Source organism: Chiloscyllium plagiosum, unplaced genomic scaffold (genome assembly GCF_037043375.1).
Source record: "Chiloscyllium plagiosum isolate Xiang-an unplaced genomic scaffold, Cpla_swu_hap1 HiC_scaffold_13, whole genome shotgun sequence".
Classification (NCBI taxonomy): Eukaryota; Metazoa; Chordata; class Chondrichthyes; order Orectolobiformes; family Hemiscylliidae; genus Chiloscyllium; species Chiloscyllium plagiosum.
Window position 1 is genome coordinate 88,166,424 of NW_028270151.1, and position 144,179 is coordinate 88,310,602.

Below are 144,179 nucleotides of genomic sequence, written 5' to 3' on the forward strand. Positions count from 1 at the left end.
AAGACATTATCTAATTTAAGTAACTTGAATGCAATTTAAGCTAGTATTTATTCAATGTGTTTATAGTTTAGTTTTAGTTAAGTAGGTAGGTTTGTTTGTTCAAGAAGGGGAGTAGGGATCATCCTTGTAACTATAGGCCGGTGAGTCTCACTTCTGTTGTGGGCAAAGTCTTAGACTTTGTAAGGGATAGGATTTATGAAATCTGGATAGGAATAATGTGATCAAGGATAGTCAGCATGGTTTTGTGAAGGGCAGGTCGTGCCTCACAAACCTTATTGAATTCTTTGAGAAGGTGACTAAGGAGGTGGATGAGGGGAAAGCAGTAGATGTGGTGTATATGGATTTTAGTAAGGCGTTTGATAAGGTTCCCCATGGTAGGCTACTTCAAAAAATACGGAGGTATGGCATTGAGGGTGAGTTGGAGGTTTGGAATAGGAGTTGGCTGGCTGGAAGAAGACAGAGGGTAGTAGTTGATGGTAAAGGTTCATCTTGGAGTGCAGTTACTAGCGGTGTTCCACAAGGATCTGTTTTGGGACCATTGCTATTTGTCATTTTTATAAATGACCTGGAGGAGGGGCTAGAAGGTTGGGTGAGCAAGTTTGCGGATGATACGAAAGTCGGAGGAGTTGTTGACAGTGAGGAAGGATGTGGCAGGTTACAGCGGGATATAGATAAGCTGCAGAGCTGGGCAGAAAGGTGGCAAATGGAGTTCAATGTAGCTAAGTGTGAGGTGATTCACTTTGGTAAGAGTAACAAAAAGATGGAGTACTGTGCTAATGGTCAGATACTTGGTAGTGTGGATAAGCAGAGGGATCTTGGTGTCCATGTACACAGATCTTTGAAAGTTGCCACCCAGGTAAATAGTGCGGTGAAGAAGGCATATGGCGTACTGGCTTTTATTGGTAGAGGAATTGAGTTCCGGAGTACTGAGGTCATGTTGCAGTTGTATAAGACTCTGGTGCAGCCGCATCTGGAGTATTGTGTGCAGTTTTGGTCGCCATACTATAGGAAGGATGTGGAGGCACTGGAACGGGTGCAGAGGAGGTTTACCAGGATGTTGCCTGGTATAGTAGGAAGATCGTATGAGGAAAGGCTGAGGCACTTGGGGTTGATTTAATTGGAGAAAAGAAGGTTTAGGGGTGACTTGATCGAGGTATACAAGATGATTAGGGGTTTAGATAGGGTTGACCATGAGAACCTTTTTCGAGGGCCAAAGGGCCTGTACTGCGCTGTATTCTTCTATGTTCTATGTTCTATGTTCTATGTTTTGGTAGAATTTTTAGTTGTTTAGTAAAAATGGTACTATGTTATGGCCTTGTTCTTTGTATTTTTTTTCCTGTTTTGATGGGGGTTTTTTCTTTATATATAAATGCTTTATAAAATATTTTTAAAAAGCTCTTCAATAAAAATATTCATATAAAAGAAAAAGTGCCATAATAGATCCTGCAGAAGACAGCATTTACAATCCCTCAGAATTCTATTACAGAACAGTCATTAAACACATTAAACAGTCATTAAACACAAAAAGAAAGTTCTCGGTTGCCTACCATACCAGGCAACATCCTGGTAAACCTCCTCTGCACCCCGTTCCAGTGCCTCCACATCCTTCCTATAGTATGGCGACCAAAACTGCACACAATACTCCAGATGCGGCTGCACCAAAGTCTTATACAACTGCAACATGACCTCAGTACTCCGGAACTCAATTCATCTACCAATAAAAGCCAGTGGGTGGCACGGTGGCACAGTGGTTAGCACTGCTGCATCGCAGCGCCAGAGACCCGGGTTCAATTCCCGCCTCAGGCGACTGACTGTGTGGAGTTTGCACGTTCTCCCCGTGTCTGCGTGGGTTTCCTCCGGGTGCTCCGGTTTCCTCCCACAGTCCAAAGATGTGCAGGTCAGGTGAATTGGCCATGCTAAATTCCCCGTAGTGTTAGGTAAGGGGTAAATGTCGGGGTATGGGTGGGTTACGCTTCGGCGGGTCGGTGTGGACTTGTTGGGCCGAAGGGCCTGTTTCCACACTGTAAAGTAATCTAATCTAAAACTCGAGTAAAGTAATCTAATCTAATCTAAAAATGTAAATGCAGAGAATGTGATTTTGATTCTTCCCTGTTTTTAGGAACATGTTCTCCCACTCGAATTCATGAGCCTGGGAGAAACATTTTTTATGAGAGCAAGCTTTCAACTCAGAGGCCTTTCCACATCCTTTTGTCTCTGAGTATTATGCACACACACATAATTAGGATTTAATGTCAATATGAAGTGGATGTGAGAGAAGTTTCACATCTGTAGGACTGCTGTCAGATGATCACTGTTAGCAACTGCCACTGATTGAACAGAGGCAGGGAAGATCCTATTGTCATGAAACAATGTTGAGATTGGAGGTGTACTCCAGCAAACCTGCCACGCTCACTATTCTTTTTAAAAGTAGACCTTTAACATTGCCACATCCAATGGAGAAAAGAAGGTTTAGGGGTGACCTGATAGAGGTGTACAAGATGATTAGGGGTTTAGATAGGGTTGACCGTGAGAAACCTTTTCCACGTATGGAGTCAGCTATTACGAGGGGGCATAGCTTTAAATTAAGGGGTGGTAGGTATAGGACAGATGTTAGGGGTAGGTTCTTTACTCAGCGAGTCGTGAGTTCATGGAATGCCCTGCCAGTAGCAGTGGTGGACTCTCCCTCTTTATGGGCATTTAAACGGGCATTGGATAGGCATATGGAGGATAGTGGGCTAGTGTAGGTTAGATGGGCTTGGATCGGCGCAACATCGAGGGCCAAAGGGCCTGTACTGCGCTGTATTTTTCTATGTTCTGTGTTCTAATGGATAATCCTGTAGCCAACCAGTCATGTTCTGAGCTAATGCTGCGCGCAATAGTGAGCTTGAGTTTGATTTTTTGCAGTCATATGCACTGAGATACAGTGAAAACTGTTGTTTTGTGTGCTACACAGGCAGATCATACCACACAAAGTGCATCAGGGTAGCAGAACAGAGTGCAGAGCACAGTGTTACAGCAGCTGAGAAGGTGCAGAGAGACAGAGATCAAAATTAACATTTGGACGTCCATTCAAAAATCTAATAACAGCAGTGAAGAAGTTATTCCTGAATCTGTTGGTACACGTATTCAAACTTTTATATCTTCTCTTATATCTTTTATATCTATGGAAGAGGGTGGAAGAGGGTATAACCACAGTGGGAGGGGTCCTGAATACTGTTAGAATTGATGTCTTTTGGATGAGATGTGAAACTGATGTTCCAACTAGATAGTGAGGTGGATTTAAAAGTTACAATTCTATTCTATGAAGAGTGTGGGAGTTCTACTGATGTCCTGGCCAATCATTATTCCTGAACCAACCTCACTAAATGGACAAACTGTTATTTTCTCATTGCAGCTTGCTGTTCACAAGTTCATTATAACAGTACCCACACTTTGAAAGAGCTTCATGGGTGAAAAATTAATTTGTAATACAATCAGATTCAAAGTGACACATACAAGACCGAGTCCTACTTCTTACATTTCTGTAGTGGCCATTGACTGAAAGAAAATATCCTGATGATGATGAGGAACCAAGTCACAGGCTTGGTTCCTGAACTCGACTTATAAGAAACGTGGATTGGATGGGAGATACCTTTACCACAGGTAGGCTAGGTAACTTCAACAGGCAACTCTCGAGACAAATGAAAGTCCCATTTACACTTTGTCTGTAATGGGCGTCATGGTGACTCCATAGTTAGCACTTCTGCCTCACAGTGCCAGGGACCTAGGTTTGATGCTATTGTCGAGCGACTGTTCATACACAGTTTGCATATTCTCCCCGTGACTGTGTGGGTTTTCTCCAGATGTTCTGGTTTCCTCCTACAGTCCAAAGATGTGCAGGATAGGTGGATTGGCCATGCTAAATCACCCCCAGTGGCCAGGAATATGCAGGCTAGGGGGATTAGTCATGGGAAATGCAGGGTTACTTGGATGGACTGGGTCTGGGAGGGATGCTCTTTCTAGGGTTGGCGTGGACTCGATGGGTTGAATGATCTGCTTCCACACTGTAGGGATTCTATGGTTCCCAGGGTAAATTAGACATAATGCTCTGACTGGTCTTCCATGTTAAAATATGTAAGACCAGTCAGAACAGTAAATTTCACTTACCCTGGGACTGAAGATTTTGGTTTTCCCCACAGCCATTTGGAAATATGCATGGTGAGAGTGGGACCATTTTGTGGTTTTATCTTTTTTTTTCCATTCTGGATATCTTTGATGAGTCTCTCAGCTGTTGACTTCTAAAGCTCACTGTGGAAAACAAGATCCTCAAATATCACCCTTTCCCACCAGAACTTTTACAATGTTTCTCTGGCTCTTATTGATTTTCATGGACTGTGAACTTCAGCTGATTATTGGGGTGGAAGCTAGAAGGAGACCAGTTAGCCCAGGAGGAAGAACTAGTAAACCATGTGAATGACTTATACTGGTCCAACTCATATTCACAACAATGGTCCAGTAAGACCAGTCTTCCAAGTTTTACTGTTATGTACTGTTCTGAGGAAGGATCACTCAACCTGAAACGTTAACTCTGATTTCTCTTACTGATGCTGCTAAACCTGCTGAGTTTTTTCAGCAATCTCTGTGGGTTTTTTTGCTGTTTTCTTTCCTGGTTTTTCCCACTGGGAGATCACAACCAAGTGGGGAACTTGCCTGTATGCAGACCAGCTTTACAGTAGAGACCACTGGTCAGCAACGATCCTTCAGATTTCCCTAAAACTGTAACTGCCCATACAATGGGTCTGTTGGAGTCTCCCTGCAGCCATTGGACTGGGTAATCCAGGAAGGGATTAAAAGACAAGTTGTGCCTGGTATGGGCATTGGTCACCCCTCAACTCTTTTCCAAAACTGTGTCATGTGCTCTCCCCCTCCAACATCCACTCCCGCTCCCACTCCCCCACCCCCACCCCCCAAACACACACCCTGTTTGGTGTGTTGGAAAAGACTGGATTGTAACAATGTATCTGTGGCTGCTTTTTCCAAGAGGCAGAGCTATCATTCTTCAATATCCCCTCTTTATTCTCTGCTCTCGGCTGAGATAGGACAACACCTGCACAATATTGTTCCTTTGTTGCTGAAAATGAGAAATCCCATCGCAACATTTCCCTCAGCCGAAGGGTATTGGCTTATGATTAGACCTTCTGCAGTTTGATTAAGCCACAATCTGTGCTCTCAGATCAATCACTTGCATTTTAGTCAGTTTAATGATATAATTTAGTTCTCGTTGCTTGTCCTCCGAGTTCATTGTTTTGTCTTTAACATTTTCATCCGGCCTGAGTTTAAAACAAAGCAATGTTGAGCTTCTGCTTTGAATATAATCAGGAAATTAAGTCCAAAACATGCTTGGAATTGCACTTGTTAGATTTCCCAAGATTTCTACTGAAGATATATTTGCATACTCACAAATGCTAAATCTCCTGTGAGTCAGTGCAACTGGGCAGTACCATTAAACATAAATTGAGTCGGTTTCAGCCATTAAGAAATATTTAATTATGTATTTAAGAGCAGTAACCTGATGCAGGTTGATTAATGCAGCGAAAAATGAGATTATCATCAAAAATAATTCTTGTATGTAGAGTTTCAGCACACCAGCTGCAGATTACCTGATTTCCGAACACGGAAAATGATTCCCAAAAAAAAGTCTAAATTAATTACTAACTTCAATGAATGTCTGAGTCATTTTCTTCGTGAATTAAGTATTTGTTGATATGGAATAAATTTTAACTTATGCCAACTGGCACCGATAAAACTGAAGAGCATTTCTGAACCAGACCAAAAAAGGAAGCTCCTGAATTATACCAGGAATTGTGCCCTGTTTTGCAAACAGGACCTTAAACAATGTCTCAAACGAATATTAAAAAAATGCAGAAAAGCCAAACCTGAATTGTTTGGGATAAAATCATAGAACCCCTACAGCGTGGAAACAGGCCATTCAGCCCATCAAGTCCACACCAGCCCTCTGAAGAGCATCAAATATAGATCCAACCCTGCATCCTATTGCTGTAACCTGCAATTCGCATGGTTAACCTGCACATTGCTGAATACCACTGGGCAATTTAGCATGGCCAATCCACATAACCTGCACATAAAGTCATAGAGCTTTACAGCACGGAAACAGACCTTTTAGTCCAACTTGTCCATGCCAACCAGATATCCCAACCTGAACTAGTCCCACTTGCCAGCACCTAGCCCATATCCCTCCAAATCCTTCCTATTCATATACCCATCCAGTTGCCTTTTAAATGTTGCAATTGTGCCAGCCTCCACCACTTCCTCTGGCAGCTTATTCCATGCATGTATCACCCTTTGTGTTAAAAGGTTGTCCCTTAGGTCTCTTTAATATCTTTCCCCTTTCACTCTAAGTCTATGCCCTCTAGTTCTGGACTCCCCGACCCCAGGGAAAAGACTTTGTCTATTTATCCTATCCATGACCCTCATGATTTTATAAACCTCTATAAGGTCACCCCTCAAGGCAAAACAGCCCCAGCCTATTCCACCTCTCCCGAGAGGCTCAAGTCCTCCAACCCTGGCAATATCCCTGTAAATCTTTTCTGAACCCTTTCAAGTTTCACAACATCCTTCTGATAGGAAGGAGACCAGAATTGCACACAATATTCCAAAGGTGGCCTAACCAATGTCCTGTACAGCTGCAACATCACCTCCCAACTCCTGTATTCAATATCTGACCAATAAAGGAATGCATACCAAACACTTTCTTCACTATCCTATCTACCTGTGGCATTACTTTCAAGAAGCTATGAACCTGCACTCCAAGGTCTCTTTGTTCAGCAACACTCCCTAGGACCTTACTATTAAGTGTATAAGTCCTGCTAAGATTTGCTTTCCCAAAATGCAGCACCTCACAGTTATCTGAATTAAACTCCATCTACCACTTCTCATCCCATTGACTCATTAGATCAAGAACTCAATGTACACTGAGGTAACCTTCTTCGCTGTCCACTATACCTCCAAATTTGATGTCATCTGTAAACTTACTAACTATACCTCTAATGCTCACATCCAAATCATTTATATAAATAATGAAAAGTAGAGGACCCAGCATCAATCCTTGTGGCACTCCACTAGTCACAGGCCTCCAGTCTGAAAGACAACCTGCTACCACCACCCTCTGTCTTCTACCTTCGAGCCAGGTCTGTATCCAAATGGCTAGTTCTCCCTGTATTCCATGAGATCTAACCTTACTAATCAGTCTCACATGGGGAACCTTGTTGAACACCTTACTGAAGTCCATACAAATCAGGTCTACCACTCTGCCCTCAATCCTCTTTATTACTTCTTCAAAAAACTCAATCAACTTCATGAAACGTGATTTCCCACGCACAAAGCCATGTTGACTATCCCTAATCAATCTTTGCCTTTCCAAATGCATGGAAATCCTATCCCTCAGGATTCCTTCCAACATGGTTGAGTGGCAGGTGACAGAAAGTAGGGATAAATGGTAGGTACTCAAATTGGCAGGATGTGAACAATGATTCCATAGTGATCAGTGTTAGGGTTTCAATTTTTTTCTACTATTTATTAATGACTTGGATAAAGGAATAGAAAGTCATATATCCAAATTTGCTGATGACGCTATGTTAGCAGCATTAGAGACAATGTAGATGATAGTATAAAATTACAAAAAGGATATTGATGAGCTAAGTGAATGGACAAAACTGTGGCAAATGGAGAGACTATGAGATTATCCATTTTGGACAGGAAAAGGAAAGATCAGGGAACTTTCTGAATGGTATGAAGTTAAATATATTAAATGTCTAAAGAGACTTGGGGATTCAGATGTGTAGCTCTTTAAAATGTCACAAATAGAAGCAGAAAATAATCTAGAAAACTAATGCCTTTCTATTTGGAAGAAAAATTAGTTAAGGTTTCTGTAAAATTTAGAAGGATAAGGAGTAATCTAATCAAAAAGAAACCATGAGGGGTACAGATAGGATTAATGGTAGTTGTCTTTTCCTTCAGATAGAGGATTTCAAGACTAGGGGCCACATTTTTAAAGTGAGAAGAGAGAGATTTGAAAATGACATGAGGGGCAAATTTGTTTCCATATGGGGTGGCCCGTGTGTGGAATGAACTTGCTGAGGAAGTGGTGGATGAGGGGACAATCACAACATTTAAAAGACATTTGGATAAGTACGTGAATAGGAAAGGTTTGGAAGGATATGGGGGGATTCTGGATTAGAGTGGTGCTGGAAAAGCACAGCAGGTCAGGCAGCATCCGAGGAGCAGTAAAATCAATGTTTCGGGCAAAAGCCCTTCATCAGGAATACAGGCAGAGTGCCTGAAGGGCAGAGAGATAAATGAGAGGAGGGTGGGGGTGGGGAGAAAGTAGCATAGAGTACAATAGGTTAGTGGGGGAGGGGATGAAGGTGATAGGTCAGGGAGGAGGGTGGGGGAAGGTAGCAAAGAGTACAATGGGTGGATGGGGGTGGGATGAAGGTGATAGATCAGAGAGGAGAGTGGAGGGGATAGGTGGAAAAGAAGATAGGCAGGTAGGACAAGTCATGGGGACAGTGCTAAGCTGGAAGTTTGGAACTGGGGTGAGGTGGGGGAAGGGGAAATGAGGAAACTGTTGAAGTCCACATTGATGCCTTAGGGTTGAAGACTGCATCGGGAGCAACGGATACAATAAATGACATTGATGGATGTGCAGGTAAAACTTTGATGGATGTGGAAGGCTCCTTTAGGACCTTGGATGGAGGTGAGGGAGGAGGTGCGGGCGCAGGTTTTGCAATTCCTGCGGTGGCAGGGGAAGGTGCCAGGATGGGAGGGTGGGTTGTAGGAGGGCGTGGAGCTGACCAGGTAGTCACGGAGGGAACGGTCTTTGCGGAAGGTGGAAAGGGGTGGGGAGGGAAATATATCCCTGGTGGTGGGGTCTGTTTGGAGGTGGCGGAAATGTTGGCGGATGATTTGGTTTATGCGAAGGTTGGTAGGGTGGAAGGTGAGCACCAGGGGAGTTCTGTCCTTGTTACGGTTGGAGGGTTGGGGTCTGAGTAGGAGGTGTGGGATGTGGACGAGATGCGTTGGAGGGCATCTTTAACCACGTGGGAAGGGAAATTGTGGTCTCTAAAGAAGGACGCCATCTGGTGCATTCTGTGGTGGAACTGGTCCTCCTGGGAGCAGATACAGCGGAGGCAGAGGAATTGGGAATACGGGATGGCACTTTTGCAGGAGAGAGGGTGGGAAGAGGTGTAATCCAGGTAGCTGTGGGAGTTGGTGGGTTTGTAAAAAATGTCGGTGTCAAGTCGGTCGTCATTAATGGAGTTGGGGAGGTCCAGGAAGGGGAGAGAGGTGTCAGAGATGGTCCAGGTAAATTTAAGTCAGGGTGGAATGTGTTGGTGAAGTTGATGAATTGTTCATCCTCCTCGCGGGAGCACGAGGTGGCACCAATGCAGTCATCAATGTAGCGGAGGAAGAGGTGGGAAGTGGTGCCGGTGTAACAACGGAAGATGGACTGTTCTACGTAGCCAACAAAGAGACAGGCATAGCTGGGACCCATATGGGTGCCCATGTCTACTCCTTTGGTCTGGAGGTAGTTGGAGGATTCAAAGGAGAAATTGTTAAGGGTGAGGACCAGTTCGGCCAAACGAATGAGAGTGTCAGTGGAAGGGTACTGTTGGGGACGTCAGGAGATGAAGAAACGGAGGGCTTGCAGGCCCTGGTCATGGCGGATGGAGGAGTAGAGGGATTGGATATCCATGGTGAAGATGAGGCGTTGGGGGCCGGGAAAACATAGATCTTGGAGGAGGTGGAGGGCGTGGATGGTGTCTCGAACGTATGTAGGGAGTTCCTGGACTAGGGGGGATAGGACAGTGTCGAGGTAGGTAGAGATGAGTTCAGTGGGGCAGGAGCATGCTGAGACAATGGGTCGGCCAGGGTGGTCAGGCTTGTGGATCTTGAGAAGGAGGTAGAACCGGGCAGTGCGGGGTTCCCGGACTATGAGGTTGGAAGCTGTGGGTGAGAGATCTCCTGAGGTGATGAGGTTCTGTATGGTCTGGGAGATGATGGTTTGGTGATGGGGGGGTGGGGTCATGGTTGAGGGGGTGGTAGGAGGAGGTGTCCTCAAGTTGGCGTCTGGCTTCAGCGGTGTGGAGGCCAATGCACCAGACTACCACTATAGGATATGGGAGGAGCATATAGGTGGGATTAGTTTAGTTTGGGAATATGTTTGGCATGGATTGTTCGGATTGAGGAGTTTCCATGCTGTATGACTTGAAGACTCAATATTAACAGGAGAAGACAGGACTGATAAACTATTTTCACCTGCTAGGGATTCCAGAAGTAGGGGGTATAGTCTGAGAATTAGAATCAGACCATTCAGGAGAGTTAGGAAGTACTTCCACACACACAGGGTGTTAGATGCTCAGAACTCTCTTCCACAAGTGGCAGTTGATGCTGGTTCAGTTGTTAATTTTATATCATAAAGAGAGACATTTTTGTTCAGCAAGGGTACTTAGGGATATGGATTATTAAAAGACATGAAGTTAGCCAACAGCTCAGCCATGATCACATTGAAGGCATATAGTATACTTGCCTTCATCGGACGGGGTATTGAGTATAAGAGCTGGCAAGTCATGTTAAAATTGTACAAGTCTTTGGTTCGGCAACATTTGGAATACTGTGTACAGTTCTGGTCACCACGTTACCAAACGGATGTGGTCGCTTTGGAGAGGGTGCAGAGAAGGTTTACGAGGATGTTGCTGGTATGGAAGGTGCTAGCTATGAAGAGAGGTTAAGTAGTTTAGGTTTGATTTCATTAGAAAAAAGGAGATTGAGGGGAGGCCTGATTGAGGTTTACAAACTCATGAAGGGTATAGACAGGGTGAATAGAGACAAGCTTTTTCCCAGGGTGAAGGATTCAATAACGAGAGGTCACGCTTTCAAGGTGAGAGGTGGAAAGTTTAAGGGGGATACACGCAGCAAGTACTTTACACAGAGGGTGGTGGACATCTGGAACGCGTTGCCAGCAGAGGTGGTAGAGGCAGGCACGGTAGATTCATTTAAGATGTGTCTGGATAAATGCATGAGTAGGTGGGGAGTAGAGGGATACAGATGCTTAGGAATTGACCGACAGGTTTAGACAGTACATTTGGATCGGCTCAGGCTTGGAGGGCTGAAGGGCCTGTTCCTAGACTAAATTTTCTTTGTTCTTTGTCCTTCTTTGAATGGCAGAACAGGCCCAAATGGCTGAATGACTTTATCCTGTTCCTATGTTCCTATCTGAGCTGGTGGCAGTACAGGAGGCAACCTTGCTAATGCTACCTCTGAGGTCTCAGCATTCATCCTCAGAGAGCTGGACGCGATAGCCTGTCGGGTAGCCTGGTGTTCGGTTGTGGAGCTACTGGAGCTGTTGGCTGTATATGCAAGAACCAGGAGACAGATGACATGGTACCCAATAGTTAGAGATAGTGTACAATGAATAAGATTGACCGTCGAGTTAATGTGAGAGTTACAGTTGATTGCATAGTAGTACTTACTTAACTGAATGTTTTTAGTGTATTGTCCAAGTACAAAGCTATATCCACCAGTCCAGAAACCAATCAATACGTTGATATGATGCTGAGTACACTTGGACACATACACACATACATTGAAAAGCCAATCAAACATCTGTCACTGGGTCAGGCTGCCCCTGCACGTACATCCACTGAGCTGAGGTGTCATACGTCCTTCCTCCACAGCTTGAAGAAGGCAATGTTATAGATACAATGGTTGTAGTTCAACAGTCTATTTAACATCACAAGCTTTCAGAGTGCTGCTCCTTTGTCAGATTAAGTGAAGAGAAGCCCACAGGCACAGAGTTTATAGAGATCAAATGGTGTGAGTGGAGTGTTAACAGGCTAAAGAATACGTCTCTGCAGGTGATCAAACGTGTCAGATGGTGTGAGTAAAGTGTCAACAGCTGAATAGCAAGTGAAGGGATGACCTATAATCTGATTAACTGAGACAGAGAGATAATTACAACAAATTAAAAGTAGGTAGTGCTGGAGACAAACCAAATGGCTGGAATAACATTGTAGGTATAAGAGTCGCATGTTAAGGATCTCACCAAAGTAACAAGTAATCAAAAAGTGTACAAAATAATTAAAGTCGAGAGATCATAAAATATTATCAGGGTGATGGTGACAAAACAGGACAGTAAGGAAGATTTTACACATACAGAACAGTATGTGGGGTTACATATAGTGCAACATGAACCCAAGACCATGGCTGAGGCTGTCCTTATGGGTACTAAACTTGGCTATCGGTTTCTGCTCAGTGATTGAGTGTTGTGTATCTCGAAGCCCGCCTTGGAGGACACTTACCTGAAAATCGGAGGCTGAATGTCCTTGACCACTGGAGTGTTCCCCAACTGGTAGGGAACATACCTGTCTGGCAACTGTTGCATGGAGTCTGTTCATCCTGTGTCGTAGAATCTGCATGGTCTCACCAATTTACCATGCCTATGGGCATCCTTGCCTGTAGAAAATGAGGTAGACAATATTGGCCGAGTCACATGAATATCTGCCGTGTACGTGGTGGATGGTGTACCCACGTGCGATGTTAGTATCCATGTCAATGATCTGGCATGTCTCGCAGTGGTTGCAGTAGCAGGGTTGTGTGGTGTTGAGGTTGATGTTGTCCTGAGGGCTGGGTACTTTCTGGCGAACTATGGACTGTTTAAGGTTTGGCAGTTGATGAAGGAGCAATGCTCTGAAGGCTTATGATTTCAAATACACCTGTTGGACGAGAACCTGGTGTCATGTGACTTTTGACCTTGTCCAGTTCAGTCTGGCACTGCCACCTCCAAATCATGGCTACCATTGGCACCACAAACTGCTTGCTCAAAGTAGAGATGTTCTCCAAGAAGATTGCACATATCGATACCGACATTAAGTTTCTGCAGAGATACAAGAAAGCAAAGAGGATCCTGAAAGGACAACAGATCACAAACTCACTCAAGTTGACCTACAACACAGACTACGTTCAGAGACTCTGCCATCATATCTCTCGCAAACTCCTCGAACATCTCGTACACCAACTCTAGTGCAGGGGCCTTAACCTTGAATTTGTGTTGCAGACGACTGGGACAACACGACTATTATAGGACAAGCCAAACAGAGAACAGCCAGGGAATTCCTAGAGGCATGGCACTCATCCACAGATTCAATCAATAAGCACATCGACCTGGACCCAATATACCGACCACTGCAGCGGACAGCTGTAACTGACAACCGGAAGCAGCAGATTCAAACCACTACAAATGCCGGAGGAAAGATCACAGAAGCGCTTCACAGGAGGCTCCCAAGCACTGAGGATGTCACCTAGACAGGGGACGAAACGTCTGCAAAACAAATTCCCAGCTTGGCGAACAGAACCACAACAACGAGCACCCGAGCTACAAATCTTCTCACAAACTTTAACCTTGAAATCAAATCAAGCCCATTTTCTCAGCTTGCACTCATGGTACAGTGGACCAGCTATGAGACAGTGCAAAGCAGATGAGGCAACAGAACTATGCCACTTCCATGCACACCAAGAACAGGAAACTGGAAAAACCTGGCAACACCACCAGCAGTAACCAAGCCTCCCCTGGTACCACGATTGAAACCAACTTGTCTGACCACGCCCTTCAACCGAACAAAATCGACGTTCTCAGCCGAAGGCTCAATTTCTTCCCCATTCCCATTGGTCTTGTGGCAGACACAGAGGAATTCATCAGGCGAATGAGGATCTGGGAATTCTTCCACAAACCCAAGATGTCAGCAGCAAGCCCAATGAGACAACCAATGAAATGGAACAATTAACAGAAAGACCCTCAGTGCAGCGACCAATAAGCAAAGAGTCGAACTGGATCCCTCCAGAAGGCCACTGCTCTCGGCTCAAAACATCTGCTCAAGCCACCAGAAGATGTATGCCTGATTCATCAGCCACACTCACAAGATAGTGCAGAACATCAGCCAAGCAAAATGCAACACCATCCATGCCCTCAAGACTAATAAAACAGCATCATCAAGCCAGCAGACAAAGGAGGAGCCATCGTCATGCAGAATAGAATAGACTACTGCAAAGAAGTGTACTGAGAACTGAAAACTCAGGAACCTTACAGAAAACCAACTACTGATCCAACCAAATAATAAACCCGTCATCTCAACAGACTGATCAAGAATTTTGATCCAAATCTTTAGAGTATCCTATGCCCTCTCATCTTGCATATTTCTCCCTTGGAAGATTTCTACTGTTTTCCGAAGATACACAAAGCCAACGCACCTGAACATCCCATTGTATCAGGCAATGTGATCCTGTGTGAGAACCTCTCTCGCTATGTCGAGGACATCTTGAAACCCAATGAACAAGGAAGCCCCAGCTTCTGTCACGATACTACAGACTTCTTAGTAGCTCATTACCCACGGACCCCAATCAAACCAGGAACATTTCTCGTAACAATGGACATTTCAGCACTCTACACCAGCATCCCCCATGAAGTTAAAAATCACACAACACCAGGTTATAGTCCAACAGGTTTAATTGGAAGCACACTAGCTTTTAGAGCAACGCTCCTTCATCAGGTGATAGTGGAGGGCTCAATCCTAACACAGAATTTATAGCAAAAATTTACAGTGTTATGTAACTGAAATTATACATTGAAAAATTGATTGTCTGTTAAGCCTTTCATCTGATAGAATATCATGATAGTTTCACTTCTTTCATGTGTAAATCACAAAACCTTTTTTAAAAAAGTTGCATTCTCGGGTTAGCTGTTAACAATGGTGATAGCTAGACAATATGTTGAAGGTGTTAGCCCCCTGTGTTCTCTGTCTATGCCATGATGTTTAGATTGATTCTAATCTAAAAAGTAAGGTAACGGAGCTTTACACGAATTCATGCAGTTTTTGAGCTCAGAGTTCTACATGAATGCATGCAGTTTTTGAGCAAAGTACAATGTGACCCTGCAAGTACAAATTCACCCCACAAAATATATGTGTGCATGTGGGTCTTTGTCTCTGTGTGTGTGTCTGTCTGGGTTGGGAGTTGTGAGTGTGAGAAAGTGTGTACGTGTGTGAAGTGAGTGTAGAGTGTCTTAAGTCTGTGAGGGGGTGCATGTGTGAGTCTGTGTGTCTATAAGGGTGTGTGGGGTCTGTGTGTGCATCCGTGTATATGTGTGTCAGTGTGTATGTGTATATAGGAGTGCCTGTATGTGTGTGAGAGTGTGTGTGTGTGTAGTGCAATGGTGGTCACCTGTAATGTGACATGAACCCAAGGCTCCAGTTGAGGCCCTCCCTATGTGTCTGGAACTTAGCTATCAGCCTCTGCTCGGCCACTTTTCGCTGCTGCCTGTCCCAAAGTCCACCTTGGAGGATGGTCACCCGAAGGTCCGAGGTCGAATGTCCTGGACCACTGAAGTGTTCCCCAACTGGGAGGGAACCCTCCTGTCTGTTGATTGTTGTGCGGTGCCCCTTCATCCGTTGTTGTAGCCTTTGCTGGGTTTCCCCAATGTACCATGCCTCCGGGCATCCTTGCCTGCAATGTATAAGATAGACAACGTTGGCTGAGTCACATGAGTACCTGGCATGTACAAGGTGGGAGGTGTCCCCACGTGTAATAGTGGTATCTATGTCCACAATCTGACACGTTTTGCAGTGCCTACCGTGACAGGGTTGTATGGAATTGTCCTGAGAGCCGGGCAGTTTGCTACGAACAATGAACTGTTTGAGGTTTGGCGGTTGTTTAAAGGTAAGTAGTGGAGGTGTGGGGAAGGTCTTGGTGAGGTGCTCATCCTCATTGATAATGTGTTGCAGGTCACGGAGAACATGGCATAATTTTTCAGCCCCTGAGAAATACTGAACAATGAAGGGTACCCTGTCGTTTGCAGCATGTGTCTGTCTCTTGACGAGGTCATTACGGTTCCTTGCTGTGGCACGTCAGAACTGGCAGTCGATGAGTTGGGCATTGTACCCCGTTCTTGTGAGGGCATCCCTGAGTATTTCCAGGTGTCCGTCACATTCCTCCTCATCTGAGCAGATCTGGTGTACGCATAGGGCTTGTCCATAGGGGATGGCTGTTTTAATATGTTTCGGGTGGAAGCTGGAGAAGTGTAGCATTGTGAGGTTGTCTGTGGGTTTGTGGTAGAGCGTGGTGCTGAGGTGTCCATCCTTGATGGCGATGCATGTGTCCAAGAACGAGACAGATAGTCGAGAGTAGTCCATGGTGAGTTTGATGGTGGGATGAAACCTGTTGATGTCACTGTGTAGTTTTATCAGTGACTCCTCGCCATGGGTCCAGAGGAAGAAAATGTCGTCAATGTACCTGGTGTGTAATGTTGGTTGGAGATCCTGCATAGAGAAGAAGTCTTGTTTGAACCTGTGCATAAAAATGTTGGCATATTGGGTGCAAATTTGGTCCCCATGGCTGTTCCATGTGTCTGGATGAAGAACTGGTTGTCAAAGGTGAAGATGTTGTGATCAAGGATAAAGCGGATGAGTTGTAGGATGGTGTTTGGAGATTGGCAGTTGTTGGTGTTGAGTACTGAGGCTGTTGCCACGATGCCATCATTGTGAGGGATACTGGTAGAGTGTGGAAACGTACATTGTAACGAGGAATGTTCCCGGTTCGACTGGTCTGTGGGTGCTGAGTTTCTGTAAGAAATCCGTAGTGTCGTGACAGAAGCTGGGGATCCCCTGTACAATAGGTTTCAACATGCCTTCCACATAGCCAGAGAGATTCTCACATAGGGTCCCATTGCCTGACACGATGGGACGTCCTGCTGTATTGGCTTTGCAGTAGAAGTCACCTACACAAGAAGTACGTGGGATGAGGGTGCGTAGTCATTCCCCATGAAGACAGCATTGCTTCAACATCCTCAGTATCAACATCAACAAATGCCAATTTCCAGGTGCCATTCTACAACTCATTTGTTTTATCCTTGACTACAAAGTCTTCATCTTTGACAACCAGTTTTTCATCCTGACACATGGAGCAGCTATGAGGATAAAGTTCACACCCCAATATGCCGACATTTTCATAGAAAGGTTTGAGCAAGACCTCTTTGCTGCACAGGACCTTCAATATACACTATATACCAGATACATTGACAACATTTTCTTCCTTTCGAATCATGGCAAATAATCTCTGAGACGATGACGCAAAGATATCTACAAATTTAAGCTTGCTATCAGACTTACCATAGACTACTCTTCAGAAATAGTCTTATTCTCAGACACACGAAATACATCAAGGGCAGATGCCTCTATTGCAAGCCCACGGGTAACATCACGATGCAACACTTCTCTAGCTTCCACCCGAAACATGGTAAATATGGACAAGCCCTGTGTATGGATCTGCTCAGATGAGGAGGAACATGACGGACACCTAAAGATGTTGAAAGATGTCCTCATAAGAATGAGATACGATGCTCAACTCATTGATCGCCAGTTCTGATATGCCACCGCAGAAAACTGCAGCAATTCTTCAAAACACAGACACAGGACACGACCAGTCGAGTATCCTTCATCGTTCAGTACTTCCCCAGAGTGGAGAGACGACGCCAAGTTCTTCACAGCCCACAACATGTCATCAATGACAATGAATATCTCACCAAGGTCTTCCTTACATCTCTACTTCTCACCTTCAAACAACAATCAAATCTTAAACAGTCCATTGTTCGCAACAAACCACAACGCTGCCACGACAACCTCTGCAAGACATGCCAGATCATCGACATGGATACTACCATCACACATGGGAACACCACCCGCCACACACACAGCAGATACTCACATGACTCGGCCAATGTCGTCTACTCGGCAGGCAATGATGCCCCAAGGCATGCTTTATTGATAAGACCATACAAACGGTACGACAGTGGATGAACAGACACTGCATAACAATCATCAGATCAGGATGTTCCCTTTCAGTCGGAGGACACCTCAGTGGTCATGAATATTCAGCCTCCGATCTTTGGATCAACCAAGGTGGCCTTCAAGGCACACAACAATGCAGAATCACTGAGCAGAAACTGATAGCCAAGTTCCACACCCATGACGATGGCCTCAACTGTGATCCTGGGCCCATGTCGCGCTACATATAACCCCACCATACTGTTCTGTATCTGTAAAATTTTCCTTACTATTCTGTTTTTACGCCATCACCTTGATAGCACGTTATGATCGCTCAACCTTATTTAGTTTGTACAGTTCTGGATTACTTGTTACTTTGGTTAGACCCTCGACATGTGACTTTTATACCTATCATGTTGTCTCCAGCACCACCATACATTTATTTTTTTGTAATTATCTCTCTGCCTCATTTAATCAAATTATAGGTCAACCCTTCACTTGCTGTTCAGCTTTGACACTTTTCTCACACCATCTGACACTTTTGATCACCTATAGAGATTTATTATTCAGCCTGTTGATACTCCACTCACACCACTTGTATGACCTCTTGATCTCTCTGCCTATAAATTCCTTACCTGATGAAAGAGTACTGATCTGAAAGCTTGTGATTTTAAAACAAACCTGTGGATTATAACCTGGGTGTCATGTGATTTCTGACCTTGTCCACCCCAGTCCAACACTGGAACCTCCACATCATAGATACGACACACAGTGTAACTCAATTTTGAAAGAAAAAAGCTGCAACATCTTCTTCCAAGACCCTTGGGTTAAAGTCAAATCCTTTACCCATTAAATCTTCCGTCCAAATGAATAAAAGTGGTCTATACACCATAATACCTGGCATTCTATTTATCTCATTACATTTGCTGCCTGACCCAATCATTGCATCTGTCCTCCTTAACTTTTCTTCAACCATTCCATCTATTTGAGAGTGCATCGAACACTTTGAACAGCCAGTGTCATTTGCGATCAGAAGTGGGCTTCAAGAGACATGCTGTGCTTCTACTTTTGATGCATGGTTTTAAATAGGAGGAACTTTTCCTAATGAACAAAGAATCCTGTATAATTTAGACCAGAGATGAATTGCAAGCATAAATGTGTCCCTTTGGCCTAACAAACCATTTTGTTCTTAACTTATTAGATACCATATGCAGTCTACATTAAGACTTGCATTTTAGTTTTAACTTCTGGGCTTTGATGTTCATCATGTGAAGAGGAAATGAGGTGAAGCAATGTTGATGACACTTGCGAGGCCAACATAATGGCTCACCAGTGACACATGTAATTGACATCTTCTGTTGGACTCGGTAATCAGAGTAAACAGTCCATTTCCCATCCAAGATGTTTGGCATATAATTCATTCTTGTAATTCTCATAGTAGTCTGAATTTAAGTTAATTTGTCAGGCTGCTTTATCTTTTCAGCCATTTAATGACTGAAATTTAAATGTCTACATTTGAGAAGTGGAAATGAGGTTACATTTGGAATACACCAGAGTAGGACAGCTTTATACTCCACATTCAGACTGACATTGATGGTGCTTTTGCTGTTTCAAAAACCAGCTTAACCAAATTCTTCTTTCAGCATGGCCTGACCAACTAATGTTTGCTATAATTCAATGTGATGCTCATAATAAGTTGGCATTATGGGTATACAATGTGCAAGATTGAGTAGATTTGGCAATGTCTAGTATATGCTGCCAGTTGGGTGATACATTTTTGTGAAGCAATGTGCCTGTGCTTATCTGATGACACTTTTGATGTGACACCACACTGGTACTTTATGGAGCATCCTGCAATTCAAACACTGTAATACTACACTGTAATCCCTCCCGTCTGGAATTCTATTGTTCAGGAAAAATAACAGTTGGCTGGCAATGTTTTTAATCGGAGACTCATCGTCATCAGCATAACTTTAAGACAATGATGTGGGAGCAGAATCTTGGAAGATTAAATATTTGGATGAATAAAACATGTGTTATGCAATGTTTTATTGTCATTTTATATTTTGAGTTAAAATTTACATCCACCGTGTTTTCTCGTTCACGTGCTTGTGGTTAGGATTTGTAAGAGCATTCTTTCATCCATTTTGTACACTACATTAGTTTTGCTCATGCTGGGTATCGGGTCCTTCGTTTTGGTGAGGTGTTGTCTGAGAGTGGCTGTTGGTTTGTGTGCTGTTATAAGTCCTAGTGGTCGCAGTAGTCTGGCTGTCAGTTCAGAGATGTTCTTGATGTACGGTAGTGTGGTTAGTCCTTTGGGTTGCGGCATGTCCTCGTTCTGTTGTCTTTCCCTTAGGCATCTGTTGATGAAATTGCGAGGATATCCGTTTTTTGCGAATACCTTGTATAGGTGTTCCTCTTCCTCTTTTTGCAGTTCTGGTGTGCTGCAGTGTGTTGTGGCCCTTTTGTGACTTCTGCTCAGCAACTATTGTCCCCACCCATATCTTCACTCTGGGATCACACAAAGTCTGAGGCATTAAAATTACAACAGCATGAGAAATTCTGGAAAGCACTGCTCAATCAAGTTACCAAAATGCCCTCTTACCTGGGCCTCCCATGACCAGAATGCTGGGAGATTAGAAACACTGAGATTCTCAGTCGGGTTCATTGTTACAATAGTGGAAGGGATCTTGCAGGTGACTGTCTACACATGTATCTGCTGTATTGGTCCTTCCTGCTGGTAGAGGAAGTGGGTTTGGAAGGTGCTGGCACACTGCTATTTGTCTCCTTCAATGTGCATGTTAAAAGTATGGTGAGATTGCTCTTAAAACCCCCCTGTCCTCTTCACATCATCTCCATTAGAGACAGCTGTGTAGCTGGTCAAGAAAGGTCAAATTGTAACACCTCATCCTTGACCTTAGGCCAGCTTAAAGCTTCACTTTACATCCAAATAATTACTTTTGACATGCAGAAATGTAGCAGCCATTGTGTGCACAGGAGGTTCCCACAAAAGCCAATATTGTGAATAACTTGTTAATCGGTTTTCATTGACAAGGATTCCACTTGGACATCTAATAGTGCCATGCTTTAATTCATGTCCACTCAGGAGTGTAGCAATGTATGTAAGGAGACAAAACTCAACACTTTATGCAGAAAGATGGAGGACTAAGGGTTGTTGCTGTTAAATATAGAACATCGTGTTCCGGGACTGATTCTTCAACAGAGTCAGAAAATGTACATGATATAGAGAGTCTTCCTCTCCGTCTAATGAATTCCAGGTAAATTCCAATTTGTCACGGGGTGGGGGTGGGGGCTTAACCAAAGGCATTTTGCTACTTTTCCTTCTCCTTATGATGCAAGGGGGGATGTGAGGAAGAGCCATTTTTGTTACATGGTCAGTGATAATGTCTTGGGACAACTTGCCTGTTAGAGTGATGGAATGGAATAATCTCAACTGGAAATCAGTTGAGCACTTGAGGGAAAAAAACCCTGACAGTCCTGAGGATAAATCAAGGAAATGGAACTGTCTGACTTATTCCATTGAGAGCTGGTATGGATTTAAGGGGCCAAATGGTTTCTTTCTGTGTTGTAGTAACCCTATGACTCTTGCACAAAGAATGTCCATTCATTATTCTGTTCTCCTGGATTTTACATGATAAATGGTGAAATTAGGCTTCTGGTGTAGAGTATTGTTAGTTGTATTCAATGCAATCAGGATTCCATACTTCTTAAATATAGAACTCATACACTGTAGAAGCAGACCGTTCAACCCATCGAGTCCACACTGACCCTTCAAACAGCATTCCACCCCCCCTGTACTTTCCACAGCCAATCCACCTAACCTGCACATCCTTGGACAATTGTGGGGGGGCACGGGGGGAGAGAGGAGGTACCGAAGCACCCAGAGGAAATCCGTGCAGACACGGGGAGAATACGCAAGCTTCGCACAGACTGTCGCCAATGGGTGGAATTGAATTGGGGTCCCTGGCACTGTCAAGCAGCAGTGCTAACCGCTGAGTTACCATACCACTAGCAGTGTACTGCTAGCTTATTCTTGTGTGAGATGAGGATCCTGCAGGTGACATAAATCAAGTGAAGGGCACATTTAATTCGGAACATATCGTACAAGAATAGAGAATCAGCACAAGGTAAGCTGCTCATTGAGAATACCTGATGTTATCGGACGGTCAGTCATGCACAACCAGTCCCTCATTAATCAGGTAACCAGAAACAGATAAAGATAAACTGGGAGCTACAAAGTAGAATCTAAAATAAAGGAATTAAAGTAAGTGTGATAAATGCAGTGGATAGGGAGAGTGGTAGAATAAATAAACACCTAAAAGTTGAAAAGAAAGTGGTGAAGGATGAATAGAGGAAAGTAAACTTGACGAATTTTGATATAAATATACTATTCAGTTACTTTAGTATGAATATTCACTCTTGGGGTGTGATTATCCCTGTTTGTTCATTAATTCATTGTTCAGTTCCTGCCCCTTTTAATTCATATAGGGCATATTTGGTGACTATTTGATGAAAAGCTGCAATCCATGTTGTCAGGCAACGCTGCTACAAGGCTGCTCCCAGCAACAACAAAGAAACAATGGTATAGTTCCAAGCCAAGATGGTGTGAGACTTGGAGGGGTGCATAGAGGTGGTGCTCTCCCTCTGCCAATGCTGGTTTGTGGCTTCATATTATGCTGCCAAATAAGATGTGGTGAGTAGCTACACTACATCTGTGGATGATACACATTGTTGCCTCTGTAAATCGGTGGGGTGGATGGTATGGATGTTTACCAGTGAACAATGGAATTGCCTAATAAGGTATGAGGAGAAAGTGAGGTCTGCAGATGCTGGAGATCAAAGTTGAAACTTTATTGCTGGAACAGCACAGCAGGTCAGGCAGCATCCAGGGAACAGGAGATTCGACGTTTCGGGCACAGGCCCTTCCTCAGGAATGAGCAATAAGGTATGAGCAAGGTTAAGCTACATTAAGTAGAACCCTATCCTCCAGTCATGTAAGGTTTTAAAAGACAAGTTGGGAGATAAAAAAAAATCAAATCACAATGCAATGTGACTAATGTCATCAGACATAGCATTGAAACATAATATTACCTTGTTAGGAGTTTGGATTTTAAAATGCATTTATTGCCTCTCCTCTCAGGGTTCTGACTACTGGGGTTTTAGGCCTGTGTATACTTGCTTTCCACCTGTGTATATTCGTTGAGATTCAGTGTTCAGGGTGATATGGGTGAGATTCAGTAAATATAACAAAACATCCCAATAGATTATTGTTCAAAGAAAAAAAACATAATGAATACATAACACCTTCATGCACTGGCTCTGCTTATCACGGGCAGTCAGAATGGATAATTGCTGTCCTCTACTTTCACCTTCAAATCCCAAAGCTTCTTTGTGTGAATTGCAAAGTTCAAATACTGAGCTTTGAATTACATTACTATTATCAGCTTCTTCTCCGCTTCTTGAGTACAAAATATGTGCCTTCAATTGAGCTTTGCCTGATATTAGCTAAATGATGCAGAATGGTATTAGTTTCTGGATTAATTACATCCAGCTAATGTCCAAGAGCAATTATTTCCATAATCCAACATGCAAAGCTCGTTATGGTGGAAGGCATGTGCAGATAGTGTTACTGTAAGGGACCATGCACCAAACATTGATCATTTATGGCTTTTTCTGTCAGATGGATATCATTTGTATCAGATAGACTCCTCATGATAAGTCTGTTTTTTTTGGATACTAAAAGTCATAAATATAGGATGTTTACCCAATACCACTGAAAGAAAAGCAATATAGTTCTAAGTCAAGATAATGTGTGATTTGGATGGGGAATGCAGTTTGTGGTGTACAGGTCATGGTTTTGGGCGGCATGGTTTGAAGAGCCTTGGTGCATTTTTGGAGTGCATCTTGTAGATAGAACACACTGCTGCTCCTAAGCGTCAATGATGGAGACAGTAGGTGCTTGTGGATGCGGTGCCAACCAAGTGACCTGGATGGTGTCAAGCTTCTTGAGTGTTGTTGGAGTTGCACCCATTCAGGCAAGTGGGGAGTATTCCAGCACGCTCCCAATTTGTGCAACATACATAGTGGATTGGCGTTGAGGAATCAGAAGGTGAATTACTTATCACAGAATCCTCAGTCTTTGACCTGCTCTTGTAGCCAAAGAATCTATATGGCTAGCCCAGATCAGTCTCTTGTCCATGGTAAACCACAAGAGGACTGAGTGCTAGTAATTCTGCTAAATGTCAAGGGATGATGGTTCGATTCTCTGTTATTGAAGATGGTCATTGCACGGCACTTATGTGGCACTTATGCTACTTGCCATTTTTAGCCCAAGCCTGGATTTGGTCTGGGTCTTGCTGCTTCAATATCTGAGGAGTTGTGAAAGGTGCCAAACATTGTGCAATCATCAGTAAACATCCCCACTTCTGACCTTATGAAGCAGGGAAGGTCATTGATGAGGCAGCTGAAGATGGTTGGGCCTAGGACACTACCCTGAGGGATTCCTGCAGTGATGTCCTGGAGCTGAGATGACTGACTTCTCTTATTAGACCTACCAAAATTCATCAATTCGTACATATCAGAATTAAATTCCATCTGCCATTGCACCACCCAACTTACCGGCTGATCAATATCAGACTCAACCTGAGATCATCCTCCTCACATTCAACAACACCACCAATTCTCGAGTCATCTACAAACTTTCTAATCATACCTTCTACGTCCATATTCAAGACATTAATGTACATAACAAACTGCAGAGACCCCAGCACAGATTCCTGTGGTATGCTGCTGGTCACAGGCTTCCAACTACAAAAACAACCCTTCATCATCATCCTTTGCCTCCTATTTGTAAGCCAATTTTGGATCCAGTTTACCAACTTACATTGGATCTGATCAGCACTTACCTTTCAGATTAGACTTCCATGAGGGATCTTGTCAAAGGTCTTATTGAAGTCCATGTAAACCACAGGAACTGCACTACCCTCATCAATATATTTAGTCACATTTTCAAAAAAACTCAATTAAACCAGTCAGACAGGATCTCCTTTCAACAAATGCATGCTACCTCTGATCAATCCATTTGTTGATTAACCTGTCCTTCATAATTTTTTCCAATAATTTCCCGACTACTGATGACAGATTAACTAGTCTGTAATTTACCTGGTCTATCCCTGCTGCCTTTCATGAACAAAGGAACCACATTAGCTATCCTCTAGTCACCTAGCATTCACCTTTGAACAGTGAAGTATTAAATATCTCTGCCAAGGCTTCAGCCATCTCTCCCCTTATCTGCAATAGCAACCTCAGATACATCTCATCTGGCCCTGGGATCTATGCACCTTTTTACCTCGAAAACACCTAATACCACCTTTTCATGTATCGTAACTTGTTCTTGTGCCTTATCTTCCAAACTGAAATCCCAGACGATAATGTCTTTCTCCTCTGTGATTAAAGATGTGAATTATTCATTTATGACCTCACAAATATCTACATTGTCCCCTTTGGTCTCTATTCGGCCCCATTCTTTTCCAGGCAATCCTCTTGCTTTTAATGCTTGAAATTACACAATTTCTTGTAATTTTCCTTAATCGTAGGTTATGCTGGGCTCCACCAACATTAAGGTTGGGGATAGTCCTCCTCCTAAAGTGGCTTGTTTAATTGTCTATCACATGTTCATGACTGGATGTGGCAGGGTTGCAGAATTTGATCTGTTGATAAGGTCTGGAGTCAATGTTGAGGACTCTGAGGGCAGCTCTAATCTGTGATTTCTAATATTTGTCACTTGGCAATCATCTGAAAAAGTTTAAGGCTTACCAGAATCCTATTTCTGATTTCTTCCACAATCATGACATGTTCTCAAAATATTCCTTTGAAACCATGAATCCCACAGCATTTTTGTTTCTCTTGCAGATTCTATAAATGTCTGGCATGATTTCTTTCTTAAAATCCTCAAGATTAATTAATCATCTTCAGGGACAGGTTCACCACCACTTTCTCAAGGACAACTTTGGCTGGGCAACAAATGTGAACCCAACCACATCCTGTGAATGTTTTTTTGTTAATAAATAGGTATTGCTGGTCTTCCAAAACCTCTGGACTTTGACTGGGGTTAAATTGGCGAGGTACATACATGGGTTTTTTGAATGGCTTCTCACCTCCTCCAATTGAAACGATTTTGCATTGAGGCATGGGAAGACTACTGACTGCAGTGGAGTGAGGGTCTAATATGGCACTATTGCATCCGGATGATGTTACCCCGAGCACAGGCAACCCACCAGCACAAGCTAAGGACAGCAAAGACCTGGTCAAAGATTAGGTGCTGGCTATTAGGGTGGCATGGTGGCTCAGTGGTTAGCACTGCTACCTCACAGGACCAGGGACCCTGGGTTCAATCCAATCCTCAGGCAAGTGTCTGTGTGGAGTTTGCATGTTCTCCCTGTGTCTCTGACAAATCTGTCATACATTAAAACCAGTGTCATCTCTTCACATTCCAAAAATGCAAAATAGATGACACAGGCTGGCTGAAGTTGCAATTCCTAAAGATGGGCCTGGAGACTGGAGTGATAGAGTGGGAGCAAATGCTTAATTGTTAATGCTATTACAAACTATCCTATTCACATTAATCACAGAGCTGCATGGTTTAGTGCATGAAAGACACAGTTGAATATTAGGAGAAATTGCAAACCATTTAAAAAGAACTCCAAATGGTATTTTACATTAAAGCACCCTTTACTTTTTCTCTCAATGCTTATCCATTTCAGGGGTGATTGATCGAGTAATTCAAGGCTCATAAAAGTGTGTGCAGTGCACACAGATTAGAGAAGTGAGGTTGTTTATACTGTATCATATCAGCATTAGGCAGGCAGCTGAGAGTTGTATACACATATTGGCAGCTGTTGCTAATCCTGTTACAGCTTTATATCATTTCCAACCAGATCCTGCAGATAATCGATGTAATTGTTTGCATTCTTGAAGTTAACCCTCCTTTAGAGGTCATCAGAAGTCTGTCAGTCAGCTGCAATACTTTCCGAAGCATGATGCCGGAGAAGCATGAGACTGTACACACTCAGCAAGTGTTCAAAGACTGTCAAAACATTTGGGAAAGGACCAGCAGGAAATTAATTCAAGTACAGAAAATGTAAATTTGAAACCGTGATTTGATTTATGCACTGTGCAGTATTGCTCCAACCTGTGCAGCCTAGCCAGGTACAGGATACGGTTGCACTGTATATCTGTGATGCATCCATCATTATTTTTAGAGAGAGAGTCAATCGTGTTAACTACAGTGAGAGAAATTAAAATGGCACAGACATGTATGAAGCAGGAAACACTGGCATCAACTTGCTGGGCTACCAGGACCATTTCTGTCCTTGAAATAAATGTGTTTGTATGTAGTTTCCAACATGCGCATGAATTAAGGATTTTTCTGATCGACACCATTACTAGATGCCTGGGATCACTATGGATTTTCCCAACATAATGTGAACGTTCATGTCAGGAGCATGGCTGACCAAATTTACATACGGAGTGGGTTAGCTGGATGCGTGCTGAGAGCAACGCAGAGGTAAATAGGTGTTTCATTCAAATCATTACTAGAACTCATTACTCCAAGCACTTCCATATTCTAAACATTGCGTTGAGAAGCAGCAATTGAGTTAGAGATGGGGCACTACCAAACTGTTTGAACATGAGTATTTCCACCATGGTAGTGGTTACACAATTGCACAAGTACTGCACAAAGTCTGAAGGCCTTTAAAAATCACAGGTGAGAACCAGATGTGGAAAACCAGTCCCCATCTCTGATGGCTCTACTTTTTGCCATCAATGGAAAGGGGCAGGCAACCAAAACTCAACAGGACCATTTGAAATAAGTATTGAGTTCAAATAGACCCCATTTTGGCTATTCTAAAGGCCTAAAAGTACTGTGTAAAAAGTCACTAATTGATAGAAGATATAAAGTGCTCTTGAGGGGTGGATAAGCTCGGTGAAAGTTCTGGGGGAGGCAATTATTGGTATTATTATCAGACTATTAAATCAGAAACTCAGCTAACGTTCCCCAATCACCAGCTCACTCACATGTTTCCATACTGAGGCTCCTGAGACAACTAAGTGTCCCCTTAAAAACACTTTGGGTGGCACGGTAGTTCAGTGCCTACCTGCAGGTCCCTACCTGCAGCAGGGACCCAGGTTCGATTCCAGCCTCAGGTGACTGCCTGTGTGGAGTTTGCACATTCTCCCTGTGCCTGTGTGGGGTTCCTCCCACAATCCAAAGATGTGCAGGTTAGGTGAATTGGCCATGCTAAACTGCCCATATGGATTGTGGATTCAAGGGTGTGTAGGCTAGGTGCATTAGTCAGGGGTACATGTAGAGTAATAGGCTTTGGGGAATGGGTCTGTGTGGGTTACTCATTGGAGAGTCAATGTAGACTTGTTGGGCCGAAGGGCCTGTTTTCCACATAGTAGGGATTCTATGAACCAGGCTAGAAATTTTAATGAAAGGCACAGAAGATGAGGATTAGGAAATCTATAGCTAGGGGACAATCAATCAACAATGAAAAGGAATACTTGTAGCCAAAATCACAGCAACCAAGAAAATAAAGGGTAGAAACAGATCAGGGGTAGTGAGCTGAAATTGTAATGCATTTATTCCATTGGACAAAACACAATTGGAACATACAGCAGTTTCTTGGGAGATGAGGGACAAGAAATTTTTAAGATCACCCAGGAGAGAGACACTGACACTGACAAAAAAAAACCGTGCAGAATATCCTCAACCTCAGAATATGGATAGAATCAGATCAGACAGATAGGTCAAAGCACCACAGAGAGCAGTTCTCTCTGAAGTCTGAGGCTTTGGGGAAAGATGTTGACAATAGGGAGAAAGACTTGACTGGTGTTGTAGAATGAGAAATCAGCCAAATGAAGAATGACGATGTAGATCAATAATGCCAATGTCACATGTGACGATTGCTTTTTTATATAGAGACGGCCAGAGGGAGACAGAAACTTCACCTGGATCTTGAGACAACGTGCCCTTATGCAAAGCTTCTTGATGAAAGTAGCTTGATTTGAGAGACCGAATCGAGTTAGATCCCGTACATACGACAAAACAGATTGGCCTTGGTGACTCTAAACTCTCCTGCTAACTTAAGCATTGGTTACAGGGGCCAAATTCCATCAGTGATGCAGTATAAGGAACAAGAATTACTATGATGTTTTGTTAGTTTTATGATTGATCCTCCCTCCATTGCCGCTACCTGGAGATGATGGGGCAACACGAACGTCATTGAGTAATTCAATGCTTTATGGAAAGGGCATTAAAACCCACCCTGACTGCTGGTGTAATTTACAGGCAATTAATTACATTGGGAATAAAAAGCTAGCCTTAGAAATGATGAGCATGTAACTATCACTGCTTGTTGTAAATGCCCACCTGGTTCACTAATACCCATTTAGGAAAGGAAATCTACCAGCCTTATCTGATCTGGCCTACATGTGTCTCCAAACCTACTGCAATGCAATGAATACTTGACTGCCCTCTGAAATGGTTCAACAAGGCTTCAGTTCAAGAGCAATTCAGGGTGTATAGCCAGTCTTGTCATAGAGCCATAAAATCGTACAGCGTGGAAAAAGAGCTTTGGGCCCAACAAGTCCATGCCAACCAGATTTCCTAAACTGAATTAGTCCCATTTGCCTTTGGCTAATATTGGTTTGAACCTTTCCAATTGATGTACCTATCCAAATGTCTTTTAAATGCTGTAATTGTACTCACTTCTACCACTTCCTCTGACAGTTCATTTCATATACACATCATACTTTTTGTGAATAAGTTGCCCCTCAGGTTCCCTTTAAATCATTCCCCTCTCACCTTAAACCTATGCCCTCTAGCTTTGGACTCCCCTACGGTAAGGAAAAGACCCTGGGTATTCACCTTATCTATGCCCCACAATATTTTATAAACCTCTATAAGGTCACCCATCAACCTTCTACGTTCCAGGGAAAAAAGCCTACCCAGTCTATCCATCCTCTCCTTATAACTCAAACCGTCCGATCTTGGTAACATTGTTGTCAAACTTTTCTACATCCTATTAATTTTCATAACATCCTTCCTATAGCAGGGCAACCAGAATTGTGCACAGTATTCCAAATGTGGCCTTCCCAATATCTTGTACAGCCATAACATAATGCCCCAACTCCCATACTCAATGCTCTGACTGATGAAGGCAAACATGCTAAACACCTTCTTCTTGCTTACCTGTGATGCCAGTTTTAAGGAACCATTGCACCACTATGACTCTGTGGCCAAAAACATTCAAAACACTTGAAATAATAAAGGAAAAAACAAACACAACTCCCATGTGTATGTCTAAATTGAGCATAACATACACAGAGAGCATCCGAGGCATGAATCAAACTCATGCACCAATATTTTATGATGATGGTGATGGTTAAAGGGGAACTTAGCTACAAGTGTAGGATACTTATGCAGGGCATGAAGCTAATGCAGTCCACAATATGCTCAACTCTAGGGTAGCCACTGGGGCCTACATTCATTGTGTTATTGCTGTGTTGGTGCCATCAGAGTTTGACACTCTGTTTTTTTTCTGGCTCTCTAATCCAATCAGTCCTCCATCTTGAAAAAGGTGGACAACGAATCTATGGGAGGGCTTTCCAAATTATCTCATCCATCCTACATTCCATCCTGAAACGCAGACACAGTCACAAAGCAATAGAGCCACACAAGCTTAATTCTGGTGCTCCACCCCAACCCCACACCAATCCCTGGACCAGATTGTTGATACTGCTACTGAGATATTATAATCTGCAGGTAGACTCTCGAAACCCAAACTCCTCAATGTTTCTCACTCTGGCCAGCTCCACTGCCCTAGGTTTGCAGTAGCTACTCATTTTGTAAATTATAATCATTGGGAATATATGAGAGAGAGAGAGAGAGAGAAGCGCAGCAGGTCAGGGTCAGGCAATGCAGTTTTTAAAATAGGCACTAGATAATTACAACATGATAACATTTCATTTCATTAACAACCCCTCAGATACTGAAACAATCCCATGTTCAAATGCAACAAGACCTGGACAATACCCAAGTTGGGGTTGACAATTGGTAAATGACATTCATTTTACACAAGGGCCAGGCAATGACCATTTTCAACAAAAGAAAATACCACTTGACATTCAACTTTATGAAGAATTGCTTTGAATTATATACTACATTGTCTTGTGTTTTTTTTATTTTATTTTATTTATTATTACATGCATTTGGTTACAAAATAAAACAATAAAGTGTTGTATAGTGTCACAACTCTCGGGCGCCATCTTAAAACACAGAAAGATACACCAAGACATAGGATTATAAAGGCAGAGAAATGAAGAAATAAAGAAAAAAAAGTTCAACTTGACAGTTCTTCTTGGTAAGTGCTCTGTCATGGGCTATAAGCCATGGGCCTGGTGGCCATGCACGAGTCTCCTTCACCACACGCCACCACCACTGGAACATGGGTCACCACTAGGTATATAGTTTCTTTGATCTGTTAGGCATACTCTCCCATGGTAGCAATACCAAATGCAGGCCTGAAATTGTGAGTAATCATTGGTGAACATCCCCACTTCTGACTCTATGATGGAGGGAAGTCCGTTGATGAAGCAGCTGAAGCTGGTTTGTCCCAGAACATAAACCGAAGGAACTAGGGTTCTTATGGCACAGTGTCTCTACTTCTAAGCTAGGAGACCTGGTTTTAAGTCCCAGGTTCTTAAAGGGCCATATAGTAGGATTTTACCCTGGATGGAGATTTTACTGTAATGCAGTCTCAGTAAAAGAGGGAAGTGATGGAAGACTTTTATGAAAATGAATGTCTTCATTCAGAGCTTTGCGGATCTTTGGAATTCTCTACCCGGACAGGCAGTAGAAGCTAAGTCATCCATTACATTAGAGCCAAAGGTAGATAGATTTCTAGATACCAGTGGCATTTCAGGATGTGGGGACAGTGTGAGAGTATGGCATTGAGGAAGGTGATTCACCATTGTCTAAAATGGTGAAGCAGGCTTGAAGGGCTGGATGGTCTACTCCTGTCCTAGCTAACTCTGTTGCCTGTTGTTCCTGGTGCTACTCTCTTCAGCCTTGACAATGTCCTGAAGTGTGATGTGCGGATTTGAAAGGCTTAAAGTCAAATACACTAGTTTTGGCTGCTGAGGGTCTTCAGTTGTAACTGCTCCCCACCCCCACCCCCACCCTCACCCCCACCCCCACCCCCACCCCCACCCTTCAGCCCCACCCACCCCACTTCCCCTCCCCCCTCCCAGGGAGAAAGTTCAAGTTAATGCTTCAGCTAACCAATCAGCTTCTCAATCAATCAGCAGGTATCTCCGAAGTGCTGACCTGACTCATCATTTGCCATTTAGCCAACCCCCAACCTCTTCATCTCTGAGGGGCGGGGGGATTTGGAAATTCCACCCAAAGCATTCTTTTCAGATGTTTTCCAGATGATCATCAAAATCTCCTCACTCCTCCAGTTTACTTTCCTGTTAGTAATTCACAATGGTCCCATTGACCTTTTAACAAACTTCTCAACTTGTCTGGCTAGCTTTAAAAAAATTGAAATAAACACCTCCAAATCTCTCTGTTCCTGCACGCCTTTAAAATTGGGCATCTAAAACCAAAACAAAATATATCTCCTTGCCTCTGTCAGAGGTGTAGCTTGTCTGATTTTGAGTTAAATCTTCCGAATCATCTGTGTCATTGACACCTGAAGGCCCACATCTACTCAGATGAAGGGCTTTTGCCCAAAACATTAATTTTTCTGCTCCGCAGATGCTGCCTGACCTGCTGTATTTTTCCAGCACCACTCTAATCTTGACTCTAATCTTAAAGCTGTCTGCCAGCTGTGAGTGAACAGGGAACAGACCGAACATCATGTGATGGATGCCACTCGACACGTGCAGAGCGCCAGCCTTCTAGGGACGAAGGCCAATCAACTTTGCCCCATGAAATTTCCTCTTAATAGGGATGAGCAGACGACCTCTCTTCAAATCTGTGTCAAATCCAACCCTTCAAAATCGAAATTCCCTTAACCAACCCAGTGTGAAATTTAAAAAAAATGCAGCTCAACACCAGCTTTTCATTTTGCTGCTGGAATTATATAAAACACCAGTTTATCACGAAGCCAACCGAAGAGATTTTCACTGCCCCTTGGCTTTTAGTTCAAACCCAAGTTCAGATAAAACTGAATTGCAACAGCTTTGCTCTTAGCCCTCAGGGTTGAGCTGAGCGGTAATAAAAATCCTCGCTACATATTAATGGGATGGGTTAGAGCCAGTTGATTAATTTAACCTCACAGCAGCAGCTTATACACATTCAACACTGCCCCAGTCTGCACTGGACTGAGAACAACTCCTTACGCTGCTCTGAACTATCAGCAAATCACAAGTCATTTTGTCCGTTTTGTGTTCAGAGATACTGAAGAATTTGAGAAGAGGCAATCTTGAAGCTAGCGGCAAACAGATCTTAGAAGGGTGTTTAACATAAATAAGATTTTCAGTTGATCTAATTCATTAATTTAATTCTTAAATTAACTCGCGATTTCCTTATCGACTCTCTGCTCCACATAATTTATTCTGAAAAACTAAATGAAGAAGCAAAAAGAAAGTGTCATTAACTGTGCGCTGGCACCTGCAGATACTTACAATTAATGTGTGCTAGCCTTCCTGCCTTCTGAGATAGCAGGCCCTCTCCAAATCTGGCCCTTTCCACATCTTTGATTTCCAAGCCATTGCTATTGGTAGGCACGCCATGAACTGCCTAGGTCCCAGGATCTGCAACTCTGTCTCGAAATCTTTCAATCTCTTTACCTCTCTCTTTCTCTAAGATCTTCCCTGAAACTGACCTGTCCTAATTTCTTCTTTTGTGACTAAGTGCCAAATCTTGTGCTTTAATATTGTCCTTGAAGTCAATCTGGGACATTTGACTACATTAAATGTGCTCTGGCCTGAACATTTGGGAATGCTGGCTTCCAAGTGAAGGGATAGTGAAAAAAAATAATCATATGGACAATAAGAAATTAATTGATTGATTCATTCATTAGCAGTCCCTTGCAGACAATGATGATTCTCTTCCAAAGTACCGCAGGCTCTGGGGCAGAAGGTCATCATGGGAAGGGGCGGGTGAGGACGTTGATGTGGCAGCACACTCCTTACAGTTTTTGCCTGGCTTCCGCTATTTCCTGAAGGCAAGTTATGAGTGCCCAATGCCTTCCTGGATGTTCCCCCTCCACTTTGGATTGTCTGGGGCCAGTGATTCCCAGGTGTCTGTGGGAATGCCGCACTTCACCAGTGAGGCCTTGAAGGTATCCCTGAAACACTTCCTCTGTTCACCTGCAGCCGGTCTGCCATTTAGAGGTGTGAGTAAAGCATCAACTTGGAGAGTCTCATGTCGGTTATGTAGGAGACATGTCCGAAATGGTGTAGCTGACTAAGGGTGGTCTGAGCCTCGATGTTGGAGATGTTAGCCTGGTCAAGGACGCTAGTGTTGGTGCGTCTTTCTTCCCAGAGGATTTGCTATTGAATGAAATCATTTTTTTTGTTCCAAAAGGATGTGGGTGTCACGAGCATATGCCAGAATTTATTGCGTATCATGAATAATTAGTAACCTAGTTGCGTGAGACCCTTGGAGATGAGTGGCCATAATATAACAGAATTCTTCATCAAGATGGAGAGTGAAGTAATTGACTCTGACCCCAGGGTCCCCAATTTTAATAAGGAAAATTACAAAGGTATGAAGTGTGAGTTGGCCATGATGGATTGGGAAGTTTTACTGAAATGAATCTCTAGTGATGGCAAAGATGAACTACAAAAATTGCTTAGTCCTATCTGGTGCAAATTGCAAAGAGAACTGTCACCAAACTGTGGCTTATCAGAGAAAATAAGAGATAATATTAGATGCAAAGTGAGACAAATAAATTTGCAAGAAAAAACAGTGGATCTGAAGATTGGAAAGTTTAGAATTCAGCAAAGGAGGACAGGGGATTGACTGAGAACGCAAAAACACAGTACAGGAGTATAAGATTAAGCTTGCAGGGAACATTAGAGCTGACTCTATAAGCTTTTATAGGTATGGAAAGAAAAAGGATTGATGAAAGCTAACATGGGTCCCTCACTGTCAGAATGGTGAAATTTATCATGGGGAACAGAAATGGCTGACAAACTAAATTTGCTTCTGTCAAAGGAGGACATGAATAACATACCAGAAATGATGGAGAACACAGGGTTTCCATGAGAGGGAAGAACTGAAGCAAATCTGTATTCGTTGCGAAATGACGCTGGAGAAATTTATGGATTGAAGACTGATAACTCCCCAGACCCTGATAATCTACATCCCAGAGTACTTAGAAAATGGCCCTGGAAATAGTGGATACATTGGTGGTCATCTTCCAAGTTTCTTTAAACTCTGAAACAGTTCCTACAGATTGGAGGGTAGTTAATTTAAAAGGGTAAATCTTTTAAGATTGAAATGAGGAGGAATGTCTCTATCTGGAGAGTAGTGAGCCGGTAGAATTCACTACCACAGAAAGGGGTTGAGGCCAAAACATAATGTGTTTTCAAGAGAAAAGGCTGTTTAACTTGAGGGTCATCACACCTCAGGGGAGGGGAATGTTTGAGGAGAGTCTTTTATGGTAACCATAACATAACCATGATATGGGAACTTAATGCACACTGTTTGATATTACACTGCATTGCAAATCAGCTGTCCAGCCACTGAGCTAGTATAAAACTCAAACGCAATACATTGCAAGATACGTTTGTAATCTATATCAATGATTTGGATGAGAATATACAAGGCACGATTCGTAAGTTTGCAGATGATACTAAAATAAGCAGTATCGTGGACGGTGAGGCTGGTTGTCAGAAGTTGCAGTGGGACCTTGATCAGCTGGGGAACTGGGCCGAGAAATGGCAAATGGAGTTTAATATAGGTAAATGTGATGTTTGCATTTTGGAAAGTCAAATCAAGATAGAAGTTTCATGGTGAATGGAAGGGCCTTAAGGATTGTAGTTGATCACAGGGACCTTGCAGTTCAGGTGCATGGTTCTCTAAAAGCGGAGTCACAGGTAGACAAGGCAGTGAAGAAGGCTTTTAGCACACTGGCTTTCATCAGTATCATTAAATATCGAAGTTGGGAAGTTATGTTGCAACTGTACAGGACATCGGTGAGGCTGCACTTGGAGTATTGTATTCAGCTTTCATCACCTTGCTACAGAAAGGATGTTATTAAACTGGAAAGAAGAAATTTACAAGGATGTTGCCTGGACTCAATGGTCTGAGTTATAGGGAGAAGTTAGGCAAGTTAGGATTTTTTTCTTTAGAGCATAGGAAACTGAGGGAGGATCTTATAGAAATGTGCAAGATCATAACAGACATGAGTTGGAGGTGCCAGTGTTGGACTGAGGTGGGCAAAGTTAAAGATCACACAGCACCAGGTTATAGTCCAACAGGTTTATTTGGAAGCACTAGCTTTTGAAGTGCTGCTTCTTCCACAGGTGGTTGTGGAGAATAAGGTCATAAGACACAGAATTTATAGCCAAATGAGCACAGTGTCATGGAGATGTGATGATACATTAAACAATTTTCGATCAAGTCTTTCATCTTTTAGAGTGGGATGTGTTAGTTTCTGTTCCTTGATATGTAAATCCTTTTTTAACATTACATTCTCAAGAAAGGTCCAGCTTTTCTAACAACAGATGCCATCACAGCTCAGAAAATGCATTAAAGTGTGAGGTCTATCTTTGTCCCAATGTAGCGTGAGACTGGTTCTATTTCTAAGATGAGATTTACAGAGTTTCACATGGATTTGTGCAGTTTTTGAGCAAAATAAATGTAACTTATATGTACATGTGTGTAGGAGCGACAAGAGTGAATGTGAGCATGTGAGTGTGCATGTGTGAGTGCACGTGACAGTGTGTGTGTGTGTGTGTGTGTGTGCAGGCTTGATAAAGTGTGTGTAAGTGTGGTGGGGTATACACTTGTGAGAGGGTATGTGCATGGGTGTGAGTGCGTATCAGAGAGAGCTTGTGTATAAGAGAGAGTCTGCATGGGTGTGTGAGTATGTAGGAGTGTGTGCGTGCATGACAAAGTGCATAGTGCAGTGGGATCACCTGTAGTGTGACATGAACTCAAGATCCCAGTTACGGCCATCCCCAAAAGTACCGAACTTGGCTATCAGCTCCTGCTTGGCCATTCCAAGTTGTTGCTTGTCCCAAAGTCTGCCTTGGAGGATGGTCACCTGAAAATCCAAGGCCAAATGGTCCGGACCACTGATGTGTTGCCCTGAGCATAGGAGACCTAGGGAGGATTTTATAGAAGTGTATAAGATCATAAGAGATATGGATAGGGTGAATGCATGCAATCATTTTCCCAAGGTTGAGGAATCGAGTTCTAGAAGGCATCAGTTTATGGTTAGAGGGGAAAGAACAAAAGGGAACCTGAGGGGTCAACTTTTTTTTACACAAAGGGTGGTACACATATGATTTGAGCTGCTAGTGGAAATGGTTGAGGCGGGTACATTAACAACATTTAAAAGGCATTTGGACAAATACATAGATAGGAAATGATTAGAAGGATAAGGGTGAAGTGCAGGGAAACAGTGGACAGACATTTTGGACAGCATGAAGTAGTTTGGGTCAAAGGGCCTCCCCCCATGCTGTAGGACTCTATGACTCTTTCATTCTATATGATAAGGAAAGGATGACGTAGCGAGAGAAACAGGTAAGGAAAGCAGCAAGGATTATTCTGTTAAAGCTCAAACATTATTTCAGCATATTTGAAACTTGCCTCTATAAAATCCTGTCATGTAGAATCATATGATCACTGAACTTTACAGTACAGGAGGAGGATACTTAACCCATCATGTCCATACTGGCTCCAGAAAGTGTTACCCCACGAGTCCCACTCTCCAGCCCTATCTCCATAGCACTTTAAATTCACCAGTTTCAAACGTATTCAATTCTTTCTTTGAAATCTCCTATTGGAATCCGCCTCCACCACTCTCACAGCAGCGCATTCCAAGTGCTAACAACTCTCTCAGTGAAGACCTTTCCCTTCATCTCACTCCTAGCTCTCTTGATGACCGTCTTGAAGTTGTGACCCCCTAGTTACTGGCATAACAGCTAGTGGAAACAGAACATCCTCTTTACCCTGTCCAAATTGTTCATAAATTTGAATATCTCAATAAGGTCACCACTTAATCTTCTCTGCTCCAAGTAGAACATGTCTAATCTCTCCAATCTTTCCTTGTATCTAAAATCCTTTATTCTTGATATCATTCTAGTAAATCTCCTTTGAACTCTCTCCAGGACTTCAACATCCTTCCTTAAATGAGGTACCCAGAACTGAACACAATATTCCAAATATGGTCTGACCAATGATTTATAGAAGTACACCATGACTTCTTTACTTTTATACCTGTGTTCATAAAACCACGGATCCTAGAAGCCTTCTTAACAAATTTTTCAAATTGCTTGGCCATCTTCAGAGAATTATGCACTTGAACTGAGTTCACTCTGCTCCTGTACTGCCCACAAAGGTGTACCACTGAGCCTATATTATCTCTCCATGTTTCTCCTATCAAAGTGTGTTACCTCAGTTGTTTCAACTTCACTGAGATGGGAAACAAAACTTTTGAAAATTGCTTTAATCTCTTCCCAAATGTATAGATTAACTCATGCTTTCCTTGACCTTGTAATAGCCATGGAGTGGTTTCAATATTATATAGGCTACAACGCACTTGGAAAGGTGCAATGACTCTCAAGCCCCAGTATTCTTAGGATTGCCACAAAGTTAATGAATAATCAATGTCTGTAAATTCCCCAGTTTATTTTCTTGATGGAATCAGGTTAACAGAAGACCAGATTTCTGTACGTAACAAAAAATACTGTCTACAGGCAAATAAACGACAACCTTTCAACATATAATTTTACTAGTTGAACATCTAGCCCCTTTTAAATCCCTACATGCGTAATGACAGACAAAGAGAAAACCAATTATATAATGGATGGGAGCAAGAAACTAGGAAAAACACATTTCCACTATGGTAATACTTCAGCTTCCCAAGACTCCCTGAACTTCAATTTCTCAGGCTTCTTTCACTGACTCACAAGAGGCACAGGGCAATTGGTACATAAATTACAAAGTCTCTTAGTTCCTGGTAAAAGGAAACAGCTAACAGAAATTGTTAATGGAAATACTTTTACTACAGAGAGACAGAGACACAGAACTAGCTCACACAGAGAGACGAGAGGTTTCTCCCCATCCACTGTAAATCAATGAACTGCTCAACTATCCAGGAAACTGTTGTCAAGCTGATAATGTTTGGTACCTGCAACTGGTCACAATTACGCAACTCAACCAGTTATTTGTTGCTGGCTGGACCTCCCTTTGAACACATACTCTGGTGTTGTACCATCCTATCTCACTTCTCCCACTACCTACAAAGCAGCAGTTCCAGTGACGTGTTTTCAAAAGACCAGCAATCCTTTCCACTATCCTTGGACTTAAAACAATCCTTTCCCATTTTGGTCTGAAATGACAAATTAAGGATTTTTTAAAAAAAAGATGAGATCTTTGAATTAGAGAGAGAACAGAGAGCTTGTAGGATTAGACCATCCTTGGAATATTGTGTTTGGTTCTGGTCGCCTCATTAAAGGAAAGATGTGGAAGCTTTAGAGAGGGTGCAGAGGAGATTTTCACAGTTGCCTTCCCCCCAACCCTATCCCACTCCTATTTATCTCTCAGCCCCCTTTGCCCTCACCCCCCCCTCCACATTCCTGATGAAGAGCTTATGCTCGAAATGTCGACTCTCCTGCTCCTCAGATGCTGCCTGACCGGCTGCAGGGCCTGTCTTATGAAGAGACGGTTGAGGGAGCTGGGTTTTTCTCATTGGAATGAGGAAGGATGAGAGGTGACTTGATAGAGGTGTACAAGAAAATGAAAGGCATAGATAGAGTGGATAGCCAGAGACATTTTCCCATGGCAGAAATGGCTATCATGAGGGGACAGAATGTTAAGGTAATTGGAAGAAAATTTAGGGGAGATGTCAGAGTAGGTTCTTTACTCAGAGAGTAGTGGGTGCGTGGAATGCACTGCCAGCAGTGGTGATGGAGTCAGATACATTAGGGACATTTAAGCAACTCTTGGATAGGCACATGAATAATAGTAAAATTAATGGTATGTAGGTTAGTTTGATCTTAGAGTAGTATAAAAAGCCAATACAACATTGAGGGCTGAAGGGCCTATACTATGGCTGTACTGTTCTATGTTGAGTGAACATAGGAATGCAATGAATTACGGAGTGATATGTTTTGCCAAAAAATACAGGGAGGTAATACACAACTAAGAGTACTTTTTTGACCAAATTTTGATCCTTAATTTGTCATTTCAGACCAAAGTGGGTATATATAAGCAGCAATCATTGCAGAGCAAAAGGACCTGTGGGTTTATGTGGGTATATAAATGCAGCAATCATTGCAATCGTGAGATCCAGAAATTTATATATTGAAGCATAGAGTATAAAAGCAGAAGTGTTGTGATAAAATCTTATAAAACAATTGTTCTACCTCAGTTGTAGCATTGTGTCCAAGTATGGGCACCATACTGAAGAAAGATGTGTGAAAGCATCAGAGGGAGTGAAAAAACTTTCATAAGAATTGGATGAGAGACTTCAGTTATCCGTATAGATTGGAGAAACTGAGGCTGAAAGGATATTTGAAGAAAAAATATTTCCTGCACAGTTAATAGCTAGGATCCGGAATGCACTGTATTTTCACCTCCTTCTCCACCAACTCCTGTATTTAACTAAAACCTTCCTCTGCTATTTGCTTGTCCAGTGTGAATAGAAGAAATAGGGAACATAAAACACATGGCTCATCCACCCTGCTCCACCATTCAACATGATCACAGCTGCTTTCTGGTTTCACCTTCACTTTCCCATCCCCTCTGCTTTCCTTTGATTCTCTGAGAGATAAAATGTTGTCGAGCCCACTCTTAAATGTATTTACTAATGGGGAATCTACAGGTTTCTGGAGGAAAGAATTCTGAAGATTCACAACCCTTTCAATGAAGAAATCTTTCCCCATCTCAGTCCGACACCTTATCCTGAGACTTTGTCCCCATATTGTAGTTTCCCAATCAGTAGGAAGCAATATTTCAGTACCTACCCTTTTGTTGAATATCTCAATGATGTCACCTCTCATTCTTCAAAACTCCAGAGAATTTATTCAGCCTCACACATTATAGGACAACCCCTTCATCCCAGATATCAGCTTACTGATTTTTCACTGCATACAATGCAAATACCACCTCCTAAATTTAACACTGAGGTACAACAATTTCAGATTATGATTAATTCTCTTTCCTTTCTCTGTGCATGTTTTAGTCTCTTACTTATTTGTCTTCACTTTTGCTGTTTGAACAGCAGCCATTCATCATTCCACCATTTGCACCTCCTCTAGCCTCATCTTTTGTTTCTTCAGCTGACCCATCACAATTCCCTTTGGCTTTGCATCACTCGCTAGTTTGTTCCTCTTTCATCTCCCCCTTCACTTCTTTAACCCCCATTAAACCTCTACGTACTTCCAGTTTTGATGAAAGAGCAATGATCTAAAGTGTTAACTCTGTTTCTCTTTCCAAAGAAACTGCTTGACCTACTGAAAATTTGTGGAGACTTCGGTTTTTATTGCAAATCAGGCTTGTTTTTTAAACATTGACAGACAGTCTATAGTATGTGTGTAAACTAACTAGCCCTCTGACACTCCTAGCTCTAACATTCAGATTGAACTTGTCCACATGGAGACAATAGTCAACATTCGCTACTCTTCCTATAAGATTAAAAATCACACAACACCAGGTTATAGTCCAACAGGTTTAATTGGAAGCACACTAGCTTTCAGAGCGACAATTACCTGATGAAGGAGCGTCGCTCCGAAAGCTAGTGTGCTTCCAATTAAACCTGTTGGACTATAACCTGGTGTTGTGTGATTTTTAACTTTGTACAGCCCAGTCCAACACCGGCATCTCCAAATCATGACTTCCTATCTGAGTTTCTGTAAGATTAGATTAGATTAGATTACTTACAGTGTGAAAACAGGCCCTTCAGCCCAACAAGTCCACACCAACCCGCCGAAGCGTAACCCACCCAGACCCATTCCCCTACATTTACCCCTTCACCTAACACTACGGGCAATTTAGCATGGCCAATTCACCTAACCTTCAGTTTATTGCAATATTGATAAATTCATAAATATCAGTAAATTACTCCTGCCCCTTTTTAAAGTATCAGCACTTAGAAATATCAATACTTTTCCTTAAACTAAATAAATCTCATAAGTCACTAGAGGTCTATACTGTGCTGTTGGCTGCTTCTTCTTGCTCACTTTATCACTTATCACTGCAACACTGAAAATCCCATTTCTTAAAAAAGCTAAAAGTTCCACCTGTGCCCATGATGATCACAAGAAGAACTTCTCCTGTCTGTTTTCTTAACTACTGATAGCATGAATAGTCTATTAACTTATGAAGGCAGTGTCAAATAGTAAGATTATAGTTATATCAGGTCAGTCTTGCTTTAATCATTTGTGAAGAATGTGAATCACATTCAGATGTAATGATTCAAAATCTGGAAGTATATTCGCAGAATTGCCGAACTATTATTCTCCACAGCTCCCGTCTAATAGCAGTGTAATTTCCCATCCTCCAATTAAATACCTTCCCATACTGTCTGCCCCTATCCCTCTCCATGGTTATTGTAAAGGTGAGGCAGTGTGGTCACTGTCACCAGAATGCTGTCCCACTTGGCATGGCTCATTGCCTAACACCAAATCCAACATGGCCTCCCCCCTAATTAGCCTATCTACATATTGAGTCAGGAATCCCTCCTGGACACACCTGACAAATTCAGCTCCATCCAGACCACCTGCAATCAATATTGGGGACATTGAAGTCACAAAGGGATGGAGTAAAGTGTGTCTGTTTCAATGTGTCAGAAATAAGAGTGATGAACTTCCAGCATGGATCAGTACTTGGAACTATGATGTTGTGGCCATAATGGAGACATGGATTTCACAGAGGTGCCCATGTTTGCTGCAGCAGCAGCAGCAGGAGCGGTGAGAGCAAGGACCAGAGGGCTGCCGGAAAGGTAAATGAATCCTTTAAAAACTTAGCTCATGGGATCAGGGGCCTCCATTTTTGCAGCAGCAGCAGCGGGAGTAGGGCATGGGAACTGCTGAGTCTGTGAGGTAATATATTTGGGCAGTTGCTTTACCCAAAACTCAACTTAGATTGTGTGTCCCACCCATCCTCCTTCTCTTACCAAAAGAAACGGCTCTGTACATTGATTCGGTAAGGTTACTCTTTTTGTTGAATAGTCTCTTTGAAAAAGCAGAACAGTGGGAATGGATGCTAGGGCAGTTGCATGCTCCTCCTGTAGAATGGAGGGAGCTAAGGGTCACCACTAGTATCCTCACTGACTTCAGCTGTGGGAAGTACTTCGGGCTCAGTGGTTAGCACTGCTGTCTCACAGTGCCAGGGATTCGGGATTCTCTGGGTGCTCCGGTTTCCTCCCACAATGCAAAGATGTGCAGGTCAGGTGAATTGGCCATACTAAATTTCCCGAAGTGTTCAGGGGTGTGTAGGTTAGGTGCATTAGTTAGGGGTAAATGTAGTGTAGTAGGGGATTGGGTCTGGGTGGGATACTCTTCGGAGAGTCGGTGTGAACTTGTAGGGCCGAATGGCCTGTTTCCGCACTGTAGGGATTCTATGATTCTTAAAGGAAAGTACACCCAACTCCAGCTCCTTGGAAACCATGTTAGCGATCTGGAGCTGGAGCTGGATGAACTTGGGATCATTTGGGAGGTGAAGGGGGTTATTGAGAGGAGTTACAGGGAGGTAGTCACATCTCAGGTGCAAGAATGAGGCAGATGGGTAACTGTCGGGGGACGGAAAGGGGACAGGCAGACAGTGCAGGGATCCCCTGTGGCCATTCCCCTCAATAATAAGTATACCGTTTTGGATACTATTGTGGGGTTAGCCTTACCAGGGGAAAGTCATAGTGGTCAGGTCTCTGGCACTGAGCCTGGATCTGTGGCTCAGAAGGGAAGAGGAGAGAATAGAAAATCACTAGTGGTAGGAGACTCAATAGTTAGAGGAAAGGACAGGAGATTCTGTGGTCACGAACGGGACTCCCAGAAGGTATGTCCAAGGTCTGGGATTTCTCTGATCGAGTCTACAAGATTCTGAAGGGGAAGGCAAGCAGTCAGAAGTCATGGTGCATATTGGCACCAATGGCATAGCCAGGAAAAGGGATAAGGATCTAAAAAGTGATCTCGGAGTTAGGTTGGAAGCTAAAAAGCAGGACAAGCAGAGTAATAGTCTCAGGATTACTACTGGTGCCACATGCTCATGAGGCGAGAACAGGGAGCAAGTGCAGTTAAACACATGGCTTACAGGGCTGGTTCAGGAGTGAGGACTTCAGATATGTAGATCATTGGGTTCCCAAGTCTTCATATTTTTCTTCATGATAAACACAGAGAAGAAATATTCATTGAGGATGAATGCCTCCAACAGTTCTACACATACACACCCACTTTGATCCTTGAGGGTCCTATTCTCTCTCCAGTTATTCTTCTTCCTTTAACATACTTAAAGAATCTCTTTGGAGTCACCCTAATCTTCTTAGCCAAAGCTATCTTGTGTCCCCTTTTTGCCTTTCTGATTACCTTCTTCAGTAAACTCAGATAATAATTATCCAGGAATGCATCAAGCACCTTCAGACTTACAGTTGGGATAAAGCAGAAGCCAAGTGCAAAAAGCAAAAGGAGCATGCTCTCACACCAACACCCCACCCACCTCTTCCTATGACCACACTCTCTCCTAGGTGTAACAAAGCCTATGGAAGCCATATCGTTCTGTACAGCCATGTATGGAGTGAAAGAGAGCTATAAGAACATGAGAACTAGGAGCAGGAGTCGGCCGTCTGGCCCCTCAAGCCTGTTCCATCACTCAATAAGATCATGGTTGATCTACTCATGGACTCAGCCCCCTGCCCGCTCACTCTAACTCTTAATTCCTTTACTGCTCAAAAATCTATCTTTGCCTCAAATACATTCAACAAGGTAGCCTCAACTGTTTCACTGCACAGGAAATTCCACAGATTCACAACCTCTTTGAGTGAAAACGTTCTTCCTGGACTCAGTCCTAAATCTCCCCTTATTTTGAGGCTATGCCCCCTAGTTCTAGTTTCACCTACCAGTGGAAAAAACCTCCCTGCTTCTATCTTACCTCATCTATGAGGTATCACCAATGATGATGATGAGATAATACTCCCCCCTCCCTCTCCAAGCATTGCGAAATGGCACGTAACTCCTTCCTGGCCTCAGTTTCTGCCCTGACTCCCCAACAAACTTCAGGACCTCAGCCCTTTGTTCCCACTAAATGCACACAACACCAGCAACCTCCTTTCAGCAGCTCCCCCTTTTCTGGCATTGCTGCTCCTCCATCACATTGTGGTTCTGGCCCACCTTTGTTGCTAATTGCCTGTCAGCTGCTTACCATGGTGGTGCACTTGCTTATCATTCCCTACCATTTTTATATGGGTGATTAATTGCTCCCTCTGAAGAACTAACATCTGCAGGCAGCTGAGGGATGTCAAGGCTTGATTGGACCACCTCTCCCTATATTTTGAACCTCGTTCCTCTTATTTGAATACATTTTGCCCTTGTATCATTCTGATGGATGTTGTACTTCGACCTTTCCAAGTCCAGTTTACCCTCCCAGAAGTACAGAACCTAAAACTGAGCACAGTGTTCTGAATGGGGTATTTTATACCAGTGTTGCAGAACCTCCATCGTTTTCTATAACAGGGCCTTTGCAATAATTGGAGTTTGCATATTCTCCCTGTCTGTGTGGGTTTTCTCATGGTGCTCCGGTTTCCTTGCATAATCCAAAGGTGTGCAGGTTAGGTGAATTGACCATGCTAAATTGCCCATAGTGTTCAGGGATGTGTAGGTTAGATGCAATAGTTAGGGGTAAATGTAGAGTAGTAGGGGGAATGGGTCTAAGTGGATTACTCTTTGGAGGGTCGGTGTGGACTTGTAGGGCCGAATGGCCTGTTTCTGCACTGTAGGGATTCTATCATTCTTAAAGGAACTTTACGTCAGATTTGGGGTGAGAACCTCTCATTAAAGTGACTAATTGCTGCAGCGTTAGCAGATTTATCCTCAATGCATTGTGACATCTGCCAGTCACAAGCTTCAGTTTATCATGGGATCAATCATCAGAAAGCATGACATGATGCCAAAGGTGGCTTTCATATTGCAACAGCTGTAAGGAAACAAAGTAACAGAATAATGAAGCATCATTTTCATTTGAAGTGCCTTAAGCATCATACAATCCAAGCTGGTATCAAGGGGAAATTAAAGGATGAGTGTATGTTTTATTTGAATGCAAAAATATTAATTAGGAGATTTTGTAATTTGCTGTCAGTGTCAGGAATGGCAATCAATATTTGAGGACAAGGCTGTGTTTGAAATTCAAAGCACTGAACAGCAGGCTTAGCAAAATGCCTTATTAAGCTGCTATAGATTGGATTGGTGCATCTTCCAGCTGCAGATACACAGCAATTTACCAAGAACTTTCTTCCCGTTGCCTCTCAGGATTGAGATAAGCTGCACACTGAGTCTATTGGACATTCACCAAAATGAATAATTCGTCTGCAATAAAAAAATATTTTCTATGAAATGTGCTTGAAAGAGTCAGCACAGACAGGAAACGTTTCTGAGTCTGCAATTCTATGGAGTAGAGTCTTTACTAGTGCTATGAATGCTATGGAGATGTTTGTGGGTGAATCAGATGAAAAATCCCAGTGGGACCTGTCTCAGAGGCAGGAGCAACTCACTCCTTAACAAGCTTTGAGGTGAGTTTCTTGCTAGGCAGTGATGAGCTCTAATTAAAGAGGATTAGATTACCCGAGGTTCAGTGTGGAAACAGGCCCTTTGGCCCAACATGTCCACACCAACCCTCTGAAGAGTAACAATCCCAGACCCAATCCCCTACTACTCTACATTTATCCCCAACTAATGCTTCTAACCTACACACCCCTGAACACTATGGACAATTTAGCATGGCCAATTCACCTAATCTACGCATCTTTGGATTGTGGGAGGAAACCGGAGCACCCAGAGGAAACCCCATACAGATATGGTGGGTTCCCCGAGGCTGGAATCAAACCTGGGTCCCTGGCACTGCTGCCTCACAGCACCAGGGACCCGGGTTCGATTCCAGTCTCAGGCAACTGTCTGTGTAGAGTTTGCATATTCTCCTTATATCTGGGTGGGTTTCCTCCGGGTGATCAGGTTTCCTCCCACAGTCACAAAGATGTGCAGGTTAGGATGGATTGGCCATGCTAAATTGCCCATAGTGTTAGGTGCATTAATCAAAGGGAAATGGGTCTGGGTGGGTTACTCTTCACAGGGTCGGTGTAGACTTGTTGGGCTGAACGGCCTGTTTTCACACTGTAGGGAATCTAATCAAATACCTTGTTAATACTCTAACTGAGCCTTCGATCTTACTAAATGAGCCGATCAGACTAGACGTTGAGAATTCTCGACATGACAGTGCCAGTGGGTACCTGGTGACTCCTGCTTACTACAGGCTGAGAGGAGCCTCCATGTCGTTCAGCACCAATCAGCATCTCAGGGCACAGTCCATGGGTACCCGTCACATAAATCCTTTGTTCATTGGCATCCAGCATTTGCCACTCCTCACGACCACCTCTTCAATACACTGGCAAGATGCTCTGGAAGCACAGACTTACATAGCAGACCACGCCAGCAACTAATATTGAAAGGCTGCAGTGGGGACACTTTGCACAGGGTCAGGTATCTAGCTCATTGACCAGGGCTGTTATACTAACTCACTATTCCTCATGCTCACAGTATCCATGCCTTGCTATGCTGTGCTGTGTTGTGTTTTTTAGTGCATTTGTTTCTTAGGCAGAGTCAAAGTCTATCAATACTGCCGTATTGACGTTATCTTTAACACATGTGAGAAACGAAACTCACTGTTCAATAATTTCAGTCCGAGTCAAATTCTGAAGCAGTCTTTATTCATATGGTCTTGCAAGTCCGGGTGACCACAATGTAGTCACACCCGATCGGGGGTTACATTACAATTTATACAGTTCAGTTGAGTCTCTCGGTACTCCCCTTTTACATCATACGTGATAGTTGTATTGCTCTGTACAATTGCTAATCTAATCGGTTTACCACATCTGTCTGTGGCCTGTTGTTGGCATGTAACTACACCCCTTGATAGCTGAGTCTTATTATTTTTGCTGACGCAACACTGGGTCTTATTTGGTTATCTTGTCCATCCTAGCTCCCTATGTGCATGACAATTGCAACTGTCATGTCAATACACCTGTTTCTACCAGTCGACCATCTCCCTTTGTGGTTAGTTATTTCTTGGTATACACCCACGTGACTCCGCCTTGCGATTTTTGCAGAAGCAAGATACAGCTACTTGTAACTCTTTGTGCAAGCATATCTAGCTTAACATATACCTCCTTCCCCCCTCCCCCCCCCAACCATGACTCAGCCTTGTGATTTTTGCAGAAACAACAAACTTCACAAGCGCTTCTCACACACAGACCTATGGGGGGTGGGGAAGGGGGCAACTTGCTGCATGGCACGGGATGAATGTAGATTTCTCCAGCTTCCTCATTTCCCCTCCCCCCACCTTATCTCAGTCCTAACCCCTGGATTCAGCACTGCCCTCTTGACCTGCAATTGTTTTCCTGACCTCTCCGCCCCCACCCCCTCTCCGGCCTTCTTACCTCCTTCCACCTATCGTATTCCCAGCACCCCTCCCCCAAAATCCACCCCCCCCCCTCCACCTTTTATCTCAGCCCGCGTGGCACACCAGTCTCATTCCTGAAGAAGGGCTTATGCCCAAAACGTTGATTCTCCTGCTCCTCGGATGCTGCCTGACCTACTGCGCTTTTCCAGCACCACACTTTTCAACTCTGGTCTCCAGCATCTGCAGTCCTCACTTTCTCCTTGCAGCGTGACACACAAAGATAACCAATCCAACATTTACAGCCTATGCCAACTGCCTCGGTAGCAAACCATTCTTTGTTCAACTCAGAAGGGAGCTAAGGGAGGGAGGGTCCATTGCTTCCCTGTCTGTCCGTGACCATGAAATGATGGTCTGGTCTGAATACAGGGAGAAGGTGAATGGTTGGTGTAGGCCTGGGATGGGAACGGGGTCGGAGGGCAGCAGCCAGTCCCTTTTGATGGAATGCTTAGGTCAATCAGCTGACTCGGCACCTTCACCAAGTTGGTGCCCAAGCTGAGGCTGAAGCTGAATGAATGATGGAGACATGGTCCAGGTTTTTGGGGTGCAGCCTGGGTCTCTCATTGGTTTTCAGACCTTTTGCTCTCCGTGCAGGCCATTTCCACCGAGAGTAGGTCCAGCTGCTGGTGGGATGTTGGTCGCTGTGGTTACCTTCCTCAGAAGATGAAGGCGGATGCAGGAGAACAAGGCTGGCAAGAACAAAGCAGCAGCTGAGCCCTGTGGAGAACAAAAGCTGCCAGTTCAGGGAGAAGTCACAGCCTCAGGGCCCCTCAGGATGTGTGCAGTCCACAGGCAGAACACAATCTTTCAGCCCTGGTTCTATTATAAGGGGATGAGCAAGGTACAGTGTCAAGGCAGGCTCCATGTGACCAGGGACACTGTGAGGGAACTGTGCTGGAAGCTGGAGCAGGACCTGAGGGCTGCAGGAGTAGGAGGCAATCAACTCTAGTTGACTGTCCATAATATAAATGGCCCAGTTGTGTGCAATTATCTAATAAGGTATGGTGGATAGCCAATGAGGATCAATGAAGGGAAGTGTGAGTTGATGCATTTTGGTCAGAAGAACATTGAAATACAATATGAATTAGGGAATACAATTCAAAAAACGGTACAGAAGCAGAGTGTCACAAAGGTTGAGGGAGCAATTAATAAATCATGGAATTGTAAACGTTTTTTTTTAAATCGAAGAAAAGAATACAAGAGCGAGGAGTTGATTTTGAACTCGGTGAGGTACCTTGTTAGATCTCAGCTGGAGTAACATGCACTATTCTTGGTATCACATTTTGGGAAGATGCAAATGGATTGGAGAGTGTGTAGAAGCAGGTTACAAGAATGGTTCCAGGGATAAGGACCTTCAGCTATGAGGATAGATTAAAGAAGTTGGGATTGTTCTCCTTGGAGATAAGGCAGCTGAGAAGCCATCTGATAGAAGCTGTCAAACCATGACAGAGCTGTGTAGAGTAGATAGGGAGAGACTGTTCCTTCTTTGAAAAGGAATGAGAATGGAAGGCCATAGAATTAATGGGATTTGCAAAAGAAACAAAATAAAGGTGAGAAGAAATAATTCCACTCAGCAAGTAGTTAAGATGTGGTAAGCATGGTCTGGAAATGTGGTGCAGACCAGTTCAACTGAAACATTCAAGTGAGCATTGGATAATTATTTGAATAGAAATGATTGCAAGGGTATGAACATAAGGTTATGAGATACATTGGAAAAAGTATAGAGTTGCACACTTTAATAACATTTTTGCATTCTATCATTATTTCCTCCTCCACTTTGAGCTGGAGGCTGTTATTCAGATTCATAGGGATGTGCAGCATGGAAACAGACCCTTCAGTCCAATTCATCCATGCCGACCAGATATCCCAACCCAATCTAGTTCCATTTACCAGCACCCATCCCACATCCCTCTAAACCCTTCCTAATCATAGATCCATTCAGATGCCTTTTAAAATGTTGTAATTATACCAGCCTGCACCACTTCCTCTGGCAACTCATTCCAGATGTTCACCAACCTCTTCGTGAATTCCTAGAAGCATGGCACTCATCCACAAACTCCATCAACAAACACATCGACCTGGACCCAATATACCGGCCACTACAGCGGACAGCTGAAACTGACAACCGGAAGCGGCAGGGACAGGCCACTATAAATGCCGGAGGAAACACCACAGAAGCGCTTCACAGGAGGCTACCAAGCACTGAGGATGTCACCTAGACAGGGGACGAAACGTTTGCAACAAAAATTTCCAGCTCGGCGAACAGAACCACAACAAGACCTTGTTTATTTATCCCATCCATGCCCCTCATGATTTTATAAACCTCTGTAAAGTCACCCCTCAGCCTCTGACGCTCCAGGGAATAAAAGCCTCAGCCTATTCAGCCTCTCCTGATAGCTCAAACCCTCCAACCCTGGCAACATCCTTGTAAATCTTTTCTGAACACTTTCAAGTTTCACAATATCCTTCCAATAGGAAGGAGATTAGAATTGCACACAATATTCCAAAAATGTTCAATGTCCTGTACAGCCACAACATGACCTCCCTACTCCTATACTCAATGCACTGTCCAATAAAGGAAAGCATACCAAACACCTTCTTCACTATGCTGTCTACCTACAACTTCACTTTCAAGGAACTATGAACCTGCACTCCAAGGTGTCTTTGCTCATCAACACTCCCTTTGGGCGGCACGGTGGCACAGTGGTTAGCACTGCTGCCTCACAGCGCCAGAGACCCGGGTTCAATTCCCGACTCAGGCGACTGTCTGTGTGGAGTTTGCACGTTCTCCCCGTGTCTGCGTGGGTTTCCTCCGGGTGCTCCGGTTTCCTCCCACAGTCCAAAGATGTGCAGGTTAGGTGAATTGGCCATGCTAAATTGCCCTTAGTGTTAGGTAATAAGGGGTAAATGTAGAGGTATGGGTGGGTTGCGCTTCGGCGGGTCAGTGTGGACTTGTTGGGCCGAAGGGCCTGTTTCCACACTGTAAGTAATCTAATCTAATCTAATAATTGAGTGTATAAGTCTTGCTCTGATTTGCATTTCAAAAATGCAGCACCTCACATTTATCTAAATTAAACTCCATCTTCCACTCCTCAGTCCGTTAGCCCATCTGATCAAGATCCCGTTGTACTCTGAGGTGGCCTTCTTTACTGTCCACTACACATCCTGTGCTCACATCCAAATCACTTATATAAATGACAAAAAGCAGTGGACCCAGCACTGATCCTTGTGGCACTCAGGCCTCCAGTCTGAAAAACAATCCTCCATCACCACCCTGTATTCTACCTTCAAGCTAGAGCTGAATCCAAATGGTTAGTTCTCCCTGTATTCCTAACAGGAATATACTGTCTCTGGACTCTCGTTCTCTCGTTATCCCATTTTCTAACTGTTCCTTTACCTGCGAATGTCTGTCCTCAATCAACTATTTTGCCTAATACTGTCAAAATTGGCCTTCCTTCAATTTAGAACTTTGTCAAGTAGCACTAGATGTCTTTTGGTTGACAGGGTTTTCTTTTTGCTGATGAATCTTATAGTCTTGCAGCATTCTTATTGAAAGTTCTTCTGCTGCCACTTAACGGGAGGTAAGAGCTATTGTGAAGGCTGATCTTGGAGAAATCATGTCGTTTGTTGGAACTGAAACAATTTTATGTAACAATCCACCACGACCTATTGATGTTAAATCACAGCAAATGACCATGAAAGTGTCCTGTAATGAGAACTCCAAGGAATTTTGCTTAGTACAGTGTCCACTTCAAAATAGCAATGCATCAATAGAATATGACAGACCTATTAGTTACCTGCTTGGTAAAATAAATAATAAGACTCCCCGTGACCCAACCATTATCATTCCCAGAGGCCACAGCATGACGCTGAGCTAATGCTCAAAGCACTTAAACTTGGTTTCTACTAAGCACTTTCTCTCTGGCTAGAGCTGCCACATTTTTTTTCTTTGAAACTGTAATGATACCTTTTAGTCAGAAAAAAATGCACAACTAAATTCCATGAAATTACAGTGAAGATGTTCATTCTGATCATTACTCCCCCATCTGTAGCTTCAAATCAAATGAAGCTAGAGATCATAGCTTCTGTATTTTTTTAGATTAGATTACTTACAGTGTGGAAACAGGCCCTTTGGCCCAACAAGTCCACACCGACTCGCCGAAGCGCAACCCACCCAGACCCATTCCCCTACATTTACCCCTGCACCTAACACTACGGGCAATTTTTTTCTGACTAAAAGGTATCATTACAGTTTCAAAGAAAAAAAATGTGGCAGCTCTAGCCAGAGAGCAATTCACCTGACCTGCACATTTTTGGACTGTGGAGGAAACCGGAGCACCCGGAGGAAACCCACGCAGACACGGGGAGAATGTGCAAACTCCACACAGTCAGTCGCCTGAGGCGGGAATTGAACCCGGGTCTCTGGCGCTGTGAGGCAACAGTGCTAACGACTGTGCCACCGTGCCGCCCACATGTATCTGTATCTGTAGCTGTATCATGTATCTGTAGCTACATATCATGGGTACAGGATGTAAATTAAATTGCAGCCCAACAAGGGGGCGGGAGTGGTAATGGGTCTCTAACTTACATTCTTTGGTTGCAGTAATCATCTGTATGTTCATTTCACAGAGGTCTGCTTCTCATCTGTGCTAACCCAAGTTTTAACATCTACATTCATCACTTTATGTCAACCTCATATATATGGAACTGCTGCAAGGCTCACACCTATAATAACACAATACCAGCAATCCAGTCATTATCCAGTTGCCCCACTCTCACTGACACATTTCACTCTCTCCTGCAGGACAAGGCAAAGCTGAAGCAGAAGCAGGAGGAGTCAAATGGGTTTCCAAAACTGTGTGATCAAGTACCATAAAAGATTATTGGTATGATATAGTAACATGGACAGAGGGATTCTAGCAAGCAGGAGAGTCAGAATAGATGAATAACTTACAGATTGATGAACTGCAACAAGTGTATCAGGATTACTTATCCACAGGGACTAGTGCTAGGGCCACAGATACCTGCAAAGACAAATGACATGGATGACGAGACAATGGCATTTTAGTGGATACAATGAGAGGTAGGAGGCAGGTTTTGAAGGTGATATAGAGATGTAAAAGAAGACCGAGAGTTTAAGCGTGTGGGCAAAATACTGGTAGGTGGGAATATAATTAGGCAAAATGTGAGGTTGGCCACTTTGGTCTGAAGAATTGAAATGTAGAGTATGATTGAAATGGAGATTCTGCCCACATTTTACGTCAAGTTCAAAATTTCAAGTTTGTGGACTCTGGTTGCCTCTGCTTCATTCTAGTCGTGCGTTCCCTTTATACACCCATCCTCCATCAGGATGGTCTCAGAGCTCTTTGCCTCTTCATGGAAAAAAGGCCTGAACTTGCCCTATCCAGCTCTAACCTCCTATGCCTGGCCAAGCTCATCCACACCGTGAACAACCTCTCCTTTAGCTCTGCTCACTCCCTGCATGTCAAAGGGTGGCCATGGATACTAACATGGGACCGTATTGTTGAAGAGGAGAGTGTGAAATGGACTGGTAAGCTAGAGGAGATACTTGTTAGGAAGGAAGATGTGTTGAACATTTTGAATAACTTGAGGATAGACAAGTCCCCCGGGCCTGACGGGATATCTCCTAGGATTATGTGGGAAGCAAGAGAGGAAATTGCAGAGCCGTTGGCAATGATCTTTTCGTCTTCACTGTCAACAGGGGTGGTACCAGGGGACTGGAGAGTGGCGAATGTTGTGCCCCTGTTCAAAAAAGGGAATAGGGATAACCCCGGGAATTACAGGCCAGTTGGTCTTACTTCGGTGGTAGGTAAAGTAATGGAAAGGGTACTGAGGGATAGGATTTATGAGTATCTGGAAAGACACTGCATGATTAGGGACAGCCAGCACGGATTTGTGAAGGGTAGGTCTTGCCTTACAAGTCTTATTGAATTCTTTGAGGAGGTGACCAAGCATGTGGATGAGGGTAGAGCAGTGGATGTAGTATACATGGATTTTAGTAAGGCATTTGATAAGGTTCCTCATGGTAGCCTTATGCGAAAAGTCAGGAGGCATGGGATAGAGGGAAATTTGGCCAGTTGGATAGAAAACTGGCTAACCGGTCGAAGTCAGAGAGTGGTAAATATTCAACCTGGAACCCAGTTACAAGTGGAGTTCCGTAGGGATCAGTTCTGGATCCTCTGCTGTTGGTAATTTTTATTAATGACTTGGAAGAGGGAGTCGAAGGGTGGGTCAGTAAATTTGCAGATGATATGAAGATTGGTGGAGTTGTGGATAGTAAGGAGGGCTGTTGTCGGCTGCAAAAGGACTTAGATATGATGCAGAGCTGGGCTGAGGAGTGGCAGATGGAGTTCAACCCTGCCAAGTGTGAGGGTGTCCATTTTGGAAGGAAAAATAAGAATGCGGAATACAGGGTTAACGGTAGGGTTCTTAGTAAGGTGGAGGAGCAGAGGGATCTTGGGGTCTATGTTCATAGATCTTTGAAAGTTGCCACTCAGGTGGATAGAGCTTGTAAGAAGGCCTATGGTGTATTAGCGTTCATTAGCAGAGGGATTGAATTCAAGCGTCGTGAAGTGATGTTACAGCTGTATAGGACCTTGGTAAGGCCACATTTGGAGTACTGTGTGCAGTTCTGGTCGCCTCACTTTAGGAAAGATGTGGAAGCTTTGGAAAGGGTGCAGAGAAGATTTACCAGGATGTTGCCTGGAATGGGGAATAGGTTGAGCGTGCTAGGCCTTTTCTCATTGCAACGGAGAAGGATGAGGGGTGACTTGATAGAGGTGTATAAGATGATCAGGGGAATAGATAGAGTAGACAATCAGAAACTTTTTCCCCGGGTACAACAGAGTGTTACAAGGGGACATAAATTTAAGGTGAAGGGTGGAAGGTATAGGGGAGATGTCAGGGATAGGTTCTTTACCCAGAGTGTGGAGGGGGCATGGAATGCGCTGCCTGTGGGAGTGGCAGAGTCAGAATCATTGGTGACCTTTAAGTGGCAATTGGATAGGTACATGGATAGGTGCTTAAGCTAGGACAAATGTTCGTCACAACATCGTGGGCCGATGGGCCTGTTCTGTGCTGTATTGTTCTATGTTCTATGTTCTAACATGGGCCCTAGTTATGTCTGTCTCTTTGTGTTCCCTGTCCCAATTGCACTCAGGCCTCTCTCCATAACACTTTCTCCAGTATACTGATGACATCATCTGTGCTGCTCCCTTCTCTTGTCCAGAACTGGAAAAATTTCTCAATTTTGTTTCTTATTTCCATCCTGCCCTTAGCTTCACTTGAACCATTTCGGACTCCTTCCTTCCCTTCTATTTCTAGGGAGAGGCTGGCAACTAAATTCCACTACAAACCCATTGACTCCCACAATTCACACACCCTGCTTCCTGTAAAGACTCTATTCTATTCTCCCAGTTCTTCCACCTCCATGACATCTGTTCCAAAGATGCCAGTTCCCACAGGGGGCCTCAGAAATTTCCACATTTTTTCCTCAACTGACAATTCTCCACTATTCTATGCTGTATCCAACTATTTCCTGCACTTCTGTGCTCACCTCTTTTCTTGCCTCTCACAAAACTGATTGGATGTGGAGGGTAGTGGGATTGTAGTTAAGGAACAGGGACACCCTAAGGATCAGAAGCCGCCATTTCTGCCACTATTAATAGGTGCCACAACCAGACATATACTTCCCTCCCCTCCCTTGCCTGTCTTCTTCAGGGACCATTCCTTCTGAGATACTCTGGACTACACCGCTCTCACTCCCAGCAAAGCCCCACAGTCCCAATGGCCCTTCCCATTCAATGACAGAAGATATAACACCTTCCCATTTACCTTCTCCCTCCTCATTATCCAAGGCTCCAGTCACCCCTTCCAAGTGAAGCAGCGCTTTCCCTGCACTTCACTCAATCTACCTTACTAAATTTGCTGCACACTATATGACTTCCTCTACTCTGGGGAGATGCAGCGCAGACTGGACTGATTCGCAGTACACCTCCATCCTTTCTGTTAAAATGACACAGCTTCCAAATGCCTGTTACTTCAGCATGCCACCTGGTTCCCTGGCAAATATCTCAATCTTGAGCTTGCTGCAGGGCTCCAGTGAAGTTCAGCGCAAGCTGGAAGAACAGCACCTCATTTTCCGATGGGAACTGGAACCCAACATTGAACTCAATAACTTCAGAGCCTGATTATGTCCTTCCATGTTTTTTTTAAATCTAATCCCATACCCTGGTCCTGTCATGATGTGGGCTGTTTTCAGCAATATCCACATTCTATCCATTCTCTCCTACTCTCAGTTTCATTATCACTTTATTCAGCTTCTCTTCTGTCCTACTATAATACGAGGCCTATAGTCAATAATCCCATCATCAGTTTGCCCCTTTCATATCTTTCTTTCTCCATGTCCACCTATGCACTCACTACCCCCTGCCCCCTGCTCCCTGCACTGTACAACCTTGTCTATAGCATGGATGCCACCTTTTCGTTGCTGCTATCAGTTCTGATGAAGAGTCACCAGAAGCAAAATGTTAACTCACAGTCACCTTCCCAGGCAATGCGGTCCTTCCTCTGCCTTGAGGTCTCAGTTTTGCCTGCAGTGGATGGTGATTTGGGTGAGGCCATCCTTACTAGAATGCACCCATCTCTCTCATACTGTTGCTCACTGAAGTTCAGGCAAGAACACCACTCCCTGAACACCTTTTGACCTCCTGCTGAAATCTTCACTCCCCATCTTCCTCCTTCCTTTTCCAGTAGCTCGCCCTTCTCTGTGTGACCTCTGTTGATTTTCTGCTTTCTTTCCACAGATTCTGCCAGACCTGCTAAGTTTTTCAGGCAATTTCTGGTTTTTATTTCAGTCTCCAGCATCAGCATTTTTTTTTACTATAGACATTAAGACTGCTGTGCTACAGAGGAACCTATACACTCTCCCATACATATCATAAAATATTAGCACAAATGTACAACAAGTAATTACAAAAATGAATGCGAGCTTTTATTGCAAGGGGTATGGCACCTAAAAGTTATGAAGGTGGTGCTGGAAAAGTACAGCAGGTCAGGCAGCATCCGAGGAGCAGGAAAATCAATGTTTCAAGCAAAGGCCCTTCATCAGGAATGGCTTGGATACAGATGGACATAGACCAAATGCAGGCAAATGGAATTAGATTAATTGTGAAAACCAGATTGCATGGACAGGTTGGGCCAAAGGGCCTGTTTCCACATTGTAAACCTTTATGACATTGCCCCGTCAGGTAATACACACTGTTGAAAGCAAGCTGACACCACCTGTGAGTCTGAAAATGTGTTGCTGGAAAAGCGCAGCAGGTCAGGCAGCATCCAAGGAGCAGGAGAATCGACGTTTCGGGCATGAGCCCTTCTTCAGGAGACCTGTGAGACCACAGTCAGAGTCCTTGTGTGGTATGTTGGTCTCCTTGGACGTTTTAATATTAGAAGCATTTTAGAGAAGGTTTACCGCACTGATTTCTCAGATGAAGGTTAACTGTCTCCAAACAGATTGTTTCAGTGACTTCCCTTGTGCGACAGTGGATGGCGAACTGTGTAATTTTGCAAGTGTCTCAAGCGCTGCTTAGTGGGAGTCCAAAGCCACATAATCACCTTCCCAAGCTATGCAGTCCTCCCTCTGCCTTGAGGCTGCAGTTTTGAATGTAGTGGATGGCCTATTTGGGTGAAGCCATCCTTACTGGAATACACCCATCTCTCACACGTTGTTCCTCACTGAGATTCAAGCAGGAAAATTATGCCCTAAACACCCTTTGGCCTCCTGCTAAAATCTCTTCTGTCCACTATCCTCCATCCTCTTCCAGTAGCTTGTCCTGCTCTGTGTGACCTCTTGATTTTATGAGTCATGTTATACCCCAAAGTGAACGCCTAGTCATGCAAACAGTGCCTGCCACATAACTCCTGTTTAGAACTTAGCAACTCAAAACAACTATGGAAAATGCAAAGTTCTTGTCAAATCAGAGAAACAGTAAGAGTATATCAACCAATAACTAAGCCATAATTAGCTGGTGATGGGTTTAAGTAGAACAACGGAGACTCTATCCTACTACTGAACATGTATTCATCTGCATGAGATTAAGAGAAAATTGTTGGCTTGATATTTTGAAAACAGAACTCACATTTGTATAGTATGTTGTAATTCCTCAGAATGTCCAATCAGCTTCAGAACTATTTGATTTATTTATTACCACATGTATCTTGTTACAAAATACAGTGAAAAGTGTTGTGTAGTGTTGCCACTCTCCAGCACCAATTTAAAACACAGAAGAATAAGGCAAAACATAGAATACAAAGACAGAAAAATAAAGAAATAAAGCAAGTGTCCAACTTTGCAGTCCTTTTTGTTAAGTGCTCCATCATGGGCCTGGACCTGCTGACCAGGCAGGAGTGCCCTTAACTGAGCCACCGATTGGAATAAAAGTTTTCACTCTTCGGCACCATCCTGCCTCTAACAATACCTTTGTCACTATGAATCCTAATTGTACCTCACCAATGCAGATGCCAAAGATGTTGCCGGGTACTGAACACCGCCGTGAGCCCACATTGGCTCGGCTCGCCGATGCAGCCGCTGCTGACAGTGCTGGGCCCCAAGCCTGTCTCTGCCGCCGCCTCCAATGAATCTGCGCTGGAAGCAGACAGGAACCCAGACTCACCTTCGCAGCAGCAGCCAGCCATCAGTCGCTGTTGTCGGGCCCACTCGAGTTTGTGTTGCTTGAACCATTCTCCGCCAATACCATCACTCCCCCCACCATGACTGAGCTTTTCACCAAGAGGTAAGTAAAATAAAATAGAAGAGAAACAAAAGGAGAGAAGAGAGAGAAAAAGGAAAAGAAACTAAAGGAATAGTGGGATGATCCCTGGGCTCAGAAGCCCCGCTTCACTGCCATCTTCCTTAATAATGTTTGAGTTGCAGCCATGCTGTTGGTGGTCTGTCTACAGCAATGTCCCACAAACAATAAAAGAGATGGATGAGTTGGTCAACTGTGTGCGCATCTGGAGACCAGGGAAGCTGTCTGCTGCTCTGTATTCAGTGTTATTCAATTATTCATCATAATGTTGATCCATCAGAGCAGGCCAATGAGTCATCTGGAAGTGCCCTGTGAAATGGGCTTGGTCTCTCAGAACTTCAGTGAGGTGCCAGCCCAGAGCATGGGACCTCTCCTATGCTTCTGACAAGACCTCAGCAGGAAATTCACGGCAACATTGGCAAAACATTGTGACTGATGGAATCATTTCACCATGTTCATCAAAAACAGAAATCCGTCAGTGATGAATTTCACAGTTCACAGTGCTGGATGGCTGGAAGACTTGTTTCTGAATTAAGCGATATATGTGTTTCAGTCTAGAAGTGTTCTGCAAGCCTCTAATCTAGTCTGGACATTAACTTTTAAATGGACGGATTTTACAGAACTTTATTTTTCAGTGCATGAACAATGCAATTGCTTAGGAGTAACTTTCTACGGACAATGGAACCACATTCCTGAACCAAAGACATAGGGGACAAGAACTTGCATTGATGTAATGCCTTTAAAATCATTTTCACAGGCCAATTAGACCAAATATCCCCGAAAATGGGAATCCAACCTGACTTTTGACGTGTAGTTTCAGGCTTGGCGCGCAGTCCTGGTTTAAAGTCAATATTAATTTCTGAAGAACACTGAGAAGATTTGACTTTGTTGCAGATTGTCACTTAATGAATTATTCTCTACAAAGCCACAAAACATTGGAGTTGAAAGGGGCCATTCGGTCCATCCAGTCTGCTCTGCCAATCAACGAAATCATGGCTAATCTGTTAGTCCTCAACTCCATTTTCCTGTCTTTTCCCTATAAACCTCAATTCACTTACTGATTAAAAATCTGTCTATCTCAGCCTTGACGATACTTACTGAGCCAGCCTCTGTGGCAAAAGAGTTGCACAGATTCACAACCTTCTGAGAGAAGAAATTCATTCCCTTTTCTCTTCACAGGCCCTCGGAGGAAACCTTAGCCCATACCCTAACCAAAGGGTTACCCTCCATATTGTCTATTGTTGACAGTAATCACCTCAGCTATCCCACACCAAACACTTATTTAACTGGCTAAAGATCAATCCCATCAGGATCAGATAAGCACTGTATACTCTTGCTCTGTCAGGTTCTCACAACCCAAGTAAAAATCAGCTTTTCTTTTTTATTCTTCACAGGATGAGGGCATCAATGGCTAAGCCTGTATTTAGTGTCCACCTGAGAGGGAAATTAAGAGTCAGCCATATTGCTATGGGTCTGGAGTCACACATAGGCCAGACCAGTTAATGATGGCAGCTTCCTTCCCTCAAGAACATTCCTGACCCAAATGGGTCCTTCCAGAAATTGCCATTCATTTCATGGTTATTCAGACTTTTAAAAAAAATTGAATCCAAACTCCACTAATGGCAAAAGTAGGATTCAAAACCAGGTTGACAAATCATTACTGGGGTCACTAATTTTAATAACACCAGCAGACCATTATCTCTCCATTGTGCAGAGAACATCCTTGTTTTAACTAATGATCTCACAATGTCAATTCATATCGATATCATTTTAGCTTCATTGTTGCAGGGATTTAGAACATAGAACGTAGAACAGTACAGCCCTTGATGTTGTGCTGACCCCTTATTCTACTCTAACCTACATACCCTTCATTTTACTATCATCTGTGTGCCTATCCAAGACTTGTTTAAATGTTCCTAATGTATCTGACTCTACTCCCACTGCTGACAGTGCATTCTACACACCCATCACTCTCTGTAAAGAACCTACCTCTGACATTTCCCATAAACCTTCCTCCAATCACCTTATAATTATGTCCATTCGCAATACCCATTTCCACCCTGGAAAAATGTCTCCGGCTATCTACTCTATCTATGCCTCTCATTATCTTGAACACCTCTACCAAGTCACCTCTCATCCTTCTTCATTCCAATGAGATAAGCCTTAGCTCCCTCAACCTTTCTTCATAAGACATGCCCTCCAGTTGAGGCAACATCCTGGTAAATCTACTCTGTACCCTCTCTAAAGTTTCCACGTCCTTCCTATAAGGAGGCAACCAGAACTGAACACAATATTCCAAGTGTGATCCTACCAGGGCTTTATAGAGCTGCAACATAGCCTCACATTTCTTAAACTCAATCCCTCTGCTAATGAAAGCCAACACACTATACACCTTCATAACAACCCTACTAACTTAGGTGGCAACTTTGAGGGATCTATGAACATGGACGCCAAGATCCCTCTGTCCCTCCACACTGCCAAGAATCCTGTCTTTAACTCTGTAATCTGCATTCAAATTCATCCTTCCAAAATGAATCACTTCATACATTTCCAGGTTGAGCTACATCTGCCACTTCTCAGTCCAGTTTTGCATCCTGCCAATGTCCCATTGCAACCTACAACAGCCTTCCACACTATCCATAACTCCACCAACCTTCATGTCACTGTAAAATTAACTAACCCACCCTTCCACTTCAAGTCATTTATAAAAATCACAAAGGTCCCAGAACAGATACCTGTGGATTACCACTAGTCACTGATCTCCAGGCTGAATACTCTCCATCTACTCCCACCCTCTGTCTTCCATGGGCCAGGCAATTCTGTATCCAGACAGCTAAATTTTCCTGTATCCCATAACTTCTTACTTTCTGAATGAGCCTACGATGGGAAACCTTATCATACACCTTGCTAAAATCCATATACACCACATTTACTGCTCTACCTTCATCAATGTACTTTGTCACATCCTCAACAAATTCAGTAAGACTTGTGAAGCATAACCTGCCTCCCACAAAGCCATGCTGACTATCGCGGATCAAGCCATGCTTTTGCAAATAGTCATAAATCCTGTCTCTCAGAATCCTCTCCAATAATTTGCCCACCACTGACATAAGACTGACTGGTCTGTAATTCTCATGGTTATCCCTATTCCCTATCCTGTTCGAATGGAGACTTTTTAAATTCAGTCCAAAGTTAGCACGCAGCACATTGCAGTCACATAGGACATCAGGCACTGCTCTGAGGATTCTCATAGTTTTAAAAAGCCTCTTGTTGGCCTGAATGTGAATTCTGAAGAAGAATCACACAATGGACTCAAAATGTCAACGCAAAGTACTTTTAGATTAGATGACTTACAGTGTGGAAACAGGCCCTTTGGCCCAACAAGTCCACACTGACCCTCCAAACAGCAACCCACCCAGACCCACTTCCCCACATTTACCTCTTCACCTAACACTACGGGCAATTTAGCACAGCCAGTTCACCTGACCTGCACATCTTTGGACTGTGGGAGGAAACCGGAGCATACAGAGGAAACCCACACAGACACGGGAAGAACGTGCAAACTCCACACAGACAGTTGCCTGAGGTGGGAATTGAACCTGGGTCTCTGGCTCTGTGAGGTAGCTGTGCTAACCACTGTGTCACCGTGCTACTTTCAAAATTTGAGACTTAAACTTCATTACATATTATTATTTTTCTTTGAGTGCTGAAGTAGTGTAGGACGTTCGTGAGTCCACTTCTGCAGTATTGTGTGCAGTTCTGATCACCCTGTTAGAGGAAGGATATTATTAAACTGGAGAGGGTTAAGGAAAGATTTACCAGGATGTTACCAGGAATGAAAGGTTTCAGATATAAAAGCAGACTTATATGGCATGGTGGCTCAGTGGTTAGCACTGCTGCCTCACAGAGCCAGGGACCTGGGTTCGTTCCGAGGTTCAGGCGACTGTCTGCGTGGAGCTTGCTCCCCGTGTCTGTGTGGGTTTCCTCTGAGTCCAAAGATGTGCAGGTTAAGTGAACTAGCCAGGCTAAATTGCCCATGGTGTTAGGTGCATTAGTCAGGGGTAAATATAGGGTGGGGAAATGGGTCTGGGGGTGGGGGTGGGTTACTCTTCAGAGGGTTTATGTGGATTTGTTGGGCCTGTTCCCATATTGTAGGCAATCTAATCAAATTGAACAACTGAGACTTTTTTCATTGAAGCACAGGAGGTTGAGGGGCGACCTGAAAGAGGCTTATAAAATCATGAAGGGCACAGATAAGGTGAATGACGAGGTTTTTTCCCTTGGATGGATAAGTTCAAAACCAGCGGGCATATTTTTAAGGTGAAAGAAGAAAGATTTAAAATTGACACGGGGGCAACTTTTTTTACACAGAGATTGGTTCATGTACGGAATGAATTTCCAGGATTGTGGGTACAGGTACAATGTTTAAATGACATTTGGATAAGTTTGTAAATAGTAAATGTTAGAAGGGACATAGGCCAAGAACAGGCAGATGGGACTAGTTTAGTTTGGAAATATGGTAGATATGGACTGGTTGGACTGAAGAGTCTGTTTCCGTGCTGTATGACTCTATGACTCTCTGTTAACTCTGCTTCTCTCTTCACAGATGCTGGTAGACCTTCTGAGTTTCTCCAGAATTCTCTGTCTTTATTCATCATCAGGGATGTATAGCTGGTCATGAACAAATGGGGAGGCTGAGGTGGGGAGTCCAAACTCACTCATGCTGGGCTCTGTCTCACAATCCCTCAAGTAAGGGTTAGTATTATAGATGGAAGAAAGCAATACATCAAAACATGAATGAGAGATCAGGCAAAGTTAAAGGAGTGTTTGAAAAACGGTATTATTTTTTCCAGATTTCCCAAGCAATCAAGATTTTAAAAATATGCTATCAATAGATTAAATGTCCATTCTAGATACCTGTAGGGCCCAATTAACACTGACAAATGCAAATGCTTTATGGTGATCTGCACGTCCATCACACCATGCAGGATTAGAAAGGCTATGAGATGCTGAGGTAGTTTTCCTATTACTGCATAGATCGTACATACTCCACCAAACCACAGTGATTAGATCAGCCTGTATTTGCAGTGATGCGCTGCACAGTGGAGCACAGAGTGATACTGCTATTGTCAGATTGGTCTTAAAACCAGAAAGTACAAATGTTACTTGAAAGCATCTACCTTGTGTTATGACACCAGTTGATGGTAACACTGGACATGTCAGATCCAGTATGAAACCTAACTTGATCGATGGTGTTTAGCCTTTGGAATTTGTGGTTAGTCACTGAAACATGTTTCATGAGGATGCAGATTAACAAGTTCATTCCACAAGGTAAAAATAATCTCAAAGCTTTATAAGTACATATTTTGAAACAGTTGAGACAGCTTTATTGCTTCTTCTAAGTTCACCTACTTGGTGTAAACCTTTTCTCCATCTGACAACTGAAAACTTATGTATAACCTCTCACAGCTTCGAGACTTTACAAACCAAAAACCTTTCTGCTTAGATGAAGACTTAACTGAAACAAATTCCTCTGAACTGAATTAAAAACTTAAACCCTGGTCTATTTTTCTGTGTTATAAACTCAGTGATGTAAAAACATTCTATTTATTAACATAACAAACATCATCCCACGTACTTGACTGAAAGGCATGTTTTCTTGGAGATGATGTAGTTATATTACTTTTCCAAGTTACTTTCACACCCTTATTTTAAAAGAATTAGCCTTCACAGAACTGAAACCCAAATCCATCTGCCTCCATTTTAAAATTCCAAATGTAAAACAAATCGTAATAACATATGATATGCATTTATCATACCTGTGACCATCTGAAAGGGTGGGAAGTGTCATTTTAATATTTCATTCAATCGACAGCCACTTAATGGCTTCAGCACTGCAGCGGAGTGCAGGCTGTGTTTACATGTTCAAGTCCCTCGGACAGATCTTGAACCCATAACCTCCGACTTACAAATTCAACCTCAGCTGACACCTTGGTTAAATGTGAGCCATCACCAGTACTCCACAACCAGTAATGCATGCAGAATATATCAATATGTACAGAGACAATAGATCTCAAATATCATCCTTCCACAGGCAAGTACCTTCATTTGCCATCACTATCTTTATCTTGTCACATAGTGTGAAGAAGTGCGGGCTTTTTTTGGATAGCTGGTTATTGACACACAGCATACAAAAGGGGATTCTTCCAAACAGCTGTTATATATCACCTCTAACAATGCTGAAATCACAAGCTCAGGAGCACAGCAGTGGTGAGTGAACTGACTGAGTTTCTCAGCAACAATAGGATCTGTTGCAAACTTAGTAACAATCATCTGGCAGGGATTACAGAGCTACAATCAAATTAAAAGCACGGAGAGGTAGTTAGGTAATTCATGTGGTGAGTGTTTTGGAGAACTGTGGCTCTGAAGACACTCCTGGAAAGGCTATGAGGTGCTGAGGTAGTATTCCTATTACTGAGTGGATCGTGCATACTCCACCAAACCACAGTGATTTAATATGATTAAAAACATTATAATTACCAATCAAAAGGTTACACTTCTTTATGTGCTAGCAACTGTGGTGTACAGAAAATGCTTTGTTGCACAAATGGCAGATTTTGAGTGCTGTATTCTGTTTATCATTCATGCCTTTGTTTAAATTGATCTTTGTCCTATGCTATGCAAATATTGCCTTATACTTTAAAGCTTTGTGTTGCTTTGTTTAATTTAGTTCTACTTGTTAAAAATGATAACTTGTCCTCTTTGCAAGAAGAAGAGAAAAGCAGCATGTTGTTTAACTGGTGAAAGATCACAAAATCCTCAGGTAAAGAGGGATTGTGGGACACAAGTCACAAAGTTAGTACACAGATACAGCAAGTGATCAGAGAGGCGAACTCAAAGTTGTTTGTTGCGGGGGGAATGAAACAGGCATGTTTCACTTCAGTAGTGTACAGCATAGGTGAGACCACATCCTGAGTGTTGCATATAGGGATGGTCTTTATATTTAATAAATTATTAGAAAGCAGTTTCAGGAAATGTTCACTTGTTTGATATCTGAGATACTAGGTTATCAAATGAGAAAAGGCTAGACCTATGTTCATTGAGGGTTAGATGATTGACATGTGATATCATTGAGAAATGTAAGATTTGGAAGGAATAAGGTGGATGTTGAAAAGGTGATTGCTCTTGTGGGAGAGACGAGACATACGGACTAAGTTTTAAAGAAGGGGGCTTCCTACTTAAAACAGAGATGAGCAGCCATGTTTTTCTCAGGAGATTGTGTCTTTGGAACTCTCTTACCAGGGGAGCTGTGAATATTGGTACGGCAGACGTAGATAGATTCTGGACGAACAAAGAAGTCAAAAGTTGCTGAAGGTAGACAGGAATGTGGGCCCAGATTTTTCAGTTTCCACATAGTTAGAGATTGGACATAACCAGGAAGGTTGGGACCATGCGGAAGTCCAGATGCATTGTCAACATGGGAATTACCTGGGGAGTCGAAACTTCCCTGAATAATTAGTTAAAAACCACACAACACTAGGTTGTAGTCCTTTGTATAACCTGGTGTTGTGTGATTTTTAACTTTGTATAGCCAGTCCAACACCAGGACCTCCAAATAATGAGTAATTACACAGAATTACAGAAGTGTTACAGTAGAGAGGAGGCTGTTCGGCCCATTGTGCCTGCTCTGACTCGTTAAGTGAGCTTCATCGGGTAGTGCCAGTCTCCTGCCTTTTTCTCATAGCCTTGAACATTATTTTAATCCGAATAATCATCCAATGCCTTCCTGAATGCCTCAATTGAATCTACCTCCATCACATTTCCAAGTAGTGCATTCCGTACCCTAATTATTTATGCATGTTTGTGTGCATTAGAATCTGTGTATTTGGATGTGTACCACATTTGTGTAGACATCTGTGTCTGAGTGTCTGTGAAAGTGTGTGTACATCTCTGTTTCAGTGACATATTCCCACTTTTGCTCCATATCCCTTGTTGTCTTTAATATCTAAGAAAAATCAAATAATTTCTTGACTATACTCAGTGATCCAGCCTCCACAGTCTTCAATAGCAGTGAATTCCACAGGTAAACTGCTCTCTCTGGGAAGAAGTGTTTCCCCCATCCCCCACCCGGACGAACCAACCCAACCACCCTGTAGCACAGCATTTCAACTCCCCCTCCCACTCCACCGAGGATATGCAGGTCATTGGACTCATCCACCGCCAAACCACAACAACGCGACGGTCGGAGGAGGAGCGTCTTATCTTCCGACTGGGAACCCTCCAACCACAGGGGATGAACTTGGACTTCACCAGTTTCTTCATCCCCCCTCCCCCCACCTTGTCTCAGCCGAATCCCTCCAGCCCGGTACCGCCTTCCTGACCTGCAGTCTTCTTCTTGACCTCTCCGCCTCCATCCTACTCCGACCTATCACCCTCACCTTGACCTTTTTCCACCTATCACATTTCCAACGCCCCTCCTCCAAGTCCCTCCTCCCTACCTTTTATCTTCTCCTGCTGAACACTCTCTGCTCATTCCTGAAGAAGGGCCTGTGCCCGAAACGTCGAATCTCCTGTTCCCTGGATGCTGCCTGACCTGCTGTGCTGTTCCAGCAATAAAGTTTCAACTTTCCCCCATCTCAGACCGGAATGGCTTACTCTGGATGGAACACCCTAACTAAAAACTGAAAAGAACTGTGGATACTGGAAATCCATAACAAAAATAGATATTGCTGGGCAAGTTACTGGACTCGAAATGTTAACTCTGGGGCGACACGGTGGATCAGTGGTTAGCACTGCAGCCTCACAGTGCCAGGGACCTGGGTTTGATTCCAGCCTTGGACAACTGTCTATGTGGAGTTTGCATGTTCTCCCCATGTCTGTGTGCGTTTCCTCCCACAATCCAACAATGTGCAGGTCAGGTGAGGAATTAGCCATACTAAATTGCTCGTAGTGTTAGGTGCATGAGTCGGGGTAAATGCAGGGGAATGGGTCTGGGCAGGTTACTCTTCGGAGGGTCAATGTGGACTTGTTGGGCTGAATGGCCTGTTTCCATACTGTAGGTAATCTAATCAAAAAACGTTTCTCTCCATAGATGCTGCCAGACCTGCTGAGCTTTTATTGTAATTTCCATTTTTGTTAAGGGAACATCCTCCCTAGTCTGTCTAGCCCGGTTAGTGTTTTATACATTTCAGTCAGATCCGCTCTTAGTTAGATCCCTCTCGATCAAAAAAAATTCTCCTTAGAGGACAGAACCTGCTATCTCTGGTATCAGCCTCGTGAATGTCTGCCACAATTCCTCCATGACACTTCTTCCATGACACGTCCTCCATGACACTTCCTCCCTGCCTTTCTTAGGCAGGGAGATCAAAACTGCACACAATTCTCCAGGTATAAACTCACCAAAGCTCTGTATAACTGCAGTAAGACAGCGCTACTTCTGAGCTCAAACTCTCTATTAACGAAGGCTAACTTACCATTTACCATCCTAGTTGCTTGTTGCAACTGCCTGTTAACTTTCATCGGCTGGTGTCCAAGGTGACCTGATTCCATTGTACATTCACACTTCCTTTCACTTCACCATTGAAATAATACTCTTCCTTTCCATTTTTCACACCTACGTGTATAACGTGATGTTTATCTATGCCATACCTTGCCTTGGCTGGAGTAGGAGTTACCCGCCATAGATTCCAATGGAAGTACCATCCTCCATGTTCTAAGGCCAACAAGAATTATAGATATGTCTGGGACAGACAGCCCACCTCAGACAGCTGTTCCCATTGCATCCTTCTCAGGAGACAGGCACGAGCTGCAACTGACAGGGTACCGTTCATTGTTCAGTATTTCCCAGGAGCCAAAAACTACGCCATGTTCTTCGCGACCTGCAATACATTAGCAATGAGGATGAGCACCTCACCAAGACCTTCCCCACACTTCCACTTCTCACCTTTAAACAGCCATCAAATCTCAAACAGATCATTGTTCGCAGCAAACTGCCTGGCCTTCAGGACAACACCAAACAACCTTGTCATGGTAGATGCTGCAAGATGTGTCAGTGTGTCAACACGGATACCACTATTACACGTGGGGACACCTCCCACCATGTACATGGCAGGTACTCATGAGACTCGGCCAACATTGTCTATCTCATACGCTGCAGGCAAGGATGCCCTGAGACATGATACATTGGTGAGATCAAGCAGAGGCTACTGCAACGGATGAATGGACATCTCACAACAACCAACAGACAGGAGTGTTCCCTCCCAGTCGGAGAACACTTCAGCGGTCCGGGACATTTGACCTTGGACCTTCAGGTGACACACACACAATCACACACACACCCACACTCCTATTGACACACATGCTCTCTCTCATGCGCTCACAAATACACTCCCACACTCATGTACACTCACCCTCTCACAGACTTAAAACCCTTTATACTCATACTCACACACGCATATACACACACTCTCTCACAGATACTCATACACCTCCCCCCCACCCCCCACCCCCCCCCCCCCCCCCCCCCCCACCCCCCCCCCCCACCCCCACACACACACACACATTTGTGGCGTAAATTTGTACTTGCAAAATTACATTTTATTTTGCTCAAAAACAACATGAATCCATGTAAGATTCTGTAAATCCTTTTTTTACATTATAATCAGTCTGAACATTGGGGCACAGACAGCCTCACACAGGGCACCTCACATCTTCAATGCATTATCTGGGCCAACATGGCACCTATTGTTAAAGTTCCCTTGTGAATGTAAGTTTAAAAAACGTTCTGGGATTTACATATGAAAGAACTGAGACCAACATGCCCATTCTAAAAGATGAGATACTTAACAAACAATCCAGGACTTTTTCAGTATACAATTTCAGTTACATCACATTGTAAACTTTTGCTACAAATTCTGTGTCTTACGATCTTATATTCCGCAACCACATGATGAAGGAGCAGCGCTTTGAAAGCTAGTGCTTCCAAATAAACCTTTTGGACTATTATCTGGTGTTGTGTGATTTTTAACTTTATACCCCAACACCTCCATGCCATTGCATCCTGAGGTTCACATTCAGTGCCATGTGCCGTTATAGGAACACTCTTGACCTCTCCCTCCATCAGCACTGCCTCAAACTATCTCAAAGCTTCCCCAGTCCCCCATTCCATTTTATTCTTCGTGTCCTTCGATATTGTCACAGGAAACTTTTTCTTTTCCTTTCCGATGTTAAGGAACACAAACTCCAAAAACTCTCAGATGCCCTTACAAATTCTTCCTTCCCTCCCCTTCCCTCCGACTCCATCCGTTGATCTAATTTCATTCCTTGCTGTGTATTCACTCTATCCTCTGACCTTCCCCTTTTAATGCTGGGTATAGGTCTTCAACAAAAGACTTCGCTTTCTCCCTTTATACCTCCATCTAAAGGTATTTTGAGCACGATGTGCATTGAATGTTTCTTCTTGACGTTTTTCCCTCTGTACCTATTCCTTTGGACTGGACTCCTCTCCCCTTCACCCATCTCCAGTACTCCCCCTCCCTCTAACCTTGTACCCGCACATGATCTCCTCAAATGCGAGCTGTCAATGTGACATTAATTTCTCTGCTGCCCAGACCACTCTGACCTTTGAACTCGCTGCATTCTATTCCCTCAGGCTAACCTCAGTCCCGAGGGCAGTACAGTGATTGTCTGGCAAGCTGCCCTCTACTTGACAGATGGTGAGCACCAACTCTCAGGTACTTGCTCCTCTCTCTGCCCTGGATGATGACCCCACCATTGAACATCTCGCTAGACTGTCGCTGACCTCACCTTCTTGGAGATCTCCCCTCCTCAGCTTTCAACAACATAGTCCCCCAACCCCATACATCCCACTTCTAACTCCTTCCCAAATTAAACAAGCAGGACTGCTTTGGCAGACCCATCACATCAACCATTTCCTGCCCCAGTGAACTTTGCTCTTTTGGCCTTGATTTTATTTTGCTCTCTCCTTGCTGAGTTTCTGTCCACACCTGATTCTTCTGACATTTTAAGTCAGCGTATGGAAAATTAACAAAAATAACATTTCCTCTGTAATCCATTTCCTCTGAATTTAAAACTTTCTGACACTTTGCTACTTTGCTGAAGTCTGCAGTCGAGGGACAGCTTGTCTCTGCGGAGCTTTGTAAACATTCAACAAGAGAAAAATATAAGAGCAGTATGTCCACAACAAGGGAATGAAAGACAGTCTTTGTCCTTGATAGTGTGGTAAGAAATGGCATAAGAAGAATTTCTGAATTATGCTCAGGGCCCTTGCACAAGGCATTTTTGCCAAGTGCATGTGGTCCTTCTGCAATGCAGAGGTTAAAAAATTAATAAAGCTTTTTGGTTGCTCTTGCTAATAGTTGAGTCGAGTCCATTTAATTTCCACAGCAGTCAGTTCCACAATTCCCGGTTTTCTAATTTTACCCACCTGCTCTTTCCCATGGATATGCAATCCCTCTATGTGTCCAATTCCCACGGGGTTGGTAAGATTTGATTAATTTGTTGTTGCGTGTATCTGGTGACAAAATTCAGTGAAAACTGGTATATAGTGTCGTCAAGCTCCAGCTCCATCATAACACAGAAAAATAAACCAATTCACAGAATATAAACACAGATAAATGAAGAAATAAAGAACTGAATGCTCTCCACTTCTTCCTTAAACAGTCTCCATCCAACACTACCCTCCTCTGCCACGCTGAGCCCAACCTCACTTTGAACAGATGTTTCTTGAACTCATCTCAGTTTCTCCATGTTGAAGTGTGGGGACGGGTACTGAATGTTGTATTAGGAGGCACCAATGAGGGACCACGAAGCACACAAGGAAGCAGACTGGGGTGTGGGGGCAGTGAGGGAACAGACAGGGGCTGGGGCAATATTGAGGGAGCAGTAAGGGGATGGGGGGATAGTGAGGGAGCAGCGAGCGGACAGGGGAATGTGATGGAGCAGTGAGGGGCTGGGGGAGATAGTGAGGGAGCAGTGAGACGCTGGAGGCATAGTGAGGGAGCAGTGAGGGTGTGGGGGATAGTGAGGGAGTATGAGCGGATGAGGGGAATTTGAGGGTATTACGAGTGGGTTAGTGGAATAGTGAGGGAGCTGGGAGAGGGTTGGGGGGATAGTGAGGGAGCAGTGAGGGGATGGGGAGATAGTAAGGGAGCAGTGAGTGGACAGGGGAATGTGATGGAGCAGCGAGGGGCTGGGGGAGATAGTGAGGGAGCAGTGAGACACTGGAGGCATAGTGAGGGAGCAGTGAGGGTATGGGGATAGTGAGGGAGTAGTGAGCGGATGAGGGGAATTTGAGGGTATTATGAGTGGCTTAGTGGAATAGTGAGGGAGCTGGAAGAGGGTTGGGGGGATAGTGAGGGAGCAGTGATGATCTGGAGGATGTGAAGGGAACAGCAAGGGGCTAGAGATATAATGAGGGAGTAGAGATGTGTTGGAGGATAGTGAGGGAGCAGTCAGGGGCCGGAGGACTGTTCAGGGAGCAGTGAGGTACTGGGGGGATAGTGAGGGAGCAGCAAGGGCCTGGGGGGTAGAGTGAGGGACATCTGAGGGCATGGGGGGATAGTGAGTGAGCCATGAGGGGCCAGGGGATAGTGAGGGAGCAGCGAGGGGATGGGGGGATAAGGAGGGAGCAGCGAGGGGCTAGGGATATAATGAAGGAGTAGCGATGTGTTGGAGGATAGTGAGGGAGCAGCCAGGAGCTGGGGAGATGGTGAGGGTTCGGAGAGAGGATGGGCTACTAGTTAGGGAACAGTAAGGGGCTGGGGGGGATGTCAGGGAGGAGCGAGGGGCTGGTGGGGATGGCGAGGGAGCAGCAAGGGGCAGGAATTGGTTCCACCTGAATAAAACACAGGCTGGTGTGAGCGTGGGAATTGAGGACCAACTGCTGTGACTGAGGGTATGGAAAAGAAATCTCTCATCTGCTCTTGTCTCTGTCATCTCTGAGTAACAAATATCCAGTGATTAGCAGACATCATTGAGGCACAGTTGGTGACTAATGATATTCTAGCAATGATTCGTTGATTGGTCTGTGGCTGGTATCAACAATGAATTATGAGGAAAGGACAGCAGTGTGTTTGCAGCAATAATTACAGGGTTGGCCTCTAATCAATAAACGTAGAATCAAATGAAGATGTGAATTATACCAGCAGCAGAATGCTAGACTTACACTGCACTGAAAGCTTTAGATCAAAGCAATGACTCACCGTTTGAATTTGTTTCTTGTTTGAATATTCATGCTCAACATCAAAGGAGGATCAAGATTTAATTTACTGTGATTCTGTGAAGGCGCAATGGAACGGGTGGATAAATCTAATCTCATGAATGTTAGAAGTTGAGCATTCCGTATCGGTCCTGCATAATGTAAACCAAATGAGATTTAATTATGTTCCTAAAGGGAACAGAGTTTCAATTAGAAAAAAGGTGTTTACAAAACAGGTAAAGGTTGGGAGCGAAGGTTGGAGATCCCTGGCAAAGTTTGTACACAAGTACGTTAGTGATTGGGTTCTGGTCGAAGAGTTACAGAGGTGTACAACCTCTATGGAAACAGACACTTTGGTCTAACCCGTCCATGCCGACCAGATTACCTAAATTAATGCAGCCCCACTAACGATTCAACCTGCATTTAGTGAAATGTCTCTCGGCACACTGTGCTATTTGGAGAGAATTTTTATTTCGGAATGCCATGAAGCAAGACAAAAGGTCGATTTTGAGTGTGATTTGTAGGTTTAATGCCCCATTGAAGCTGACTGGAATTAGATGGGTTGTATAATTACCAGCTGCGATCCACGATTAAGCCCAGGTAACAGTTCTCCATGCTTTTCCCAGTCCAGTCCAGTCCAATCCTGATCAGCATGTGAATCAATATGCCTCGATTGACTTGCAACTACCTCCAGGCAGGAACAGACTTAAAAGACTATCCCCTGGGCCCGATGACCTACATTCCAGACTCCTAATAAAGATAGCTGCAGAGAAAGCAGGTACACTGGGCTATAATTTTTTAAAATTCCTGAGCATCTGAAATGGTCCCAGCATGTTGGATATTAGCAAATTAACACCGTTATTCAAGAAGGTAAGGAGATTGGAATCAGAGCACTGCATTAGGAAACTGCTCAAATCCATTATTGATGAATTCTTAACAGTGCACTTCAAAGATCACAGTCAAATCTGCGAAAAATCAACAGGCATTCATAAAAGATAGAGCACAGTTGACAATTTTTTTAGAGATTTTTGAGGGTGTGGGTAGAGGGCATAGGCTTAAATTGACTGGCAAAAGCTCAGAGAGGAGTTGATGGGAATTGTTTTTCATTCAAAAGATGTGGGGTCTAGAAATAACTGGCCCCAAAAAAACATGATAGAGAAAAAGACCCTCAAGGCATTTAAAAAAAATCATTGGATATGTTCTTGAAGGTGACAGGCCAGGAGCTTGGAAGTGGCATTAGAGAGGATTCTCTCTTTTGACTGCAACAGAGGAATTGGCCTGAATGGCTTCTGGCTGCACCATTAACTACTCTATCTGTCTCTCGAAACCTGGCAACTGGGTGCCAAATCACAAATCAAAATGAACATTAACAATAAGAACAGTACTGGAAATCCAATATGTGGCCAATTTGTTTTCAAATAAATGGGGTCAAATTTAGAATGGTTTGTGACTGCCTCCTGATTTTCCAAAGCCTGTCCACCATCTACAAGGCACAAGTCAGGAGTGGGATGCAATGCTCCCAAATTATCTGTGTGGGTACAGCTCCAGCAATACTCAAGAATTATGACATCATCCAAGACAAAACATCGAGCTGGAGTGCAACATTTTTCAGCATTCATTGCCCTCACCTCAATGCCAGCAATACAGACCAAACTGAAGATGCACTGCAATAACTTGCCAAGGCACCATCTCAAACACAGTCCATCTTCCAACCAGGGTAACGAGGGCAGAAGTGCAGGGGAGCATCACTGTCTGCAAGGTCACCTCCAAGCCACATACCAACCTGACACACACCAATCTGAAACACACCAGACTGACACGTACCAACCTAACACACATAAACCTGACACGCTCCAACCTGACACACACCAACCTGACACACACCGACCTGACACACACCAGCCTGACACACACCAACCTGACACACTCCAGACTGACAAACACCAACCTGACACACACCAACCTGACACACACCAATCTGACACACACCAATCTGACACACATCAACCTGACACACATCAACCTGACACACACCAGACTGACACACACTAACCTGACACACACCAACCTGACACGCACCAACCTGACACATATCAACCTGACACACACCAGACTGACACACACTAACCTGACACACACCAATCTGACACGCACCAACCTGACACACACCAACCTGACACACACCAACCTGACACACACCAACCTGACACACACAAGACTGACACACACTAACCTGACACACACCAACCTGACACACACCAGACTGACACACACTAACCTGACACACACCAATCTGACACGCACCAACCTGACACACATCAACCTGACACACACCAGCCTGACACACACCAACCTGACACACACCAACCTGACACACGCCAACCTGACACACGCCAACCTGACACGCACCAACCTGACACACACCAACCTGACACACTCCAGACTGACAAACACCAACCTGACACACACCAACCTGACACACACCAATCTGACACACACCAATCTGACACACATCAACCTGACACACATCAACCTGACACACACCAGACTGACACACACTAACCTGACACACACCAACCTGACACGCACCAACCTGACACATATCAACCTGACACACACCAGACTGACACACACTAACCTGACACACACCAATCTGACACGCACCAACCTGACACACACCAACCTGACACACACCAACCTGACACACACCAACCTGACACACACAAGACTGACACACACTAACCTGACACACAGCAACCTGACACACACCAGACTGACACACACTAACCTGACACACACCAATCTGACACGCACCAACCTGACACACATCAACCTGACACACACCAGCCTGACACACACCAACCTGACACACACCAACCTGACACACGCCAACCTGACACACGCCAACCTGACACGCACCAACCTGACACACACCAACCTGACACACTCCAGACTGACAAACACCAACCTGACACACACCAACCTGACACACACCAATCTGACACACACCAATCTGACACACATCAACCTGACACACATCAACCTGACACACATCAACCTGACACACACCAGACTGACACACACTAACCTGACACACACCAACCTGACACACATCAACCTGACACACATCAACCTGACACACACCAGACTGACACACACTAACCTGACACACACCAACCTGACACGCATCAACCTGACACACACCAGACTGACACACACCTACCTGACACACACCAATCTGACACACACCAACCTGACACGCATCAATCTGACACACACCAACCTGACACGCACCAACCTGACACAAACCAACCTGACACACGCCAACCTGACACGCACCAACCTGACACACATCAACCTGACACACACCAGACTGACACACACTAACCTGACACACACTAACCTGACACACACCAACCTGACACGCACCAACCTGACACACATCAACCTGACACACACCAGACTGACACACACTAACCTGACACGCACCAACCTGACACACACCAACCTGACACACACCAACCTGACACACACCAACCTGACACACACCAACCTAACACACGCCAACCTGACACGGTCCAACATGACACACATCAGACTGACACACACCAACCTGACACGTACCAACCTGACACGCACCAACCTGACACACACCAACCTGACACACACCAACCTGACACATACCAGACTGACACACTCCAGACTGACACACACCAACACCTGACACACTCCAGACTGACACACACCAACCTGACACACACACCAACCTGACACGCACCAACATGACACGCACCAACTTGACATGCACCAACCTGACACACATCAGTCTGACACACACCAGACTGACACACACCAGACTGATACAACCAACCTGACACACACCAACCTGACACACACCAACCTGACACGTACCAACCTGACACACACCAACCTGACACATACCAGACTGACACACACCAACCTGATACACACCAACCTGACACACTCCAACCTGACACACACCAGACTGACACACACCAGACTGACACGCTCCAACCTGACACACACCAGACTGACACACACTAGACTGACACGCTCCAACCTGACACACACCAGACTGACACACACCAACCTGACACACACCAACCTGACACATACCGGACTGACACACACCAACCTGATACACACCAACCTGACACACACCAACCTGACACACATCAGACTGACACACACCAGACTGACACACACCAGACTGACACAACCAACCTGACACACACCAACCTGACACACACCAACCTGACACACACCAGACTGACACACACCAGACTGACACACACCAACCTGACACACACCAGACTGACACACACCAGACTGACACACACCAACCTGACACACACCAACCTGACACACACCAGACTGACACACACCAACCTGACACACACCAACCTGACACACACCAGACTGACACACACCAGACTGACACACACCAACCTGATACACACCAACCTGACACACTCCAACCTGACACACACCAGACTGACACACACCAGACTGACACAACCAACCTGACACACACCAACCTGACACACACCAACCTGACACACACCAGACTGACACACACCAGACTGACACACACCAACCTGACACACACCAACCTGACACACACCAGACTGACACACACCAGACTGACACACACCAACGTGACACACACCAACGTGACACACACCAACCTGACACACACCAGACTGACACGCTCCAACCTGACACACACCAACCTGACACACACCAACCTGACACACACCAGACTGACACACACCAGACTGACACACACCAACCTGATACACACCAACCTGACACACACCAACCTGACACACACCAACCTGACACACACCAGACTGACACACACCAGACTGACACACACCAACCTGATACACACCAACCTGACACACTCCAACCTGACACACACCAACCTGACACACACCAGACTGACACACACCAGACTGACACGCTCCAACCTGACACACAGCAGACTGACACACACCAGACTGACACGCTCCAACCTGACACACACCAACCTGACACATACCAGACTGACACACACCAACCTGATACACACCAATCTGACACACACCAACCTGACACACATCAGACTGACACACACCAGACTGACACAACCAACCTGACACACACCAACCTGACACACACCAACCTGACACACACCAACCTGACACACACCAGACTGACACACACCAGACTGACATACACCAACCTGACACACACCAACATGACACACACCAACCTGACACACACCAACCTGACACACTCCAACCTGACACACACCAGGCTGACACACACCAGACTGACACACTCCAACCTGACACACACCAGACTGACACACTCCAACCTGACACACACCAACCTGACACACACCAACGTGACACACACCAACCTGACACGCACCAACCTGACACACACCAGACTGACACACACCAGACTGACACACACCAACCTGATACACACCAACCTGACACACACCAACCTGACACACACCAACCTGACACACACCAGACTGACACACACCAGACTGACACACACCAGACTGACACACACCAACCTGTCATGCACCAACCTGACACACACCAACGTGACACACACCAACCTGACACACTCCAACCTGACACAAACCAGACTGACACACACCAGACTGACACGCTCCAACCTGACACACACCAGACTGACACGCTCCAACCTGACACACACCAGACTGACACACACCAACCTGACACATACCAGACTGTCACACACCAACCTGATACACACCAACCTGACACACACCAGACTGACACACACCAGACTGACACGCTCCAACCTGACACACACCAGACTGACACACACCAGACTGACACGCTCCAACCTGACACACACCAGACTGTCACACACCAACCTGATACACACCAACCTGACACACACCAGACTGACACACACCAACCTGATACACACCAACCTGACACACACCAGACTGACACACACCAGACTGACACGCTCCAACCTGACACACACCAGACTGACACACACCAACCTGACACACACCAACCTGACACATACCAGACTGACACACACCAACCTGATACGCGCCAACCTGACACACACCAACCTGACACACATCAGACTGACACACACCAGACTGACACACACCAGACTGACACAACCAACCTGATACACACCAACCTGACACACACCAGACTGACACACAACAACCGGACACACACCAGACTGACACGCTCCAACCTGACACACACCAACCTGACACACACCAACCTGACACACACCAGACTGACACACACCAGACTGACACACACCAGACTGACACGCTCCAACCTGACACACACCAGACTGACACACACCAACCTGATACACGCCAACCTGACACACACCAACCTGACACACATCAGACTGACACACACCAGACTGACACACACCAGACTGACACAACCAACCTGATACACACCAACCTGACACACACCAGACTGACACACAACAACCGGACACACACCAGACTGACACGCTCCAACCTGACACACACCAACCTGACACACACCAGACTGACACACACTAACCTGACACACACCAACCTGACACACACCAGACTGACACACACCAACCTGACACACACCAGTCTGACACACACCAGACTGACACACACCAACCTGATACACACCAACCTGACACACTCCAACCTGACACACACCAGACTGACACACACCAGACTGACACGCTCCAACCTGACACACACCAGACTGACACACACCAGACTGACACGCTCCAACCTGACACACACCAACCTGACACATACCAGACTGACACACACCAACCTGACACACACCAACCTGACACACACCAACCTGACACACACCAGACTGACACACACCAGACTGATACACACCAACCTGACACACACCAACCTGACACACACCAGACTGACACACACCAGACTTACACACACCAACGTGACACACACCAACGTGACACACACCAACCTGACACACACCAGACTGACACGCTCCAACCTGACACACACCAACCTGACACACACCAACCTGACACACACCAGACTGACACACACCAGACTGACACACACCAACCTGATACACACCAACCTGACACACACCAACCTGACACACACCAACCTGACACACACCAGACTGACACACACCAGACTGACACACACCAACCTGATACACACCAACCTGACACACTCCAACCTGACACACACCAGACTGACACACACCAGACTGACACGCTCCAACCTGACACAAAGCAGACTGACACACACCAGACTGACACGCTCCAACCTGACACACACCAACCTGACACATACCAGACTGACACACACCAACCTGATACACACCAACCTGACACACACCAACCTGACACACATCAGACTGACACACACCAGACTGACACAACCAACCTGACACACACCAACCTGACACACACCAACCTGACACACACCAACCTGACACACACCAACCTGACACACACCAACCTGACACACACCAGACTGACACACACCAGACTGACATACACCAACCTGACACACACCAACATGACACACACCAACCTGACACACACCAACCTGACACACTCCAACCTGACACACTCCAACCTGACACACACCAGACTGACACACTCCAACCTGACACACACCAACCTGACACACACCAACGTGACACACACCAACCTGACACACACCAACCTGACACACACCAACCTGACACACACCAACGTGACACACACCAACCTGACACGCTCCAACCTGACACACACCAACCTGACACACACCAACCTGACACACACCAACCTGACACACACCAACCTGACACACACCAGACTGACACACACCAACCTGATACACACCAACCTGACACACACCAGACTGACACACACCAGACTGACACGCTCCAACCTGACACACACCAGACTGACACACACCAGACTGACACGCTCCAACCTGACACACACCAGACTGACACGCTCCAACCTGACACACACCAACCTGACACGTACCAACCTGACACACACCAACCTGACACATACCAGACTGTCACACACCAACCTGATACACACCAACCTGATACACACCAACCTGACACACACCAGACTGACACACACCAGACTGACACGCTCCAACCTGACACACACCAGACTGACACACACCAGACTGACACGCTCCAACCTGACACACACCAGACTGACACACACCAACCTGACACACACCAACCTGACACATACCAGACTGACACACACCAACCTGATACACGCCAACCTGACACACACCAACCTGACACACATCAGACTGACACACACCAGACTGACACACACCAGACTGACACAACCAACCTGACACACACCAACCTGATACACACCAACCTGACACACACCAGACTGACACACAACAACCGGACACACACCAGACTGACACGCTCCAACCTGACACACACCAACCTGACACACACCAACCTGACACACACCAGACTGACACGCTCCAACCTGACACACACCAACCTGACACACACCAGACTGACACACACCAGACTGACACACACCAACCTGACACACACCAACCTGACACACACCAGACTGACACACACCAACCTGACACACACCAGTCTGACACACACCAGACTGACACACACCAACCTGATACACACCAACCTGACACACTCCAACCTGACACACACCAGACTGACACACACCAGACTGACACGCTCCAACCTGACACACACCAGACTGACACACACGAGACTGACACGCTCCAACCTGACACACACCAACCTGACACACATCAGACTGACACACACCAGACTGACACAACCAACCTGACACACACCAACCTGACACACACCAACCTGACACACACCAGACTGACACACACCAGACTGACACAACCAACCTGACACACACCAACCTGACACACACCAACGTGACACACGCCAACCTGACACGCACCAACCTGACACACACCAACCTGACACGCACCAACCTGACACACACCAACGTGACACACACCAACCTGACACACTCCAACCTGACACACACCAGGCTGACACACACCAGACTGACACACACCAGACTGACACACACCAGACTGACACACTCCAACCTGACACACACCAACCTGACACACACCAACGTGACACACGCCAACCTGACACGCACCAACCTGACACACACCAACCTGTCATGCACCAACCTGACACACACCAACCTGACACACACCAACGTGACACACACCAACCTGACACACTCCAACCTGACACACACCAGACTGACACACACCAGACTGACACGCTCCAACCTGACACACAGCAACCTGACACACACCAGACTGACACACACCAACCTGACACGTACCAACCTCACACACCAACCTGACACACACCAACCTCACACACCAACCTGACACACACCAGCCTCACACACCAACCTGACACACACCAACCTGACACACATCAACTTGACACGCACCAACCTGACACACACCAACCTGTCATGCACCAACCTGACACACACCAACCTGTCATGCACCAACCTGACACGCACCAGACTGACATACACCAACCTGATACACACCAACCTGACACACACTAACATGACATGCACCAGACTGACACACACCAGTGTGAAAAACACCAACCTGACACGCACCAGTGTGACACACACCAACCTGATACACACCAACGTGACAAACATCAACCTGGCGCACACCAACCTGACACGCACCAACCTACACACACCAAAACCTGATGCACACCAACCTGACACGCACCAACCTACACTGACCAACCTGACGCACACGAACCTGACGCACACCAATCTGACACATACCAGACTGACACTCATCAAGTAGGGCCTCCTCTAACCTAAATTAAGAGTCCACAGACTTGCCCCAAAAAGAGGGTCCAAGGAAGTTCCTGTGGAGTGAAGAGTGAGGTTTTAGCTCAGGAGTCTTTGAAAAGGAGGTTGAGTGAAGTGATTACGCCACAGTTGAAGAGGGTGAAGACCTGACTGCCAAGCTGGTTCAGTGTGCTACATGCTTGATGTGGGAGGTCAACGACTCTGGTGTGTCTGGCTCGTATAAGAGTGGAAAGTGTGTGCACGTTCAACTACTGACAGAGCATATTACAGCACTGATGAAAGAACTCGAGGACTTTAGGCTCATCCGAGAGAACGAGATCTTTCTGGACAAAACCTTCAGCGAGGTTATTACACTGACCATACCAAAAAAGAGCAGAAGAGAGCAGACGATGAGGAAGGCAGAGAGGAGACAGGTGCAAAAGACCCCGGAGGAAGTACCTGTCAGGAACAAGTTGAATCTTTTGGAAACAGTAGAGAGAGATGACACTGCCAGTCCGCGAGGCGGCCAGGTCTGTCAATCAAAAGTTGGCGTGGAGGCAGAGCGGAGGAGTCGGACATCACACAGAGCCGTGGTAATAGGGGACTCCATAGTAAGAGGAACTGACCGGGGTTTTTGTGGCAGCAGGCGGGACTTAAAGATGGTGTGTTGCCTTCCTGGTGCCAGGGTTAAAGACATCAAAGACAGAGTGCAGGAAATCCTCAAGGATAAGGGTGAAGAGCCAGAGGTGGTGGTACATGTCGGTACAAATGATGTCGGGAAGAAGAGGAGGAACATACTACAGCGGGACTTCGGAGAACTAGGGAGAAGGCTGAAAAGCAGGACATCCAAGGTGGTCATCTCCAGTTTGCTTCCAGTTCCTCGGGCTGGTGAGGCCAGAAACAGGGAGATAATGGACCTGAACGTGTGGCTGGGGAACTGGTGCAGGAAGCAAGGATTTAAATTCTTGGATCACTGGGGTGTTTTGTGGTAAGCATAAATTATACAAGAGAGACGGTTTGCATCTTAATAGGTTGGGGACCAGCATTCTGACAGGCAGGTTTGCTACTGCAGCATAGCGACGGTTAAATTAAGTAGCGGGGGCAGGGGAGGGGACAAACTGGATGTTTAAGAAGGAAATTGAGGGGAAAGTTAGAACAAGGGAAGTCAAGAAAGACAACTGTATCAGTGAGGCAGAAAACTCAAAAAGGTTGAGTGAAATAGGAGTTGATGGGAAGGGTGAGGGCAGTAACAAATTAAAAATACTAAATATGAATGCACGAAGCATTAGGAATAAGATGGAGGAGCATGAGGCTCTTTTGGAAATTGGCAGATACGATATTGTGGGGATAACTGAGACGTGGCTTCAAGTGGACAGGGCCTGGAAATGAATATTCAAGGCTACACGTGCTATCGTAAGGGCAGACTGACGGGCAGAGGGGGTGGGGTGGCCATGTTGTTAAGGGATGATATTCAGTCCCTTGCACAGAGGAACTAGAATCAGGGGATGTGGAGTTAGTGTGGATGGAGCTGAGAAATTCTAAGGGTAAAAAGACCCTCCTGGGAGTTATCTACAGGCCCCCAAACAGTAGTCTTGATGTCGGATGTAAGTTAAATCAGGAGCTGAAATTGGCCTGTCGCAAAGATGTCACTACAGTTGTTATGGGGGATTTCAACATGCAGGTAGACTGGGAGAATCAGGATGATATTGGGCCACAAGAAAGAGACTTTGTGGAGTGCCTCCGAGATGGATTCTTAGAACAGCTGGTGATGGAGCCTACCAGGGAGAAGGCAATTCTGGATCTGGTATTGTGCAACAAACCAGAATTGATCAGGGACCTCGAAGTGAAGGAGCCATTGGGAAATAGTGACCATAATACAATAAGCTTCAATCTGCAATTTGAGAGGGAGAGGGTACAATAGGAAGTGACAATATTTCTGTTGAATAAAGGGAACTTTGGAGCTGTGAGGGAGGAGCTGGCCAAAGTTCAATGGTGCAATACCTTAGCAGGGATGACAGTGGAGAAACAATGGCGGATATTTCTGTGCATAATGCAGAAGTTGCAGGATCAGTTCACTCCAAAAAGGAAGAAAGATCCTAGGAGGAGGCATGGGTGGCCGTGGCTGACGAGGGAAGTCAAGGAACATATAAAGTTAAAAGAGAAAAAGTATAACATAGCAAAGATAAGTGGGAAAACGGAGGACTGGGAAGCTTTTAAAGAACAACAGAGGATGTCTAAGAAGGAAATACGCAGAGAAAATGTGAGGTACGAAGGTAAACTGCCAAACATATAAAGGAGGATAGTAAAAGGTATGTGAAAGGCAAAAAAATGGTTAAGACTAAAATTGGGCCCTTGAAGACAGAAACAGGGGAATACATTACTGGGAACAAAGAAATGGCAGAAGAATTGAATTGGTACTTCAGATCGGTGTTCACTGGGGAAGACACAAGCAATCTCCCCGAGGTAACAGTGGCTGAAGGACCTGAACTTAAGGGAATTTATATTTGCCAGGAATTGGTGTTGGAGAGACTGTTAGGTCTGAAGGTTGATAAGTCCCCGGGGCCTGATGGTCTACATCCCAGGGTACTGAAGGAGGTGGCTCGAGAAATCATGGATGCGTTGGTGATTATTTTCCAGAGTTCGATAGATTCGGGATCAGTTCCTGCGGATTGGAGGGTGGCTAATGTTGTACCACTTTTTAAGAAAGGTGGGAGAGAGAAAGCAGGAAATTATGGACCAGTTAGTCTGACCTCAGTGGTGGGAAAGATGCTGGAGTCTATTATAAAGGATGAAATTACGACACATCTGGATAGTAGTAACAGGGTAGGTCAGAGTCAGCATGGATTTATGAAGGGGAAATCATGCTTGACTAATCTTCTGGAAGTTTTTGAGGATGTAACTCTGAAGATGGACGAGGGAGATCCAGTAGATGTAGTGTACCTGGACTTTCAGAAAGCTTTCGATAAAGTCCCACATAGGAGGTTAGTGAGTAAAATTAGGGTGCATGGTATTGGGGGCAAAGTACTAACTTGGATTGAAAGTTGGTTGGCTGATAGGAAACAAAGAATAGTGATAAACGGTTCCATTTTGGAATGGCAGGCAGTGACCAGTGGGGTACCACAGGGATCAGTGCTGGGACTGCAGCTTTTTACAATATATGTTAATGATATAGAAGATGGTATTAGTAATAACATTAGCAAATTTGCTGATGATACTAAGCTGGGTGGCAGGGTGAAATGTGAGGAGGATGTTAGGAGATTACAGGGTGACCTGGACAGGTTAGGTGAGTGGTCAGATGCATGGCAGATGCAATTTAATGTGGATAAATGTATGGTTATCCACTTTGGTGGCAAGAACAGGAAGGCAGATTACTACCTAAATGGAATCAATTTAGGTAAAGGGGCAGTACAGAGAGATCTGGGTGTTCTTGTACACCAGTCAATGAAGGTAAACATGCAAGTATAGCAGGTAGTGAAGAAGGCTAATAGCATGCTGGCCTTCATAACAAGAGGGATTGAGTATAGAAGCAAAGAGGTTCTTTTGCAGCTGTACAGGGCCCTGGTGAGACCACACCTGGAGTACTGTGTGGAGTTCTGATCTCCAAATTTGAGGAAAGACATTCTGGCTACTGAGGGACTGCAGCGTAGGTTCACGAGGTCAATTCCTGGAATGGCGGGACTACTTTACGCAGAAAGACTGGAGCGACTGGGCTTGTATACCCTTGAGTTTAGAAGACTGAGAGGGGATCTGTTTGGAGACATATAAGATTATTAAAGGATTGGACACTCTGGAGGCAGGAAACATGTTTCCACTGATGGGTGAGTGCCGAACCAGAGGACACAGCTTAAAAATACAGGATAGACCATTTAAGACAGAGATGAGGAGAAACTTCTTCACCCGGAGAATGGTGGCTGTGTGGAATGCTCTGCCCCAGAGGGCAGTGGAGGCCCAGTCTCTGGATTTGTTTAAGAAAGGGTTGGATAGAGCTCTCAAGGATAGTGGAATCAAGGGCTATGGAGATAAGGCAGGAACAGGATACTGATTAAGGATGATCAGCCATGATCATATTGAATGGTGGTGCAGGCTCAAAGGGCAGAATGGCCTACTCCTGCACCTATTGTCTATTGTCTATTGACGCACACCAATGTGACACACACCAACCTGACACATACCAACCTGACACACACATGACTGCCATGCACCAGGCTGCCTTCACTGTCATTGGTCAAATTCCTTGCAGAACCCCAACAAATACATTTGGAACATGGGCCACAGTGGTTTAAAATGAAGGGGTTTACCTCCTGCTCTAGGGCAATTACGGATGGTTAATAAATGCTGGCCTTTGCAACAACAACCATGGCCTGAGGATGAAGGAGTCCTCCTCACAGCAATCAGAGGATGCTGTCTTTGAATATGATTGAGAATGGCTGCTTCGTGAAAAGGTCAATTTGTTGCTGATTGATTTCTCAACTTCAACTTCCCCCAACTCTCACCACCCTATCATATTGGAAAGCAAATTAATTTCCAAAGCAGAGCAAGCTCTCAATGGGTAGAATGCTGCAGATTCCACTAAGACGTAACTGCAAGCAAACCAAACATATTCCATAGCCTGGTGTGAATAATTCGAAATCTTAATCTTTAATTGGCTATGCGGAATCCAGAAGCAGAATTTCCTTTCTCAATGTTGAAACACCTATTTGATGTCCAGCACCCACTTCTTTATCAATTCTGTGTTTCTGGGAGCTGCTTTAGTCATTCAAAGGTAGAAGCACAAGAGAGGTGATTGAGTCATTAAACTGCACAGAAACAAAAATGCCAAAAATACTCAGGAGCAGCATCTGTAGAGAGGGAAGCAAAGTCAAGATCACTAAACAACAATTTCTCATCAGAAATACAATGCTTCTCACCCCAGTTTGTGAGAAAGCAGATACTATTTATTCTGCTGTGAGATTAGATTCCCTACAGTGTAGAAACAGGCCATTTGGCCCAACAAGTCCACACTGACTCTCCAAAGAGTATCCCACCCACACCCACTGCCTAATGCACCTTTAGAGCAATTTAGCATGGTCAATCTACCTGATCTGCACATCTTTGATGGTGGGAAGAAATAGGAGCACCCACAGGAAACCCACGCAGACATGGGGAGAATGTGCAAACTCCACACAGTCGGCCAAGGCTGGAATCGAACCCGGGTCCCTGGCACTGGAGGCTGCAGTGCTATCCACAGAGCCACCATGTCGCCCTGCACAGAATAGGGTGTTCCTGTCTGGGTCAACATTTTGTGCCCATCCTGAGTTGCCTTTGAGAAGGTGGTGTTGAGCTGTGAAGGGTTATCATTTTAATCTGTGGTTTTCACTGGGAAATGTCCCAGGTTTGGGAAAAGGGACCTTGCTTAACATACGTGCTGTTGGTTCCAAGGCCGGAAAGGACAAAGCTTTTAAACATTGGCTGGGGAGACAATGATGTCCAACTGTTTGTTCTGATCAAAGAGATGTCAGAGCCCTTTGGAAGGCAATTCACATATTGTATCGTAATCAAGCTCAGGAGTTCCCATTGTCCCATCACACCTGCTAGGTGCTGCGTGGATAAAGACTACACACTCAAACAAAACTCCTGTCATAGAACATAGACCATAGAACAATACAACGCAGACCAGCCCTTTGGTCCTCGATGTTGCGCTGACCTGTGAACTATTCTCAGCTCGTCCTCCTACGCTATCCCTAAATCATCCATGTGCTTATCTAAGGATTGTTTAAACCTCCCTAATGTGGCTGAGTTGACTACATTAGCAGGCAGGGCATTCCACGCTCTTACCACTCTCTGAGTAAAGAACCTGCCTCTGATATCTGTCTTAAATCTATTCCCCCCCCCCTCCCCGCCCGAGTTGTAGTTATGCCCCCTTGTACAAGCTGACGTCATCATCCTAGGAAAAAGACTTTCACTGTCTACCCTATCTAATCCTCTGATCATCTTCTATGTCTGTATCAAATCCCCCCTTAGCCTTCTTCTTTCCAATGAGAACAGACCCAAGTCTCTCAGTCTTTCCTCATAAGACCTTCTCTCCAGACCAGGCAACATCCTGGTAAATCTCCTCTGCACCTTTTTCAATGCTTCCACATCCTTCCTGAAATATGAGGACCAGAACTGTACACAATATTCCAAGTGTGGCTGCACCAGCGTTTTGTATAGTTGCAGCATGATATTGTGGCTCCAGAACTCAGTCCCTCTATGAATGAAACCTAACACACCGTATGCCTTCTTAACAGCACTATCCACCTGGGTGGCAACTTTCAGGGATCTATGTACATGGACTCCAAGATCCCTCTGCACATCCACACCACCAAGAATCTTTCCATTGACCCAGTACTCTGCCTTCCTGTTATTCTTCCCAAAGTGCATCACCTCACATTTAGCTGCATTGAACTCCATTTGCCACCTCTCAGCCCAATTCTGCAGTTTAACCAAGTCCCCCTGCAACCTGTAACATTCTTCCAAACTGTCCACTACTCCACCGACTTTAGTGTCTTCTGCAAATTTACTAATCCATCCACCTATGCCTGCGTCTAAGTCATTTATAAAAATGACAAACAGCAGTGGTTCCAAAACAGGTCCTTGTGGCATACCACTAATAACCGGACTCCAGGCTGAATATTTTCCATCAACCACCACTCACTGTCTTCTTTCAGAAAGCCAGTTTCTAATCCAAACTGCTAAATTACCCCCAATTCCATGCCTCTGCATTTTCTCCAACAGCCTACCATGTGGAACCTTATCAAAGACTTTACTGAAGTCCATGTATACCACGTCAACTGCCCTACCCTTACCTACATGCTTGGTCACCTTCTCAAAAAACTCAGTGAGGTTTGTGAGACACGACCTGTCCTTGACGAAACCATGTTGACTATCTGAAATCAAATTGTTGCTTGCTAGATCATTATAAATCTTATCTCTTATAATCCTTTCCAAAACTTTTCCTACAATAGAAGCAAGGCTCACTGCTCTATAATTACCTGGGTCATCTCTGCTGCCCTTCTTGAACAAAGGCACAACATTTGCAATCCTCAAGTCCTCTGGTACTAACCTATAGACAATGACATCTCAAATATCAAAGCCAAAGGCTCTGCTATCTCCTCCCTAGCTTCCCAGAGAATCCTCAGATAAATCCCATTCGGCCCAGGGGATTTGTCTATTTTTCCTCCTTCTAGAGTTGATATGACCTGCTCATAACTAACCTCGATCCTTTCTAGTCTAACATCTCATACCTCATTCTTCTCCTCTACAATATTCTCCTTCTCCTGAGTGAAAACCAATGAGAAATGTTCATTTAGCACCTCTCTGATCTCCACAGGGCCCACATTCAACTTCCCACTTCTGTCTTTGACTGGCCCTATTCCTATCCTAATCATCCTTTTATTCCTCACATACCTATATAAAGCTTTAGGGTTCTCCTTCAATCTATTTGTTAAAGACTGCTCGTGTCCTCTCTTTGCTCTTCTTAACTCTCTCTTTAAATCCTTCCTAGCTGATCTGTAACTCTCCATCACCTCATCTGAACAATCTTGCTTCATCAACATGCAAGCCTTCTTCTTCTGTTTAACAAGAGATGCAATTTCTGTAGTAAACCACGTTTCCCTTACCTTATCACTTCCTCCCTGCCTGACAGAGACATACCTATCAAGGACACGCAATATCTGTTCCTTAAACCAGCTACACATTTCCATTGTCTGCAACGCCTGCATTTTGCTACCCCATTCTATGCATCCTAATTCTTGCCTAATTGCATTATAATTGCCCTTGCCCCATTGATAACTCTTGACCTGTGGCATGTACTTATCCCTTTCCATCGTTAAACTAAACGTAACTGAATTATGGTCACTCTCTCCAAAGTGCTCACCTACAACTAAATCAAACACCTGGCCTGGCTCATTACCAAGCACCAGATCCAGTGTGGCCTCCCCTCTTGTCGGCCCTTTGACATACTGTGTCAGGAAACCCTCCTGTACACATTGGACAAAAACTGTTCCATCCGACATACTAGAGTTATAGCATTTCCAGTCAATGTTGGGGAAGTTAAAGTCCCTGATCCTTTCACTCCTACCCAGAATAATTTTTCTAATCCTCTGCTGTTGCTGTGGTTCTGTTCGCCGAGCTGGAAGTTTTTGTTGCAAACGTTTCGTCCCCTGTCTAGGTGACATCCTCAGTGCTTGGGATCCTCCTGTGAAGCGCTTCTGTGGTGTTTCCTCCGGCATTTATAGTGGCCTGTCCCTGCCGCTTCCGGTTGTCAGTTTCAGCTGTCTGCTGTAGTGGCCGGTATATTGGGTCCAGGTCTATGTGTTTGTTGATGGAGTTTGTGGATGAGTTTCTAATCCTCTCTTCCACCTCCCTGGAACTCTGCGGATGCCTATAAAAATCTCCAAGAAGTGTGACCTCTCCTCACCTGTTTCTAACCTCAGCCCACACTACCTCAGTAGACGAGTCCTTGTCAAAAGCTCTCTCAGCCACTGTTATACTATCCTTGACTAACAAGGCCACACCTCCCCCTCTTTTACTGCCTTGCCTGTTCTTAATGAAAGATCTAAACCCTGGAACCTGCAATATCCATTCCTCACCCTGCTCTATCCATGTCTCCGAAATGGCCACAACGTTGAAGTCCCAGGTAGCTATCTATGCTGCAAGCTCACCTACCTTATTTTGGATACTTCTGGCGTTGAAGTAGACACACTTCAAACCACTTCGCTGTCTGCCAGCACATTCCTGTGACCCTAAAATCCTGTCTGTGTCCTCCCACTCTCATCCTCCTGTGCACTGCAACTACACCTCCGGTTCCCATCCCTCTGCTGAGCTAGTTTAAACCCACCCGAATAGCATCAGCAAATTTCCCACCCAGGATATTGGTACCCCTCTGGTTCAAGTGAAGACGGTCCTGTTTGTACAAGTCCCACCTTCCCCAGAATGAGGCCCAATTATCCAAAAACCTGAAACCCTCCCTCCTGCACCATCCTTGCAGCCACATGTTCAGCTGTTCTCTCTCCCTAATCCTTGCCTCACTATCACTTGGCACAGGTAACAAACCAGAGATAACAACTCTGGCTCTCAGCTTCCACCCCAGCTCCCTGAAATCCTGCCTTACATCCCTATCCCTCTTTCTACCTATGTTGTTGGTACCTACATGGACAATGACTTGAGGCTGGTCCCCCTCTCCCTTCATGACCCCAAAGATATGATCCAGGACATCTCGGATCCTGGCACCTGGGAGGCAACACCCCAACCATGAGTCTCATTCGTTCCCAACAAAAGGGAACAATCAAGGCAATTTTTTTCTTTACACTATCTGAGTGATTTAACAGTGACCATCTCAGCAAGGAAATGTGGGGAAAAGGAGAAAGAAACTAGAAGTATATAGCTCTACCAGATTGGTACAGCAGAGCAGTACCTGTTTTTTGCTCGCTCCCTCTCTCTCCCTCCCCCTCTTTTTCTCTCTCTCTCTAACAAGGATAATAGGAAGTCATGCAGCTGAAGGAATGACTCCAATCCCAAAGATATCACAGGGTGAATGTCTCATCTGTAGCCTGCAGAGTATTCAACCCAATGCCACATGGGGAGTTGTTCCACATCTTCTGACCAAACCTCAGGTAAGTTTATAAGTTTAGCAACTGTGACTAAGGGAGTCCAAAGGGGATTAGTGAAATGAAGTCTTAGAGAAAGTAATCTGCTTTGTTATTAGTCAGTTAAAGATGTTTAGTAACAGTTGTGCTATATTGAGATTTGCTGTATGTATTAAACGTACTCCTATTATTTCAAAATCTGAAACCTGTATAGATTGCATTGCTCATCACCCCTCACTGTGGTTCATTAAGATTCAGCCAGACCTTCGACCATAAATAAGTGAGTTTGATTGTGACCAAAAGGCTGAAAGATGATCAGGAACACTCTACAGCTGCCTGACTGAACTGCTGCAGTCCCTGTGCTGTTAAGGACAAAGTTCAGGTTTAGACCCACTGCCACTGAAGGAATGGCGATATATTTTCAAATCAGGATAGTTAGTGGCTTGGAGGTGCACTTGCAGTTGGTGGCGTTCCCATGTCTCTGATGCCTTTGTCCTTTAAGGTAATCATGATTCAGATTGTTGAGTTGATGCAGTGCATCTTGTAGATGTTACATTCTGCTGTTACTGGTGGAGGGAGTGACTGTTAAAGGTGGTGGCTGTGATACCTACGTGTGTGCTGCCTTTGTCCTGAATGGTGTCAAGCTTCTTGAGTGTTGTTGGAGCTGCACTCATTCAAGAAAGTCGAGAGTGTGGTGCTGGAAAAGCACAGCAGGTCAGGCAGCATCCGAGGAGCAGGAGAATCGATGTTTTGGGCATAAGCCCTCTGTCAAACCTAGTTTATGTTCCTCTGCTTGCCTGCTCCTCAGTAAAGTCAGAGAGTCATAGAGTCATAGAGATGTACAGCATGGAAACAGACCCTTTGGTCCAACCCGTACATGCCGACCAGATATCCCAGCCCAATCTAGTCCCACCTGCCAGCACCCAACCCATATCCCTCCAAACCCTTCCTATTCATATACCCATCCAAATGCCTTTTAAATGTTGCAAATTTACCAGCCTCCACCACATCCTCTGGCAGCTCATTCCATAGATGTACCACTCTTTGTGTGAAAATGTTGCCCCTTAGGTCACTTTTATATCTTTCCCCTTTCACCCTAAACCCCTCTCGTTATGGACTCCCCAACCCCAGGTGGCCAAGCTCATGGGATCACCTTCTGAGTGGGCCTGAGCAGGTGCTTGGTGGTTCAGCAGTCTCTGACTGCCAGGTACCTGGGCAATTCGTCCTCAGTCAGTTGAGAAAAGATAGCAGTGTTATACTCACAAGACTGTGCTCCCAAACCTAATATTCAAAGAGAATCTACCATGGTGAATATCTTTGACCTGATGAAGGATGCAGGTGAAAGGATTCCCAGTATATCCCTGAGGGTTCATTGGCTTCCTCCTTGCAGGTGAAGGTGGAGATGAGAGTCTCCAGTGTTAGCTTCTTTGCAGAGGTGAGCTGAATGCCTTCAAAGATTGTGGAAGAGAACAGAGGGAATTAGTTATATGAGACTGGTGAGACCTTATGTCGTTTAGGTGTGAGTTAGCACTGGTGGTAAGGCGAGAGCAGTTCAGCATAGTGCAACAAACATTCTGGGTTGGTTGCCCACAGAGGACTTTCCATCTCGACACTAGTGGTCTTCTCCAGCTAAATTTCCTTATAATTTTCCTTACAGTGAATGTAGAGCCTAACCTTCACTATCCCCTGCCTGTCTTAGATCTCTTGGTATGTTTGTGGGCCAGTATTCTTTTCCACATAATTCTTTGAAATTGGTGTCACATTAGACAGGCTTGTCTTCACCACTCAGACCTTTGAGTTGGGGCATTATGTTGAGGTTGTACCAAGACATTGGTGAGGTTTCATCTGGACTACTGTGCCCAGTTCTGGTCTCCCTGTCATAGGAAGGATATTATTAAGCTGGAGAGGATTCTGAAAAAAATTTACAAGGATATTGCCAGGAATGGAGGGTTTGAGTTAGAAGGAGAAGCTGGATAGGCTGGAACTTATTTTCATAGAACATTCATTGAATCCCAACAGTGTGAAAACAGGCCGTTTGGCCCAACAAGTCTGTATCGATCTTCCAAAGAGCATCTCGTTCAGACCCAATTCCCTATCCTATTATTCTTCATTTATCCTGACTAGTGCACCTAACCTACACAAACCAAACCAGACAATTTAGCATGACCAATTAACCTAACCTGCACACCTTTGGACTGTGGGAAGAAACTAGAGTAGCTGGAGGAAACCCATGCAGGCATGGGGAGAATGTGCAAACTCCACACAGACAGTAGCCCAAAGCTGGGTCCCTGGCACTGTGAGGCAGTAGTGCTAACCACTGGGCCACTGTCCTGCCCTTACCTGAAGCATAGGAGGTTGAGGGGTGACCTTATAGAGTTTTATAAAATCATGAGGGGCATAGATAAGGTGAATGACATGTGTCTTTCCCCTAGGATGGGTAATTCCAAGATTAGGGGGCATAAATTTAAGATGAGAGGCGAAAGTTTTAAAAAAGACACAAGGGGCAATATTTGCACACAGAGAGTGGTTTGTGTGTGGAATGAACTTCCAGAGGAAGTGGTGGATGCAGGTACAGTTAGAATATTTAAAAGACATTTGGTTTAGTTCATGAACAAGGAATGTTTGGAATGCAGATATAGAACATAGAACATAAATATGTTACAGAGCAGCACAGGCCCTTCGGCCCTCAATGTTACGCCGGCCTGTGAAATTAATCTGATGCCCATCTAACCTACACCGTTCCATTATTATCCATATGTATGTCCAATGCCCATTTTAATGCCCTTAACGTCGGCAAGTTTTCTACTGTGGAGAAAGTGAGGTCTGCAGATGCTGGAGATCAGAGCTGGAAATGTGTTGCTGGAAAAGCGCAGCAGGTCAGGCAGCATCCAGGGAACAGGAGAATCGACGTTTCGGGCATAAGCCCTTCTTCAGGAAGAAGGGCTTATGCCCGAAACGTCGATTCTCCTGTTCCCTGGATGCTGCCTGACCTGCTGCGCTTTTCCAGCAACACATTTCCAAGTTTTCTACTGTTTCAGGCAGGTTGTTACACGACCCTCCTACTCTCTGATGGAAGAAATTACAGGTGGGACTAGTTTAGGAAACATGATCACCATGGGCTGGTTGGACCAAAGGGTCTGTTTCCATGCTTTATGACTCTGTGAGTCTATGACTATTAGACAAAGAGCCAGGATTGAGTTTTATGAAAATGGATGGAAGGGCACTTAATGGTGCTGCAGGAGAAGACAGGTAGAGTGATACCTACAGTGAGTGAGTAGGAAAGACAGAGGGCAGGAAGGGTCTGTGGTTTGGTAACGTGAGGTGGGTTAGAGTTGTGGATGGAGTGCATACGATAATGAGAGTTGTAGTCCATGTGCACTGCTGAGATGTATGTGCAGTGGCAGGGATGGTGGTAGCCTTGTGAGTGTGAAGCATCAAAAAGAAGATGGTGGAACTTACTTTTGTGGAGTCCAGAAGACCATTTGATGTTCCACTTCATCCGGGATACAGCTCTTGACCTGGAATGTATTTCAAGTCCAGACTGGTCTGAGCTGGTGACATGGTCTCCTGTTGCAGTCAGCTGGAGAACGGCATTATCTCCAATATCCTATCCATTTAATGAGGTTGAGATCAGAAAATTTTGTGAGAAAAGTTGTTCTGATTCATGGCAGATGATTCATCATGAGTCACATTTGACAAAAAGACTTTCACTGAAAATATGTGAAAATTCTTCTCGTTGGAATTATGACCTTAGATGTGTTGGCCCTGTATTAAGGTAGCAGGAAGTGGTATATGATAACACCAACCCATTAGGTATGTATTTGCTACTTGCACCGAGTAACTTCCAGTAAACTTTACATTCTCTGAAGACATATGCAGATTTTTTGCCAGCACAGCTTTCACTTATGATAAAAAGGAAAATTGGAATGATACTGGGCCTCTGACATGAAGCTGGAATGCAACACTCTCAGATCTTTGAATTCTTTCCATTCTGATATCTTAGAGTCACGGAATGATACAGCACATTCTGCCCCAGCGTGACTGCATCAGCCTTCTGTCAGAGTTATACAAATGGTCTCACGTTTTTGCCCATTCTCAACATCCCTACAAAACTCCCGTGACATTTTGAAAAAAAATTGCTTTCTTTGTAGACAGGCATTCTATCACATATTATCCTGCCCATTACTTCCACCACCACCACCAACCAGCCATGGTCCTCCATCCCTACACCAACCAGCTCCAGTATTTGTGCTTCTGTGCAAAATTGACATCTGCTACCTTCACAGATCTGTGTACATAAATTTTCAGTTCTCCCAGTTCTTGCAATATCTTTATATTCCACCCATCCGCTTACATTCCCTCATTCTTCCTATTGAAAAATCTCATTAAAAAGAGCAAGACAAACAGACAATAGTAAGAACAAATTGAAGAGATGCAGAACTTAAAGTTAAACAGCAGCTTTCATGTTCTCTGTGCACCTTACAGCCAATAGAGAGCTGTGGAACTGTTGTCACCATTGTAAAATAGGATTTGCGTCGGTCACTTTGCAAGCAATGAGTAAAAGACGTGTGATATATCAAAGAATAGAGATGAGGTAAAAGAGGAAAATCAAAATATGGGAAATGAGGGTCAAGAAATAACAGAAAAGGATAGAGAGAAAAAACAAAGAATGCACCAACCATCAACACTTGATTTTACAGAAATAACGAAAAGAAAAAAACTAGACTTTATCTCAGCCACTCAGCCAAAGTAGCCACTTTCCACTCTCACAATTAACATCAACATAAAATCATAGAGACTTACCATTTAGAAGGAGGCCATTTGACCCATATGTCCACAACAGCTTCAGAAAGAGGTACCCAACTAGTCCCATTCTCCAGCTCTATCTCCATAGCCTTCTAAATTCATCATTTAAATATATCTTCAGCTTTTTTTTGAAACCTCCTATAGAATCCACTCTCCCAGACACCGCATTCCAAATCCTAACATTTTTTTGAGTAAAGAGGTTTCTCCTCATTTCATTTCTAGCTCTCTTGCTGACAATCTTGAAATTATGACCCCCTAGTTATTGACATATCAACTGGTGGAAATAGAATATCTTTCTTTATCCTGTCAAAATTGTTCATAGTTTTGATCACCTCAATAAGGTCACCTCTCAATCTTCTCTGCTCGAAGGAGAACAAGCCCAATCTCTCTAATCTTTCCTTGTGTCTAAAATACCTCAATCCTGGTATCTTTCTAGTAAATTTAGTTTGAACTCTCTGCAAGGCTTTAATATCCTTCCCTAAATAAGGTGCCAAGAATTGAACACCATACTCCAAACGTGGTCTGACCAATGAATTGAAGAGGTATTGCTTTACTTTCCCATTACTCCATGCCTCTATTTATAGACCAAAGGACAGGCTGTCTTGACAACTGTACTAACTTGCCTGGCCAGTTTCAGAGAATCATGAACCTTGAGGTCCCTCTGCTCCTGCATTCCCCTCTCACAGTTGTACCAGTGAGCCTGCATTGTCTCTGCACATTTCTTCTACCAAAATGCATCACTTCACATCTCTCTGTACTGAATTTCATCTGCCAGGTGTCTGCCCACTTGGCCAACTTGTCAATGTCCCTCTGAAGTTGCTCAGCATCATCCTCACAATCCACCATTCTCCCTAGCTTAGTATCATCCGCATACTTAGAGATGTTTGCACTCAACACCCATTTCCAAATCATTTATATAAATCAGAAAACGCAAGAGTCCCAACACTGATCCCTGGGGAACTCATCTCCAATCTGAGAAATGCCCATCTGGGCTCCTCACTCATTGGAGCATCCAGGTAAGCTTAGCAATGGAGCTCTCTGACAGTGAGTGAGGAGTCCAGAGATACAGCCTATTCCAGTCCATGAGCTGGGTGATTGTCCCTGAACAGGTCAAAGAGCTTGTTTCCACTCTGTAAGGAACCTAATCTAATCTAAACACACAGTCTACTTGCAGCATTACAATGCTAGTTATTGGTATAGCCCAAGATGCAGCATTGAACAAAGGAACAAAGAACAGTAGAGCACAGGAACAGGCCCTTCGGCCCAAGACTACAACAACACATGAATCCTTTCTCAACTAAAAACCCTTTACCCCTACATGCTCTGTTAAGTTGCCTCTTTTATTCACCTCCACCACTTCCTCTTGCGGCACATTCCAGGGACTTCCCACCCTCTATATAAAACGCTTACCTCTCATATCTCCTTTAAACTCACTCCTTTTTCTGACCTAAATCTATGTCCACTAGTAATTGACATTCTTACCCTGGGAAGGGAGTCAAAGGTTATTGGGGGCGAGAATGGAAATGTGGAAATTGAAACACAGACAGATATTCCCGAATGGCAGAGTAGGCTCAGAGAGCCAAATCGACCACTCCTGCTCCTATTTCTTATCGTGATATAGTTGCATTGTCTGAAAATCAGACTAGAGACAACAATCAAATAATCTAACTCAGGTTAATGGATAAATTTTGACCATGTGACTAGCGAGCAGTTCCTGCTGTTCTTCTATCACAGAGCCCTGACAATATAGGAGCAGGCCAATTGGTCCATTGAATCCACACCCACCCTCTGAAGAGCATATACCCAGACCCACCTCTGTCTCTGTCTTGACAACTGTACCAACTTGCCTGGCCAGTTTCAGAGAATCATGAACCTTGAGGTCCCTCTGCTCCTGCACTCCCCTCTCACAGTTGTACCAGTGAGCCTGCATTGTCTCTGCACATTTCTTCTACCAAAATGCATCACTTCACATCTCTCTGTACTGAATTTCATCTGCCATTTCCCATGGTTAATCCACCTAGCCTGCATGTCCCTGGATACTGTGGGCAATTTCTCATGGCCAGTCCACCTAACCTGCACATCTCTGAATACTATGGGCAAAAGCCCCAAGACCGTTCCACCTAACTTGCACATCCCAGAATACTATGGACAATTTCTCATGTCCAGTCCACCTAACCTGCACATTCCTGGACACTATGGGCAATTTAGCATGGCCAACCCACCTAACCTGCATGTCTTTGACTCTGGGAGGAAACTGGAGGAACTGGAGGGAACCCATGCAGACAACATGCAAACCCCACACAGACAATACCCAAGAGTGGAATTGAATCCAGGTCCCTGGCACTTGAGGTAGCAGTGCAACCAACGAGCCACCATGCTGTCCTTAGTTAACATATCCTTAGTTTACATGCAGTCATCCCAATTTTTGCCATTCAAGTTCTAATCCACAAAACGGCCTATTGAGTGATTAGCCCTGTGCATGCTGGCCCACGTTGGCTCTGAGTTGAACAATGCCTCGGATGATCATTCAAATTCTCTCCATTGATTCATCTTCCCCTACTCCAAATCTATGTAAAGGTTCAACTGTTGTCTAATTCTGCATTATTTCCCCACTACCCGTGGGCAGGCATTCAGTTACGTGGGCTTCAAGCTTCTGAATTCCCTCCATCAATCTCTCAACTCTCTCTTTTTCCTCTTTTTAATATGCTTCTTAAAACTTATCTCCTTGACCAATCTTTTGGACACTGGGCTTTATGCCACCTGAAGTGACATTGTGTCGATTTTATCTGATGGTGCTCCCGAGAAGCACTTATACATTTTACTGCACTAAAGATGCTATTTGAGTACAAGATGGTACTGCTGCTAATTGGGCACATATGTGATGGGTCAGTTCCTGTTTTATCATCAGGGAGTGCCAGTGAAACTGAAGCAACTCACACAGAATCTCACAGAGATTCAGAGTCTATTGATCTGACCTTGTGCTGACAAACTCAAAATTCCCGGCACGTATACGTACTTATTGCCTGAATAAAGACATGCACGCCCACTAAAGTACCCAGAGCTAAAGGGAATAATGCAAGCTAATACTCAGGAAGGCTAGCTTTCAAATCAGAGTGAATTCTATTGCTGAGAGAGAATCTAATGCTGTTTCACGAAGAATGCTTGGCAACGTATTGAGCTCTATCACAATATATGCAGGAATCTAAACTTTTGATTGAATTTGTCACTTGTAATTTTCATAATGCCACTTTACAAGATTGGCTTAGCTTCAAACACTCATCAACATTCCTTTAACAGAACCCATTGCACACTGAAGGAACTATCAACATTTAGCAACAACAACTCGAAAAATGTTTTGATAAAATACTGCTGGGAAGAAATAACACTCACTTCACAAACGGTGCTGAGAAAATATAAGACTTCAGAAATCTTCTGTGATTACATTGTAAGAATAGCACGAGGTGCCTTCTTCATCTAGTCCCATCCATATGTAATCAGTAGGTAATGCTATAAGTACTAGGATAACAATTGTCCACAGGATCTGTTTAAAAATTCTCTCATCTCAGTGTTAATAGGAGCAGGATGTTTCAACAAAGGCCAGGTCCTGCCCCACAGTCCTACAGTTGTTCCAAGTTCACCAGCTCCTGCCATCCTTCAGACGAGATGTTAACCCAAAGCAATGTTAGGTGAACCCAGGGCGACACGGTGGCTCAGTGGTCAGCATTGCTGTTTCACAACACCAGCGACCTGAGTTCGATCCCAACCTTGGGTGACTCGCTGTGTGGAGTTTGCATATTCTCCTCGTGTCTGTCATGGCTTTCCTGCAGGAGCTCTGGCTTCCTTCCGCAGTCCAACGATGTGCAGTTTAGGTGGATTGGCCATGGGAATTACAGGGATTGGGCTCAATGGGCCGAATGGCCTGCTTCTATACTGTATGGATTCTATGGTGTGAGGCTAATCAGAAACGCTTTTAAACAACCAAATTGAAAGGGTTGAGCTGAGGAAAAAGCAATCCAGCGGTGTTATGCCGGTAGGAAGGGATGGTATTGTTGGTGGTCTGAAGCTCATCTCAAGGTCAAATATGGTACCAAGCTTGCATTCAGTCTGGTCCAACCTCAGACAGTTATGAGGGAGAGGCTTAAAACTAGTGATTAATTGTATCAGGTGCCTAACAATTTGCTGTTTTACAATTTAAGCAAAAAAAGTTTCTGCTCATACAGTACTGGATGAGGTCAAGCTTAATAATATGAAGGAAAGATATTATTATTATAAGAAGGTTTTTGTATTATATTATTATTCTTAAAACTCTCTGTTTGAGTTATAAGGAGAGGCTGGATAAGCTGGGCCATTTTTCACTGGGGCGTAGGAGGTTGAAGGGTGACCTTACAGAGGTTTACAAAATCATGAGGGGTATAGATAAGATGAATTGCAGATGTCTACTCCCTAGGATGGAGATTTTCAAAACCAGGAGGCATATTTTTAAGGTGGGAGGTGAAAGATTTAAACACAACATGAAAGGCGACTTTTTTACACAGAGAGTGATTCGTGTGTGGAATGTTAAAAATCACACAACACCAGGTTATAGTCCAACAGGTTTAATTGGAAGCACACTAGCTTTCGGAGCGGCGCTCCTTCATCAGGTGGTTGTGACCTGTTGGACTATAACCTGGTGTAGTGTGATTTTTAACTTTGTACACCCCAGTCCAACACCAGCATCTCCAAATCCCGTGTGGAATGTACTTCCAGAGGAAGTAATAGATATGGTACAGTGACAATGTTTAAAAGACATTTGGTAAGTACAAGAATAAGAAATATTTGGAGATATGGACAAAGTGCAGGCAAGTGGGACTAGTTTAGTTTAGGATTATGGTCAGCATGGGCTGGTTAGACTGAAGGGTCTGTTTCTGAGCTGTATGACTCAATGACTCTATGAGTTGGGAGTTTAGATTAGATTAGATTAGATTACTTAGGCATGTAAGCTAGAAACTGATGCACTGTTCTTGAATGACATTGATAAGGGGCAGCTTGTACATAAGATGGAGGAGATGGGCCAAGAGAAGACATTTTAGCTGCTCCTTTGGCTTTGGATCACTAAGAACAGAATTAGTTGCGGCAAGTTGCAGCCATCTGAAAGGCAGTGGAGAGGAGATCCATGAGGATGACATGTTGACCATTTCATTGACTACAGAGGGATCTAGAACGATGAGGAGAGAACATTTTCCTTTGGCCAGGTCACAGTCCTTTATGACTTTCATAAGAGCTGTTTTAGATCAATAAGCATAGCCAAAATCTGATCAGAAAGATACAAAGGTGGGCTCAAATTTGACAATGTGGTTTGGAAACCTCGGCAATAGTTTATTTGGGAATGAGTGTCATATCCCCCTTCCCGAAACAAAGTCATTGACCAGCCAACAAATTCAGAAGAAGTCTTCACCCTGCAGCCCTAACACCTGGTGGGATGAGGCTGGGGTATAATTTGATACAGAGATAGATTCCTGGCCCTCAGTTGGAGTAGGTCCCATGCTCTGGAGCTGCTAGACAACCAGATTATCAGGGGTGTGGGGTGGAGGGGGGTGGAGGGGGCGCAGCTGGCAGGTAAGTAGGTGAACAGGTAAGTAAGTGTGCTGCTGTGTCAGATGATAGGTGGGTAAGGGAAGAGGGTAGCAGGTGAGTGAAGGGTAGTATACCAGATCGGAAGTGTGGGAGTGGGGTTGAGGTGTCAATGTAAGTGATGGGGAGTTTGAATGTCAGTAATGTGGAGTGGGCAGGGTAATCATTTATGTATTTTCCTAGGTTTTAGAGCAGGTTTGATCCCCTTTGTCCCCTCCTCCATAAACATTCCTGGCTGACTGTCCAGGAAAATAAGTCATAAGAATGCAAAGTACTCAGAGGGTCCCAATAGTATGGACATTTCCCAACCAGAAGTTAAACTTCCTGTGTGATTTTCGTGTAGTCCATCTGATGGAGTATCTGAGGGGGACTGGCACACATATGTCAATTCTCTGACCATCAGGAATGTCAGAATTTCTGGGCGATAGAGTTGTGGAAAAGATGGACTTTCCTTTAGGAAAGGGAGGGGGTGCATGTTGAAAATTGGGTTCTTTTAAAAACTGAATTCTACTAGTATTCACTAGCATGTAGCATGAGATATCATTCAACAACTATTACAACAATAAATCATTTTCTAAAATTCTAGCACATGAAAACACAGGGAAGAATTGAATGCAACACGAAGGTCTCAATGCCCATTGAACTAGTGTCAGCCATTTATCTGGCACTAAATGTGCCCAATTATCAGGATGTTGCTTTTGAAAATAAGACATATTTGTTCTGGAAAGATAGGTAAACAAAACCCTCAAATTGGAGATTGGCCAGAAGACAAAGTCTTATATCATGAGTAGCTGTCCCATGGCCATTGCCCAAAAGGGTCCAGACAATTGACTGATACAGAAAAAGTATATTCTTGGGGCACACTGAGTGAACAAGAAGTGCCTAGGGCAGAGGAGCGTTCTGTCAGAGGGCAGTTCTTATTACAGGCAGCAGTTCTCATGGGGCAGTCCCCAGACTGCTGTCTTCATTGACAGTCCTCACCAGGATTGATAGATTGGACCAGGACAAGAGGAGGAAGGCCCAGGGAAACGTTCCCGGTCACCTCAGCTAGAGAACAGGATGCTACCCCGGCCAGATTAACGAGACCAATACACTCCGTGCCACTGTCTGTTTGTCCTTTGGCATCAGTGAATCATCCCCACTTGCCATGGCATAGAGTTTCTTTATCTTACAAACTAATGTATCATGTCTCAACTGTTGCTTCTTAACAAACTCATTAAATTGTCAGAAAATTGCTAAAAGTTGCCAACTGCTTATATTAGGATGCGATTGCAAAACCCTCCCAAAGAAAAAAATCAACAGGCAGGGAGTTAGGATTGGCTGTTGATGATCCCATATAATTTTCACCAATGATTCCAACTGAGATTAGAAGCTTTCTGAAGCATCAATAGGTTCAAGCTTTTGGAAGGGTAAAGTAACAGTTAGAAACATGAAATATGGCATAACCAGAACTGCTGGTCATCTATTATCGTATATTTGGATGGTTTGGGGAACATTCTTTTCTCATGCCACTCAACATGGGCCGTGGTTGACAACGATGTAATAGTATGAAATATTGTGCGATATTTTGTACAATAAAATATCGTCAAACACCAGGCAGTGAAATTATTTCAATTACTACCTGTGAACATATGGTATTCATATGCCTGTGAAGCCTTATGTAACTTAGTTGCTATTTTGTGCTCAAATCTCACATCCTGCTCTAACTGAGCTTTGGAGAGGGCTGAGCTCAGTTCTGTTACTTCATTAAAAGCAAAACATTGTCAATGCTGATGATTGAAATAAGAAGTGCTGGAGCATCAATCGAGAGAAAACCCAAGTTAATGTTTCAAGTCCGATTACAATTCTTCTTTGGAATTGGGAGTTTCTCCAGAGTGCTCTGTTTATTTTGTGGCTTCATTGTTGGGTGTATTTCCTTTCAAACAATCAAACAAAGCATATAGAAAAAACAACTGTAGAAGATGAAAAGCTGAAATAAAATCAGAAAATGGCCTGCTTCCAGTATCTCTGTACGGAGGAACATTGTAAAGCGCAAGAAAAGAAACAGATGTAGGGGTCCATAGCTGAGGTAATGAAGAGATTAAAGAGCAGAAGCAATGATGGTGCCAGGTGAAATGAAGTGATAAAGATGGAAATTAATGAGGAGAACAAGACATGCCGAGAGGAGATGTAAATGGGGGGGTTAGAGTACAGTAGGCAAAGGAGGTGTGTGCGTTGTGTGAAAACTCTGACAGAATGAAGACTGCATATAGGAATCTGGCAAAAGATGACTGACTCATGCTTCTGAACTTTATTTCTCACTATTTCTCAGTCCCTCTCCTGGACCACTGTCTGTTCTGGAAAACAGCAGAACAACAGCACTCCTGTCTGTGCACCTAGTTTCCTCACTGACCAAGTTCCCCAAGTTAAGGTAATGGAGGACTGGAACAATTGTCCATAAAATTTGATTTCTATAACCTCAGTCGTCATATGGAAAATCTGATGATCTTTTTTCAGTAATCCTACCATCAACTATACTTATTATGTATGTCCTGTAAAAATGTCCTCCTGAAAGGCTACAAGAGGTAAAGCTGACAAAGTATCAAGTAAATATTGAACTGTAGAAAATAGGAACAGAAGTAGGCCATTCAGCCCTTTAAGGCTACTCCACCTTTCAATACGATCATGGCTGATCATCCAACTCAAGACCTTGTTCCTGCTTTCACCCACATACTCCTTAATCCCTTAAACCCTAAAAGCTTTATCTATTCCCTTCTTGAAAACATTCAATGTGTTGGTCTTAACCACTCTCTAGGTGGTGAAATTTCTACTTATCTCAATCTTAAATGGCCTAATCTATATCCTTAGAATGTAACCCCTGGTCGTAGACTCCTTGATTATCGGGAACATTCTTCCTGCATTTACCCTTTCTAATCCGATTAGAATTTTATAGATTTCTATGAGATTCCATTCATTCTTCTAAAATACAGAGAATATAAGTGTTAACTGATTTAGTCTCCCTTCATAGATCAGTCTTAACCTCCCAGCAATCAATCCCTAAGCATCTGTTTTCAACTTTTCTGTAACTTAATTGGAAACAACAGATTAAGAACTAAGTAATTTAAATGAAGGTGCAGGGCTGGGTGATAAGTTGTAACTGCATGATGTGAGAGTTGGAAGACCCCAATGTGGTTCATAGTGACCATATCTCTAGCGAAGGTTAGATGCTTGGGGAACTCCAGCTCAGAATAAGTCATTATATATTAATTTTCTGGACAAAGAAACTCAGGGTGTTCTTATTTAGTTTACAGATGACACAAATTAGGCGGAGAGCCAGGTAGTATTGAGGAAGCAGTGAGGCTGCAGAAGGATTTGAACAGGCTCGGAAAGTGGGCAAAAAAGTGTCAGATGGAGTACAATGCGGAGAAATGTGAATCTATACCCTTTGGTAAGAATAATTGAGGCATAGGCTATTTTTCTAGGCGAGGAAATGCTTTGGAAATCTGAAGCTCAAAAGGACTTGGGAGTCCGAGTTCAGGATTTTCTTAACATTAACATGCAGGTTCAGTTGGAATTTAAGAAGGTAAATATAATGTTTGGGCTCATTTCAGGAGAGTTAGAATACAAGAGCAAAAATGTACTGCTTAGCCTGTATGAGGTTCTCATCAGACTGCATTTAGTATATTGTGAGCAATTTAGGCCCCATATCTATTAGCCATGGAGGAAATCCAGTGGAGGTTTACAAGAATGACCCCAGGGTTGAAGGACTTGAGGAATAGTTAACGACTGTGGGGTGGTACTTGATGGAATTTAGCAGGATGACAGGGAATCTTATTGAACAAAGCCAAAGTAAAATGCAAAAAAAATTAATTACAAACAGCAATAGGTGCAGACCTCAGTCTAACTATGAAGTGCTCAACATTTTCCACAGTTTCATCATGAACATATACAGAAGGTAGAGTATTTGACTGAACAGGTTAAATATATGAGAGTTGATATAATCTGATGATGGTGCACAAATTAGATACATTAATATCATTTTTGAAATGTGGAATCTATTTGGAAATATTTTCAAAATAGATGCAGGCGAGTGTTTCTTATATTTGTGAAGGGTTTACTTTCAAATAAAAGAAGCAAGATCAGAGATTTCTTCGTCTTTTAAATTCAACATTTTATCAGCGAGTAGGTGACTGTAAAAAACTGTGGTGTTACTGGAAAGATATTTATACTGTCAACTTTATGATATGTAAGACCAATACCTTTTTTTTCAGTTTAGAAGAATCTAGAAGAATCGTTTTTAAAATTCATTTCAGAAGTGTATTTTTCACTTAAGTTCAGAAAGACCCAAAGTTGACTTCTGAAACAAATTTATGTTCTCTTCGAAAAGCTTGACAGGGAACAGATCACCTCAGCAGAAGGGTTTCGTTTGAGAAACTTATAAAGCCTGCAGAGATTGCCTCGAAATCTGTAGGCTATAAGCATTGAGAAACAGTAGGCCATCAGATTTGTGAAAAGTTTGTGTTGGCAGATTTGGAAAGGATTTATTGAATTCATTCTGTAGTTCACAACAAAGAACCTGTAAGGATTCTGTTAAGAAGAACCCACAAGAGCTGAAATGAGGTTTGCAATTTCTTTGGACTTGAGGCTCTGTAACAGTTAATATAAGGAAACAGGTCAAAAATGTGATTTTGCAGGGTGCTTTAGATCTTCCTAACTGTCTTTGACATTTAGATAGCTTTGTTCATTGTTTTCTTTTCTGATGTGTAATAATCTTCTGCTCTGTTATTAAGGAAAGGCTGCAGCCTTGTGTAAATATACCTCAACGATTAAGTAACACAGTACCTAATTAAACAAATAGAAATTTGATTATATGTAATCCATGTTTAACTCTGGGATCTGACTTGTTCAGCAGTAGTAGTCTTGCTTTCTCAGTAGAGAGAGAAATATTTGGTGGTGAATTTAACTTGTGGGTCAGATGAGGAGCGATGTCAAGAAGGTAGAACCTACATGGTGACCTCAACCTGTTGGCATCACAAACTAACTAACCTCCAAACTGAGCTAAGTAGCCCACTCGCTATTGCTCACATCTGCTGAGTTCGTAAGAGCTGTTTTGTATCCAGGAAGAGCAAGAATGCCTCATGGCTTGCAATGTGTGTGACATAATTTATCAAAAGTTACATGACAATTGGAAGAAGCATTAGGTGGTGGGAAGATTCACAGCGTGACCAGCAACAGCGTTTGACAGTGAGATTGTGAGCAACAAGCAGGTGGAGTGTAAAGCCTTCTGCTGTCCTGGAAATAAGGAATGGGAGGATCGATTGTTCTGAAGGAAAGGTGGGGCCCTGCAAAGCTGGTGCTGAAAATATAAAGAGACCTGAAGAAGAGTCTGTGCTTGCTAGTCCTGGGGAGATTATTATATTTCCTGGAGAAATGAATGAAGCTAATGCTGATGCAGTTATATTGTACAGAATCACCACTCTACCAGACACCCTCCTGACCATCTACAAGAGAATTATCTTATTCAAACACTATTATTCCACCTTGAAGGGCCTTTTCTTTCTGAAAAACTCTGATAGTTCCAAAACGTTTTTAACTTGAAAATTACAGAAACTGCAATGAAGTTTAACTTGCAGCATGTTCTATTTTAGGTGTCGCAATACAAATGTGTTGATCTTAATGATTATAGTTATACATTCAATACCAGGCATACTGAGGGCAAATGTGACTTTCCTCTCTACAGCATGAGCCTCTCTGATATGCCTCAACATGATTTCATTGTACTTGATATCCAGAAAGTTCCTTCCATGTCGAGCATATTATGCAAAGAGTTCGACAGAATTTCCAGCCCTGAGGTGTACTCTGGCTGTTCCATGTTGAGGGGCCTGCTGGATCACTTTATATTGTAAGTCATCTTTCAATAGCTCCATAGTGTTATTTCTCTACCTTAATATCGAGATATGTACTGCCCCTTTAGGGAGCAGCTAGACTTGACTGACCTAATTTTCATCCTCTTAATTGCCAAAACAGAACACCTTTTGCAAAATTAGTTTGCCCTGACTGTGGATGCAAGGGGTAATTCTCGGCTCTATGCCACCAACCTGGAGTCAGTGTTGCCTGAGAGCAGTTAATGACCCCTTTCATCTCTTTGCTGATGATTGGCAGTCGACTTATGGGGCTGCAATTAACTGAGTTGGATTCATCCTGCTTTTTGTGAATAACACATATCTAGACAGTATCTGTGCTTCATTCTATGGTGAAATCACTCTATTCTTCACCTATATTCCATTCCATGGCTCCTGAGAAATATCTGTGTTGCAGCTATACCTCCTGTACCACTTGTAGTATAAATACATTCTAGGTGGTGTGGGATGGGCAAGTCTGTCTCATGGCACATCATTTTCTTTCTTTGTCAAGCAAGATTAGGTAGTAGAACCACTCCAAGCACATAGTGCAGCTACAGTCTATTCCCCTTTAAGAGAGCTAGGCCAGCTTTAAGAAGTCAAGAGTGTGGTGCTGGAAAAGCACAGCGGGTCAGGCAGCAACTGAGGAGCAAGAGAATTGACATTTTGAGCAAAAGCTCTTCATCATTCCTGATGGGGGGCTTTTACCCAAAACGTCGATTCTCCTGCTCCTCGGATGCTGCCTGACCCGCTGTGCTTTTCTAGCACCACACTCTTGACTCTCTGATCTCCATCATCTGCAGTCCTCACTTTCTCCTAGCTTTAAGAAGTGCCTAATGCTGTTGAGGCTCCTGCTGATGCCTATAGCCAATGAACAAAATGGGAATTAGTGGAGAAATCATGAGAATTAGCAGACTGCAGGAACTGGTGTCCTACGTGCATGCCATTCAGGTAGAATCAGTTAATCTGACATTGATCCTTTAGAGGGGACTTGCAGATGGGACAATATAAATTTCCATCCCTATATTGCACTTTATTTATTATCCCAATAATCGCTGACTGGATTTCAGTCTCGTCTCGTGCTGTGATCAGATTTCTCCTTCAAAAGTCAATGAGGTGTTCAAGTCAGTGAGAATCAGAATAACAACAGCAGATCTTGGCAGGTGCCAAAAATTAAATGGCCAAGAGTCATGTTCCTTGTATCTGACAGGGGGAAGTTAAGCTGCATGTCTTGCATAGCAGAATACTCCAGCTCTATGTGTTCCTGAGCCCTGGAAATGGGGGGTTGACATATCTGGAGGACCTGCTGTTGTTAGCTCAATTGTGTTTAGCTCCTGTCATCCTTGTCACCTTCAGCATGACCAAAGAGCAATGGAAGGTAACTGTTCAGAAAGGGCAAATGTATTTTGTAACTTCCATTTTGTGACTAGGGTATAGTTGCTGAGGATTGCGGTACAGAGATGTGAAATGAGTACAGGAGCCATGGAATAGTTGAAGAATGGAGTGATGTCACCATAGAATGAAGCACAAGAACTCTGAAACCGAATACAGGGATTGGGATTTATGGCAGAGGGGGAGAGGCATGGATTACAGGAGGTGATACTAAGGACCTGAAAATGGAATACTTGGCATTAACATCCTTGTCCTCTCTTTCCTGAATTGGCTATTTCTATCAATGAGTAGAGATAATTTCTATTTACCAATAACTTTCTCTTGATTTGGTCTGAATCTTTATATCCATCCGAATATCTGGTGCACAGCTGATCAAGCTATAAGCTCTAGCTAATGATATTAAGACCCTTTGTCCAGTTCAGTTGGACTGTCTGACCTTTGTGTAGCTGTTACACACAGGAACATATCTAAAGCAAAATCTCAAATGGATTCTCTTCCCACCTCATGGTTGCCAACTTTGGAATGTCCCAAATATCTTGGTATTCTCATCATGCACAAATTGTATACTTTACTCTTGACATCATCCTTTGAAGTTATTGGCTCAGTTTCCTCATATACACAGGCATTGCATTAGCCCTCTATCACTTCTTTAGAATCTCCCTTGCCTCTTTACTATCAGGCTGCCTTTCCTGAAGAAGGGCTTATGCCCGAAACGTCGATTCTCCTGTTCCCTGGATGCTGCCTGACCTGCTGCGCTTTTCCAGCAATACATTTTCAGCTGCATTTCTAGTATCCATTCTTGAATGGTTCATAGGATCTCCTAAGTAGACCATGGAAAAACTGAATCCGTTCACACACTTCCTACTTTTCCACGATGTCATCATTTTCCCCAGTCACTGCTTGCACTCCTAGCATCCAATCAAATGCTAAGCAGAGCTTCTAACTGCATTGTCTCTCTAACACAAAAACCACGTACTTCTGTCTCTGTAGCATTGACCATCCGCATACTTGCCTCAATCCATCCGCTGCTGATATCCTCATCCATACTTTCACTGTCGACAGATTTGACATTTCCAGTGTTTTTCGAGATGAAATGACACCCTTCAACCTCCGTACATCTCAGTTCAACACAAAACTACTACCCTATTTCATCGTGAAATCCACCCTCATGGCCCCTCCTGCCTCCAAATTAAAATATTTTTTCTTATGTTTGAATGCCTATGTCAATCCTTCTGGAGCTAGACAGACACCTACGTTCTGGAATTCTCTGCCTAAGTACTAAAATACTCTGCCTCACCACCTCTCTGTCAATTTTAAGACCCCCCTTGAAAGCCAGCTGCTTTGCAAATTTACCCCTCCTACATTACTACCTTTGGCTGAGTGTTTATGTTTGTCTGATTATGTTTCTATGAAGATAACTGGCACTGATTCCCTTGAGTATAGATGATTAAGGGCTGATCTAATTGAGCTGTTCAAAGGAAAAAGATTAAAGGATTTGATACAGCAGATAGAGAGAAATGATTTCCTTTGGTGGAGGAGTCATGAATAGCATTAAAATCAGAGCTAGACCATTCTTCACACAAAGGGCAGAGTAAATCTGAAACTCTCTTCCTTAAATAAAAACTGCTGAGACTAGAAGTCAAATAAAAGTGTCATAGTTAATTGGAATGATTTTTCATTAGGGTCAGGCTGATTAGGGATGTGGATAGATGGAGCTGAGATAGAGATCAACTTTGATCAAATCAAATGGGATCAGAGAGTTCATTGGATTCCTCCTGTTCACATATTCATTTTTTTTCTGTGTTAAAGGTGTTATATAAATTCGAACTGCGGATAGCAATTTTACATGTGATTGTTACTCCATTCTGTAAGAGCAGAAGAACTAAGGACATTACAAATTAACATTATTATAATTCGACAGCAATGTGTTTTATTTTTGTTTCAGCTTGTATTTGAAAACCTTTTATCTCTTTGCTATCTATTCACTCACAAGTAATCGACACTTCACTGTGGTACACTAGCACATTACTTTTAATATTGATGGAATTCCATTGCCTTATTTCACCAATTTTGAATTTAAGCACAAAAGCTCTATTCATTTTAATTCCAATTGAATATTTTACACCCTGCACAAAATGGCTCATGCTCTCTGGAAGAAGTTGGGCTCTGTACAAATCCAAAACATTTGTGTGGAATTAACAGAAATTCACTTTTCATTTCCAAGTAGCTCATGTCTCAATTCCCAAGGCCTTATTCATACTCCAAGATGTGGTTAATATTATAGACTGCCCAATGTCAATGCGATCATCTGAAATCACTGTGCAAACAGATTGTTTCATCTGTCACTACTTTGACATTGCTTCAGTTTTCCCTTTGACAATTAGTCATGAACTAAGTGATTACAAATTTGAGATGTTTTTCAGTAAAATCAATTAAAAGTCATAACTCCTCTCCATTAACTTCTTATGTCCTGTACTTCACATTAATCTAACATCTTTAGAAGTCTTCTGACAATGCTAAGAATAATTTATTGTAGCCACTCTGTAGCCTGTAGAAACAGGTCACTGAATCTTCACTGTCGAGCTGGTTCTGTTCGTTAAGCTCATGAATCAACAGCAATAGGAAACACTCTGCTATTTTATTAATCACGTGATTCAGAATTTATCAGAATTAACTGAAGGAGTTTAAATAAATCTAATTGTCTTTGAGAAGTTGGTGATGAGTTACCTCCTTGAAAACTGTGGGTTAGATACATCCACAGCACTGATGGGTTGGGGTCTATTAGAAGTGAAGGAATGGTAACATTGATCCCAGTCATGGTGGGAGTAGCTAGGAGGTGGTAATGTTCTCATGTATCTACCTAAACTTTCAGCTTTCGAACAGAAATATCTTTAAACTACATAAGGGATTAATTTTGTCTGTTTCATTAGATAGAAGCCTCGACTTTTATGTACACTAAGAGGGAATCATGACAAACAAATTAATGGTTTTCAATATGTGGACATTGCTGCCAAGATCAGCATTTATTGTTCATCCTGAATTGCCTTGAATCACTGCAGTCTATGGGGTAAGGCGCTCTCCCAAAATGGTATTAAAGAGTGAGTTTTGAGAATTTTACCACAGCAATACTGAAGGACTTATGACACAGGGAGGAGAAAGTGAGGACTGCAGATGGTGGAGATCAGAGCTTAAAAATGTGTTGCTGGAAAAGCGCAGCAGGTCAGGTAGCATCAAAGGAGCAGGAGAATTGACGTTTCGGGCATAAGCCCTTCTTCAGGAATGAGGAGGGTGTGCCAAGCATGCTAAGATAAAAGGTAGGGAGGAGGGACTTGGGGGAGGGGTGCTGGGAATGTGATAGGTGGAAGGAGGTTAAGGTGAGGGTGATAGGCCGGAGAGGGGATGGGGGCGGAGAGGTCGGGAAGAAGATTGCAGGTCAAGAAGGCGGTGCTCAGTCTGAGGGTTGGCACTGAGAAAAGGTAGGGGGAGGGGAAATGAGAAAGCTGGAGAAATCTGCATTCAGATTCTTGAATGCGGAAGGAGTGTTGTTGAGTTGTTGCATTATAGAAATGAGAAGAAGCTTGTAAATGGTATATACTTGTGTTACAGTGGTGGAATGGAAAATATTTCAGCTAATTGATGGACTGCCAACCGAACATACACGTTAATCTGAAGAGAATCCTGAACTTGGAGTCGTTTGTTCCTTTGTACTTCAGATTTCCAAAGCCGTTTAGAAAATACAGTCTCCACCTCTATTCTTCCTACCAAAATGCATAACCTCACACCTCACAATACAGTACAGCAGAGGCCGCATGGCCCATTGAGTCTGTATTAACAAACAACAATCTATGTTTGCACTAAATCCCCTTTCAAGTACTTGGCCCCCAAATAACTTTACACACAAATTAATACTGCAACCTTTGTCGTAATGTAACATCAAACATACCTATCTCATGTACAGCATGGGTTTGATGCAGAATAAATCAGATCAGCCATGAATTTGAGTGGCAGAACTTTGAGTGCAGGAGTTGGGACGTCGTGTTGAGGTTAGACAATAGACAATAGACGCAGGAGTAGGCCATACGGCCCTTCGAGCCTGCACCACCATTCAATATAATCATGGCTGATCGTTCCTAATCAGTATCCTGTTCCTGCCTTATCTCCATTGTGCTGGACATTGGTGAACCCCTTCTGGAGTATTGTGTCCAGTTCTGGTTGCCCTCTTACAGGAAGGATATTGTTAAGTGGAGAGGGTTCAGAAAAGATTAACCAGGATGTTGCCAGGAATGGAGGGTTTGAGTTATAAGGAGAAGCTGGATAGGCTTGGACTTTTTTCACTGGTGTAGGAGGTTGAGATGTAACCTTATTGAGTTTTATAAAATCATGAGGGGTATAGATGAGGTGATTGGCAGATGTCTTTTCCTGAGGGTAGGGGATTTCAAGACCAGGAGACATGTTTTTAAGGTGAGAGGAGAAACATTTTAAAGGGACATGAGGGACAACTTTTTTTATACAGAGACTGGTTCGTGTGTGGAATGAACTCCAGAGGAAGTGGTGGATGCAGGTTCAGTCACAACATTCAAAAGACTCTTGGATAAGTACATGAATAAGACATCTTTGGAGGCATATGGGCCAAGCACAGGCAGGTGAGACTAGTTTAGTTTGGGATTATGGTCGGCATCGACTGGTTACACCAAAGGGTCTGTTTCCATCCTGTATGACTCTATGACTCTCATACAGTCGGTTCTGATATAAAGCAATTGTTCTGTCCTCCTGCAATCTCTCATTATAAGAAAATTGCACAATAGCCACACTATTTAAACTAATGGGACCAGAATTGTGTTACAGCCTAAAGAGGTAAGGAAAGTTCACGGTCCAGAAATAACGGTCTAAGTTCTTCAATCCCATTAAAGCCAATTTGCATTGAAGAAACACGCGTTATAGCAGAACTAATTGTATTCTATAACAGCCTCAATTGCTTACTCGTGTTCTTCTGTTCCTTTGTTTCTCAATCTACCATATTCAAAAGAATGCCTTACGTTCACAGGATCACAAAGGCTGAAATGTAATATTCTCCACCAAGACTAGTTTTGTGTTGGAAGGGTATTTCATTGAGTGGGAAGGTGGTGAGTGGGAATCTCGCCGTTTTGCAACTTCTGCCCCCATTAGGTCCAGGATGTGCAATGTTCTGCTCTATCCCAGTTCAAGGCTTCATCCTGCCAAACCTAGTATTCACCCCATAGTGAATGAAGTTCTCACTACGTGGCAGAGCCAGGAAGCAAACCTTGTTGGGGCAGCTTGCAGACTTCCAGATTTGGGGGGGTGGAGGTTTCAGATTTTCAACACCTAATAGAAGGACCTGGCATCAGAGAAGGAAGAGAGGCTAAGATCCATGGGTTACCCAATCTTGGCGAAGGCCTTGCCACTGCTCAGGCAGGTGGATGCCTGATTGGTAACTCAGCTGACTTTCCTGAAAACTCTCACATTTTATCTCTCCACCCTGCCTCTATTCCTGATGAAGGGCTTTTGCCCGAAATGTCAATTTTCCTGCTCCTCGGATGCTGCCTGACCTGCTGTGCTTTTCCAACACCACTCTGATCTAAATTCTGGTTTCCAGCATCAGTCCTCACTTTTGCCTTTTCTGAAAACCGGCAACACAATGCTCTTTCCAGCCAATGGGCAACACACTGTCACTTACATCACACCCAAGGTATGACGTGGAATATACAACACTGTAAAAGACCATTCTGCCCAACTGCTTCATGTTGCTGCAACATCAGAAACTACTGGAGAAACTCAGCAGGTCTGGCAGTATCTGTGGAGAGAACTTACATTTCAGGTCTGGTGGCCCTTCTTCAGAACCCAGTTCATGTTTCTGTTTCTGTTCACCTATCTCTGTCACTATAACCCTTAATTGTCTTGTCGCTCTTACATTTGTCTAGCTACCTTTTACATGCATCCATATTATTCACTTAATTTTATTTTCTTATATCCAGAAGCGCTATTACGCACAACTGAGCAAAGTCCCACGAAAAAACACCATGACTTTTTTTTGCTTTTCTTATCTAGCATCCATCACCAGTAAATCACCCATGTAGTCAATTGTATATTTACAAGCAAAACCCATTTTATTCACTTTAATTGCTCCTTGTAGTAATGAGAGTCACATTCTCACTAGTTCAATCTCTGATTAGAAGCCTTAATGCAACAATGAACAATGTTAAATTCTCACTGCAGGCAGAGATGTGAGGTTGGCGAGTTGAGTGTGAATTAGTGGTCCGAGGCAGTTTCATCTCCGAACAATAGATTATGCCTAACCTGCTGAATTCGTGGGCTTGTTATGTGAAGGATGGGGACGATTACTTCCTGCTAATTTTCAAGAGATGATTTCAAAAGAACGTAGTATGAGGTAAACTTTGTCAAAATAAATTTGGTAAAGTTTCACATTGGTCGCATCTTCAGCTCAATGTATACTTTGTGTTGGAGAAGGCAAGAGCTTTCAGAATATGTGATCTCAACAATTGCTGTGATTCTGTTTGGAACCATTGTCCTTGTACCACAGTAGCTACTTCCCACATCGGAGTATGAGTCCCACCAGCTCCAGAGCTCTGCAATAACACCACCGAAGATGTGGATTAGGTAAAAAAAATTAAAATACTCCAAGTTCTTTAGGGCCCTTGTGGTGGAATGGTACTACTCTGCCTTTTGAGCTACCAAGGCCTGGGTTTAAATCCCAAACTGCTCCAGAGGTGTATAATAATATCTCTGAACAGTTTGATGAGAAAATGTCCATTTTAAACCATTGTAGATAGCTTAGTGTGATTCAGAAGGCTCTGAATGATGACCGCTGAAAATCATTGCAATATCATACAATCCCATATTCTAACTGATTTTGTCCCCATGTCATAACAATCTGTTCAATAATATTAAACATATTCAAAGTGACACTTCTCCATGTTCTTTTGTCACAAAGGACATGTTATTTTCACAGCTCTGAAGTTGAGTTGTATAACATCATCTAGAGTAAGATTGGATCTAATTCTTATAGGTCCCTGTACGGTAATGTGCAATTCGTTTAATCTTCAATTAGTATTGTCTATAGCTGGACTAGAATAAGATATTTAAAACAATGTAATTCTGAACTCAAAGAAAGAAGTGAAGTGAAAATACGGACAAATTATGCAATTTGTTTGCATTGACTTTAGTGGAACTCTTCATTTTTGGAGAAATCATTGGAATTAGGGAGAGTGTCGGAGGACTGGAAAATGGCTTGTGTGACATCCTTGTTTAAGAAGAGAGGGAGGAAGAAGACAGGAAACTATAGACCGGTTAGCCTGACCTTGGTCGTCGGGAAGATTTTCAAGTGCATTACTAAAGGTGAGATTCTGGAGGACTAGGAAGTGCATGGCAAAATAGGGTTGGGTCAGCACAGCTTTGTCAAGGGGAGGACATGCCTGATAAATCTGTTAGAATTCTTTGAGTAGGAACAAGCAAGTTAGACAAAGGAAAGCCAGTGAATGTTATCTATTTGGATTTCCAGAAGGCATTTGACAAGGTGTCGCACGTGAGGCTGCTAAACAAAATAAGAGCTCATAGTGTTAGGGACAAGATACTGGTATGGATAGAGGATTGGCTGACCAGCAGAAGGCAGAGAGTGGGGATAAAGGGGTCTTTTTCAGGATGGTAGCCGGTAGCTAGTGGAGTTCCGCGGGGATCTGTGTTGGGTCCACAACTATTCATGTTATAGATTAACGATCTGGATGAAGGAACTGAGGGCATTGTTGCTAAATTTACAAATTATACAAAAATAGATGGAGGTACAGGTAGTGTTGACAAAACAAGGAGGCTGCAGAAGGATTTGGACTGGCTACGGGAATGGGCAAAGAATTGGCAGATGGAATACAATGTAGGATGTTAAAGTTGTGGAAGATGATATATATAATTTTGTGTCTTTTCCTATGTGTGGATAACAACTTGAGAAAATTAAAGTTTCAGTTCCTAACAGAAGCATATTTAAATTACATTAGAAACTAATTTGAGGTTGTCTTCTGCCAGTGACTACAATAACGACCAGCTTGTATCATCCCTAGTTGCCCCTGAGAAGGTGGTGGGAAGCTGCCTTCTTGAACTGCTGGAGTCCATGTGCAGCATGGTTAACCCACAATGACCTTCGGGAGGGAATTTCCGTGTTTTGACCTACCAACACTGAAGCAACGGTGTCCAAGTCACAATGGTGAGGGGAACTTGCAGGTGGAGGTGTTCCCATAAATCTGATGTCTTTGTCCTTCTGGAGTGGTCATGTGTTTGGAAATTGCTGTCAAAGGAATCTTGGTGAGTTGTAGAACATTTTGTGAATGATACACACTGCTGCTACTGTGGTGGAGGGAGTGAATATTTGTGGATGTGGTGTCAGTCAAGTGAGCAGCTTTGTCCTGGATAGTGTTAAGCTTCTTGAGTGTTGTTGGAGCTTCCGGCAGGTGGAGAGTATTCCATCACACTTCTGCCTGGTGCTTTGAGATGATGGACAGGCTTTGGGGAGTCAGGAGATGAGTTACTTGTTGCAGTATTCCAAACTCTGATGTGCTCCTGTAGCCACTGTACTTACATGGCGAGTCAGATTGAGTTTCTGGTAAATGGAAACCCCTAGGATGTATACAAGAGAAACGCATGTTAGTTAAATTATTCTTTTTTCAAAGAACTTTTGTTCCTTTGGAATTAATATGTTTGTGGATTTTTTGAGAGAAGCTCAAGGATTAAAAAGAGAAAAAAAAGGATTAAAAAAAGAAGAAAATGTAGCTTTGTTTCACACTCCCCCAGGCTACATTAATCTTCCCTGTGCCACTTCACCTGAACAGGCCTGGCACCTTTTGGGTGTTGTCTCAACCTTCAGAACTTCATGAAGGCTAGACAATCAACATCAATGGATAATCCCTCTCTTGCTGTGTATTGCAGCTTCTGGTGTCTTGTGCCAGTTCACTTCACCATCCTCTTTTTAAATTAGTTCTAATGAAGCTGTTCAGACATCGAGTGGCATGGTGACTCAGTGGTTAGCACTGCTGCCTCACAGCATCAGGGTCCCAGGTTTGATTCCAGCCTCAGGCTGTATGGAGTTTGCACATTTTCCCTGTGTCTGTGTGGGTTTCCTCCCACAGTCCAAAGATGTGCAGGTCAGGTGTATTGGCAATGCTAAATTGTCCATTGTGTTAGGAGCATTAGTCAGAGGGAGATGGGACTGGATGGGTTACTCTCCTTCGGAGGGTCGGTGTGGACTTGTTGGGCCGAAGAGCCTGCTTCCACACTGTAGGGAATCTAATCTAGTCATGTTACAATACAAGAATTGAACCTGAACCTTCTGGCCCAGAGGTAGAGGCACTGCCACTTGTGTCACAAAACCCTTTAATGTTCCTCTCTCCATGTTGATAATGAGCGCCCATCCCAATGCATTAGGAATTGAGGATAAACTATGATAGAATCTTAACAAGAAGAGCCATTTGTCTTTGTTAACAAGGTATAGTTTATTGCATGATAAAAAAGTTACAATTAACCATTGAGTAGTTAGGCACACTTGTCAGGAGCCATAGATGACACGACTGTCTCCAACAGGACCCCATGCAAGACTGCCCGATTCTCCATTGTGTAACATCATCAGATCAGGTGAAGCTAATAAAACTTCAACATTAACTCTTTCAGAACCAAGACCTTACACAACACTGCACATTCCCAGTGTCTCAATTAAGTTTTGCTGTCTGCTGCACCAAGCATTACTCTGGCAGTTAAACTATTGTGTCTCAGCTGCTTTGTGGGAGTGAGATAACAAGCTATTAACAAACTTGTTCTTTTTAACCTGTAGAAATAATCATTCTTGATGGGTGAATTGATATAATCATAGAGTGTAAATTAAGCCAGCATAGATTATTTTAAACCATCATTCTAATTTTGGTTTTAGACATTGTGTTTCACATTTGATTGAAATCCTATCTGGGAATTCCAAGAAACAACAGCCCCTTATTTTGTATGTGTGTGTTTGTTGTCTTTGTGAGTGTGTAAGTGTATGAGAGAGTGTCTGTATGTGAGTATGTTTTTGTGTGTCTCTGTATGTATGAGTGAATGTATGTATGTGTGTGAGAGAGTGCGCGTTCTTCTGAGCATACGTACATGTATGACAGAGTATTTGCATGTAGGTGTCTGTTGTGAGTACATGTCTGTTATTGTGAGTACATGTGTGTGCACCTGAGTGTATGTATGTGTGTGAGAGTATGTGCACGAGTGCATGCTGGGTGAAGAAATTGTGTTTGCGTGCAATGTATGTGTCTCTGTGTTGCCTATGATTGTTTGGGCATTTGTATTTGCTTCTTGAGTCTGTGTGTGTGTATGTGCTCACAAAGTATATCTCAAATTGATTAGAATTCAAGCCTTGCTCTGGCCCAGCCAAGCATTGCAGTAACCAGCAGTTCAGCATGACAGGGTGGGTGCTGCTTTCCTTATTAATTAATTGGATATCTGCAAAAATACACACTGAGGGTGATGCTATCAATTTTTAACATGAAGGTGGCTGCCTGAAAGATTCTTATTAAAATTTGCACAAAATAAAAGTATGTTTAAGCATGAATGTGAATTTTTAAAAAGTGCTTGCTTTCTTATGGGGAGAGTTAATGAACTAACAGGATGATGTCTGATCTCTTGTCCCAGAAGGTTTTACTAACAGTGTGTTTCCTGCATGGTTTAGGGGAAGATTTCTAGCTTTCTATAAAACTGATTACATTGAAGATCATCGATCAGAATAATTTATATCGATTCGGCATCTTTCACAATTTCAGGACATCCCAAAGTGCTTTACTATTTCTTGATTATGTTTTGGATAGGAGTCACCTTCATAATGTATGAATGTAACAAACACACTTTACACAGCAAGATCCCAAAAGCGGCAATGGGTTAAATGACCAGATAATCTGGTTAACCGATGTCAAATGAGAGTTAAACATTGTCCAGTATTCTTCTTTGAATCTTTCTGGCCATCTGAAAAGTCATCCAGGCCTCATCTCACACAAGAAACCATTCCTATGACAGTGCAGTATCTCTTTAGGACTGCATTGGAGCAACATCCAGAGAGATGTGTTTGTGTTTTTTGAGTGAGGCTGGAGTTCATGGCCTTCCAGATTATGGATGTTTTCAAATCAACCTGTTCAGAAATGTCATTACACACCTCTGGAGCAGCCGAGATTTGAACCCTGGCCTCCTGGCTCAGAGACAGGAACACTACTACTATACCACCATTTCTTCTGCATTTTAGGAGAGGGCCCACTGTGAGTCACAGCTGGAATTGTGTTAAATTACCCCATAATGCTGTGAAAATCCTTGGATCTTCCAAATCTTTGAACACGACAGTTTAGAACAAGTGCAGGGGAACACAGTCGGATCCTCTCCACTCTGCCCATCATCTTGAAACATGGCAAAAACCTGACTTGCATGTGTCAGTGTGCTTTCCATTGTACTTCCAATAGGGCTAGTGTGGTGCATCTGCAAAACATCTTGAGGAAATCCAGAGCAATAACTTTAACGATGGTATCCAGGTACCACTCTGGTAACATTACAGTATATATCTCCAAGGGCTATATCTCAGTCCTAAGCTCTGGCATTGAGAAGTGCTGACAGAGACCCGGACTGTGGTCTAACAAGGGTTTTGCATAGCTGACAAATGACTTTCTACTTTCATACAGTCCTATTCTTTTACTTTCCACACAAATGGGAATTTGGAATTTTTTCCATCAAGAAAAAAACTTTGAGACTTGGTCAACAAGGCTGAAATTGTTTGAGTTTGCAAGGTGATTGTTTCAAGTGAAAAGATTAAAAGCGTGGTGAATGGAATTAAAATACAAATGAACCACAAATGATGAAACAGCATGGAGAGATGATTGGCCATCTCTTGTTCACATGCTATTCAATGTAGACATGTACAGAACCTTACAAAACTCTGATCCCTTTAATGCAGAGAATCTTTGAATCACTATTTGCAGTTTTTAAACAGGGAAATTGTATATTTATGCCTGACTTTTTATAAGAGCTATTTGGAGACCAAGGTTACCCTTTGACTTGCTTCCTGGTTAGAATACAGTAAGTCAACAAAGCTTGCCAATGCAAGTCCTTTGCTGATGTTAGGTCAAGACTTGTCAATAGGAAATTGAATCTAGTCATTTTGAAGAGTTCCAGTGCACTTTATCCTGAACCAATTTTAAGCTGGTCACATTTCCTTCAGCATTAAAGGCTGAAAGGCCAATGATTTATTGAAGTTCAATGATCAGGTTGTGTTGCTGTGGTTACAGGTCATTGAGCCCACAGTGACGTGTCTCATGGCCAAATTGGAACAAAAGCATCTCTATCATTGTTAAAAGGCTCCAGTCTTGTTGATACCCCTGAGATGAATGCCAATGAGTGCCATCAGGACCAAAGGAATCTCACAAGGTGGCTTGCTTGATTGTGGCTGGAAACTAAGGCTAGTGCTGCTATCAGGAAATAAAACTGAAGGAAGAACTTGGGTTGGAAGTGGGCTCAGTACTGCCAATTCTTTGGTTGCTATGACAAATATTCAGAATGGTGCGCGTAGAGCACATATATTTTTTGGACAGAAAGCAAGGCTGATTTGACATCAGTGCTGTTATTTTGGAGGTTCATGTTCCAGTAACACCCTCTCTTAACCTCACACAATTGAATACACATCAATGATTATGAACAACCTCTCACTATGCATTTTTTAATAGGATCATCACACAATTACAGATTGGCTGTTGCTTAATTTCATCCGACTATTGCCAGTATTCAACATTTTTGCTTTCCATTGCTGTCTCAAATTAGAAATGTCTGGGGAAGGTTTAGGCGACACAGTCACAGAAGGCCATTGTCCTGGCTTCAGGGCTCCTATGCAAAGCAGTTATTCAAAGGAACTAGATATTCCCTTTGACATTGAACAGGACTGGGAGACTGAGTGGAGGTCATACACAATATGAATAACTGCTGCAAGATAAGGGGTGAAGGAGAAGGTTTTGTAGCAGGAGGGAATATCTTTCATAGGCTGTTTAGGAAGCAATTCACTTGTAACAACTAATGATGAAGATGTTTTTGGTTCACTTTGGGTTGTTATTGGAGTTCACAGGAAAGTCCCACAGCTTGAATCCATTATGGAACCTATTGAGGCTCTTCATTCAAAGATAGATGATTTTATTCCCTCAGGTGGACTCAGCAAACCCTATGGTGGCCAAGATTGGCTGATTTCCCCCTGGTCTAGCCATCACTGCTTGCACTTTGCACTTTCCATCTCTGCCAATGTGCTGGAACCAAAAGGGATCCCACTCCTTACCATTCAGCTAGTGGGTGACCACAGGAAGAGAAGTACAGCTCAACCTCTAGAATGCTGGCAATAGTCAAGTTGTCTTCAATCTGTGGCTGCCCAGAGTCCCATCTTTATTTAATCCACCATGTCCAACCAACAGGTGGCTAATGTGTGACAAGGGTAAGGTGCTGTTGATGTGGTTCATGACTCTGAGTCATAAGTGGCACTCATATCTGCAGCATGCATTCAAGGAAAGCCATATTTTTATGGATTTCATTCTCCATTAAATGCCTTGGAAGGTTTTGCCACATTAACAGGCTCTCTATAAATGCATGTTTTTCTTTGTTTCAACAACATCAAATGTGAGATAAAACATATTAATGGTAGGTATAGATATTAATTGTCTGAGTTTGTCAATCTCAGAATAAATTAGACAAGACAATACGTGAGGCTATTGGCACATTTAGTAAGGTGCGGAATTTGACATTGACCATTTGAGGCCTTCAATAGGCCGAAGCCATCTGATACCACACCCAACTCCCATAATAGGGGAAATCATTAGAGCTGGGTGTGAAGATGATGCCCTGGCCAGCCACTTCATTGTATGTGCTTCCCTCAACTTTGTAACACTTCAGAGAGGACACAAGTGCAGGAGGAAGTGGCATAAAATTTATCTCGTATCACTGTTTTGTAAAATAAGACAGCTGATATTCACACAGCAAGAGACCATAAACAGAAATCCTGTTTTAACAATAAATATTGATTGGGGCATCAGGGGTAACTCCCTGTTCTTTTCTGAAGTAGTGCTATGAAATCGTGCTTTGACATTCAGCTGAGAAGAGGCAGGTGGGCTAATGTTTCACTTGCAAGACAACACTAGTGTGATTGTCCCCTCAGTACTCTACTGCAAGGACGTCAACTTTGATTTTTATACACGAGACTGGTACCAAAACAAATCTCAGGAAAGTAACATATTATTTAAATGGAGAGAAATGACAACACTCAGAGGGATAGAGGAGATGTCCTTTTCTTTTCTTAAATGCTGGTGAGTTTTTGACGCTATCTCACACAAAGGCGGGGCCAAGAATATTCTTGAAGACAGAGGGAGATAAGTTCTTAATTAACAAGAGGGTCACAAATTGTTAATGGTGGGCAGGAAGACGGAGTTGTGGCCACAATCAGATCAGTTGTGCTAGCAGACTGGATGGGCTGAATGGCCTGGACCTGTTCCCAATGTGGATTCTTTGTAAATTCACGCCCATAATCTGCTGACTCAGTCTGAATGACAGCCAACACTTCAGCTGCATTGGTAATGTGTTGTTATATAAACTAAAGTACAGACTAGAGAAGGTACATGATGGGTTTCCATTTTATGTACCTATAATGAGTATTTCTGGAATTTATGCTTCAGTCATTTATCTCTATCGACTGTGTCTGAATGCTAGTCGTGGCACTTTGTAATGAGTAATCTGTCAGTGGTGATATAATTCTAAAAGCTCATTAGCCCAGGTGTCAATACCTGTTCCTGTGCGTTTTATAGTGTCTGCTTAATAGGAGTGATCAGATGCAGACAGCACCTTACTTGCTCATTAGGAGTCATCTGGTGTATTCTAATTAGCAGTGAATGTTCAGGTTGAGAGGGAGGTGTATGCTGCATGATATGCAAATGAGAGGAAGCATTTGGAGAAGGGTTGTCACAGCACAATATGCTAATTGTATGATTAATTCATAGCTTGGTGAAAATTGTTCATTAGGCAACCAGTATGTAGTCCAGTTCATCTGGTGGATATCTGCATAGACACATAGAACCGCTCATCCATTGCCTCCAAACTATCTTGTAATTCACAATAAATTGAAGCTTGATTAGGGCAATTTATTCAGTTGTCTTGGATTCCTTTTGTAGGGTCATTGATACAATTGCCGTTTTGCCAAGGATCAGTCAATTGAATCTTTCCCTGTCTAACAATCACATTGAAATCAACTATTCAGATCGTCATTTTGTTATCATGATTTTTTTTGTTTCCCAAATTATTCATTGCTATCATGCAAGACAAGAAAATGCCCATTGAGTTAGACAAATACATTACCTTGTACTAGATGCTTTTATGTCGCTCACCATCCACAGCAGATTCCAGTGCTTTCTAAACTATGATAAAGAACAGCGGACACTGGAAATATGAAACAGGTACAGCAACTGCTGGAGAAATGAACCAGGTCTGGCAGCATCTGTAGAGAGAAGGCAACGTTAATGCTTTGAGTCCAGTGACCTTTTTCCAACTGAGGGAGCATCATTCGACCCGAAACGTTAATTCTGCTTCCTCCCCAGTGCTGCTCTCTCTGGGATTTTAGATGCTTTTCCTGCAGAGATTAGTAGGACTAATGTTGCAACTCCATTATGCCCAGATTCAGGCATGAATCAGTTATACCTGATTATCGTCTGCTTCCTGCTCACTGATATCTGAGGCCTGAGCTGGCTGAGGATGATAGTCACATCAGAAACAGTTAAGACCTTCAGCTGTTTTGTTCTGGTTGCAGAGATTTGCTTGCTCTCCACTTTAATGCTTGATGCAAAAGTTAGTATTGTAATGTAAGGAGCAGTAGTCCAGAAAGAAACACAGGCATCTTTCTCTCTGTCTCTGTGTCTCTAGTAGAGAGAGAAAACTGGCTATGTATAGCTTGAGGATAACCACTCCATAAGTGTTGGGTAAGATCAGGGGGCCGGGTCTCTGTAAAGAGCACACCCAGTCTAGGGATTAAACCTGTTGGCTTTATTTTGCACTGAACCCTGGTTAAGTGAACTAACTGATCCCCAAAGCTTCTGTTAATATTATGTTCAATAAAGTTTCTTGCTTTAGGAAAAAGCAACAATTTGCATCCCCACTATGTCTTCACAAATTCCAGACTTCAGAGAATGGAAGCAGGCCATTTAGTCCATCATGCCCACACTGACCCTCCAAAGGGGATCCCACACAGACCCCTACCCAACTCCGGTAACAATGCATTTCCCAAGGCTAGGTGAAAGTGAGGACTGCAGATGCTGGAGATCAGAGTCAAGTTTAGAGTGGTGCTGGAAAAGCACAGCAGGTCAGGCCGCACCCGAGGAGCAGGAAAATTCATGTTTCTGGCAAAAGACCTTCATCAGGAACCAAGGCTATTTCCCAAGGCCAACCCACCTCGTCTGCACATCCTTGGATACAATTTAGCATGGCTAATATATCTAACCTGAACATCTCTAGACTGTGGGAGGAAACCCATGCAGACATGGGGACAACATATAAACTCCACACATACAGTTGCCTGAGGGTGGAATCAAACCTGTGTCCCTAACCATTCCTGAAGAAGGGCTTATGCCCGAAACGTCGATTCTCCTGCTCCTCGGATGCTGCCTGACCTGTGTTTTTCCAGTACCACATTTTTCAACTCTGGTCTCCAGCATCTGCAGTCCTACTTTTCCCTAGCCACTTCTCAAAGTGCTTCATGACAAATTAAATATTTTGGAAGTGTAGTCACTGTGGTAATACAGTAGTCCCCCCGTACTCGTGGGGGACATGTTTCTAAATCTACTGTGGAAGGCCAAAGCCACGGATAGCGAACCCATTCATTTCAATGGGAAATTTAACTTCCCGGCAGCTCCCTGGTCCCTGGTTCTGAAAGCTTCCCCATAATATGGTCAGGCCACTGTAAACTGGGTAACTGAAACAATGGAAAACAATTCCGCGTATATGGGGGTCACCCTGTATATGAAATATAGCTGTCAATTTGGAGAGAGCAAGATACCCCCAACAACAATGTGGTAATTATCTGAAACCCTTTCTCATGTTTCTGGTTGAAGAATAAATATTGACAGAGATAATACGTAACTCCCCTGCTTTCCCTTGAATAAAGCCATCCAACTCAGAGCACAGGCAAAGTCTTAGTGTAAGGTCTCACCTAAAAACTACATCTCTGACAGGGCAACACTCCATCTGCACTGTACATGGGTCAGGGTTCAGTTTGGTTAGCTGGCTGGTTTGCAATGTTGAGTAACACCAACAGTATGAGTTCAATTCCCATGCCAGCTAAGGCTACCATGGACGACTCTCCCTCTGAAACGCTCCCCTCACCTGAGGTGTGGTGAACCTCAGGTTAAACTACCACCAGTCATGTCTCTCTAATGAATGAGCAGCCCTATTATCTAGTAAGACTATGGTGGATTTTACCTTTACATAGTGTCTTGCACTCAAATCTCTGCAGTTGGACTGCTTTCTAGCTCAGAGACAAGCATTGGGAAATGGCCAAGCACATGGCATTCTCCCATTTACTGAATGTTTTGCTGTAACTAGAGTGTAACAGCAGAATTGTGACTTTTGTGTTTTCTGACATAATTTACTTACACCATTCTCATTCCAAATCATCGGTTTTTTTTAAAATTCCTGCTTCTTTGGAATATATACAATAACTCATTGAGTCTAATCTGCCATTCGATTGCTGATGATAGAGTTGTGATTTCTTCTCCATCTTCCTGTGTGCATCCCCTTTTCCATCGTGGAGTAAAACGTTAATGTTAAATAATTAGGCAGGTAATGGGATTAGACATGGGACAATCAAAACAGTCTGAGACAGAAGCTACACACAACACTTAGAGTGATACAGTTTTAGTTATGATTGTGGTAATGTATATCTGAATAACGAGTTGGAATTACTTTATCATGCCTATGTCCAGGTTACTAATAGAGTAGCGCAGAAAACGTTTCCCAACTGAACCAGCACAATGGGCACTGGGTCAAACCAAGCCAAACAGAGTGGACAGACCAGACTATTAGCCAGAGCATTGAGTATAGGAGTTGTAACGTCATGTTACAATTGTACAGGAAATTGTTCACGTCACTTTTGGAATATTGTGTGCAATTCTGGTCTCCCTACCATAGGAAGGATGTTGTGAAACTTGAAAGGGTTCAGAAAAGATTTACAAGGATGCTGCCAGGGTTGGAGAGTTTGAGCTATAGGGAGATGCTGAATAGGCTGGGGCTATTTTCCCTGGAGCGTGAGAGGTTGAGGAGTGACCTTATAGAGGATTATAAATTCATAGATCATAGAACATAGAAAAGCACAGCACAGTACAGGCTCTTCAGCCCTTAATGTTGTGCCAAACTTTAGTCCTACTCTAAGATCAAACTAACCTACATACCATTCATTATACTATATTCCATGCACCTATCTAAGAGATCACTTAAATGTCCCTAATGTATCTGACTCTACTACCACAGCTGGCAGAGCATTCCATGCACCCACCACGCTCTGTGTAAAGACCCTACCTCTGACATTTCCCCTAAACCTTCCTCCAATCACCTTAAAATTATGCGCCCCTGTGATAGCCCCGGGGAAAAAGTCTCTAACTATTCACTCCATCTATGTCTCTCAACATCTTATGCATGTCTATCAAGTCACTGCTCATCCTTCTTCACTCCAATGAGAAAAGCCTTAGCTCCCTCAACCTTTCTTCATAAGACATGCCTCCAGTCCAGGCAGCATCTTGGTTAATCTCCTCTGCACCCTTTCTAAAGCTTTCACATCCTTCCTGTAATGAAGTGAGCAGAACCGAACACAATATTCCAAGTGTGGTCTAACCAGGGTTTTATAAAACTGCAGCATAATCTCATGGCTCTTAAACTGAATCCCTCGGCTAATGAAAGCCAGCACACCATAAGCCTTTTTAACAATCCTACCATGAGGGGCATGGATAGGGTAAATAGACAAAATCTTTTCCCTGGGATGGGGAGTCAAAAGCTAGAGGGCATAGGTTTAGGATGAGATGGGAAATATTTAAAAGGGACCTAAGCAGTAACCTTTTCACACAGAAGGTAATGCGTGTGTGGAATGAGCTGCCAGAGGAAGTGGTGGAGCCCGGTACAGTTGCAACATTTAAAACGCATCTGGATGAGTACATGAATAGGAAGTGTTTAGAGGGATATGGGTTAAGTGCTGGCAAATGGGACAAGATTAGGTTAGGATATCTGGTCAACATGGACAAGTTGGACTGGAGGGTCTGTTTCTGTGTTGTACATCTCCATGACTCTATTGTAGCATGGTCACCCTAACCCAGATTTTATGACTCCGAAGAAGAATCATTCCAGACCTAAAATATTAACTCTGTGTCTGGCTCCACAAACGCTTTCAGATCTGCTGAGTTGCTCCAGAGCTCACTGTGTTAGTTTCAAAATTCCAGCATTCACAGCATTTTGCCTTTATTAGAATATCTTGCTCCCTGAATGTACTCAACATAAAACAGTCGTTTGAATGCACTCCTTTGCAAATTTGAGATGCTCAATCCACATATATATTAAATTCACCCATAATTATTACCGAACCTTTCTTATATACCTCATGTAATTGTTCCTACAGTTAGTTGGCTTATAAATTACTTTCACAAGTAACTTCTTACATTTCATATTTCTTAATTCTTTCCAAACTGATTCTACTTATATCTTGTCCTTTCGAGCTAAAGTCATCTCCGAATACAATATTAATGACATCCTTAATTGATAGAGTTTAAAAAATCACACATCAGGTTATAGTCCAACAAGTCAGGTGGTTCAGTCAACCCCAGTTCAATACCGCATCTCCAAATCTTAATTGATAGACCCATCCTATCATCTTCTCGTAGACTTTCAGTTGGTGGAATTCTGCTGGACTTGAACGATATTGGCTATGGGAATAAAATTGAGAGAATTGGATGAGAATTTTGGCAAGATGCTTTTCAACATCGAGAACAATTTGTTGCATTTCAAACAAAGTTCCAGATTACAGATAGGATTGTTGCTAAAGAACGGCAAGATGCCTATTAACAGGGATTATTACTTGGTTTCAGTATCATTAAAGGAAAATCTTGCCTCAGGTATATGCTGCTTCCTGGCCTTCTTGTGATGCAGTGGTAGTGTCCTTACTCCTGGACCAGGAGACCCAGGTTCATGTTTCTCCTGCTCCAGAGGTATGTAATAAAATCTCAAGATAGGTTGATTAGAAAAAATAGGTTAAATTAATTTTAAAAATGCACCTTCCTATCCTACTACCTGCTGTGGGGGAGCTAGATATTGATAGTTTCTGATATAGAAGTTGAAGTGGCCAACTGGGGCCTTCAATTTGCTGCTTCATCAGCCGCCATCTTGGACAACAACCACAAAGTCTCAGGACATGTGTGAGAGCACTTGCCACACTTACCCCCTCATGATCCACCTAGACTTGTGTCTGACACTTGCCATCCTGTCATGACTTTCATGGCACATCTTCAATTCACCTGTAGGACACTGACATTTTTACTGTTGCACTTCGAGGTGCACCAAGTTCTAGAGTTGATATGCTGCTGCAGTGAGACTTTCATGCAGGGATAGGCACCCAGCTCCAGGACTGGACCAGGCTGCACCTCAAGGCTGCTCACTTGCTCTTTTAGCATTCACTCACCTTCGCTTTACCTGGATACTCAGAGTATCCCTTCCTTGCCATTTTGCATGTTGTCCACAGCTACCAGCTCACATTACCTCTGCCTAGCCTTGATGTTTAGTGCAGATACAAAACCAGGAAGCAGACCCTTCAGTCCAACTTGTCCATGTCGACCAGATATCCTAACCTAATCTTGTCCCATTTGCCAACTGAACATGGTGAGTAACCTTCAGATAGAGCATACTAGCCCAATAAGTAAAAGGCAATGTCAGTCCAATACCTAATACTAAGGCAGGGCGTGGGCACTGGCCGGCAGCCACTGTGGGTGGTCAGGTTCTGGATTGTGTCCAGAAGTTGAAGAGCCTAATTTCAGGCAGCACATTGTCCATCTTGGGTCTTTCTGCCCTATTGTGGACTGTTCCTTTCTTGTAAAGAGAAAAAGGAATGGTACAGCTGTTCGTGCTTCAGGGAAAGGTGTTAAAGTGGCCTCATCAAGTGAGTAGGCAGTGTAGATGCCGTGCAGGATTAGGAAGGGGATTGTTGGTAAGACTAAGAGAAGGAAGATGTTGCAGTCAATAGTGAAGAGGGGAGAGCATAAGACTTGATGGAAGGTGGATGTAGTAGCAGAGATACAGGTAGTGTGAGGTATAATGATGGTGTTTATTCTGACAGAATGGAGAAGGACATTGAACAAAAGTGTGCGATCCACATTCCTCCAGTAATTTTCTGCCCCTTCTCTCCTACACAAAAATAGTGACTGCGTGTAATTGATGATGATGAGCTATGAAACATCTTGTGGCCTTGAATATGCATGCCTTTCTTTAGTGAATAGTGCTGCAATTCAGCAACGCAATCAAAGATATAATTGGAGAAAACCATATGTTCCAACTGTTTCAGGCCTTCAAATGTGCTATTCAATAAATTTACAATTAGATTCCTGACTTAATTGAACTTATAAACTTGCATTGTGAAGAACAACATCCACTTATTAGTGAATTGGATAACTGAATGAACTTGAAATGTCTTGAAACTGTTACCTAAAGAGTGTAGTTTTGATCAAAATGACTCAGACATGACTCAAATAATCATTAATGTAAACTTCTATTCAGCCATTTAAAGTATTGAGGCACAGTGGCTGGGTGGCTCAGTGGTTAGCACTGCTGTCTCACAGCATCAGGGTCCCAGGTTCAATTCCAGCCTTAGGTACCTGTCTGTGTGGAGTTTGCATGTTCTCCCTGTGTCTGCGTGGGTTTCCTCTGGGTACTCTGGTTTCCTCCCATCATCACAAAGATGTGCAGGTTAGGTGAATTGGCCATGCTAAATTGTCCATAGTGTTAGGTGGATTAGTCAGAGGGAAATGGGTCTGGGTGGGTTACTCTTCAGAGGGTCGGCGTGGACTTGTTGGGCTGAAGGGCCTTTTTCCACAGTGTAGAGAATGTAATCTAAAGTCAATGATGTGTTTTTTTTTGCCTCCAGCAGGGTATTTTATTTAATGTAGCAATGCAAATTTTATCCCTTGTAACATACGAAACTAGACGTGGATATTGTGACATAAGCAAATTCAACAGTTATTACAACTAACTATTATATGCAAATATTGGGTTTTTTTTAATAAAAAACAGCCTGCTTCCAGTAGCATGTCATGCTTCAAGTAAACCCAGGCAAGATGGAGTCTGTGACCTTTGCATTCTAAGGTCATATATTATGTTAGGGCAATGATGTAATGAGTAGGGCTTTAAACAATATATAGACAGTGAGACAGTTGACAAAGAATTTGTCAACAATTTAAGTGGGTTCTATCACAAAGAGAACTCCAGGAGGTTTGACTGTAATTACTCATTGGGGAGAAAGGGAGGTCTGCAGATGCTGGAGATCAGAGCTGGAAATGTGTTGCTGGAAAAGCGCAGCAGGTCAGGCAGCATCCAGGGAACAGGAGAATCGACGTTTCGGGCATAAGCCCTTCTTCAGGATTCCTGAAGAAGGGCTTGTGCCCGAAACGTCGATTCTCCTGTTCCCTGGATGCTGCCTGACCTGCTGTAATTACTCATTGGCAAGCTCAGAAATAACACATTTTAGCACAAACACAGTCTAGGTCAATGGGAATGAAAAATTAGTCTTAGTAATCAGTGGGGACAATTTTAAACTTTGTATGAAAATCAAGTCTGAATGATTATGGCTTGGCTCAATTCCCATATCAAGTGCATAATTATTCACATCACCACACAAAGACCCAGGCTGGGAATGAAAACTGCACACGAGTCACATTTAAAAGGACTTCACCAATTAAGGAAATTTAACTGAAAGGCCACAACAAATCTGAAACCTTTTGGGGAATCTTCAAATGTCACCTCATTGTATTGGGCCTGTTTTCCAAGACTAATGGGACTGGAGGAAATGCATTAAGAAGTAGAAACCGGATTCTGTAGACAAGTGGAAGAACAGCCCAGTGCTGGCTTCTGTTTTATCACTACTGAAAGCCCATTCTTGATGCAATGCTTGAAGAAATATTTACGTTCTATGGCATGGCACCACATCATGGGTCACTGTTGCAGAATCACAAAAAAGAAAATTCAGCCAAGTTTCAAATTTATTCCAAAGTCAATTATGTAAAACTTTATCTCGCACAGTATCAAAGTCCTTATATTTCCTTATTACCTTGTCACTTACCAAAAATCCAAAAAAGTTAGAGAAACATAATTTGCCCTTAACAAGCCTATACTGCCTTTTATTAATTAGTCCATACTTTTCTAAGTAACTCTAAACTTTCCACATGTTTTCCATATTTGCTGATTTTACTTTTACATTTCTTTTTCAAAAATGAGTGCAATGTTTCCAATTTTTCTTGAGTGTCCCTCTGTGCCTTGGGTGGATTGGAAGATTATGGCCAAGACTCCCGTGATTTTCATATTTACATTCTTCAGTGTCCACATATGTACTTCAACTGGTCCTGGAGACCTACTGAGTTTAAGTCCATCCAGCTTTGCTAATACCTCCTCTTTATCAATTTATAGCCCTTCCAATGTCAAACAACTGCCTTCTTTTTCACCATGCCCTGAGTAACTTTGCCTGTCTCGGTGACAATAGATGAAAAACATTCATTCAATATGTCAGTCTTGTACTCTGGCTTCATATGGTCATTCTCATTTTTGGTCCATAATCAGCTTCATGCCTTTTTTTAAACTATTCCTTTACACTTCATCTACCTGTTGAAGACTATTGGATTCCCTTCATGTTAGCTGCCAGTCTCTCTTCACACTCTGTAATCTTATTTACTTTTTCAATCTCTTTACACTCTCTAATCTTAGTTATTTTTTTCTCATCTTGTTTGAATTTTTTGATATTCAACATTGATAATAAAAATGAAATCTATCAGACCAAACTCAGAAGCAGACTTTTTTAGACCTAACTCCAATGTCCAGAGATACTTAAAACTAACAGCAGAGGTAGTTCACTACCTGGTCAGACAGCTGTGTAAATTAACTGCTTAGTTTTTTTCACCTCCCATGTGTTACCTGCTCTGCCCTTTGTTTTAAAGTACCCTGTTTTGAATTTCTTTTTCCAAAGTTCTAAAACAATGCAATAGGTTGTAAAACAGTAATTACTGCCACACAACAATATCAAATAAATCAGCTTCAACACTGAAAAAACCTCAAAAAAAGAAGCTCTTACAGCCACAACTTTCTCCCATCGTCCATCTTGGATTACCCAACTAGGGGTGGGTTAGCCAACTGAGATGCTATATTTTAGTAAGGAAAAGCAGGGCAAGGTCTTATGCACTTAATGATAAGAGGAGTTCTGGGGAGTTTTACCGAACAAAGTGGAATCGCAGGTAGGCAGGGTAGTGATGAAGGGGTTTGGATGCTTACCTTTATTAGTCAGTGCATTGAGTATAAGAGTTGGGAGGTCATGTTGCCACTGTGCAGGACTTTGGGATAGACCACTTTTGGAATAATGCGTTCAATTCTGGTCTCCCTTCTATAGGAAAGATATTGTGAAACTTGAAAGGTGTAGCAGCTTCCTGGCTGCTGAGACACAGATAGACTGTGATTGGCTGATTAAAATTCCGAAATCCCCAAACCCCACACACTAGACATAGTGCAAACACAGCAGCCAGATCCTAATGATATTAGCGTAATTGGCAACAGTTATCCTGGACAGAAATACCCCAGCAACTTGTCCCTTAAATAAAGCAGAGCTCATACAGAAAGGCACTGGGTTCTGCTGCACAAAGAAAGTAACCATTAAGTTTGTCGCCCTGGTTGGCCAGAACTATAAGAAGTTCCAGAAAACCATCTAAAAGGTATAAAACAGAGTTCACCTGCAAATCTCTCTCTCAGAACTGCTGTTGGAATTTTCTGAGGCCTCCTTTGGAGATCAGCATGGTAAGAGGCAGAGACCAGCTGGCCAACCAGAGTCAGAGGAAGAAAGCAGCTTCACAGAGCCAGAGAGAAAGCGACCATGTAAATTGACAAGAGACTTGGGAAGTATTGTAAACTTAAGGGGCAAAATAATGAAGAAGATTAGTTTAGTATCAAAGGTTATTGTAACTTTTTCCCACATAAAGTTGGGACTGTTTTGTGTTGAATTGGCTTGTGTTCATATTGATTTGACTACTATGGTATTGTGGGATACCTGGGCAAATGCATTAATAACATTCTGGTCGGAGTTAACTAAATTGTTTTTTGGAGAGACAAAGAAAGCATTTGGCGTCCCTGTTAAGAGCCTTCGGTTTGAAGGACCCTTGAGGTTCCCCAAACCCAAACTGCCAACTTTGCCTGGTACTTTGCGAGCTCAGCCTGAGCTGGTTGCTAAGTGAGCAGCTGCCTTATGCGAAGGCCAAGGTATCAATTGAACTTGCGAAATGCTGGCGTTGACCACAATTGAGCCGTAAACTAGGTATCTTGAACTGTGACAGGCATCGTACGAGTCAAAGATTCTACAGCCAGAATGAGCAAAGCATGATTTGGAAAATGGTGGCAGTGTATGGAGAGACTCTGAGGGAGCCAGCCTAGTGAGGGGGCAAGCATTTACTTCTTGTGTAGAAACTTTAGACATATTATGGACTCCTTGAAAGAACCAGGGGAGCTTTATTTTGTTAATTTTCAGTTCTAATGAGCAAAATAAATTTTCCTCTGAATATTAAACCCTTGTTGTTTCTTTGTTGGGAATGTTCGATGGAAATGGAGCTGGACGAATTTAATTTTTAGTTTATTTTGAGCTTGAATGAGTAGAGTATACTCTATATTTTGACCCTTTGTTGCCCCTAATTCAAGAGTGTTTGGTAGGGATAGACTGAAGGCAAAGTCATGGTTTATTTAGATTCGAAGGAACTTTATTTGAGTTCAAGAGAGTTGCGGGATCGTTGAATTCAAAAACGTCGAGAAAATGTTACTTTTCTGTTTCATTGGCAGCTGTTGACACCCTTACGCACTCCATTACCACAATCAAAATAACTGCTAGGTGTTTTAAAGAGTACCTGGCAGCTATTGGATCAGGGAAGCAGGAATAGGCAGTAATACACAAGTGTAGGAAACAGTCCTGCCATGAGAAGGGATTAAAGATCTATCTCTGAGTAATGTTAGAAGGTGTGGAGTATATTGAAAATTGTGTGATTATGCTATAGCAATACAAGGGTTACATCTGCAAATGCGAGTGCAAGATGTTGACTTGCAAATGTGGTTGAAGTCAATTTGAAGCAGATAGGAGCATACATGACCAAACAGGCTATTGCCTAGACATTATGGTTAGGATGTGGTGAACAGCTAACTAGTAAATAGACTAAAAACAACATGCATAAAAAACATAGAAAGCACTAATATTGTGGAGATCTCAACATGTAACTGTCTGGTCAACATCTAAAAAGAAATAAAACCAGATATTGAAAAGGATTGTGGCCCTTTTCATCATTCTCTAATTCCACATGTCCAAGACTTTAAGAGGCTGCAACAGACATTTAACTGAAACCTTACCCCATGACAGCCACTTTCCATAACTTAATAAAATAGAAAATAACTCCTGTAAAAGACTTAGCGATAATATGCTTGCTAGCAAAATGGAACAAGTCTCCCCTTGTCTGATGTGGGAGGACACTCTCAGTCAATAACTTTTAAAAAAGGGCCCAAAATAGACAAAATTTCACAGCAGTCTAAGCTGGCCCTGGACCACAAGTTCCATGGCTAAAGAAATATGGCAAGGGACATTTAACAAATTAGGAAAGAAGATCATGAAGATAACCACAACAATAGCCGTAGCATGCAGCCTAGAAGACTCCTGTAGACAAATAGTTGAGATCTGAATGCTGTGGGAGTGATTATAAATCACTACTGAAGAACTGGAAAAATTAAAACTTGTAGTTAAAGAACAGGACACCAGAATACAGGAAAACCTGATTCATACAGGAGAGTTGCAGTCACAATTGGAAAGAGCCCATTTGAGTGAGAGGAGGGCCATTGAGAACAGGGAGGCAGGCTCAGCATATATTGACAAGCTTGAACAACAGTGTAAGGAGCTCCAAGTAGCTGTGCAGGTTGTCCAAGCCTGCAATACAGAGGAATACTCATCAGGCCCTGATGTGGAGCAAAGTGCCAGGAAGAAATGCAATCTCGAGCGAACCAGGTGTTAGGAAGTTGATGGTGTGTACTGTACCTTTAAGAAAGAGTGAAAGCTGGCAAAAACCTGTCATGTCATATGGTGTGATGGAAAATTTAAAAAAATGTAACATTTGGCTGTGAACCAAATAGTTGAGCTTGGTTGCTATGCTTTCACAACAATTCAAATTCAACCAGTTTAAATTATGCCCCAAGATACTAAAACCCAATTGAATTTGAATTTACTGTTTTGACAACATTAAACCAATGAGACAATCTGATGTTTTGGGGTATAAAAATCAGGCATTTTGGACAGTTATCCAGAGATATGAAGAGCACTTACTGCCATACAGACTGCCCACAACCCTTCTCTCTGAGAGATACCTTTTCATATGAAACAGCTTTGTAACAAAAGACTGAAGATGACCCAGGGATATCTACAGAGGTGAATCGACACCGCTGGCTGGTTTTGAAAACTGATTTTCTGTAAAGTTAATAGGGGCTTTATTGGATCAGTCTATTGTTATAGAGTTGAAGGTAGATAAACTTCAGAAAAAGGAGGCTTACAGTTGTAAATAGTTGTTGTATTGGGTTCTCTTTTGGGTTAAAGAATAAAATTGTGCTTGTTTCTTTAAATAGTGGAATTTGGGTAGTTCTGTGTCACTCATACTTTAACAGATTATGAGGCAAGATGAGCTTTGCTGTGTTTGGTTTAAGTAGCAGAAGGGTTTAGCCAGTGTTGTAACACAGGTCTCTACCCAGAATGGGATAACATGTGCCTTTGGGGTCCAACTTTCTCAGGGAGATAACAAGAGGTCCCACACTGACACATCCACATCCAATCCACCTCTCCCAGCTGACTGTACTTTCAATCCCCACCCTGACTCACAGCCGAAATCAGAGCTCATGCACATAAACAAAGACCTCACTTCTTAAACACCCTCTCCAACCAGGAGGAAAGAAAGAAAGAGCAGGAATATACCAAGGAGTCCCAGACTGACACCTCCTCCGTACAAGTCACCTGCCCCCAGAAGAAGGGAGCTCCCACAAATGAATCCCAAACCTGTGGCCGAACCAGCCACAGGAAAATTCAGGATTGTTGTGCATCTAAAATTCCAAATACCTGGCACTGGGAAGTTTGGAGAAAGGGGCTAACATCCAGGGCACCATCCAGGCAGCAACAGCTGAAACGAAAACAGGCCGTGGCTTAGACAATGTGGATGACAGGGCCAACCCAGCAACAGAAATGGCTTTAAAAATCCCCAGCCATGAGTGCACAAGCTGCTGTCTGCATAATGTGCACATTACTCTATAGCCCTTATTGTTTTTATTTAAAATGTGGATTGGGGCAGGAAAGGGTGACCATTGGAACAATTTGACAATTTTAAAATGTTAAGTAGAACACTGTTAGAGGCAAAAAAAAACTACAAATGCAGGAATCCAAAGTAGACAGGCAGGAGGCTGGAATAACACAGTGAGCCAGGCAGCATCAGGAGGGGGAGAAGTCGACGTTTCAGGTGGAACCCGAGTCAGATATTAGACCCAGATATTTACAGAAATTGCTCGCTTTCTTAGAAAGCTCACAGGAGCGGCTACTCCAACACAAAGATGCAACCCTTACAGAGGGTTTATTGCGTATTATATACTACTGTAATGAAAGTACCCAAAAATGTCATGTGGGCACAAGGGAAAATAATGTACAGTGGAACCTCAATTATCTGAATGACACTTATGGGAAGCATTTTGTTTGGATAATCGAATGTTGAGATAATTAAATGCTGGATAACACAGTTTAGCCCAGCATCAGGACCTTGTGATCTTGTCCACATAATCTGAAATTCGGATAATCAAATACTGGATAATCGAGGTTCGTCTATACCCAGGATACCTGTGATACCACCCATCAGACGTAATGGTAGGTGTAGATGGGACCCTCAGCAGGTAATAGATGATACAAAAGGGAACTTATTTTAAGATATATTTTTATTAAAATAGATTTTTTAATATTGCAACAAATGCAAAACAATACAATTCAAAACAGTACAAAAGAAACACAAGAAAAAAGTTAAAGAAAAACCAACCCGCCCTCATGTTGTGAAACTTGAAAGGGTTCAGAAAAGGTTTACAAGGATGTTGCCAGGGTTGGAGGATCTGAGCTACAGGGAGAGGCTGAACAGGCTGGGGCTGTTTTCCTTGGTGCGTCGGAGGCTGAGGGGTGAACTTATACAGGTTTATAAAATCATGAGGGGCATGGATAGGATAAATAGGCAAAGTCTTTTCCCTGAGGTGGGGAGTCCAGAACTAGAGGGCATAGGTTTAGGGTGAAAGTGGAAAGATATAAAAGAGACCTCTAAGGGGTAACTTTTTCACACAGATGGTGGTGCGTGTATGGAATGAACTGCCAGAGGCAGTGGTTGAGGCTGGTACAACTGCAACATTTAAGAGGCATCTGGATGGGTGTAGGAATATGAAGTGTTTTGAGGAATATCGGACGGGTACTGGCAGGTGGGACTAAATTGAGTTGGGATAGCTGGTCAGCATGGACAATTTGGACTGAAGAGTTTGTTTCCACGCTGCACATCTCTAAGACTCTATGACTCTAAGCACAAATGTATAAATATATATAGAAAAATGTAGAATAAAAAAACCCAACTAACTATTAAACAATATAAATAATTACCACCAACAAACTAATAAATAGTAATATCTCAACTCAGCCAAACAAGACACTCATACGTTTACAGTTCCTTTTCCCCTGGATGTTGAACTCATAAAACACAATTGTTACGGCTGTATAAAAGCCCTTATTAGTGTGGCAGATAAATCTGTGTCCAGGTATTCCAAAAAGGGCTGCCATGTCTCATAAAAACTCTCAGTTTTGAGGTGTACCATACTTGTGAGAAAGTCCAAGGGAATATGCTCCATAACAATCTCCCGCCAACCCGACAGGCCTGGGGGGTTTTCAGATACCCAACCTAGCAAGATATTCTTTCTTACGCAAAAAGTGAGGATATTGAAAAGTCTTTTCTTATGCGCATCTGCAGGGAATATACTGGGCAGGCCCAGAAGAGGAGGAATCAGGTCCTTCTCCACCCTTACACCCAAAATCCTCTCCATTGCACCCACCACAGTGCTCCATATGTTTGAAGCCTACCACAGGACCAGAGACAATGGGTAAGAGCGAAAGGGAACTTTTTAATGATCTAGCCACAGTATTCGGGGTGTCAATAGTCAATACCCTTGATTTGGCTAATTTGGAAAGTAAACTCAGATCTTGATGCAATGCATCAAACAAGCCTTAGAAGGACTAAATACAGACAATCGATAAGAGACCATGAGACTACGGAGAATCAGGCTAGCCACCACTTAGTGATCATATTAACCAAATCATCCAGGGCAAAATCAGGCATAATGGTGAGCAGCAAAACTGATACCCTGTGCAGCATCTACAGAAACTGAATGTTTGAACAGCTGAAGGAGGATCTCAGGTAGGCTAGCCAAGGGGAATTTCCATCCTAGATCAGTGATGCCTGCTGTATGACTCTATGAACAGTTTGAATATTTGTTCCAGGAGAGAACCCACACCAACATCTCTAGCTATTAGTTGTGGCAGCTCACCAAGGTACAGTATAACGACAACCGTGAGGGTACTCTTGGTGAGATTAGATTAGATTACTTACAGCGTGGAAACAGGCCCTTCGGCCCAACAAGTCCACACCGACCCGCTGTAGCGCAATCCACCCAGATCCATTCCCCTACATTTACCCCTTCATCTAACACTACTGGCAATTTAGCATGGCCAATTCACCTGACCTGCATATCTTTGGACTGTGGGAGGAAACCGGAGCACCTGGAGGAAACCCACACAGACACAGGGAGAATGTGCAAATTCCACACGGGTCTCTGACGCTGTGAGGCAGCAGTGCTAACCACTGTGCCAACGTGCCGCCCTGGGCTTAAGCTAGGGATTCCAATTATCCCGAGTGACAAGTTGGGTTGAGGATCTTTGAAGACAAAGGTATTAGAATTATATAAGAAAAAGAGGTATTTGGATGGGATACCATGATACCCTCCCATGTGCTGTAGAGAAACAGAAGACAATTGATAGGGATGATTCGAACAGACAGACTATACTATCATGACGAAAGTGAGGACTGCAGATTCTGGAGATCAGAGTTAAGATTAGAGTGGTGCAGGTCAGGCAGTATCCGAGGAGCAGGAAAATCGACATTTCGGGCAGGAGCCCTTCATGCCCATACACTGTGAACCATGAATTTGGCTCTCCTCGTATCTAGCTGCGGACCTAATTGTACTCACCTTGATATACCTCAGGATACAGGCAGCTAAGACTGCAGGCTGAGAAAGACAGATATCCCAAGAGATCAGCACGGTCACTATGCATAATACTGTACATGTACACAAGGGATTTAAGGTGGATGGAGCTCCTAGGTTTAATATTATTTTCATTAATATTTGTTCTAATAATGTTGTCTATGCACCAAGGTATGGCTTATCAAGATAGGAATTTCAATTCTTTTTGTACATAGAATTATATGGTAGGTTTGACTAATATACCCAATGGCTGTTACATGTAGGCTTCCCTGGTAACAAACATAACCAAGTTTTACAAATTAGGTTTGAACTTCATTTGCATAAGCTCTTATCCATTCAAAAGGGGAGAAATATAGCAGCCTCCTGGCTGGTAAAACACAGGTAGCTTGCTAACTTGGCCAAGCAGCAAAGAATGCTAGGTACATCGGCAAAGTAAAACTCTGAAATCACAAAACCCACACACCAGACAGTGCAAACCCAGCAGCCAGGTACTAATGATATTAGCATAATGTAAATAGACAATAGATAATAGACAATAGACAATAGGTGCAGGAGTAGGCCATTCTGCCCTTCAAGCCTGCACCACCATTCAATATGATCATGGCTGATCATCCTTAATCAGTATCCTGTTCCTGCCTTATCTCCATAACCCTTGATTCCACTATCCTTGAGAGCTCTATCCAACTCTTTCTTAAATGAATCCAGAGACTGGGCCTCCACTGCCCTCTGGGGCAGAACATTCCACACAGCCACCACTCTCTGGGTGAAGAAGTTTCTCCTCATCTCTGTCCTAAATGGTCTACCCCGTATTTTTAAGCTGTGTCCTCTGGTTCGGCACTCACCTATCAGCGGAAACAAGTTTCCTGCCTGCAGAGTGTACAATCCTTTAATAATCTTAATCTCCTAACATCCTCCTCACATTTCACCCTGCCACCCAGCTTAGTATCAATCAGCAAATTTGCTAATGTTTTTACTGATACCATCTTCTATATCATTAACATATATTGTAAAAAGCTGCGGTCCCAGCACTGATCCCTGTGGTACCCCACTGGTCACTGCCTGCCATTCTGAAATGGAGCTGTTTATCACTACTCTTTGTTTCCTGTCAGCCAATCAGCTTTCAATCCAAGTTAGTACTTTGCCCCCAATACCATGTGCTCTAATTTTGCTGACTAACCTCCTATATGGGACTTTATCAAAATATTTCTGAAAGTCCAGGAATGCTACATCTACTGGATCTCCCTCGTCCATCTTCAGAGTTACATCCTCAAAAACTTCCAGAAGATTAGTCAAGCATGATTTCCCCTTCATAAATCCATGCTGACTCTGACCTACCCTGTTACTACTATCCAGATGTGTCGTAATTTCATCCTTTATAATAGACTCCAACATCTTTCCCATCACTGAGGTCAGACTAACTGGTCTATAATTTCCTGCTTTTTCTCTCCAACCTTTCTTAAAGAGTGGTACAACATTAGCCACCCTCCAATCCGCACGAACTGATCCCAAATCT